Genomic DNA, 144,179 nt, shown 5'->3' on the forward strand with positions numbered 1-144,179 from the left:
CTCTTGATGATCTTCGTGTTACTGTCCCGAGTGGCCTCTATCCAGCAATTCTGTTCGACATTCCTTTGCTGTTTCATCCGTATTGTCCATACGTGCTGCCTACCTCAACAAAAAGTTAAATAGAAAACGAAAAATTATGCTGGGAGTCGTGGCTGAGGTTGTATTCAGGAAACACAGAAAGAAAGAAGGGGAAAAAAAATAGTGACTTAGCAGTTGAGCAAAGTGGAAAAATAAGAATTCTCTTGTGTTTTTATTTCAATAATAAATACAGAATGAAGGTTCAATAAGCATACGGGGAGAATCCAAAATAGGCGCAATGTCTCATAGTGTTCCAAACTGTTGTATCATACTAACTTATGCCGTGCTGTCACACGTAATTTAATATATGCCTGTTAACATTTAATGGTCTGTAGATTTATTCTCACAAGCTCGGAAGTTTCCAGAGAAATGACTTATACCACATATATATATATATATATATATATATATATATATATATATATATATATATATATATATATATATATATATATATATATATATATTTCTTTTTGAAAAAATGATTTATAAAATATAAACAAAATCGCTGGAGCCGTTTTTGAGAAAACTTTTTTTTTTAACCCTTAAATAAACTACCCTTATTTTTAGGAGTAGGCAGAAAATTTAAACCAGCTCCTCTCCTGGAGAATCACAAAAACATTAAGTTTAAAATTTGGTTGAGACACACTGAATGGTATGGTCTTTAGGCGAGTGTACATCAGGACGAACAGACGTCGAAAACTAACTTTGTCAGTATCTATGGACCATGAAACGTGTAAATCTGTTCAAATCTTGAATTCGAGTTTTTTTCACGATCACCATACCTTTCTTCTCCTTTCGCCACTCGAAAGTAATAAACGGACTCCGTCACGTTTTATTTTTTCCTATTATACATTGTGATGTCATCCAAGCTATTCTTTTTTTTATTTTTAGTCATACGATATACCTTCTTGCTACGTATATTGTGACGGAGTTATTGCATAAAAACTTTAAATAATTCCCTCCTTATCAATCCGATGTCAAAAAGCTCTATTAATTACAATTTCGTATGAAGAGAGGGAATTATAGCCCTTTGATCTTGGATAACACAAATTTCGCATCAGTCATAGTTTTTCCTGCTGTTCTCTCGCAGCTGATGATGATTTAAAAAAAAAAAAAAAAAAAAGTCGCTTGGACCTAGTAGGTAATACATACTGAAAACAACTTCACAGAATATGAAAATGTACGAACCTATGAATAATAGAGGAAAAGAAACGCCATTTTCAGAGTCGGTAAGTTGAAATACATGTAGCCGTAGACAGCTGAAATTTTATGCACAACTTCAGTCCATATATATAATGATACGAGGCGCATCCAGAAAGTAACTTTCCCACGCGTCTCATAGCTAGGAAACCGTATGATGCGCGAAGCGATTGCGTGCAGGTGAGGGAGTTAGGTCCTAGCAAGGTGCATGCGGCAGGGAAATTTCCCTAATGCTCTGGGTAGCGTCGTGGCAGTGGTTAAAGATGGACGCTGTATCGTTGCAAAACTGTCAATGCTGACCCCGTGCGCCTCGCTGTGTGTTCTGGAGTCAGTTGCTTCGGCACCCATTTGGCGCACAACTTTTTGAACAATAGGCGTTCCGTGACAATGGTGTGCAATAAGGAGCGGGAAGTGCTTGCTCATGATGTTAGACCCATAGACCTGGCAGTGCTAACGATGGATTTCAATCGGTGCTGTCCTGTGCATTCAAAAACTTTATTACTGCTCGCACTTCACACGCGGCGGGAGCTGGAATAGGAACGTCCACATCTTCAACCACTGCCACGACGCTACTGAGAGCGCTAGAGAAGTTCCCCCTGGCACATGCGCTATGCTAGGATCTTACTCTCTCACGTGCACGCAGTCGCTTCGCGCAACATACCGTTTCCTATCTATGGGACGCGTGGGAAACTTACTTTTTGGATGCGCCTCATAGTTAAGAATTTGTCGAAATCGTTTCAGAGAATACAATTACTCAATGGCTACTCAATCTATTAAATAGTACGTAGAAACATAGTGATATATAAAAAAAAAAACAGCAATATTATAGCATATGACTGATTTTCAAAGTATTTATCACTTCGTTGCTTAGCACACACAACAATAAACATGTAATACCAAATAAATAAATAATTTTACACATTAAGTGACAAATGTATATATTTTTAAAAAAAAAATGTCTAAATTACACAGTTTCCACATCACAAGAATACAATCATTGTTTAGAATCTTATAAATGCAATTCCCGAAATACTGTTTTCTGTTTAATACTTTTCACATTTACAAATTCCTTATTGCATCAGTGATTTTACGAGGGGCATCCAATAAGTTATCTACCTAGACAGGAAAGAATGCAGATAGACTCACCTGGTCATCACTGTTTTTCGATGTTGTCCCCATGGAGGTCTTTGCATCATCATCACGTTGTGGGCAGCGAAGAAATCCCTGAGAAAAAAATAGTCTTTGCCGTGGTCTGCAAACCACTGGGAAACAGCCTGTTGGACCTCGTTGTCCAACGAAAAACGTTATCCCCCCCGCAGGTGTTTCCACTGCATGGACTCGTGCTTGCTCTCAGGATCCCAGTGGTGGATGCAGGTTTCGTACTCTGTCACCAGGTGAGCCAGGAATTTGTCCATTGTTCGCGGCGTCACACAAATATTCTGCCACTGCGTTGCTCCGACTGACCTCAAATTGCGCAGTGGGGTTCTCCACAGTGGTCACGTGTCAGTATGCTCCGCCCCTCCTTTCCTACCTAGTTAAATAACTTATTGGACGCCCCTCGTATGTACACAAAAGAAAACTACATTTAAAAAAATACGTACAGCACCTCTATTGCAAATACTGAAATGAAATTACGTGTATTGCATAATTATGAACGGTAATCAGATCCATGGATACCACTAAATTCTTCTTTTAGAACCCACATGGTAACTGACGAAAGCTACAAACAAAAATGACAAGATTTAATAAGGAATATCATTAAAACTTAAAACGCAAACATACAATCAGATCTTATGCAAACCATGTAAGTTTGTACTTCTTTTAAGAAAGCGTAACGTTAGGAACAGAAAGCGTAACAACTATATGGATGTTATTTTCGCCACGGCCAAGTACAATGCTGGATAAAAAGTCTGTTTCTTTTGCTTTATGCTTCTTCGTTTTGTTTAGAATAAGGTTACGAATATTTAGTCCATATTTTGCTTCATACGCTGCCAAATTTACGACCAACTTTGGCTCACATGGCACAAAAACGTAATACTTAGTAAACAAAGAACGCACGTGTAGCAACACTGTACGTCAGAGACTGATGTGATTATTTACAGAAATTCGAAAACATTGAAGTTATCTTTCGAAATTATTTCTCTGAAAAACGCCCCTAAATACCATTGGCTGCTAAAAGTTAGACGGGCTTAACAAAGACTAGTGTCTTACGAAATTAACATCCCTATACTTCACCATGGGAAAAACATTCCTATACTTCACAATGGGAAAATATCCCTATATTCACCATGAGAAGAAATATCCCTATACTTCACCATGGGAAAATAAGATCCCTATACTTCACCATGGGAAAAACATCCCTGTACTTCACAATGGGAAGATATCCCTATATTCACCATGGGAAGAAACATCCCTATACTTCACCATGGGAAAATAACATCCCCATACTTCACCATGGGAAAATAACATCCCTAGTTCACCATGGGAAAAATATTCCTATACTTCACCATGGGAAAATAACATCCCTATACTTCACCAATACTGATGCACAAACACTATATACGTTATCTTCTGCAACTACTACAATAATATCGATATCTATACGACTATCCAACAAAATTCTCATTCGAATTAATATAAAAATACATCACTATTTTTTTTATTTTTCATTATAATGCTTATCAACAAAAATTGACAGTTCTATAAACATCTATGTATACATATTTAAAAAATATTACTCATATATAGAAATTAGAATGGCAGTGGATAGCTTTGTAGGTTATTAATACAAAATAATACCTGATAATTATTAATACAAAAACCGAATACAGCTCTTCGAGAACAGGGTCCCACTGTTGCTAACTCTCGTTTTTAGGAAAATAGTAAAATTCAAAAGTTGCTAAATTCCTATGTTGTTTGTTGTTAATTGTTATTTTTTATTCTTACGTCTCTAGTCAGAACCAGGGGTAAAAGTGCGGGGGAACGCCGTCCCCTCATTTCCCGAAAATAATTGTGGCGTCCCCCGCATTATATATATATAAAAAAATTACAATGGGCAAAGATAGGAACGGGGGAGGCGTGACGTCATGCGTCCCCCTAGATTTTCATATCTACTTTTACCCCTGGTCAGAACTATTACTGTTCTCAGCTCTCAGTTGTACAACAACGTACAGCCAGCGACAAAAGTTCTTCCCGTTTGGTAAAATTTATTTTGGGAACAGCGGTGGAACATACACAGTTTCATCGAGTTTCAAGATGGGACGTACAGAAAATTACGTTCTTTTTAATTTGTTGAAAACTGTACTCAAATTATTCTTCCATTCTGAAGTTATTTACGAAACTCATTTCATCAAGCGGAAAGAACTTTTGTCCCTGACTGTACTTTGTTGGTTGGAGTTTCAGAACCGAGTCTATACGAACCTTGGACCTAACGTTTAATTCTTCATCCCGGCGAAATTAAAATACCGCTAATTTTACAGTAATTATGTGATATTTTCAAAAAGATAAAAGATAATTAAAATATGGAACAAGAGTGCCCTAGACAATATTATTTTGCGTGAGGTACCGTTATCACAAGTCACCTAGTAGCTTTCCGTTTGCAGCCGCTTTAGAAACGCGAAAATAAAAGCCGATTTTCTAAATGGCTGCAAAATCGAAAGCAGATAAGTGAGTCGTGATGATAACGGTTTCTCATATAAAATAATATTGTCTAGGGCGCTCTTGTTCCACATTTCGATTATCTTTTATCTATTTGAAGATATCACATAATTACTGTAAAATTAGCGGTATTTTAATTTCGCCGCGATGAAGACTCTTAAGGAGGAATTAGATAGAACTACCAATGCGTTCAATGTTTTCCCATCGGGAATCTAAACCAAAACACCTGACCAAAGGCGCAAGCGCTACCCACTTGACTATCAGGAAGTCTCAAATCTCAGTTGTACTGCCCTTAATGAAAAGGTACTCAAAACAGGTTTGATGTAAGAAATAGGATCCTCATACAATAACTTGTCAACATTCAGCAGTAGACAGCAGTAGAAGTACAGCATTCCTGCGCACTAATATACAGGGTGTTAAAAAAAATGTGTCACAATATTTTGGGAACAGACTCTTCACATCAAAATAAGAAAAAAAGTCTATATGGACCTGTGCTCAAAAGTGGACCGTTTCCAAGATATAGGGTGTCGAAAACATGAAACAGGTGAACTTTAGAAGTTCATAGCTCCAATACAGAATGGGAAGTCGCTGTAGCCGTATCAATTTGGTAAAATGATTCAGCCTCTCAGAAATAAACACATTATAAATCATTTCTATGATTACGGATCAGACTTTTAAATCTGCAACTCATAGATCGGCACAAAACTATAGTTATTCAATATTACACATCAGATGTCATGTCCATAATTTATAATAGGTAGTACAATATTCATATTTTCTTTATTTTAGGAGAGCACAGCCGAGTCGCAATTGTATATTCAATAGTAATTCTACAGATATCGGTAACGCTGTTAATTGTTTATAATCCAATCAATTGTTGGCACACATTACAATTGTCTAATATAATAAGGTATGCATTTTTATAGGAGGGTGGATTGAAAAGTTCGTGGCCTGACTAGGAACGAAGCAATTATTTTATTTCCGTATACATTAGCTGTGTAACTATATCCATTGGTAGTCACTGTGTAAAACTTTATTTCTCTATTGTTTCAGGTGAGGAGTTTATAAGGCGCTAAGTCGGCGGAAGTAACGGAAGTTTGTGACATGAAGAAAATCGACCAGCACAATGCGCGCGTTCACATGTCCCTTGCATCCATGACAGAAATTCATTCCTGTGGGTTCGAACTGTTGCCGCACTCGCGCTATTCATCTGATCTGGCCCCCTCGGACTCTCACTTGTTTAAAAACCTTAAAAAGTTTTGGGGGGATCAGCGATTTCGTTCGGATGCAAAGGTGAAATGTGTTCTACTGGGATGTTTTGCAGGGCTCGAGGAATCATTTATTAGAAGTGATATAGAAGCGTTACCGGAGAAGTGGCTTCAATATATCTCGGTGGAGGGAAATTACGTGGAAAAATAAAATGTAATTTATCCAAATATTTTGTAATTTTGTAGATCAGGCCACGTGCTTTCCAATTCACCCTCATATAATTGTATAATAAAATACTTATTCACTGAAGTCTGCAATATTTCGTCTCCTCACCTTTCTGAGAACATCTTCAGACAGGTTTTTCATTCATTCAGATAGAATATCATTCAACTACCTCTTTTTACATACTTTTGATTGTTTCTTACTTTACGGTAAAGCAAACTTCCATTGTGGTACACAAGAAATAATACTAAATTTGTAGCTATCAAATCTTGAGTTAGGAAGCATTCTTACACTGAAAAAAAAAAAAAAAAATGTTGCCATATCTATAAATTGTAATAGTTTTGTTGGTCTTAGTCTATTACTGAACGTAGTTACAACTTTAACTAAACGTGATAGGCTAGAGATAAGAAAACTCTTACAAGTTCTATGTATTGTGACATTCGATACTTTTGAGAGTTTTCTCAAATAGATGCGAGAACAAAATATTGCAGCATGTTATAATCAACGCATTTCACGTAAATTATACTATTTTACTAAAAAATATATATATACATATAGGGTAATTTAGGAGGAATGTCACATAATTTGTGAGATGATTCTACCTGTGAAAATAAACCAAAAAAGTCTTCTGAACATGTGTCCGATTTTCGATCGTTACGGAACTTGAGCGGGATGAAGACTACACGAATGTATGAATGATTATAAAGACAAGTGTGAATATTACTTACTGAAGTGCTGTGTAGGCGCTGTAGTGGGCACAATAAGGGTGAGACAGATGACTGATCTATTCTACAAGAGGTGTTAGGTATGATTCATGACCTGGTGATACGGCCTGTATTCCTGCAAATCGCATGACAGCCGCAGCATACGCACATTTCCTGATAGAAGACTACCTGCACTTTTGGAAGACGTGACAGAGCAACTACGGCAAATGTGCCTGCAACATTGATTCATTGTACCAGAGAAGTATCCTAGTATCTGAACAACACATTTCCTCAACGGTTGATTGGCCGTGGCGGACCCATTAACTCGCCCAGATCACCCGACCTAATCTCATTAGACATCTGTTTATGGGGCTAATTAAATGCGGGGATGTGTACGCTACGAAGGTAGATGTTCGATGTGCAACACAACACACCCTCCAACGCGTTGACAAGTACATTGAGATGGGTGAGGGACGTTTTGAACACCTCTTGTAGGATGGATCAGTCACCTGTCCCACCATTATTCTAATATTTACACTTGTGTTCATAATCATTCATGAATGTAGTAGTCTTCAGCCGCTCATTTCGTAACGATCGAAATTCGGACACATGTTCATGGACATAAGATTTTTTCGGTTTGTTTTCAAATGTAGAATCACCTCACAAATTATGGGACATTCCTCCTGAAATACCCTGTATATGTATTACCTGTGAGATACGTCGAGACGTTTGAAATGCTGCATATTTTATTGATCTAATTCCTGTCAACGCAACGATTGTGTCTTGAACTGCTCTTTTTTAGTATTTGTTTCTCTTGTATGCGGGAGAAAGATTGCAATGTCCTCTCTTCCGCTAGCTGAACATGACCTAATGAAGTACGTTAGGTTTTGAAGTACGACTGTCTAAAACAGTTCTTCCTAAGACATTTTTTAGTGGGAAGTATTCTGGCAGGCAGCCTGAAAAGCAATCATCTCAGTTTATTTTCCTCCCCAAGGTAAATATTAGGAAAAAATAACCAGTAACATGTGTGCAGAGGTCTTAATAAACGCCTGCAGGGACATGGGTTTAGAGGAAAAACTAAATACATGGAAGTTCGTCGAGATCGTAATACGGCAAATTATGGATGCGTTAAAATATCAAATAATACTTTTGATGAAGTGGATACTTTCAAATATCTAGGATCAGTATTAACAGACGAAAACCATATTCACGAAGAAATTAAATGTCGACTAAAAGCAGGGAATTTGTGTTATTATTCAGTCCAAAATCTCTCATTGTCGCGAAATCTGTCGAGGAATTTAAAGCTTAAAATATATAAAACGATAATCATGCCTGTTCTGTATGGTTGCGAAACATGGTCGCTTACTCTGAGAGAAGAACGTAGACTGAAAGTATTTGAGAACAAGATCCTGAGACGAATATTCGGACCCAATAGGAACGGGAATGGAGAATGGCCGAAACTTCATAAAGAGGAACTACATAATTTATACGGTTTACCAAACATTCTTAGGGTCATCAAATGTAGGAGGCTCATGTGGGCAGGTCATGTAGCGAGAATTTAACAAAGTAGGAACATTTTCAAAGCTTAAACTGGAAGACCAATCGGAAAAAGATCATTAGGAAGACCTAGGTGCAGATGGGAGGACAATATTAAGATGGATCTCACAGAAATAGGCATACCGGATAATCGCTTCACGGGTCGCAATAAATTGAGGTCAATAGAAGAAATATCGCCATATTAATTAAATCTGAAATCTCGATATCTTAATCTAATTTCTTTGTATCAAAACTAAATATCGGAATAAAAAGTAGTCAGATTAACATATACCGTATATTTCTGAATCCAAGACGACGAATTCCCATTTTTCTAACAAAAAATATACCTATAGCACATACTGGGTATACTTTCAGAACTTACTATAAAACTACATAGGCAAGAAAGGTAAAAAAACAATACTAGAACTACGGGACAAATTACAGGTTCTAAGAACAAAAATCACGCGGTCTCAGTATTATCAGAATATCTAAGTGCACCCAAGGATACCATTAAACAAATTAACATTTTGCATAAATTTTCTCTGTCTATAGGAGAACTAGTACATGAATTCTATTTTATCAGGGCCTAAAATTATATCTAGATGAAGGTAGCTTAGATAAGCAATGGGCCTACATCACCAATTATTACAGGAAATAAGAAAATCCTGTACTTATCAATACTGCACCAAAATGTTCGTAGCAATCGACTAAGCGAAAGCCTCACAACGTATATCTAGTCAATATCAATGGTTATGGCAACACGGCTTGTTTGATAAAACAAATATGGTAGCCATCTTATGCTCATTGTATAGTGTTGTATATGGTTCAGTTATCTCATTTTAGAAGTGGACAGGGTTACAAATCTTTGCTTTTAAATGCTGAAGTTAACTTTTTTTCCCAGCATAATTACAACAGCAGTTCAAGAAATAATCCCGGAGTAATAATCTACTGGAAAGTTGGCATGAACTAGGCCAATAAAATACTGCAGCTTTTCCAAACGTTTCACGCGCCTTACATATAAACAAATTTTGATTACTATAGCAAGTACACAACACATTTTGATTTTTAATATAAATTATTTCGTCTATATTCATACCTTAACTATTATTATTCAATTACCCACAATATAAATTCGGTGAACACTTTTAGTCTTGGCGTGGTATCGCGTGTTAGTACCATAGTAAACAGGAAAAAATAAAATCTTTGACTTTAACGTCCCACCAGGGTGTCTATCGGTCACGAAAGTCACGAATGTCACAAAAAAGTCACGAAATCAGAAAACGGTCATGAAAGTCACGAAAAAGTCACGAAATTTAGCTTTTGGGTCATGATTTTTTTTTTAACTGTGCAAATGTAAGTACAGATTGGAAAATTTTGTTCTATAAAACATCAAAATTCATCACCAGAAAATGTCTATGGTCGGCTTTAGACCCTACCAAATCGCAAGCAAAGTACGTTTCTATCGCATGGATGAAAATTCGGCCTAATTCGCACCTGAATTCGCTATTGAAAATGTTAGGAAATTTTATGATTTGGTAAAGGAAAAGGTCACGAAAAAGTCACGAAATTTCATTGTGGAATTTTAGTAGACACCCTGCCCACGTTTATGCCCGTTAGACTAAGGGAGACAATGATTAAAGCATGGGAATGTTAATGGAAGAATTGGTGGAATGAGAAAGTGGAAGAAATGGGCCGAGAAAACTCACGAGCACGATGTTGTCCACCAAAAAATTATTTGACCGGGGTTCGAACCCGGGACTCCACGTACCAGAGATAAGCGCTCTACCACTGAACCACCGTGCCTCCCCCCATAGTAAACAGAAATCACAAACATAATACGTACAGCTCACAGATGACGAGAAAAGCCCTAAAACAGGGGTAGCGGGAAAAGGTCAACGACACGGTCAAGTCCATTTGCAGTTTTTGAGGTGTGGTCAATACTTAGATGTCGTCTGCCATTCCGGGTAGTTATATGTGTGCTATTCCATGGTGTCATTTGAAACCCCCTTATGAAAAGTGGGCGAGCCCATTCCTACGTCACACTACTTGTGCTAGGGTTCTTCTCGTCATCTGTGAGCTGTATATCAAACTCAACTTATTACTTATAAGACTCAGAACCATGATATTGGGTGATATGACATTGCAACACAAATGATGTCTGTACACCTAAACCACAGATTTCGCACTGTAAAGCTGCTCTACCGGTGTGATATGCAAAATGGCTTTCGAATATTTTTTCATTTGAAATGAATTTTCCGCAGATAGTGCACTTGAAATAATCCCCTGTTTTTACCCTCCATAACTCTAAAGATTTACTACACATGCAGTGCAACTCTGATTGGGATGTTGGAAAGTACCTGTTGTTACAAATTTTTTTCCGACATAGTTTGCACTTCTGGGTGCCGGAGGATTCATAGCTGGAGGAAATTCGCCTGTAATACTTGAAATGAACCTGCGAATGTCGAACAACTTCACCAATGGTTTTAAAGCTTGCACTACAGCTTCTGCAATTAAAGTTGTCTTCATCACTAACATTTTCTTCCAACTTTTTAAATATTTCTTCAAATGTGCTTAAAGTGTTCGTAGTGTTAGAATCGTCTGAAGATCCTCCATCAAGACTACTTCTATTACTCCGAGTATCAACACTGTATCTTGAATTAATAGTATCAGGTGTGCCATAAGGTGTTCTGAATGATTTCATCTGTTCCGATCTTCCATTGAAGTTACATATATTTATCGAAGCTCCATCACTTTTCCTGATATTGCTAATTTGACTAAGATGTATGTCTACTGCCGGAGTATTAACTATGTTCTTGTCGGAATATTTACTACCATCTGCAGCATTTGTAAAACTGTTCTTATTGGAATACTGTTGAGAAAGAACACTATTCGTACTAATAGTCTCGGGTGGATGACTGTTGATACTTTTGGGGTAAGCACTGTGTTTGTTCGCCGTCCAAGGATTAATACTGTCTTCTAGTAAACTCGTTAGGGATAAATTAGTAGGATTTTGATTTGACACTGATGGAGGTCCGTCCCGTTCTAAAGCTTCTACTATACAGTGCGTGATTTTTCTATCATATTCACTGAAAATTTCACTTGCTGCATTCCTTGATAAGGAATCTCCAGCAACAAAATCACGTGAGAACCTGAAAAATAAATAAAACTATTACTCAGCAAGAAATAGTAAAACATCATGAGAAATTAGTTCATGCGATCTTGCTTGATGGGTTCTACTTGTTTACACATATGAAATACAAGGTTTATCCCAAAAGTAAAGCGTCAGATTTTTTTTCAGTGTTTATTTATCAGATTGATACAATCACTGAAAAATCTTCAAAGTATGACCCTCTTGCATCAATATGTATTTGCCGGCGAGATTTGCATGCGTCGTATGTCCCGTGAAGTCCTCAAAGGGGATGTTGTTTAAAAGCCTTGTTGCAGTCGTTTTGATGTTGTGAATGGTGTCCAAGTGATGTCCTTTTTGGGATTTTTTCTTTTCACTTTCGGAAACAGAAAGTTTGGTGGAGCCAAGTCGAGACTGTAGAGAGGATGCGGAACCGTTGTAATCACGATCTGCGTCAGGAAGTCACACGTCAGGAGTAGTTGGTTATGCTGATGACATAGCGATAGTGTTGTCGGCATCTTCAAGACACGGAGTAGAAAGAAAGGGAAATATAATACTAGAAAAGCTACAAAAATGGTGTTCAACAAATAATTTAACTCTTTCCGGAACAAAAACAAAGTATACAATTTTTGGACAGAAAATTCAAAGAGGTCCTATTCTCAAGATATCCAACAAAAAGGTAGACAGAGTTAAAGAGTTTAAGTACCTGGGAGTATGGATAGATGAAAAATTAAATTACGGAAAACATATAAAGGAGATTACGAATAAGAGCAAAAAAGTAGCACACAAATTACTAACAATAGCAAGAAGGGACTACCAAATCCCTAAGAGGATATTGCAAACTTACAACAAAACAGTGATCATGCCAGTACTTAGCTATTGTGCCAATGTCGGGTGCCACAGACTTTTGATGAACATAGAACTAAGACAAACAATAAATCGGACACAAAGAGGGGTACTTATAATAACCCTAAATGTAATAAAAACCATGTCAACGGAGGCTCTACAGGTACTGGCTCTGAAAGAACCAATACATTTCCAGGTACTAAGACAGGCCTATAAAATGTGGACGAAAAATAACGAAAATACAAAAATTTTAGAAATACTAGGACAAATTCCAAATAACGAAACAGAGTTAGATAAAATTATTGAAAGGAAATGGCAACGGGAATGAAAAAACTCAAGTAAAGGACAGAAACTAAAAGAATACATACCGACGATACAAATAAGGGAAGAGATGCCAAACCTAAATAAGGAGACCATGGAGACACTTTCTGGCCATGGACCATTTTAAGTCACATTTATACAGGATCACAATAGAAGAAAATCAGACATGTATCTGCGGAATGGCCCAGACATCCGAACATGTAACATGGACTTGTGTACACTTTATAACTAGAGAAGATATAATAAATATCAGAGACGAACTCAAAAATGAAACATGGGAAAACATCAGACAGGATAAAGTAAAGCTACAGAAGTTACAAGAATTGACAAAACACGTAGTGGGAAACATGTGGAATAGAAGAACTGAAAACAGAAGAAGGAGAGAACGGAACAGAAACTAGTTTTAGAGAAAAATATAACATACAGAATTCTGTTTACAAATAATAAATACATTTTATAAAATTCTTGGAATGAAAACCGGAATAGGAAGACGCTACTCTTGTTTTGTGTTTAGTGTTTAGTGTCAGTACTAGTGTCATATTGTTAATTGTGTGTCTTAAATGTGAATGTTTGGTGCGATCTCAAGAAATAAACAAAATAATAACATAAAAAGAAGTAATAAAAGACAGGAAAAACTCAGAAGAAATTTGTACAAACCAATATTTGTTTCGCACTTTCTCTCTTGTTGTTATAATGTTATTAATGTATATTCTTTTTAATTTACTTTCAGGTGGCGGTAGAGGAAGCAGCCCAAAGTAGTGCAATGAAAATTTTAATGAATGACAAATGATAAAAAAAAAAGAAAATTTATCTTATATATATTTGTAATATTCTTTTACAGGTTTGTCCGTTTTTGTAAAAAAAGAAAATAATAATAATAATAAAAATGAAAATAATAAAAAAGATACATTAAAGGGCATGGTTTAAAGTATTAGATGCCATGCTAGAAAAATATGCCTCACCTCAATCTGCTGAGGAATAATAGCTGAAAAAAAGAGATACACGAAAATAAAAGTAGAGAGAGAAAATAAAGGCAGAGGTAAAGTTGCGACTGCCCTATAATAAGTCCAAAAGTAATTGGCAACGGCAGGGGAATGTAGAGGCCTTAAAACAAAAACAAGAAGAAAAAAACGTCATAGGTAGTGTGGGTGGGAGCGTTGTCATGGTGAAGCTTCCACGAATCCTTGATCTCGCTCCTGACGCCGTTAATCCTTTGCGGATTTCCATGTAAAATTTGGAGCTGACAGTGCGCCCAGGTGGTACAAACTCAGAATGGACCACCCCTTTGGAATCAAAGAAAGACAAAGACCATACCTTTGATGAGACAGATCTTCGAATATTACCCTACAATGAAAAGGAAGAATGCTGAATGGCCCACGGCGCAGTTTGCTAGCCCCAAAATGGACAAGAATGAACAAATCAATGATGGCAGGGTGGAATATCTTATGCAAGCAACAACTTAAATTTGTTCAGGCGGAAACAGATTAACCTTTGTATCCTCTCCAATTCCGATAGTTTCGGCGGCATTGCACTACTGCAGACAAATTAGTCTTGATTCTGGCAGAGGAAGCAATGTACATTCTTTTGCTATGGCCCATACCAACAAATATTAAAGGTGCATCGAACATGTTCACATGTATCCTGAACAATCTTCTTTGTATTTTATATATTAATTAATACCACTTGTTCAATGTCAACTACCGAAATTGTTTACCTTCCTTAATATAATCGTTAGAATTTCCGTCAAATTAGATACAAAATTTCAGAAAGTTACATTCCGGTTTCAAAAATAGCTAATAGCTATTGAAACCCGCATTTTTTTTTTTTTTTTTCATTAGGATCTTATTTGGCACGTTCTTACAAATAATTTTATGTTGGAATGACGAAAAGGAACATCCATGCGAAAGTTAAGGAACATATCGTCGTATGAGAACCAGAGAAACATAACTCCATTTTCGTAGGTTTACAGGAGAGAGAGAGAGAGAAAAAAATATTTTTTCAAACAAATATTGTTTTAATAAGATGGTAAACACATTATTGCATAGCAGACAAGTCAACTTCAAGAACACTCAGAAAACACGAAGTGGGGCTTTCAGAATTATGTTCGTAATCCAAGTAAACAAAAATTCCATTCTAGGAATTACGTTCCTTTGATTCTCATACTACGATATCAGGGACACCAAACGAGGTGATCTATCATCCTCTGGTTTCTCTACTGTAGATATTTGCAGCAGTCAGACCTCAATACAACGATGTCAAGGTTTTATACTGAGGCACTTAATTGATAGACGGGCGAGTTTTCCAATCATTTTTGATCAGGACCAAAAACCATACCTTGAACTAGGACAGGAACTTACGAAAAAAAAAAAAAAAAAAAAAAAAAGAGCATTACACAAGCCAAAAAATTACGAATGTATTCTTAACTAAAGCTTCGTTTTTTTCTCAATTTTGGTTACATTTATTAGATATCAAAATTTCTAATCAAGACTGAAGTCAAGTCAATAACATGTAGCTGTTTAGAATAATTTAGTTTGGACGTAACCTGTATCATTCTAATCTTCAACTGTAGTACATCTTTTTAAAATGTTTTACTCTTAAATGAAGAATACGAAAAAGTTGAATTCAATAGAACAATAACAAATAGGCTTTTAGTTTCTATTCACCAATCTTATTACACAACAAATACTCTTTTTGAGTGGGTTTAAATGTTGAAATTTAAATAAATTTATGTCGATGTACGTATATCACGAAATCATGAGTCTGTTGGGCGATTCACGATCGTCAATAGAGTATTTGTTATTTGCAATCTTACCTTGAGATACATACCAAATGATTTGCATTACCATACACTAAGAAGAGAAGGAAATCTCAAAAACTTTCAAACTTATCCCACGTCTTTTATTCTACAGGTAGACAAATAGGATTTCATAAATCGTATTTTTAATGTAGCAACGGGTTTTTTTCTTCCTTCAGAAATGAAAATGAAATGAAATCTTTGAGTTTTACGTCCCACGGTTATGCTGGTTAGGATTGTGAGTTTAACGTCCCGTTCAGCAGTGAGGCTATATGAGACGTGGACCTACTGATTAACGTGGAATCCGAACATGAGCTCCCGCCGGGAATCGAACCCGGGACACCCACGCCAAAGGTGCGTACGCTAACCGCTTAGCCACGGAGGAGCTCTTATGCTGGTTAGGCTAAAGGAGACGGTGATTATGAGAAATGAATGAAATGGTGGAATGAAGAAAGTGGGAGGAAACGGGAGAACCCCGAAAAAACCCACGCACACGGTGTTTGTCCACCACAAATTTCACTTGGCGGGAGCAGGGTTTGAACCCGGGACCCCACGCACCAGAGGTGAACGCTCTTACCATTGAGCCACCGCGGCCCCTTCTTCCTTCAGATATCCTGAGGAAAAGATGAAGAGTGCCTCGAAACCCATTATGGAACGGTATGAGAATTTTTTATTTACTGTTAATAGATATGCATCCCGTGTATCAATTAGTAATTAACCTTTAATAGGATCTCTATAACTGTAGGGGCACGGTGGCTCAGTGGTAGAGCGTTTACCTCTGATGCGTGCAGTCCGTGGTTCGATCCCCAGACAAGTAAGTTTGTGGTGGACAACACCGTTTCCTCCCACATTTACATTCCACAAATTCTTCCATCATTATTCACTAGCCTTAAGTGTCATCATCCCGGCGAAATTAAAATACCGCTAATTTTACAGTAATTATGTGATATCTTCAAATAGATAAAAGATAATTGAAATATGGAACATGAGCGCCCTAGACAATATTATTTTGTGTGAGGTACCGTTATCACAAGTCACCTAGTGGCTTTCCGTTTTCAGCTGTTTAGAAACGCGAAAATAAATGCTGATTTTCAAAATGGCTCGAAATCGAAAGCAGATAAGTGAGTCGTGATAACGGTTTCTCATGTAAAATGATATTGTCTAGGGCGCTCTTGTTCCACATTTCAATTATCTTTTATCTATTTGAAGATATCACATAATTACTGTAAAATTAGCGGTATTTTAATTTCGCCGGAATGAAGACTCTTAATCATCCGTCTCCCTTAGCCTAAGGGGCATAAGTGTGGGACCTTAAACTGAAAGATTTCATTTCACTTCTATAACTGTATTAAATGTTTTCCTTATCCTCTTTTGGTAAAAAGTAATGCAAATGTTTTGAATTTATACTGTATATTTTTTTTTTTTTTTTTTAACGATAGTACTTATTCAAGAAAAAATGTATTGTTTTGACAGGCTCCGGTAACGTACGTATGAACTGAAGGTGGCAGCTTTGATTTAAATTTGCAGATATAGTTTATCACAATATTTGTTCAGAAGTTGTGATTGCAGGTAACATTTTTGCGTTGCTTAAGACAGAAAAGTAAAATATGAAACATAACGAACGCACGAGTCATGATCTGATGAAGTCCTACATGCGAAACCATATGTTCATTATGATAAGTTGGTTGTTGCATCGATATTAGAAGTATCCGAGATATCAGCTTGCAATTGTATCTTTATTTGTTGCTTGCAGGTTACAGTATGTCAAAATGTAGCTAGAAGCGAAGGCGTTGTTAAAGATGTTTTCGCCCATGAAATGAATCATATCTTTGATTATTGTCGAAATAAGTTAAACTTTAACCTTTGCGCACCGGGCAGAGATTTGAACGAAATCATACTCTCTCACGTTGGGGGACCTGGTGACCCCTCTAATTATCACAGAGTTATGATTGATACCTCGGAAAGCTTATGGAACACCGATTCCAACGAGGTAACACTTGTGCAATTCCCGCCCTATTCGTAGAAGAAGAAGAAGAAACAAAAAAGTCCTAAAAATATGAAAAAAATTGGGGGGGGGCTGGCAACCCTTACAGTCACTCTACGCTGACAAAATGAAGCTAATGTTTAGGCAATACACTTGTGACAATAATATAAGAAAATGGTAGCCAATGCTGCAATGCAAAGCGAGATAAAAATTCAAAAGTCCTATGAAAACGCACTGTGTATCATTTTTGAAGGGATCTTCAGACCTTCGCGTTGGCGGTCCTGGCCATCCCCGTAATTATCACAGAGTCATGATAAAAATTAGAAAGTTTATGGAACACAGCTTCCAAAGAGGTAACATTGTGTAGACCAATTCAGTGAAAAGATGTCTTATATGAAACCGTCTGAAAATAAATGTAATTTACGTTAAAAAAAAATCAAAATCGGCCAATTTTGCCTCTCCCTTACTTTTCCAGGGCATTACTTTTGCGTGTAGTGGACTACTTCATTGCTTCACATACCATTTTTTATGATCGTACCTCAAAGGGGGGAGAATAATTGCTCCTACAAAAAACATGATGCAAAAAAAAAAACCTCTCCGCCGTGATACTCCTACATACATAAAAAAATGCATATCGACGACGGCAAGCTTCATCCCTCAAGATTACATTGATACCAAAATTATTTTCGTAGCTTAATTACGGGCTGAGCTATTGAGGGTTAAAGCCTTGACGCAGCGGTTGCGTCCTTCGGCGTTTAAATGTTATGAATATTGGTAAACTCGCGTGTACAGATCAAACTACTGTATTTCTTCCACTGCAACTAGGGCCGGCCCTAGGCAATTTGCCGCCCCTTGCAATGGCATCATTTGCCGTCTCTTTTTTCCAGAAAGAACAAATTTTAAAAGCCACGATTTTAAGTATGTTACCCCATCATGAACAACGAAAAGGAGGGAAAGTGCACTCGCACTCAGAAAGGCCTAAACACTACAAATACAATCTCGTTGTGTCTGTTTTTTTTTTTTTTTAAAAATAACCTATTATGTTAGTGAAAGTTAATAGCAAACACACCTGCAGAGGAAAGATAGTGATCCTTTTTACAGAATTTAATATCGAGCTTCAATCTCAAGATATGAGTTTGCAATTCCAGTGCAACTAGCTCTTTTATCTTTATTTCTTGATTTTCTTTCTACATCTGTTAAACAATTTTGAAAAAAAAAGAAGAAGAAGTTTCTATCTTAAATGATAAGAAACTTGTTTGTGACAAAGGCAAGACTAGTTTTCATATCAAAACTGTGATAACTAACTAAATGGAACAACTGTTCGCTACTGTTCGAGAATTGAATTCTTGTATTTGACAACAATCAAGCAATTCATGCTAGGATCTGTTTGACCATTTGCTTCAGCATTATCCATGTAACCTTAAATTAATGTGACCTAAACATGATGTATGAATGTAGTATTCAAATAGAAGGTCAGTTTAGTAAATTTAATAGCCATCATCATGAAATTTGTTTCTAACAGGAAATATTTATTTTAAATAACCTATGGTCGAGCCGGCCCGGACTGTAACAGTCCTTAAGTCATATTCAGCAGCTAAAAGGTGTGTTAAACTTAAAAATCAAATTAAATTCTTAGAAAAGCAATCTGGAATAATTTTTAGGTTCTTTTGCAAACAAACAAAAATGAAACAAACAGTAAAAACAGATTGAAATTTATTTCCTTTGTGTAGAAAAATACATTTTATTCTTTCTTACACAAATCGTAATCAATTCTTTAAAGAAAAAAAGAACTCGTTCATTAAACCAGACCATTACGGTGTTACGAAAGTGTTGTTCATGTACAAACAGCGCAAAAGACTAGTCTGTTTGCACACCTTTCTAATTAATATACAAATTAGCGTAGCAAGGGGGTTCGTGGTGTTAACCCTCTTGCCCAAAGTATGGAAAGATAAAAATCAAATTCGAATTGAATATACTTGAAGAAAGGGGAAACGGTACGGCATAAGAACATAAGTTCCAAAATGTATTAAGAGTCTTCATCCCGGCGAAATTAAAATACCGCTAATTTTACAGTAATTATGTGATATCTTCAAATAGATAAAAGATAATTGAAATATGAAGCAAGAGCGCCCTAGACAATATTATTTTGCGTGAGGTACCGTTATCCAAGTCACCTAGTGGCTTTATGTTTTCAGCTATTTAGAAACGCGAAAATAAATGCCGATTTTCAAAATGGCTCGAAATCGAAAGCAGATAAGTGACTCGTGATAACGGTTTCTCATGTAAAATGATATTGTCTAGGGCGCTCTTGTTCCACATTTCCATTGTTTTATCTATTTGAAGATATCACGTAATTAATGTAAAATTAGCGGTATTTTAATTTCGCCGGGATGAAGACTCTTAATAGATGGCGTTGTAAGCGGCATAATGAAAGTGGATTCGGCTACAAGTGACATTTTGAATCGAAATACGACGGCTTTGGCATGAGTTGAACATTAAACCAACTGTACTGCTCAATGTGCATGATTGTTTCGGTTTCGTGACGGGAAAAATGACTTTCAAGTGATTCAACAGTTGTGGCACTGTTAATAGAACGCCCATCCACCGAATCGTTATGTGCTTTTTATGCAGTTTTTGGCCTAAGGATAATTAGAAACCGATTTTTCCCATCTAATGTGGTACGATCTTGCCATAGTGGATGGGCTTTTCCTTTCCGTTTCCCTCTTGTTCAAGTATATTCAGTTCAAATATGAAGTCATTCTGACCAGTGGATCTTTTTTTTTTTTTTTTTTTTTACAACATTTTGAAAGTGGTAATTATAATCAACGTGTGTATTCAATTATCACACATGTCCTGAAATTATATCAAGATTGAACATTCCCACATAGCACAAGTACGTCCACGGGATGTCCGAGACTGAGCCCGCTACGGACGACGGGACATCCCGGGATTATCCAAATGTGCTCCCGGGACTTCCACAGGATTTCCGCGGGAGATCCAGATGTCCGCTAATATCCCGGAATACGGGATGTTCAACGGGACCACGAAGGGATGTCTATTGGTTTTCCCTCGGACCTCCTGTCCCATCTGGGACGTCCCGTGGACATCCTACATGGGAATCCTTCAGGACGTCCCATGCAGGACGTCCATGGGATGTCTTCTCATTGTCCCGATAATCCCGGGAACCGAATGGGATGATTGGGATCAAAATGGGACATCCCAGGGACGTAGTGTGCTATGTGGGTTTAAAGGTCTCTTTTCATGAAATTCTGCGTACGCCACTAAACATATATGAGTCGTCCAATTTCAAAACGAGTCTTGTCCATTTACAGAAAACCGAGAAAAACTGTAGGATGGATGCGTTTTATGGAACTGGAAATATTTGAAGATGTTCAAGGTTTTTTTTTTTTTTTTTTTTTTTTTCATGAACACATCGAAGTATTTCCAGTTCTACAAAACATGCAGATCCTACATTTTTTTCTAAGTTTTCTGGGATTTTCCGTAAATTGACAAGAGCCGTTTTGGAATTGGACGACTCATATATACGAGGATCATTCAATAAGTAAAGAGACAAAGTCTATATTTTTAACACTAATCTTTTTTTTTTTTTTTTTTTTTTGTTTGTTTTGTTTTGTTTCAGGGGTGTTAACTGGCAACCTTGGGATATGCTCTGATCTGCTGTTTCGTAATTTTATGTCAACATAACTTCAAAAATATCGTACCTTCATTTAGGTGGAAAAATTATCGATTTGTATCTTTAAAACACTGAGATCTGGTAGGCAATATTTTATCTTCTGTAAAATTTATACTGAAAACGTTCTCATAAAACATCAAATTGTACGAACTATGAATAATAGAAGAAAATGAACGCCATTTTCAAAATAAGATTTTCTGGCCAGAATTCAGTAAGCTGAAATACATGCAAAGTCCTGAAATTTCATGAAGAACTTGACCCTTTTAGACTAGAGTTAACTTTAAAAAAAAAAAAAAAAAATTTCCAGAAAACAATTCTCAAGGCTACTCAACAACATAGATACACAGTGTTTAAAAAAACTACTTCGTCAGTTTTGTAGCATATGGCTGTATTTCAAAATATGTAGTATTTTACAAATAACTGAACGTATAAAACACACAAATTCAACAACAACAAAATAGTAACCTATGTGTTCCTACAGTTATGAGTCAGTTATACTCTAAAACTTATCATCTATATTTCGAGCGTAAATCTCGAAAGCTTTTCTTCAGGATAGTTTAAGCTAACCTTAATTCGAAATGTATATTAATTTTACACATTAACTTTTAATTTTCCTCAACGAATATATATAAATCCAAAACAAAACAAACACATATATATTAATGTACAAATCATGCCACTTCGATCACAAGAATAATACAGTATTACTATTTATAGATTTGTAAATATATTTAAAAAAAAAAAAATACTTACAATAACGGGTGATTTCTAAAATTAGGCACTGACGATAACTTGTTACATACTTCACTATGATTGATGTTCTTTTGTACGTTACACAGGCACGTAGCGAGGATTTCGTGAAAGGGGGGAGGGGAATCCGTGACATGAAATATTTTTTGTCATCACACCAGGAGCTTGATCATTCTAAACTATTTTAACGAAACATATATTCGTTCGTTTAGCCAGGATTTCGGGGTGCGGGGGGGGGGGGGGGGCGTGACATGAAATTCTGAAGGCCCAGGAGTTCAATCAATCTAAACTACTTTACAATCAACATATATTGGTTTGTTAGGACAATAAAATGACGATATGTTGGTAAGTATTTTAATAACAAACTATAAGTAATCTCGAGTAAAATAATAATAATAATAATAATAATAATAATAATAATAATAATAATAATAATAATAATAATAAGTATTGAAAAAGATTTTACAATATTTACGCCCTTCCTCTGTTTATTCAAATATTACAATTTTCCTTTCATTATGACCTCAACTATTATAAAAGGTACATATTCAATAGTATCTTGTAAAATATTTTACAATATCTGCGTCCCTTTCTCTGTTGAATCAAATGTTAAGAGAACTTTCTTTCCACATAAATTTTTGTTTTTATTTTTCCGTCAACTACTGTCTATTCCAAACGACAGGTTAAAGAAGCAACAGAAATTCTTTTTGAAATAACATGTTTGATACTGCAAGGATCGATGACGGAAAATTATGACAAAAAATGTTCACGCTATTGCACAAAAGCACTATGCTTTCGGAAGCTTGAAATCTCCCTCACTAGTAGCAGAAATTCTGAGAATTCCGTAACTTTTCTAGAAATTTCAAATTCCCTGACTTTTCCAGAATATCTCGCTCACCTCGCCACCATGTATTGCAATACAAATCTTCTCATAAAAAAGAGTAACCAAACGTTTCCTGTAGCTTTTTATTTTTAACGCTGATCCTTCTTTTCTCATTTCATTTTGTTTCATCCTTCCTTATTTTTTTTTCATTTCTGGTCTCGAAGGAGGGGTCCGTACCCCCCCCCCCTTGGCTACGTACCTGCGTTACAGATGGTTAGCTTAGTCCATCACCTTTAATCACATGTAATTTCGATGGAGTGAAGTAATTTATAAGAGGCATATTGCATCACGAATCATAAAGGACTGATTTCTCGAGTGGACGCCTTTTGTGAGAATCACATTAATAAAAGAAAAACAAGTTTATCGCAGTGCCTAAAACAACTATATAATGCTATATTCATCGTTGGGAAAAGGGAATATCACTCAATCGGAAATCAGTTCTAATGAACAAAGCCAACATTCGTCGATTGGAGCAACAACTTCATGCCGTAAACGTCGCCAACATTTAGTGGCCCACTTGCCGGTAAATGTCGATCGTTGATATAGCGACGCGTCGAAGGATTGCCGCTAGTGTGCCACTAGTGGCAGGATTTCGTCAAGTCGAAACAGATATCTAGAGTCGGGGTGTTGAAATTACCACTGCATAGCAGCGAGGACTTCATTTTGGTCCGCGCTCCTTCCGCGAAGGGACCAATTGCTCATACGTACATTCCACTTACTACCCATAAGAATCTGAGCAACGTTCCCTACTGTGTTCATTAATGGTAGGCTAAGCTGATATTGATGTACAATTAATGTTACAAAAAATATATTTTATAAAATTTCCCTGACTTTCCAGTCCTTTTCCCTAACCTGCACCATTTCCCCTGACTTCCCTGATCAGTAGGAACCCTGACTAAGAAACTACTATTAGTCTATCAAAAAGTACTATTCCGATGATAATTATGTCTTTTGGGCAGATCCTGCCCCATCTCACTATGTGAAATCAATGGTATCCTATCTAACCGAGGGCATAAGTCAAAAATGAAACGAATCTTAAAAACAGAAGTATTGTTTGAAAAAAGTACGACTTCGATCTTATACAGAGGATGGCAGATAGTGTACCTAAAAAATTAGATCACGTCCGACGCACTGGAAGAATTAATTAACTTTATTCTTTGAGTACATTATGTACGAGAGACTGTAATAAATTAACATTTCAGACTTTTTTTTTCACTTTTATATTGAAACATATTTAGTGTCAAATTTCAGGAATCACCCGTTACGATTCACCTTACAAATTCCTTGCTACACCTGTTATTTCTTCTGGTAAAGACAATTGCTTAACAATATTATATATATATATATATATATATATATATATATAATGTTTCAAAGCAACACCGACAATGTTTGGGAGGTGATTCCTGACGCCAAGATAATACAAAAAGTATAGACCAACCTGGGTGCACAAATGCTTCCTTTCGAGTTATAGGCTGCCGAAAACAAGAAAAAAAAAATGAACTCTAAAGCTCCATAGCCTCAAAACTATGGGACCTACCGTAGTCGGGTCAAGACTTCACTTAGGAACTATTATGTGTCCTATCCAAATATCCATGTTTCACAATCCTGCGGTACTTCTGCAACAATTTTTATAGAGGTAGTTGGTGAGTACTTCAAATTATATGCCCGTAACCAAACTCCCTCTATAAAACTGGTTGCGTGAGTACCTTAGGATTCTGAAACATGGATTTTTGGATAGGGCACATATTAGTTTCTAAGTGAAGTCTTGACCTAATTACGATGGGTCCCATAGTTTTGGAGCTATGGACCTTTAAAGTTCAGCTTTTCATGTTTTCGGCAGCCTGTAACTCCGAAAGGAAGCATTTGTGCATCCAGGTTGGTCTATACTTTTTTGTCTTATCTTGGTGTCAGGAATCACCTCCCAAACGTTGTTGGTATTGTTTTGAAACACCTTGTATATATATGATAGATAGATAAGAAGTAGAATATCTTTACTGGATATTTTGAAATGGTATTATTTGTACTGTTGCAGATATTAGATAAAGTAATAAATTACGACGGTCGTTCCGAAATTAATGCCTTTTGTGTGTGTGTGTGTGTGTGTGTGTGTGTGTGTGTGTGTGTGTTGATTTTGTATGTCCGTGCCAGTTGTCGTTATTGTAGTGCTATTGCTTGAACCTTCCTCTTTTATTTGCAGCTGGTTCTGTTGTTCTGCGGTAGTTGGCGCCAGCATAGAAGTGTTCCAAACTGGAGCCCGATATGGACGTGCATATAAAAACTATGCGTGTGTGAATTCCTCACTGCTGACGGAATTGCGCCAAATGAAATCCATCGACGCTTGGTAAAGGTTTATGGAGACGATACAATAGACGTGAGCAATGTGAGGCGATGGGTACGGCATTTTCAAGGTGGTGAAAAGGCTGGTCATGACAAGCAACGGCCCGGTCAAACCTGCACAGCTGTCATCCCTAGCAATAAAGAGCGTCTTGCTCAACTCTTCCGTGCTGATCGCCGGATACCGACCCAGAATTATGTACAAAGCTGAATGTGGCGAACATTTTCAAGAGTCGGAAGCTGTTGTCAAAGCTGTAAGGAAGTGGTTAGCCTCGGCTGGTTCCGATTTTTACAAGCGCGGCATGCAGGCTCTGGTTTATCGTTGGCAAAAGTGCATAACGAATGGTGGAAACTATGTAGAAAAACGACAGTCTGTAGCTGAAATATTGCTCTGTTTTGCTGTGCTGTTGTTATTTATGTATTTACATTAGTTTCCATGAAAAAAAAATCATAGGAGGCATTACTTTCGAAACGATCCTTGTAGATAGCATGCCACGTAAAATGAAGGAATCATTATGAATGCTATGAGATCCACGAATAAGCTGCCTCGTGGCCATATGAATAGCGTATAGGTCTTTGGCGCAGAAGACCCGGGTTTGACTCCCAGCGGGAACTCATGTGGTTCGGATCTCACATTAAGCTGTTAAGTCTACGACTCATATGGCGTCGCTGCTGAAAATGACGCTCAGCTCTAATACAACCAACGAAATCCACGGGTACTCATTCCTTCACTCAGAGTTTATACAGCAGGAGTCAAAGAGTACATGTTATTTATAAACTCAACCACGAATCAAGAATGCCTATAAATATTCAACTTTCTTTTATTGTGTAAGGAAATTATCAGATCTGGCAACATTGATTTCATTCCTTCTTAGCACGTACTCACCAACTCGCGAACATAAAATTTTCTTCTACACAACAGGAAACGTGACTATTTATCATTATATGCAGCCGACAGAATTGTAGGCGGCTATGTGCGCATGTACTTATTGACAATACATTGAAGCGTATTTTGCTGGCGTTAGCATGTTGGTGCTTGACGGATTGTGTGAATAGCCCCTTAATTGTATTCAACAACTGTTTTTGAAATGAATGACTAAACCTAAAATCCGTTATACACATAAAATAACGTAGTGTCATGAAAGTTACAAGTATTTTTTATGTGATCTATTCAAAAATAAATATGAAGCCCTTGTAAAAATGTTTCTTTAAAAAAATGGAAAAACGAATACACACACTAATGTTACTTGAACAATCTACATATACAAAAATGCAAGTGATTATGTTTGTGATTTCATAGCTCTTGAGCCACCGGCCCATCTCGATCAAATTTTCAACTAGATGAGGTTCGGGTCTGGAATGATTTTCATCATTTCACTTTGACGGTACAACGTAGGGGAGAGAGAATTTTTTAGAGACGCAGGTGGAGAGTGATCAAGTACTCCCAAACAACCTCTCTAAAAATGATTGTGCAAGTACCGGAGGTTCTGAAAGATGGATATTTGGATAGTTCAAATCAATTCCTCAATGATGTCTTGACCCGACTACGATAGGTCCTACAGTAGTTGAGCTATGAACTTTTAAAAGTTCACTTGTTTCACGTTTTCGGCATCTTATAACTGCGTATCCACTTTTGAGCTCAGGTCGATATGAACTTTTTTTTTTATTTATTTTTATTTTTTTTTATTTTATTTTGATGTGAGGAATGTGTTCTTAAAATATTGTGACACATTTATGTCCTGTATAAAGAAGTTTTGGTAAACGAAACTCTTTCAAAAATGAGTTTTCAGTAGAGTAAGAAATGTCCCTAATTCTCTTATTCTACCTTTCAACAAAAACAAAAAAGTCGATCGTTAGAAATTATCCACTGAAGAGTAGAGATGGCCTTTTTCGAAAAATCTGTTTTTCGATTTTCGGAAATTTCGTTTTTCGTTTTTTCGAAAAAAAATTCGTTTTTCGTTTTTCGAATTTTTTTTTTCGTTTTTCGAAAAAAATTCTTTTTCGTTTTCGAAAAAGCCATTTTCCGAAAAAGTATTTTTCGAAAAATGTGGCCATCCCTACTGAAGAGTAAAAATTCAAGGAATAAAAATAATACATTTTTTAAAGAAAAACAAATATATTTTTAAAAAAATTAAATAAATAATACATTTTTTGAAGAAACACAAATATATATATATATATATTTTTAAAAAAATAACAAAATCAAAACACTTTAGAATTACAAACTAAAATAAAAATATTGCCCTTAAACTGTCTTCAAAATTATTTGGTTTAAAAATGACAACATTCTAAAAACCATAACCTTCTAACTTGAATACTCATCTTCACTACAATAATTCTCCAGGAATTTCATTGTATTTAAAATAATAATTTCTCCAGTTAATTTAATAACATTTTTAACAAAAGTGCTTTCGCAGTAAGGCATACGCTTTCTTTTTATTCCAGTAACAATGTTACTCTTAAATCAACTCGAAGTCAATACGAATTTATAAAACAGTGCAACTAATAAATCAAACAGTGTTATCAACTTAAATATTTTGTCAACAAAACACAAAATTTTCCAAAAATAAATGTTTTAAACATTTTAACGCCAGGGTTCTGAACGAACACATCGCAAACTCGTGACAACTTGGTCACAGTTCAAAGAACCACACGCAACATCTTTTCCGGTTCCGTAAGTATTTCTCGGCGAAGACAGTATATTTTTTTTTTTTTAATACAAACCTAAAATAGTTTCCTTTATTTCGTGTAAAATAAATATATATATATTCCAAAAGCAAACATAATAGCGTCTCATTTTTGTATCTTTTTTTCTTGAATATGTAAGTCCTTATTCTCAAAGCTAAAACTAGAGCTGCGTTTACAACCTACTAAAAGCAGTGTGTTTAAAATCATTACTCCCCCCCCCCCCCCCCCATTCACCGTTACGAATGAATATTTTGTTTCTCTAAACTATTTTGCACTATCTTAATCTATAAACATTCACTAATTTGATATTTCTCTCAAATTGAGTTTGTTATTCTTCTCGATTTTTGAGGAAACGTAATATCCGTTGTAATATTTGAATGTGTTCATTAAACATTTCTTATCTTATATTATCAAGGTATTCTTGCCAAGATCTGCACATTCGTCTAGATACTTTCCATATACACAATACATACACTTCATTTGTTTAATACGATCATTTTAATAAAATTACAGACAAGCATTAAATTATCCCACGCTAACAACAACAACAACAAAAAAAATAAATAAATAAATAATTTTAAAAAATCACAACTCAAAAAAAAAAAAAGCGTGAAATATACAATTTGATCCACAAATTACGATTTTGCCGATACACCATCGGACTCTGTTATGTTATTATACTATAGTAAAGTCAACGCTCACGGTTTGTAGAGCAAGGCACGGAGAAGGTAGCTTCACTGTTTGGAAATGCTTTACAGACTACCAAGTTGATAAATTTAGGTCGAATTAATAGAATAATGGATAAAAAAAAAGCGTTTCACAACGTTTACGTAAGGCATGGAATTCCATCAGGAACATGTATTTGGAGTAGTAACTTTGTACTACAACAGGATTACCAACCCAAGCTATGCAGTAAATATCTGCAATGCACAAAAGACGCTTACATTACCAACAAATGGAATAAGTCACCTCAGTACCGGACTGGTTACCCATCAAGTCTTGTGAGATGAACTTGATAGGACAGTTCGTAAATAGATGTCAACGAATTCTGAAGTTCTTTGGAAAGCTTTTCAGAGCTACTGGAGTAGCACGCTTCGCAAAAGTTGAATAAATTAATCAAACAAACAAATGCCCGAAATTTGTAAAGCTCTTATCAAGGTTAACAATCGGCATTTCATTGAACGCAAAGATACTCGATAAATTTGTCTCAGTGGAAACAGGACCATATATTTTAACATAACAAGTCCATCAAACTGTGCTTTTATGGATGCACGTTTTTACAGATTTTTCAGGATTATTATTATTTAAAAAGAAAAGTGCTCACGACTTTGACAATAACTATATATATATATATATATATATATATATATATATATATATATATATATATATATATATATATATATATATATATAAATCTTTGTGGTTCAGTGATTTTTTTTTATATTTTCTTATTTATTTATCTTGATTGGATATACTTGCCATGTAAATTATTGTGTATTCATTTAAAGAGAATTCCAACATCATTTCTGCCACTCAGGCTGGTGTTTCTGAGACGTGTGACATCGCAAAAGATACGGTGTTCGTACAGCTATACCACAGAATACACACTGGAAAGGTGCTCTACCGATGTGATATTCTAAATGGCTTTCGAATATATTTACGTTTTCAATAAATTTCCCGCATAAAAGGCACTTGAAAGAATCGCCTGTTTTCGTCCTCCATCTCTCTGAGGATTTACTGCATATGCAATGTATCTCTGGTTCGCAAGTATCAGGCGCTGTTTTGTTACAAAACGGTTTCAGACAAAGTTTGCACTTCTGGATTCCGATAGATTCATAGCTGGAGGAAATTCGCATGTAATACTTGTAATGGATCCGAGAATGTAGCAGAAGCTCACCCACGGTTTTGAAGCTAGCGCTACATTGTCTACAATTAAAGTTGTTGTCTTCATCACAAACAGTTTTTTCCAACTTTTCAAATAATTCTTCAAATGTGCTTAAAGTGTTCGTAGTATTAGAATCGTCTGAAGATCCCCCATCAAGATTATTTTTATTATTCCACGTATTGTCACTGTATTTTGAATTAATATCAGATGTGTTAGACGGTATTTTACAAGATTTCGTCTGTTCCGATCTTCCATTGAACACATTTATCGGAACTCCACTACTTTTCCTGATATTAATTTGACTAGGATGTATGTCTACTGCCTGAATATTAACTATATTCTTTTTCGGATATTTATCATTCACAGCACTTACGACACAGTCCCGTTTAGAAAACTGTTTGGAAAGAACATTATTTGTACCAATAGTTACTGGTAGATGATTTCCGACACTTCTGGGGTAAGCACTGCATTTTTTCGTTGTCCAAGGACTGATGCTATCTTTTAGTAAACTTGTCAGGGATAAATCGGCTGCATTTTTATTCTGTTCTGATGGAGGTCGAGATTTACTACTCACAGAATCCAAAATCCTTGCTAACGTTGGGTGTTCAAATTCGTAACTTTCAGATGAAGATATGTCCCGTTCTAAAGCTTCTTCTGTACAGTGCGCAATTTTTCTACTGCATTTACTGACAATTTCCCTTGATGCAGAGTCTCCAGCAATATAATCACGTGAGGACCTGCAAAGAAAAACTATTACTTCGCAAGAAATAGTACAACATGGTAAGAAGTTAGTTCCCGAAGTCTTGCTCGTTTCTTTCTATATTTTTACATAGGTAGATCAAATATGAATTAAAAGATCTTTCCTGCTTTACTTAAAGTAACTATCAAGTCTCTTGCTGTTAACAAATCACGAATCCTCGGTTTAATTTACTAATATCTGTTAATCTATTCTGATTTATTTATATCTCATCTACACGGTGTTTCAATTTGGGAGATGACTCCTGACACCAAGATAAGACAAAAAGTATAGACCAATCTGGGTGCACAAATACTTTATTTCGGAGTTATAGGCTACCGAAAACATGAAAAATCAATTTTAAAGGTCCATCCATAGCTCCAAAACTATGGGACCCACCGTAGTCGAGTCAAGATTTCACTTAGGAACTAATATGTGCGTTATCCAAAAATACGTTTTAGATCGGTACTCACACAACAATGTTTACACAGGCAGTTTGGCTGCGGGTATATAATTTGAAGTACTCACCAACTACCTATATAAGAATTGTTGTGGAAGTACCGCAGGACTGTGAAATATGGATATTTGGATAGGCCACATAAAAAAGTTCCTAAATAAAAGTCTTGACCCGACTACGGCAGGTCCGATAGTTTTGGAGCTATGGATCTTTAAACTTAATTTTTCATGTTCTCAGCAGCCTATAATTCCGAAAGGAAGCATTTGTGCACCCAAGTTGGTCTATATTTTTCGTCTTATCTTGGTGTCAGAAATTATCTCCCAAACCTTGTCGATGTTGTTTTGAAACACCCTGTATATTAGTACTATATATACATCGCTCAATTATTAATAACCATATGTACTTGTTTTCATATGTCAATGATTGAAATTTCTCTCCAGTAAACATGCTGTTACCATCTGCCGGTCGAAATAACGAAGTTTATTTTCGTTGGTGCATTCTAGGATTGTATTTGGATTAAAATATTGGGTTAAGTAGTGCCGTGCCGTGAAAAATCAGCGCCCGGGCGAGAGTATACGACGGCGGCCCCATACATATATTCCAAGTAATTTTTCCTATCCTTTTTCCTTTTTTCTCCTGATTTTTCTCCCCCCTTACTTCGGCGCCCGGGGCCCTCGGCTTACCCCCCCCCCGGCACGGCCCTGGGATAAGGTAGTTTGTCATTCCTTTCAAAATGCACGAAACATAACGTTCGGAAATGATTCAGTTTTCAAGTGTAGACTATTAATAACTGTATACAGAATTGGTTGGTCCGAGCACCTTTTCAGCACCGATTTTACACGTGGCCCATAATTATGTACGATATTTGAAAGATTGCGGTAAAGACAGACCAGCAACACACATAACCTGAACATAAACACATTACTCTCACACCTTTTCTTACAAGAATTTTAATCTCTGTTCTCCATGGCATGGCTCACCAATGTCCCTTTCAAATCGCTGCATGCCTGGAGACGTCGAGCAACGTTGTCACAAGCAGCTTAATAGACTCGTGCTGGTATCTTCTTGGAGACGTCGAGCAACGTTGTCACAAGCAGCTTAATAGACTCGTGCTGGTATCTTCTTGGAGACGTCGAGCAACGTTGTCACAAGCAGCTTGACAGACTCGTGCTGGTATCTTCTTGGAGACGTCGAACAACGTTGTCACAAGCAGCTTCACAGACTCGTGCTGGTATCTTCTTGGAGACGTCGAACAACGTTGTCACAAGCAGCTTCACAGACTCGTGCTGGTATCTTCTTGGAGACGTCGAGCAACGTTGTCACAAGCAGCTTGACAGACTCGTGCTGGTATCTTCTTGGAGACGTCGAGCAACGTTGTCACAAGCAGCTTGACAGACTCGTGCTGGTATCTTCTTGGAGACGTCGAGCAACGTTGTCACAAGCAGCTTGACAGACTCGTGCTGGTATCTTCTTGGAGACGTCGAACAACGTTGTCACAAGCAGCTTGACAGACTCGTGCTGGTATCTTCTTGGAGACGTCGAACAACGTTGTCACAAGCAGCTTGACAGACTCGTGCTGGTATCTTCTTGGAGACGTCGAGCAACGTTGTCACAAGCAGCTTAATAGACTCGTGCTGGTATCTTCTTGGAGACGTCGAGCAACGTTGTCACAAGCAGCTTCACAGACTCGTGCTGGTATCTTCTTGGAGACGTCGAACAACGTTGTCACAAGCAGCTTCACAGACTCGTGCTGGTATCTTCTTGGAGACGTCGAGCAACGTTGTCACAAGCAGCTTCACAGACTCGTGCTGGTATCTTCTTGGAGACGTCGAGCAACGTTGTCACAAGCAGCTTGACAGACTCGTGCTGGTATCTTCTTGGAGACGTCGAGCAACGTTGTCACAAGCAGCTTCACAGACTCGTGCTGGTATCTTCTTGGAGACGTCGAGCAACGTTGTCACAAGCAGCTTGACAGACTCGTGCTGGTATCTTCTTGGAGACGTCGAACAACGTTGTCACAAGCAGCTTGACAGACTCGTGCTGGTATCTTCTTGGAGACGTCGAGCAACGTTGTCACAAGCAGCTTAATAGACTCGTGCTGGTATCTTCTTGGAGACGTCGAGCAACGTTGTCACAAGCAGCTTGACAGACTCGTGCTGGTATCTTCTTGGAGACGTCGAGCAACGTTGTCACAAGCAGCTTGACAGACTCGTGCTGGTATCTTCTTGGAGACGTCGAGCAACGTTGTCACAAGCAGCTTGACGGACTCATGCTGGTATCTTCTTGGAGACGTCGAGCACCGTTGTCACAAGAAGCTTGACAGACTCATGCTGGTATCTTCTGAAACTGTTTTGTAATAGCTTCTCGTAGTCCGGCCAAATTGCGTTATGTAATGTTGATACACTTTGTCCTTTAAAACACACTATAAGAAAAAATTAGGTTGTGTAAAATCGGGAGATCGAGCTGGCCACTCCACATATCCAAGTCGATCCATTCAGCGGTTCAGAAATGTTTCGTTCAACCACTCTCGCATTGGTATGACATAGTGTGACGATGCTCCATCTTGCGTCATTCCTACTCTCAGGCTACAGTGTTGTCATATCGAAACGTTTTGTCCAAAATTACAAATACTATTCAAACATCATACACAATTATGGGCCACCCTGCATAAGACATGAACCTACAGCTGAACATGGGATTCGAACCACATGAGCTCCCACCGGGAAGCGAATCCGAATCTCCCACACAACACGAATGCATCAAGCCCGTAGTCCGTCCGTATTATGAGTTTAATATGGACAATTAAAAGTTTTCTTTCATTTTGTATTTTTTTTTTCTTCCGAAACTGAAGAAAATCTTCCCAGGATTGTAATATAATAGTAACAGTATATGCTTACAGCGTTAACTCTGTCATCATCATCATCAACAACACGTCACTAATTGTTTTCTGTATTTAATTTTGTCAAATCTACAAAACGAAAGTTCAGTTAATATTCTGATAAAGAGATTTTAGGGAGGTTAGAAAATCAATCCGAAGAGAGGTGGACACAAAATATGGACTCTGAAATAATTATTCTCCTGAAAGACTTTTCTACCTAGATACATTGCCACACGAAGAACAGCGGGAACGTATGAGTGGACATTCTTTGAATGTCTGATTACTCCCATCTTTAAATTGAAAATAAACAGGATGTAGGAAGTATTGAAAGTACAAAAACTTGTCATAATATCCAACTCATAAAGGAAGTTCGTATATTTACTACGAAATAAATTGTTCAACAAAGTATCTTTACACACCTTTCCTATTTCAATCTATATATTAAAATGTTTGTATGTTTGTGGTCAAGAAAAGTTTATATGTTTGTGGCCAACTATTTTGACAATGATATCTCGGAAACCACAAGCTCTAGAAAGTTGCCGTTTTCACAGATCCATTGCAAATTGTGTGTAGATTGTTCAGTTCTAATTGATTTTTTTAAAAAACGACCGTTATTTCTTTATTACATTTTTTTAGGGGGGTACAGTGGAAGTATTGAAATCTTAAAAAGTAAAACATTATATCCTACAAGTTATACATTTCAACATCACACATTTGTATACGAGGTTAATATATCTCTCCGGCGTTTGTTTCATGGCCAAATGGTAACGAAAAACGAAGGATAACCATTTCTCCAGTCTAAAATGAATCTTTTTGTTTGGAGTGTTTTGCCCAATGAACACCGTATATTACTAATATTATAATTAACTGTGTGTAATGTATTTGCTTATTACTGTATGCAAGAAGAAAATACTGATCATACATGAATTAGAAACTCCAACAGGAAGTAGGCTCAAATCTTGCAAACAGTGCAAAATATTGAAATAATAATCGAAAAAAAGTCCCCTTTATGATACTCCTTGCCGATTTTTATCAAGACGTCCTTCACTTGTCTGTAAAGGGACATGTACAGATGTTGTGAGGAATGACATGGAGATTCATGCTCATATGTGAATGATGCGCTGTGTAGAGCGCGCAGGTTCCGCAAGTAGGATAATATAATTCTTAGATATCAGGAAATGTCTGGTCAGTAAAGTCTCAAAATTGCACATAACTAAAAAAATTCCTGTAAAAGGTAAAAACATCTTGTCACTGCGATCTGGACGTTCTGCTTTGAAAGTGGAACACAAGCGTTCTTCCAGTTGAAAGTTTATTTTTTAACCGCGGTCGGGAGAGAGGTAACGAACTCTAGATCAAAAAATGAAGCACCAATAACGATAGGCTTGATTTATTGCGGATCGACGGGGAAGTCAGTGGCGAAGGCTATTTGTCCCCGTCGCAAAATGGTTCATGGCCATCACATACTACTCATGATACAAAACAATCTAAATAAGGTTTATAACTAAATCGAATATTGAATCGGGGAGTACCTTATTATGATTACTGCGGATGGCAAATGGTACCAACGTAACAACCAAGCTCGGGAATCGAACTTGGAATCCGTCGAGCGCCCATGTGTTGACAGCTTCGCCAATAATAACCAGAATACATACAAAGCTATCCCCACACAAACGCTGATATTACGCAAATTGTGATGCGATTCAAACAAAACGAAGTTTGTTACAACCTCACCACAAACAACCGTAATAAACCACAATATTACGAGTTATATTGAAACCAATATACTTCAGCAATTCGATTTTATTATGAAGAAACTTACGCTAAGCGGATTATGCACATAAGAAACAACGAAGGAATCACTAAATCCAACGCATCTGCACTTCAATTAACTATATTGAACAAGTTTATAACAACTACATACTTACTTTGTTGTTGTAGGTAAACAAAGAGTTTAAAGAACAAATGAATGAAAAAAATAACTGAAGAATTTAACAAGCACAACGCAGGTCTAGTTTCTATTTCTCCATTTTGCACAATGCTGTGTCATTCTTCTCACTTCTCAGACGAAGCCCCGCCCACGGGTCTAGAACCCAGGCGTAAAATGTAACTTCGGAACCCTCAATTCATGCAATTTTTTACTCATTTCGTCTACACTTATATTCTCATTGGCTGGAGCATTATCATGACATACAAATAGAGTGTATGAGAGTATGTTATCTCTACGGTTCCCACAGATGAGGTTCAAACGTGAATAAAGTCCATTGTAACGTAAAATGAAAGACAACGCAGAAATGAAACGAAATGCATTTCTTTAAGTCCATTACACAGGAGCGTCATTTCAGATTTTGCTTGGGGGGGAGGGGGCAAGACCCCTTGATATAAGTAAAATTTCGCGTTTTTCACTGATTTACTACTATTCTATTGATAAAATCTATATATACCTCAAACTCAGGGGGGGAGTAAATGCCTTTCCTTGCTCTCCCTACGCCCCTGCCATTACACAAAATAAAATGAATGTCCTCAAAAATTGGTTGATAATAAAGATCACTATAAGCTCATAAATAAATTTTCCTATGCTGGTATTAACCATGTAGTTATTCCAAAACACTTACATTTTGTGTATAAGTAGACACATACAAGGTTCCACCCGAAAGTCTTTAGACAATTGTACTAAAACACAGATAAGTTTTGACGTAACTTACTATTATTCTTCAAAATACATTCCTCTTTGATTGAAGCATTTGTTCGATCAGGCACGTTCCTCATGGCCTGAAGAAAAGCAGTTTTTGGGATGCTCCTTTGTTACGACGTTCTGAATGTTTTCCACCGATCGAAAATAGCGTTCTTTTAAGGCAAATTGCAATTTTGAGAAGAGGAAGTAATTGACAGGTGTTAAGATCTGGCGAGTAGAGCGGGAGCGGATGCAGAGTAGAAACGTTCTTTAGCAGAAACCTCTCATCCATTAACGGTAATAACAAGGCGAAAACTCTTCATTTGCAAACCACGTCACCGTGTTCACAGGCTAATGAACGAAAACGGTTGAAACCTGTCACGTGTTACAAGAAGTATTTGGCTACGTAGCTCGGGTGTCAACCGTTCTATAGCACGCACAGTAAGGTTTTAAAGCAGGTCGTCTCAATACTTTTGGCTCGCCGTGGCAAAGGAGTTTTGCAGCATTCCTAAAGCTGTTTTCTACAAGCGATGTAAAAGTCGAAGAGTGCATCGATCAGGTGCAAATAAGTGCATCGATCAAGGAGGAATCTATTTTTAAGACTAAAAATATATCCATATTTTATTATAGTTGTCTGAAGACCTTTAGAAGTAGATAGTTGTAGAGGACCGTGCGTTTTATATTTCTCTAAATAGTCACCATTGACGTTAAAGCATTTTTCATACCGCTGCACTAGCTTGATGAACACTTGGTCATAGAACCTCATATCCTGCATATGGAAGAATCGCCGGTTTTTCACTTCTTCGTTACTACGTTCAACTACTTCTTCAAGGCAAGGAATAGATGAAAATTACTGGATGCAACATCCAGAATGTTAGGTAAATACCCAATGAGTTCCTCACGGGTACAAGTTTTGTACACGTTTCAAAGTTGTTCCACATGTATGACGTCTCGGGTTGTCGTTAAAGAGAATGACGATTGACGAGAACATACCAAGTCGCTAAATGGAATAACATGAATACCTGTTTCCTGTTTCATACGCTAGTAAAAATAGGGAGATGTTCAAAAATCTGGTTTCATTCCTTATTTGTATTTTTATCAACTGAACAGATCACAAACATCCCAGCAAACAGAAGTGCCATTCATATAATTTCTTGCAGTTAATTCAGTGATGTCCCAAAGTTGCAAGTGATGTACGTAGACCTTACAATAGTACTGAGATTCTCTTACACTGAGGGATAGGTCTCTTGGCATTAGCTGAAGATACTTGGACCGTCCGGGCCGCATTCCTTTGTAAGGGTGTTTTTTCTTGGTAAGCCATCTGACACATTCACTGGACCCCCATTCTCGGTTTGTATTTCCTAACGGGCCCTTGTTGGATGCAATGGTCACTATAGGATGAACACGTTTTTCCTTAGATCCAACCATTGTCTCTATGTCGCAATCTTGTTGTAGATGACCTTAAAAGGCCCATAATACAGAGGCTGATCTATTTCCATTTGAACAACTTGCATGCAGCGACACCTGTTAAAACCGGGTTTCACAGACCGACAAAACTATACGCACACGTGTTATCAGTTTCTCAGTTGCTGTATAGCAGACAAAGTGTTGTAGTGGACAAACTGTCTCCGAAGAAAATCGCTTTTGGAAAGAGTACATCATTGCTCTTTTCTATACAAACTCTAGCATTTCTAGGATAGTAAAAAGAGTGTCGGAACAATGGCTTTGGTAGGACAGGCCATTGTTAGTGTTGTAATTAAACGTTATGCACTCCTCCACATCTCATATCCAAAGAGAATACCAGTGAAACTTACAAAATTTACATTTAAAAAACTGGATATTACGGCCTGTGAGAATCCATTACCACAACGTGTTATGACCAAACGACTACATGTAATCCAGGCAACAATCCATTACCACAGCGTATTATGTCCAAACGACTACATGTAACCCAGGCAACAATCCAGTACCACAGCGTGTTATGGCCAAAAACGAATATACGTGGCCCAGAAAATTATCCATTACCACAAACGTTGTCGGTATTGTTTTGAAACACCCTGTGTATATACAGGGCTACTACAAGTGATTCATTCGTTTGAAAAGTATTACAAGTACAAACATGAGAGATATATGAAAATAACCACAGATTCATCAAATTTGTATTGTGTATTCCAAGTGGCACCACAATCATTAGTCGAGCTCAGGGAACGCATCGATGCAGCAGTGCAGACCATTGACAGGACGACGCTAGAAAATGATGGAACGAGGTCGACTACCGCTTGGAATTCTATCGTGTGACCAAGCAGCACATATAGAACATTTGTAGAAAGTGCAGAAAACTTGGTGAGCTTGCGGTTATATTCATATCTCTCATGTTTATACTTTTAATACGAGGGTAAGTCAAAAATTACCCGCAATGTAGCTATAATTTTTCTTACATTGTTCATAGTAACCTGTGTCCTCGTTTATTTTATTGTTATGCTGTTGTGGTCATACTACGAAAGTTTGATTCTAATCCCTTCATTTGTCTACCTTTTGTTGCCGATAGATCATGGCCGCTCCATTAGAAGTTTGCACCAAACAGGAACATCGAGCTGTGATCTAATTTTTGTGGTCTGGAAGGTGTATCAGGGGCCGCAATCCATTAAGGTTAGTGTAAAGGGACAGTTTTTTCCGATAGATGTCTCTACAGTCTTCGTATCTTTCCCATATAATTTTAACCTTTCACGAAAATTTACAATTTCTTTCACAAATTTCAACGTAGAGACTGCAAATTTTTAGAGAAGGAAATTCATAACCTATTACAGGAAACAATCCGTGCCGATTTTTTATTTAGAATTTTCTTCATTGTTAAAACATTTCCATTGTTAAAGCTTTGGATATTCATTTCAACTATCACGCCATTTCAACAATGAAGAAAATTCTAAATAAAAAAATCGGCACAGACTATTGCCTTCGATAAATTATGAAGTTACTTTTCTAAAAAATTGAAGTCTGTAGGTTGAAACTTGTAACAGAAATCGTGAATTTTCGTGAAAGGTGAAAAATACATGGAAGAGATACGAAGATTGTACTGCCATCTATCGACAAAACTTGTCCCTTTAAACCAACCTTAAAGACTTTCGACACAATAGAGGTACAGTGTCTTGCCGCAACGGAGTGTCTACGAATGGATTGAAAAATTTGTGGCTATAGATGGTCGTCCGGTTCCTTCCTCGTGCGTAACACTTGTGCGACCATTTTTAAATTTTTCAGCCTAATGGTAGATGATTTCATGATCTATCTGCAACAAAAGGAAGACAAAAGGAGGAATTACGATTAAACTTCCATAGCATGACCACAACAGCATAACAATAAAATAAGCAAGGACAGAGGTCAACATAAGCAATATAAGAGAAGTTATAGCTACATTGCGGGTAATTTTTGACTTACTTTTGAAAATATAGCCTTTTGAAAACGAATGGATCATTTATAGTAGCCTTATTTTGAAAGTGAGAATATGAAAAAGTTGAATTCAATAGGGCAATATCAAGTTGGTTCATAATTTCTATTTACAAATATTATTACACAGCAAGTACTTCTTGAGTAATTAAATGTTTAAAGTTAAAAAGAAGTGTGTTGACGTATATCACAAAATCATTACTGCGCTGAATGATACGCATTTGAAGATCGTTAACTGAATGTAGATTCACGATCGTCGATTCAAGTGTTTGTTATTTGCTGTCTTACATACAAGTAATACCACAGATTTTTCACTGCCTACAAATTACGTAATCTTACTTCCGATCTTACCCTACCATTTTTATTATGCAGGATGGACAAAGAATTTCATACTTCAAGTCTTTTAAGTAGCAACAAATTTTCTTCAGATGCCTCGAGGAAGATGTGAGGAACTCCTCAAGACCGTTCGCAGATTTTAAGTCTTTTGGATGTCGTAAAGTATGAGAATTTTTATTTACTGTAATATATATGCATCCTATTGCATCAATTAGTAACTACCCTGTACAATTACTATTAGTGTACTGTACGTTTTCATTTTTATTTACTTATACAGATTTCTGGGTACTGCCGCTATCCGTGGCTTAAAGCCCGTCACGTATGAGGGATACTATCCGGAAACAGAAGTAGAATGGGAAAGGAAGGAAACGGCCTGATACCTGTATGTTAGGGACCAGCCCGACATTTGCCTGGTAGAAATGAAGAAAATTCAGGAAAGCCCTCACTCAGGACGACTGACATGAAAAAGCTGTTACATCTCTTCGACCGAGGGCATCGTTTATTTATTTATTTTTTTTTTTTTTCGTATTCTCTTCTGGTAAGAAACTATTAATTTTTTGAAGTTCCTCTTCATTCAAATATTTTGTTGAACATACGAGGGTCGTTCAATTTATAACTGATTTTTTTTCCCTGGGTGATACTGCGCGCGGCTTGGCGTCCGTATCTTATACTATGATAGGGTAGTCCTGACACTTTTGTACGACAACGGGCAGTTGAGGAGATGGAGTCTCAGAAAGCAGTAATGAACGATAGCTACACGTTTGATACGAGAAGATTAACTGCGCAATATGGCGAAGAAACTCTCTCTCAGTCACAAGTGTAAGAGTGACGTCCAAAATTCAAGGCACGAAGAGAATCTTTCCTCAACGTGGACTGTACTCCACGCCGAGCTATTGCAGTCAACGAAACCAACATTCGTCGGATGGAGCAGCTCATTCTGAGTAATCGACGCATTGGTGTGAGAGAGTTGAGTGCCAAAACAAACATCAGTGTGGGAAGTGTGGGAACGATCATCCACGAACACCTACACTTCCGGAAAAGCGCACAGCCAGACGGGTCCCAAAAATTCTAACGTTCGACCAAAGCAGTAGTAGACCAGAAACAGGGAAAACATCTGCAGCGATTTCGGAGAGAAGGCGAAAGCTTCTTTGCAAAGATAAACACCTGTGATGACAGTTGAGTGAATTATTATACTCCGGAGTCAAAATTCTCCAGCATGGAGTGGAGGCATCCAGGCTCGCCGCCGCCGAAAAAACTCAAGGCACAAGCGTCCGCTGGCAAAGTAATGCTGACGGTATTCTGAGATAAAAACGGGATGATATGTATTTATTTCCTGCATGTGGAGCCACAATCAATGCAACGTACTACAGCAACCTACTCCGGACGGAAGTCAAAGAGGCTTTGAGAAGAAAACGGCCACAGGCGGTTAAGGATTATGTCATCATCCTGCATGACAACGCGCGTCCTCATACGGCCACGACAATGGTTACAGCTATCACAAAACTTGGTTGGAAGATCCTAGACCCCCCCTCCCCCCGTACAGCCCCAATCTGCCGCTTTACGACTTCCATCTTTTTGGTCCCCTCAAAGAGCACTTCGGAGGACCAAAAGTCCACACCGACGACGAAGCCAAAACGTGTGTACTGAAATGGCTGAGAAATCGTCCCAAAGAATTCTATCCCGCAGGGACAAGTGTGTGTGTGTACATGAGGAGTATCTCGAAAAAGAACAATAATTGTTTCGTAGGTTGTCTTCTCTCTCTCTCTCTCTCTCTCTCTCTCTCTCTCTCTCTATATATATATATATATATATATATATATATATATATATATATATATATATAAATCCGGCTATAACTTGAACGTCCCTCGTATATATATACACACACATTAGTCACACCTCATGCAGTTTACAGTAAATATGAAATTATTTTTTTTACAATAACACCCCCGGGCCGGATTTAGGGGGGTGCAAAGGTGCACGTGCACTCCCCCCCTTCGTTGTAAATATACACTACCTAAAGTGAGAAGCTAGCAGTGAGTTTTGCAAAATGAATAGTTTAAGTCAATTTTCTGAAGGTTGAAGGAAAAGAATTCATCGAGAGCAGACACACAGCATTTCTAAAGGAATTCCTCATTCACATCACACACGCCTAAAGGCATTTAAAAAACTCAAATTTAATTCAAATGCACTGGTAGTTATTGGTCCCCCCCCCCTTCAGAGAATCCTGGATCCGGTCCTGAACACCCCGTTAGATACAAATGTAAATATACGCTATAAGCTATACAGTGGAGATATAGGAGACAAGAATCTGTAACTTAACGTGGGATCCAAACCACTGTACCATTATCAATACAAGATCCATTAACTCACATTCAGCAGCTAAAAGTTGTGTAGCTAAAGTTAGAAATCATTTTACATTTTTAGGAAAGCAATCTAGAATCATTTTTAGGTTCTTTTGGCAAAACAAATCAACAGTTAGAATAGATGGATGTTTATTTCCATTGTGTAGAATACATTTTACGCTTGTCTTACACAAATTATAATCTCCTATTCTTGAAAGGATGGAACACGTTCATTAAACTAGATAAATTATGATGTTATGAAAGTATTGGATATGTAACAAACATCGCAAAAGTCCTACCATAAATCATTTATGTTTACACATACATATACCCTCATATTGGTGGGAAAAATATAGTTTCGTGACTTTATAAATACTGGGATTTAGTAGGCAGTGCTATAGAACATTTTTTTAAAAATGATTATACAAAATAATCTGAATAAAAATAAGAATAATGGTTGCATAACGAATCTAATTAATTAATCTAAGTATAAACGAAACAATTACATATAAGTCAGTACTCGAATAAAATGCTAAAAGAAACATACAAATACAACAAGAATATGTAAATTGCTAACAGATATACAAAACGTCATATAGTTATCATACTATGTGTTGATACTTATATTTTTTTATTTATATTTTATAATTAATGTCCTGGTACTTGCTTCCCAGAGACAGGACCATATTGAAATGAAATGAAATCTTACGTCCCACGATTATGCCGGCTAGGCTAAAGGAGAAGGTGATGATGAGAAATGAATGAAATGGTGGAATGAAGAAACTGAGAGGAAACGGGAGAACCCCGCGAAAACCCACATACACGGTGTTTGTCCACCATAAAGTTTACTTGGCGCGAGCTGGAATCGAACCAAGGACCCCATGCACCAGAGGTGAACACTACCACTGAACCACTGCATTATATTGAATTGAACGCTGGAAGTACAAAGATCAATGATGGAAGCCCAATGATCGCTGGAAGTAGATGCTTTGATGTGTGTATATATATATATACTTATGCTTTTTGGAAAGTTTTTGATACTGTATTTTTAAGCTTAAAATGTCCAAATTCCTGATAAATCTTGTCGTTGTACTGAAAAATATGAAATGTTGATTGCTGCTGTTTTCTGTCCAGTTTTGGAAAATCCATCTGTTTTATTTTTCTACAACACAACGTCACTAGATGTTTTCATGTTTTGCTCACAACAATAGCAACTTGCATCCTCCAGACGCAAGAAAAAATGATATGGGAAACCAGCAATTTTATTAAATAAAACCGGAAGTAATAACTTGATCGTCAAAGTTGACATGACTAAGTTAGCAACACAGTTTCTTCAGATTTCTCAAAGCACATCGCAAATAAACAAATTTTGACTCTTAGTAGTGCGTTGATATGCACACCTTAGTTGCTTTACTAATCAGTTACTAACTATATATATTCAGTGAATACTGTATTAATTTTGTCTGAGTTGGCCTGCTGTAAACCACAGTAAATGGACAGCACCAACATGTTTATACATACACACATGAAGTTCAACTTAGAACGTTAAAGACTCAGGACCATGATATTTGATGACGTGAGATCGCAAATAATGTGGTGTAAGCACACCTACACCACAGATTACGCACTGTAAAGCTGCTCTACCAATGTGATACTCTAAATGGCTTTCGAATATTTTATCATTTGAAATTAATTTTCCGCAGATACGACATTTGAGAGAATTCCCTTCTTTCACCCTCCATGAGTTTAACCTCTCACTGCAAGTGCAATGTACCTCTCGTCGGTACGGTGACTTGCTGTCAAAAAGCGTTTTCCGACACAGTCTGCACTTTTGATAGCTGTAGTAAGTATTTTTATGATAATCAAAGTGAATCTTCGAATGTACCAACTTCAGCGATGGTTTTAAAGCTTGCGTTACAGCTTCTGCAATTAAAGTTGTTGGCCTCTTCACGAACTATTTCCTCCAATTTTTCAAATGTTTTCTGAAACGAGTTTGCAGTTTTCTTAGTTTTACAGTCGTCAAAACAAGTCAGATCAAAATTGCTTTTATCACTCCGACTACCCTCATTGTATTTTAAACTTATACTATCAGATGTGTCACAAGATGTTTCAGAAGATTTCATTATGACATTACTAATTTGACTAGGAAGCGTGTCTAGTGCTTGCGTATTAACTACGTTTCTTTCGACATATTTACATTCTGGAGTGTTTGTGAAACAGTCTTTATTAGAAAACTCTTCGGAAAGAACACTATTTGTACTATCTTGTGAACGACCGCTGACACTTTTGGAGTAAGCACTGCATTTGTCCGCTGCCCACGGATTAACGCCATCTTTTAGGAAACTTCTCACGGATAAATTAGTAGGAATTTTATTTGGATTTGATGGAGGTTCAGACTTATCTCTCATAGAATTTAAAAGTCTTGATAATATTGGGTATTCAAACTCGGGATTCTCAGAGAACGATTCTTCCCGTTCTAAACCTAAAAGTCTTGATAATATTGGGTATTCAAACTCACGATGCTCAGAGAAAGATTCGTCCCGTTCTAAAGCTTCTTTTATACACTGCGCGATTTTGCTATCATATTCCCTGAAAATTCCGGTTGATGCAGTTCTTGATCCTAAATCTCCAGCAACATAATCACTTGAGCACCTGAAAAAAGCCAAAACATGAAATACGAAAACATAATATTATTCTCTCCGTCTCCATTAAAGTAAATATTATGTTTGTCGCTAACAACAATACACGAATTCACCTATATCTATAGGGTGGGCACAAAGTCCCGTCACCTCCTTCTTAAGTAAAATAATCCGAGTGATTGTCTTCTGCTCAAAGGAAAATCCCCATTTTTATGGGGAGACTGAGAATTACCCTCCCCATGTTGTGATATGGGTTGGCGTGGACAGCGAACAAATTTACGGCCCATTTTTTTTTTTTTTTTTTTTTTTTTTATGGGACTTCTTAACCAATGTTGATATCTTGACATGATAAGAAACTGATTAGTTCCCATTTTGGAAACCCGAGGGGTCAAGAGGGCATGTTAATTTCAGCAAGATGGAGCACCTCATCATTTTGCCACTCCGGTTCGCGAATATGTCAATGAGGCATTTCTAGAACGCTGGATTGGCCGCTGATCGCCTTCATTAACCGCTGCACTTGACTGGCCACCGCGAAACCAGAACTTAACAACCTGTCATAATTTGCTTTGGAGATTCGTGCAAGAATATTGTTACAACACAACGTTATGCTACGATTGATGAATTGAAACAAGCTGTGAGACTTGCTTCCATACAGGTTACTCCAGCAATGCAGAAAAAAATGTCTCACAGAATCTGTCGACATATTATTTTGTTTTCGGAGCATGATGGAGCCCATGCTGAAGTGTTAGACATTTAAGCAACAGGTATCTATTACACATAAAACAATCAATAGTGTTTATCTCTATTGAAGTTACCTAGTCTGAATATTTAGTACTTCAAGGGAGGGTGACTGGACTTTGTGCACACCCTGTATCTTTGTGCTATCAAATATAACCGATAACCGCGAAATTACTACTACGCCACAATATCTTCATGTAGGAACGATTAAAATTTCTGAATCAATAAACATATTAATTATTCGGAATAACAAACTTTCTTTGTCAAGGGAGTATAGTTTATCCTCGGGGATAGGTTTCAGGATTGTATTTGGATTGAATAATGGTTTCCAACCTTTCTGACCGACGAGATATTTCCCTGAATACCCACGATATCACGGCACCTTATTTACTTTTGATTAATAATAATAATATTTTTTTCTGTACACTGGATAGTGATTTAATGTTTTTATTCTCAAAAGAGCCATGGAAATGCCTCTTTATAGGCTTTTAGTCTCTCTATATAAAAAGTCCTGACTGACTAAAGCAAACGCCAAAAATATAGGCGGGTTGCGCGTGCACCTTACAGCTCGCTGTTGTCAACTTTCCCTTGTCATGTGCCACCTCCTTCCCCTCCTGATGTAGGAGTAATCAGACGACAGCCGTTTATCTAGCCACAGCTCAAAGCCTGCGTTCTGCTGTAATCAATCTTCAACACGCGTGCGAAACATGAAACCTTGACAGTGACTGAGCAAGACAAATGTAAATGTGGCAAATGCGTAGATTGCTAGTTGGCTGTTGCTCTCTCCACCCACTTTTTGTTGCGCGCGCAACCCGCCTATATTTTTGGCGTTTGCTTTAATTGATCAACGCCCAGGCCAAACCGCTTCATCTACAAACTTGCAATTTGGAAAGACCATAAGGTTTGTGATATAAGGTCCCACTAAGGAAGGATTTTTCGAAATTCCACGGGGACGGTGCTAATTATTATCTTAAAATGTCCATTTCTCGGAATCTCTAAATGTTAGAGACATGAAATTTAGTATATGGACTTTTCATTTGAAATAATTAAGCACATCTTTCAGCGTTTCTTGATAATTGACCTACAAGGGAAGAAAACGGAGTGAGAATTACAGTTACAATACGATGTCTGTATCTCGGAATTTTAGAATGCTAACATTAATATGGAATGGTTGAAATCGGGCCTCACTGTACAGACAGAATTGAAACGATATATAGTACACGTAGGTGTTCGATGTGAATAAGGATACAGTTTGGAAATGTCGAGTAAAGACATGATAGAGAAATATAGTAAATTGAAAGAAGCTTTTGATCAGTTAAGCAGATTCAGAGTTCTGCCTATTAATTGTGAGTGCCAGAGAAGCAATCCCGAGAAAGGAAAGAAACACTATTAGTAAACAAATTTTGACGACGATATCGATGATTGGATTGAGTTGTTCTATCGAAATCACGAATGCACATCTCGATGGTTAGTTATTTCTGTACTGTAGGGATTTTAATGTGGAGGTGTATAGTAAGGGAAATTTTTGAATCAAGCCCGAACAGATGGTCTTATGATAAGTCTGGAAAAGGATGTCCTAGACAATTAGAGACATGGAATTCGGTATTTGGACTTCTCATTTAAAATAATTACACACATATTTCGCCGTTTTTGGCTATTTTCGCTAGAATTATTTGGTCTAGGAATTAATTCGTGCGGTTGGACAAGAGATGGCGCAACGAACGGAGCGTCCCACAGTTCCGTGTATCCACACATGTGTTGCAAACCCCTGTCATCGCGTATCGTTCGTAGTATAGGGCAGTGGATTAAAGCGTCAACAACACCAGTTTGTAGTTAAGTGAACATGGCGCAATTTGTGCCTGATAAAGTGTTTTTGCGGGGTGTCCTGCTGCATTACTTTAACATGCAGAAAAGTGCGACTGAAAGTCATCGTATTTTGGTGGAAGTGTATGGTGACCATGCTCTAGCTGAGCGAACGTGTCAGAAGTGGTTTGCACGGTTTAGAAGTGGTGATTTCGGCTTGGCAGACCAAGAGCGAGCTGGACAGCCAAAAAAATTCAAGACGAAGAATTGACAGCATTGCTCGAGCAGGATTCGTGTCAAACGCAGGAACAACTTGCAGCAACATTAGGCGTTGATCAAACAACAGTCTCCAAACGCTTGAAAGCCATGGGAATGATTCAAAAGATGTCACATTGGGTTCCACATGAATTGAAAGACAGAGACGTTGAAAGACGAAAAACCATTTGCGAATTGCTGCTTCAACGATAGAGCAGAAAGGGGTTTCTGCATCGAATTATTACGGGTGATGAGAAGTGGATCCATTACGAGAACCCTAAACGAAAAAAGGCCTAGGTGAACCAGGTCCATCACAACCAAAACGAGATATTCACTGTGCAAAGGTTATGCTGTGCATATGGTGGGATATGAAAGGTGTGGTGTACTATGAGCTGCTGCAACCGGGTGAAACTATGAATGGAGAACGTTATCGACGACAATTAATGCGTTTGAAGCAAGCTCTGGCCAGAACACGACCAGAATGGGAGAACAGACATGATAAACTTATTGTTCAACATAATAACGCTCGCCCACATGTCGCAAAACCGGTCAAAACCTATTTAGAAAATGTCAGATGGGAAGTTTTACCCCACCCGCCGTATTCACCAGACGTTGCTCCTTCGGACTACTACTTGTTCGATTGCATGAACACCGATTTGATTGGACAGCGGTTTACTTCTTCAGAAGATATCGAAACATGGGTCTCTGACTGGATCGCTTCCAAGGATGAGGACTTCTTTCGCCACGGAATCCGTACATTGCCTGACAGATGGGCGAAAGTTGTGGCTAGCGATGGACAATATTTTTGTTAAGGTATTTATGTATTTTGTGTTTGTACTACAGCTTCAATGTGTGCGTACCAACCGCACGAATTAATTCCTAGACCAAATAAAAAAAAAAAAAAGCGGGAAGGAAAAAGACTGGAGTTACAACTGTTATAATTGGGTGGCCGTAACTCGAAATTCGTAAAGATTGGAGATATGTTAATATGTTAAGGATATGAGAAGAGCAAAGCAATAGGCCAAACAAATCCGGGGGCGAACTATTATATAATAGGTATATTTTTGCTCTAATCAAGGTATATAATTTTTGTTATAGATGACACCGGCGTAGTGGTTTGAGGAAAGAACACCTGCAAGTAAAAGCACGCCCGACCATAATGACAGATCGTTGTGTGTTGTAATATTGGACAGGAACAGGATGAGAACAATGGCGTGGTATGAACAGGCACATAGAACGTTATGTCAGTGCAAATAATAAGACGGTAGTGCAGGCGGTTTGCAGGTCAGCGTAAAAGTCTCACTGACAAGGCTCACGCAGGATGGCTATCGGCATTCAGTTGTTGAACGCGTAAATGAATTTATTCAAGCGAAAAGAACGTTCACTGTCGATGAAATAGCCAGGAAGCTTAGCATTAGACATGCACGAATACATGCGATCATTCATGTTGTTCTGCAATATCAAAAAGTTCTGGTACCTCAACAGTTGTCTCCTGATCCCAAATAAACGAGGATGGCCATCTTTCTTCCTACAGAATCTGTTGTGTTACAAGCGGGAGGGCAAGAGGTTCCTCAGTTAAATTCTTACAGAAAATGAGAGTTTACTCCATCACAACACACCAGAGATGAAATAAGTACCCACGAAGACGAAATATTCCAGTTCACGGTTTAATGCGATTCTATCAGCGTGTAAAGTGTTCCTCACCGTCTTCTGAGACATGAGAGATGATCTCTTGTACATACTTGAAGAAAGAACTGTTCACACACAGCAGTACTGTGGAACTCTTAACACGTTTTGAAGACTGCAATCAAGCGAAAGCGACTTCGTATATTCACATCAGGTGCAATTCTCCTTTACAATAAGACCTGACCTTGTGAAACGTGAAATCTTATATTTTCTCTGCCTTGCTAATTTTAGAATCAATTCAAAGATAATCATCACTTGTGTTCTTCCACTGCTAGAAAGTGAAAAATTTCCATGCACCTCGGTCCGCAGCTAATCTCTTCGTTTTCACGTAACAATTTTACGATTTGATATAGACTATCAATTGTAACCTCCTTCATCCCTCCTTATTTCTTCTTCCACTGTACTATCTCTCACGTCCTTCTCAGTCAATGTCTGAACCAGCTTTCTTCCTCTTTCTATAATAAATACATCTAATATTGTTCTTCTCTCCCCTATTATTAATAGTGTTTCCTCACTGAATCCCCGTTCGAGCAGCTAGTTTTCTTCTTTTAGTTACTCATATTTCGAAAACCTTTATTTTTTTTTTCTTCTGTTTTTTCCCCCTTTCGCGTAGTGTTTACATTTCTTCCTCAAAGAACACAATACTCCACATGAATTATGAGCAATTTTCTTAACTCTTTTTATAAAGATCACACAACGCTTCCTTCGTCATGCATAGACCGCTTCGTTCTAATCACCATGTTTCTTGTCTTTCTAACGTTGATATTTCTTCCATACTTTTTGCAGCTTACTATTTTCAACAAACTTAAAAAGTTCGTTACTAAATTCTCTATGTCTGTGTGTCTGTCTGTCCGTCTACCTGTGTTATTTGCGATTTTTTCAATTTTGAACCGTGCATTTGATAGAGTTTCAAAAACTATCAGAGAAAGTGATTAAATTTTTCGCGTCACTCTTACCGTTCCCGAGATATTGGCCAAAAAATGGTCAATTTCTAGATATTTAACGAGCCGTAGCTTGGGAACCATAAATTGTAGAGAGATCATATTGGTGTTGATCAATACCTAAGAGGATGGTGAACATTTTAATACCAAATAGTAACCAGTGCCCAGTAATTAACTGTCAACTGGCACTGTTCCCCAGATATTGGCCAAAAAAAGTTCAAATTTCTAGATATTTAAGCAGCCATATCTCGAGAACTGTAAGTCATAGAGAGATAATATTTTACTAATTTTTGCGAGAGAGAGAAGGTGCGGATAAAAGGATTTACTTTTACATCTAGAAACAATGACAGTTTTCCTTCCCGCTCTATCTCTCCATTCTGGCAATGCTCATGGAGCATTCTCAACTGTTTTTTTTTTTTTTTTTTTTTTAACGTCTTATTAATTTTCTTTTTAGGCTCCGCAACAAGTGCCATAGATATTAAATAATGCCGATGAAAAGCAATTTCTATTCGCATTCCTCTGACATTTCTCCCTTACTGTGTCATTTACGTGTTGTTCATTTATGCTTCTTATGAGTCTTCCATCCTTCTATTCCAACCCAATCGAATCCAACAGTCTTTAGAACTCCCATCAACAAAATCTCAGTTCACCCCTCAAAAACCTTTTGTACAGTCAGTGACAAAAGTTTTTTTTTCCGTTTGGTAAAATTTATTTTGGAAAGAAAGGTGGTATGGCTGAAACGTACAACAGAGGTATGGCTGGAATGTATAGTAAATTAAATTCTTTGTAATTTACTCAAAACTGTACTCATATTACCCTTGCATTCTGAATGACGAAACTAAATTCATCAAACAAAAAATAACTTTTGTCGCTGACTGTCCAACAATATACATTTCTTTTCAATTTTCTACGAACTTCTCTCGCCGTTACTCTTAACAGGCCAATAACATCTCTTGTGCACTAATCCTTCCTAAAATCAAACGACTGTTCCTCAACCTTTTGTTCAGTATTCGACGCATATCTTTGGCTGCATGCAATATGGTACTAAACGTTCTGGAGATCATTTGGGTTCTGGGCTCGATTTTTTTAATCAAGTCATTGTAGTCAATGCTGCAGCTTGTGAGGAGAGGGTAACTGATTTCACATTTAAGCTCTCCCCGCCTCCCATTTAAGTTTACTTTAAGATATACCGCCTCCATATGATACGATATGAGCAAGGAATGATTTCACCACATAAAAATAAAAATAAAAAATCAAATTAAATTACCAGACAAGATGTCATCTTGTTTTTAAGTTACTCTGTTATCTTTCTTGAATTATAACAAAATAAAATATATATATATTTCGGCCATCTATTCAGAGTTTATATATAATCTTTTGTGTTTGTTATACCTAGTGTTCCCCCAATTACTACTGTATCCTATCTATAATTGATCACTTAATGTCTTTTGCCTGAACCATATTTGCCTACGACACTGTCTTACCTGTAATACTCTATCATTACAATTACACACTCCCTCTTCTCCCTTTGTATTTCTTCTATTTTCTCGTATTTCTCCATTACTTCTTCAATTACCCAAGCAGCGATGAATCCGTACACCGCTAAATAGATGCTTTTCTTTAATGATGAAAAACTACATCAAGAAATCCTACTTCACTACTTTTTTCTTTTCAGACGCTTACACAGAATTACGCAAGCACTTCTAATAACCCGAATAAAACATTCTATATCCTTCGTTTTTCAATTTTCGATTATCATCAAACATAACTTCACAAACTTTTACCAAATTTTATTTCTACTTTAAGATTTTCTAATTCTTCTACCTATAACAAGTTACGCATTTTCCATGTTCCTACCTTAAATCACTTTATTCTTCCTTCTCTTTCTTCCTCCAGGCACCTTTTCTTCACTGTTAATCTCTCTCTCTCGTCTAGCAGCCATTTCCAAGATATAATTATTAACTGTATACATGGTGTTTCAAAACAACACCCACAACTTTTGGGAGGTGAATCCTGACACCAACATACAGAAAGTATAGACCAACCTGGGTGTACAAATGCTTCTTTTCGGAGTTATAGGCCGCCGAAAACATGAAAAAAATAAATGAACCTTAAAGGTCCACAGCTCGAAAACTATGGGACCTACTGCAGTCGGATCAAGACTTTACTTAGGAACTCGTATGTGCCCTATCCAAATATCCATGTTTCAGAATCTTGCTGTGCTTCCGCAACATTTTTTATAGAGGTAGTTGATGAGTACTTCAAATTATATGCCCGTAGCCAAACCCCCTCTATACAAATTGTTGCGTGAGTACTTTAGGATTCTGAAACATTGATTTTTGGATAGCGCACATACATATTAGTTCTTAAGTGAAGTCTTGACCCGACTATGATAGGCCCCATAGTTTTGGAGCTATGGGCCTTTAAATTTCATTTTTTCATGTTTTCGGCAGCCAATAGCTCCGAAAGGAAGCATTCGTACATCCAGGTTGCTCTATATTGTTTCTCTTATTTTGGTGTCAGGAACCACCTCCCAAACGTTGTCCGTGTTGTTTTGAAACACCCTGTATAAAATATTCTCGTACCTTGAAACATTCAAAAAAACAAGAAAAAAATTTTACGTACAGTTTCGAGGCACTCTTTACCTCTTCCTCGATGCATCTTTAAAAAAAATTGCTGCCGCACAAAAGACACGATGTATGAAATTCTTTATGTGTCCATTCTATAGATTAAAAGTAATGGAATGAGTTTTAAACATGACAGAAAAAAATATCTTCTCTTCCGATATTGTGTGTGTGAGATGAAAACTCCTCCTCCTAGAGATCTGAAAGGGCAATAATTTTTCCCCTACAATTACATTTGACCTCCGAGAAAACATTGTACTTTTTTTTTAGGTAAACTAATGAAAATAGAGTAGTGGTTTGTCGTTGCTTTCCACTCCGCAGTATCCCAACCATTACAGGCACTGTGATCGTCCTTGACACTACTCTTAAAACTATCGTGTATAGCACCAAATTTTCGAATATCATTGTATTCTTCGTTAGTACTAATTTTTGTGGAAGGGCGTGATTATAAGAATGAAAGCAGAATATAGAACTTTATCACTCCTTACGATAATAAGGATTATACGTATATACCAATCATATAGGAAAGAATGGGATTAGTTAATCAAGTGACTATATACATTCTACCTTAATTCCTGTAACCACATCCTGTCTCAATACACTGGAATTTAAAATTTTGGGTATTTCTACATTTAGAGGACTTGACCTTAAATGAGTTATCGTGAAAATCATCATTATTGTATATCCGCTTAGTATAATGTAACTGAAAGAAACTACACTACACATATCATCAGGATTGGTTGGTTTAAACCTTGGTTTTAAAAAGCTGTTTTTCTTTTCCTTTTTTTTTTTTTTTTTTTTTTTTCAAAACAAAACAACTGGTTTAAACCAAAAAACGAAAAATGTTCGTAAAATCTTGTTAAACACACATTTGTGGGTTATCAGTTTCACTCCCGTATATTATTCGTATTATATTCAGACCTAAAATCCCCATTCATTACTCAAAGAGATTACACTACAAAAACAATTATATATATATCAGTTTATGAATGTTTCTTTTATGATTTTTTTTATAGTTTATTATTATTGTTATGCAACTGCAATCAAAGAAAATCTAATTTTTTTTGTTTTCGTTTTAATAATGTTTACTACTGATAAAATACATCGAAATGAAGTACTTTTTGGGGGAGGGTCACACAAACCCCACGAGAGGCATTTATTGAAATCAGAAGAATCTTTTGTACCTATTTATGTATAAATGGGTCAGAGCAAAAGTGGACTCAAATAATTCGTATCTTTATTCACTTTTCTTACTGATATAGAAATTAAGTCGTTATATTTCTTCAACTTGGACCAATAGAAGTTGTAGTGAACTAACTTGGACTAAATTAGTTCTTCTGTACTCTGCAGTGTTTTGAAATTGTCCATATATAATTCTGTATAATGGTTTCACTTCTGCAACTGTTTATCTTTTTGTCCTTCTGAAATTACTCTTGACAGTTATATTAACAATTATGTAAAGATTAGTATAACGTATTTTTATCAGGAATCCTTCGTAAGTAAGTCGGCAGACGTATCGCATTTGTAGCCAATTAGTCCCGGTTTCCAGTTCAAACGGAGGACAATTTCTTTCGGATGTAAGCAGGGTTTGAAAAAACCCGGGTTTTTTTGAAAAAGCCCAACCCACCTGGGCCCATATGGGTTTTTTCGGGTATTTTCGGGTTTAATCAGGTTTTTTCGAAATATTTCAATGTCTTTGGGGTAAAAGTGTTAAAATAAGATTTATATTTGTGGTTTATATTTCAAGATTGTCATTGTCACAACTTGCAACAATTTTCTACTCACTGCCGTTTTGAAAAAATGGCCGCCATTTTGAAATTTTACATTCGATCGTCGAGAAAATCTATACAGCAAAGTTAGCATATCTTGCGCTTCCACCGTCAAAATATCAACTTAAAAGACTGAAGATTGCGCTTCGTAGCGTAAATACTCGCTGTTTTGAAAAAATGGCCGCCATTTTGATATTTTACGTTGGTATGCCGTCGAAATCTATACAGGAAATTTAATGTCTCGTGCTTGTACTCTGAAAATTTTAACTTAAAAGGCCGAAAGTTGTACCCTGTAGTGTGTGTGGTAGAGGCAGACAAACGAGTTGAGTTGATTTTGTGTTTAACGTCCCTTTCAGTAGCGAGGCTTTATGAGACCTACTGATTAAATTTGAATCTGAACCACATGAGCTCCCTTCGGGAAGCAAACCCAGGTCACCCACGACGAAGACGCGTACACTAACCGCTTAGTCATGAAGGAGCTCGGCAGACAAACAATCAAATGTAGATCAAGTCATCCAGAAGCCTGACTGAAGTTCGCCAAATATGAATACCAAAAGGGGCCTATTAATTTAAAACAAAGATACATTTCATGTTGTATGAGATAAATAAATGTTTCAAAATGTCTTATATGAAATTAACATCTTCCAGCGTAAATAAACCTGTCATATTTTCTCCATGAGAAAACGAGACACCTCAATCTCCCCCCCCCCTCAACTTTCCAACACAATGAATTGAACTATAGTCTGGCTATGAACAAAATTATAATAGGACGCGGTGGCTCAGTAGTAGAGCGTTCACCTCTGGTGCATGGGGTCCCTAGTTCGATCCTAGGTCGCGCAAAGTGAGCTTTGTAGTGGACAAACACTTTGTGCGTGGATTTTCTCGGGATTCTCACGTTTCCTCCCTCTTTCTTCATTCCGTCATTTCATTCATTCCTCATCATCACCGTCACCTTGAGCATAGCAGGCATAACCGTGAGACTAAAAGTAAAAGATTTCATTTTATTTAATTTAATTTTATTTTTTTCAAGAATATAACGGGCGAAAGTTCACTAAGCAGCAGCTGCTTTTCTCTATTTGTACCCTGCAATTAATTGTATAGACTAAAGATGCCTAAAAACTTAAGATGTGCTATAAAAATGCTTCACAGGAGAACAATATGCAAATTATTTAAATTAGTGGTACAATCTACATTCAATAGTCTTCGCGCGTTTAGCAATATTTATTTACATGGCTGTATTTGTCAAAATTACGTTCGTCAGTTTAATCTCATGAAAAGCTGATTTTTCTCCCTGTGTCGTGTGTAATTGTCAGGACCAGATTTACATTTTTCTAAGACCTGGACCAAAGCACAATTCCGTGCCCCTAGCCTTTGAAAAAAGATTATAATTCTTGTTAACTTATCTATGTTGCTGGAGAAAAGGTCAGCTATCTTTCCTGTGTTTGTAAATGTAGAAACACTCAAAGCCATCTTTTTTAATATTCCGGGGAGTATCCGAGTTTCCATCAAGTTCACTGGAAAAAGTAGCATTGCAAATTTCGCTCGCTATCAAGTCGAACAGAGTGGTGTAATAACTTCCTCGAAACTGTTACATGCAACAGCGTACTGTACATTCACTAATTACAGGATTCTCAGCCATTTTCACTTTTCGAATAAGCTGATATTGATAGTAGAAATGGAACGGAGTTAAAATAGGGGACATTTCCCTGTTCCGACTAAATTTACGGGGACGCGGGACGCTCGGGCCCTAAAACGGAACTGTCCCGTTTTTTACGGGACGTATGGCAGGCTTAAGCGTAAAATGAATAGTTTTATTGTTGAAGTATTCATTTCCGATCCTTCTGCTTTTAATTCGGGAATTTCCCGAGCACTTCTTTCACGGCGTGTACATCAAAACTTTCACTAGTACAGAAATTTGAACTCAGCACTTGACATAGTAAGCGTTACATAGTGTTCGGAACCCCGAGCATTAAGCTTCTTAAATTTGACAAGGATTTTTACGCTATTGCTGGTGTTGATTCTACAGAATGTTTATTTGAAGAGTAGCAACAAATGACTGAAATAAACTGTTATTGTTCAACCAAATTTTAGTTGAAAAAACTTGTGTTTTACATCAAAGGTAAGAAATAACACTAATAGTTTCACTAATGTATTTACATATGTACTGTTAGTACCGGCACCTATGACCTTAAACCCGTCAAACGTATGAGTGATAACGTCCCTCGGTGTTGCCGAGTCGACGAGAACACTATTCACGGAAAATATTTTCTAAAGTACAGAATTGCTTATTTTACTTCAAAAGGCTATAAGTATAATCCATACATTAATTTGTTCTATAACTATCTCAAGCTAAGATTTTTTTTTTTAAATTCATTTAGTGCATTCAGAGCTTTATAAAGGTCTTATTTTCAATGTTGTTGTATACCTTAACGTGAAAGCCTCTGATTTGCCCAAGGAAAGTCTAAAATCTGATAAAAATCACTTATAATGTGATCATCTTAGTTGTATTAATAATATACTAACAAATAGGTCAAAAACCCAGGTGGGTTTTAAAGTGGGTTTTTTCAGGTGGGTCCAACCCGAAAAAACCCACCGGGTTTTTTAGGGCTGGGCCCGCTTGGGCAAACCCTGGATGTAAGCCGAGAAGCAGTTTGGATTCCGCTTTAAGCTTATGCGACTCCTTCCAGCATAACCCAGTTGTTGCATAATAACACCAAAGCTAAACAAACTTGTTTCTGTCTATATGTGATATAAATACATAGTGCAAATTATTTAAACCAAAAAAACCTGATTTAAACCAAAAAAAGTTTTTTTTTTTTTTCAATAAAAGCCTTTTTCCCCAACCCTGCATATCATTCTCTCTCTCCGGCCACACGTCACTAATCACATTATATATTTAAATTATAAAATCTACACGATAAATTCAATTGCCGATCTAATACAGATTTTTGTTCAATATTAAGTTACAACGTAAATAGGCTGCTTAAATTTAATCAACCCAACGAGGTATATGAATCCCAAAATACGTACCCTGGAATTATCATTGGACTGAAAGTTTTTTCCCCCTTGGTAAACGTCAGAACGCAATTAGTTATGGGCGTCGAGAAAAAATGGATATTATTTAAGTATCTAATTATATTATCTTTAAATTGGAAATAAACAGAAAAGACAAACTCAAAATAATAAAGAACTCATACAAAGAAGTATGTACGTTTAATAATTAATTAGTAAACTGTTTGACAGAGAAGCTTCACGCGTGTACTAAAGCTGTAATATACGAGGGTAATCCCTAAAGTAGTCTTTTTTTTCAATACAAAGAAACGTTTATCATGAATAATGTGTACATCATTTTAAAGCTTGTACATTTATCTATTTTTCTGTATAATCGGCATTTTGCTCGATGCATTTATGTAGGCGGTCACACCTCTTGCAGTTGTGTATTTGAGGAAGCATTGAACGTCATCTTTTACCTCGTCGTCCTTAATGACGCATTTTCTGGTTAAATACTATTTCAACTTAGGAAACAGGCGGTAGTCACTGGGTGCTGTGCTAAGTCCGGACTACAAGTTGGGTGGGTAATGATATCCAAACTGTTGCAGGAGATCGATGGTTTGCCTGACAACATGGGCGGCGAGCGCTATCAGGGAGAATGCTACGCCCTTGCTCAACACTCCTCTTCTCCGGTTCTGAATCGCCCGTCTGAGTTGTTTTTTAGTGTCATAATCCCTGCCAATGTGTAACGATCAATCATTGTCGTTACAGAATCCTTTATTAGTTCTTTCTAACGTTTGTTTGTATTATTTTAATTCGTGTCCATATAGTGTATATGTACCATGTCGGCACCTTTAATGTTTTCATCACTTGGGGCGACTGACGTAAACTTTCGTCATGATTTTTGCTTTATGCTTCCACTGAGATATAATTTATAATATTGCACTTTTATGAAAATCTATTTCGAAAAATTTTGAAATTAATGTGAAAACATAACTATGAATCTATATCTATTAAATAGTGACCAACATAAGAAATAATTATATAGTTATTATTAATTGACATGAATTCAACTTACATTAATTACATTTGAGTTTTAGTTGTTTATTTCTATTATGATTATTTATATCAAAAAACGAGTGTAAACAAGATTTAAACTGCTTCCATCCATAAGGACGGACGCAGTGGCCAAACCCCTGATTGATCAAAATAGACCAGATTCATGTGTTTGAAGTCTGAAAATGTCACTGTACTTGTAAAACGGGTAAAGGGATGGAAAACAAAAACCCATTAATAGACACCTGCAGGAAGTAGACATCTATTAGAGGGTAATCTTGTCATGGCCGCCATCTTGTATCGCGCTCGATTGTTTAATAGGAAAGGAGTCATGTAATACATAAAAATGGGCTAGAATTTTAAGGGAAGTACAACGGTGAAATCTATCTTGCCATAACATATAGTGAAATGGAGATGAGACGATCACAAACCTAAGGAACTGATGGAAGGCGGATGACGTGTTGTCCATTGGATTATTCCAGATAAGAATCGAGTAAGGAGACACTCCTTCATAAGCAGCCACCTATTCAATACGCACTGGTGTACATTAGGTTTTCCTGACTTGAATTTTGTTCAAAAAGATACGGCTGTTAACAAATTTTGAAACCAACGTACCATTTTATTATGTCTTACAAATATTTGGTCTAGGAATTAATTCGTGCGGGTGGACAAGAGATGGCGCAACGAACGGAGCGTCCCACAGTTCCGTGTATCCACACATGTGTTGCAAACCCCTGTCATCGCGTATCGTTCGTAGTATAGGGCAGTGGATTAAAGCGTCAACAACACCAGTTTGTAGTTAAGTGAACATGGCGCAATTTGTGCCTGATAAAGTGTTTTTGCGGGGTGTCCTGCTGCATTACTTTAACATGCAGAAAAGTGCGACTGAAAGTCATCGTATTTTGGTGGAAGTGTATGGTGACCATGCTCTAGCTGAGCGAACGTGTCAGAAGTGGTTTGCACGGTTTAGAAGTGGTGATTTCGGCTTGGCAGACCAAGAGCGAGCTGGACAGCCAAAAAAATTTCAAGACGAAGAATTGACAGCATTGCTCGAGCAGGATTCGTGTCAAACGCAGGAACAACTTGCAGCAGCATTAGGCGTTGATCAAACAACAGTCTCCAAACGCTTGAAAGCCATGGGAATGATTCAAAAGATGTCACATTGAGTTCCACATGAATTGAAAGACAGAGACGTTGAAAGACGAAAAACCATTTGCGAATTGCTGCTTCAACAACAGAGCAGAAAGGGGTTTCTGCATCGAATTATTACGGGTGATGAGAAGTGGATCCATTACGAGAACCCTAAACGAAAAAAGGCCTGGGTGAAACCAGGTGAACCAGGTCCATTACAACCAAAACGAGATATTCACTGTGCAAAGGTTATGCTGTGCATATGGTGGGATATGAAAGGTGTGGTGTACTATGAGCTGCTGCAACCGGGTGAAACTATGAATGGAGAACGTTATCGACGACAATTAATGCGTTTGAAGCAAGCTCTGGCCAGAACACGACCAGAATGGGAGAACAGACATGATAAACTTATTGTTCAACATGATAACGCTCGCCCACATGTCGCAAAACCGGTCGAAACCTATTTAGAAAATGTCGGATGGGAAGTTTTACCCCACCCGCCGTATTCACCAGACGTTGCTCCTTCGGACTACTACTTGTTCGATTGCATGAACAACGATTTGATTGGACAGCGGTTTACTTCTTCAGAAGATATCGAAACATGGGTCTCTGACTGGATCGCTTCCAAGGATGAGGACTTCTTTCGCCACGGAATCCGTACATTGCCTGACAGATGGGCGAAAGTGGTGGCTAGCGATGGACAATATTTTTCTTAAGGTATTTATGTATTTTGTGTTTGTACTACAGCTTCAATGTGTGCGTACCAACCGCACGAATTAATTCCTAGACCAAATATAAATATATGACAACATACTTCACAATTGTATTTCTCTCAAAATTGATATATTATTACTAGGGCAACCAACTTTAAGCTTTATACAACTGTATATTATGCTTTATTTTTCCTTACATTATGCTTTTTCCTAAATTATGCCTTAAAATGCTGTTTCTTGAATTATACTTCATCTTTTACCCATTTCTATTACATATTAACTTTATTCTACTCGCTTTTTTATTGGGGCCGCGGTGGCTCAGTGGTAGAGCGTTCATCTTTGGTGCTTGGGGTCCCGGGTTCGATCCCAGCCCCCGCCAAGTGAACTTTGTGGTGGACAAACACCGTGTGCGTGGGTTTCCTCGGGGTTCTCCCGTTTCCTCCCACTTTCTTCATTCCACCATTTCATTCATTACTCATCATCACCGTCTCCTTTAGCCTCACCAGCATAATCGTGGGACGTAACACTCAAAGATTTCATTTAATTTTTTCGCCTTTTTATTACACAAGCATTGTATGAAACTATTATTATAATTTTCCCCATTAAAATTAGATCAATATAGTCCATCAAGGTACGGTGATACAAAATTGCATCAAGGTGCGGAGAGAGGAGGAATTCGAACTTTCCATGTTACGCGTAAAGGCAATTGGCAGTTCATTTCCATTGTTTGCGGCATTGAATACAGCCTTTGTTGATACTCTTTTCTCTTTGCTGTACATATACACAGAGTTATGGAAGAAAAAGCATTATGCTTCATTATGCTTATAAAATTAGCAAATTTGGATATGTAAAGTGGTCATAATCACAGATATGGTACCAACCATAGGTAGAAAATTCCATTATGCTTTTACTGCTTAATGGTTGCTCTAATTATTACATGTCCCAGTTTGATACATTATATGACCTCCTCCTTATTTAAAACAACTGAGCAAAATGCAAGATGGCCGACTTCAAGATGGCAACCATGAAAAAACTACCTTCTAATAGATGTCTACTTCCTCCTGGTGTCCGTCTCATATAGCCTAGCTGCTGAAAGGACGTTAAACTCAAAATCAACTCAATTTCTGTTGGTATCTATTAATGTATTTTTGTGTTCCATCTTTTTACCCGTTTTATTAATACACTGACATTTACCAAATCCAAACACATTGTTGTGGTATATTCTGATCAATTTGATTTTTCTCCATTGCGCCCGTCTTTATGGACGGAAACAGTTTAAATTTTTGCTTACGCTCGTTTCTTGATACTCCGCACTTCGCTGTAAAATTTGGTCAACAAAGTCGATTTCGAACAACCAACATTACGTTTGTTATGCTGGCTTACATAATAGTCAAGGATGAATACTCGTGCAATAGAATAATTCTGGGGACATTTTTCTTCCTTCTTCTTTATACAGGGTGTTCATTTATTATGTAGCCAAAATTCACTGGTGAAATCCTCACACCAGAACAATAAAAACAAGTCCATATCAACATAGGGCGAAAGACTCGTTGTTTCAAAGTTTCGAGATGCCGAAATCGACAAAATTGTGATTTCTGAGGCTGCCTAGCTCGAAAACTGTGAGAGATATCAAAGGCAGTTAAAGAAATATTAAATGAACTAGTGCGTTCTCTATCTAAATACGTATGTTTCAGAGTTGAGTTACCGGCGCACGTGATTTTATAGAGAGAGATGGAAAAGCGGAACGTATACCGCAGCTCTATCTATAAAATTCGTTGCGTCCCAACTCTGAAACATGGTTATTTAGATAGAGAACGTACTAGTTCATCTAAGATTTCTTTAACCGCCTTCGATATCTCTCACAGTTTTCGAGCTAGGCAGCCTCAAAAATCACAATTTTGTCTATTTCGGCATCTCGAAACTTTGAAACAACGCGTCTTTCGCCCTAGGTTCATATGGACTTGTTTTTATTGTTCTGGTGTGAGGATTTCACCAGTGGATTTTGGGTACATAATAAATGAATACCCTGTATAGATTGTGAATTAATACCTCGCACTGACGAGTGCTTACAGCCCAGCATTCATATAAAATTCTGCTCTGCTGCTATGACAGTGAATAAACAAAATCGTTTCACGAATACTCACCAAACTTTGCTTATCATACTGAGCTATATCTATTGTAATTTTGGAAAAAGATCAATCTCACGATTCATAATTTGAATTGAAAATAATCTGAAAGAGATCATCCCTTAGAACCACTAAATATGGCATTTCAAATTTTTAAAACTGAAACTACTAACACCTGTACTGAGTATGTTAATTATTAAAATAAATACCTTATTTCCTGTTTGACATTCCGCACATCATCAGGAACATACGCACGGACTAGGTTTTCAGTTATAGCAAGTTCACTTTTGACTATACTTAATGGATCTGATGACGACGAGTCTGGCATTTCTTCAGGAGAACCAACAGTAGTAACACTAACAGAATCTGGCACATTACTATCCGTAGCTGCTTCCAGCATATTGGGATCGTTTATTTCACCCCAGTTTATTTCAGAAGGAGCTTCACTGGTGTTCTGATAAAAAGTAATTTCATCAGCACTTAACGTATCCGATTGGTCATCGAAAAATTCCAAGTTTAATTCCCTCTTCAAGTCTCCCAAGTTCCTCAAGTCAGATAAAGTCTCTTCTCTGACCCCATTTCCCCCACCGGCTACGGACATTGAAGGCTGTGGTGGCGATTGCACAACACAAGTAGGAACATTATTAGGTGGGTCATTTGAAATATTAATGTCCACATTACTCATCGAAGTTTGTGCGTTTGCCACTTCATTCACAGGAATTTTGGAAGAATTTGCGAATGTCACCTTCCTGTTTTCGCTTCGTTTGTCAGTGTTCTGTTCAAACTTTATATTTGATTGGACTAATGAAGAAACTTTTGCTTTTACATATTTCTTTTTTCTGTATTTCAGACGTTTTATGTGGTTTGTACTTGTTTCTTGCATTCGAAGATCCTTTTCTTTGCAAGTTTTAACATTATTATTTTGTTCTACTGAACTTTTTTTCGGACGGCCCTGAAAAAAAAAAAAAACATTAATATAATTTTAATACACAGAAACAATGAAATGAAACTAAATACTGCATATCTCTGAACACTCCACACTTTTATCTTATAGGCTACTGTAAGCTGTGCCCAAGCATATGAAACTTTGAAAATTGATTAAATATATGTAATTACACTACAGAGTCCGCCAGAAAAAAGTATACACTGTTTAAGAAAGAAAAAAAAACTATATAGACCCCTATCATATTTCTTAATTACATTTAATTAGTGTTCAAACTTGTGTTACAAACCTTCAAGTAAGCATATGTTTACATTAGATATTCAAAATGTTGGCCGTCACTTGCGACGCTCGAAAACGTTCGCCAGAAGATTACAGAGGCATGTGCATCGATCTCTATTGATACACCGACCACTGTAGCTGCAGCGACCTCTCGTCGTTCCATGCGCCTCAAACTTGTCAACAATGCGTTCGATTGTTAGGTGGGTTGGTGGATCAGTACCAAACTCCCCTTTCTATTGACGCTGCACTTCGATGACATTTCCACACGATAAAACACTTCAAAACGTACTTTCGCTGCTCGAATGGCAAGCGTGCTTCTGCCATTTTGTTATCTCACTAATCATGCTGACAGTACCGACATCTGTTGAGCGAAAAACCGTACTACAAACATAATTTTAACTGGAAACAATTGAAAATACCGACATTTGTTGGACGGAAAACCATACTACAACGTTCTTCAATTTCAATGCCAGTATCTTGATACAGGATGACAAAGAGTGTATACATTTTTCTGGCGGACTCTGTATAACGTGTCTACTTTTTAAAAGCTATCTGATATAAGGTAATTGTAAATTGCACATACTATATTACTAGGCGGGCAATTGAATGACTTAACATTCGTCCTATTTACATCATACATCTTCTTTCATTGTACTTAGTATGCGGATTCCTTTTTAAGTAAGGTCCGTTATGCAATAAAAAAAGAAAAATTGCTCCGAGGTACTAGAAAAATAAGTCACTTTTCGCTGTTTTTTTGTTCTTCTGATTCCAGCACCACCACTTCAGACAACAGCAGCAGGTGTAACGATTGTTCACAAGCGTACATGCGATACTAATTTTTCTATTACCAGATGTATCATATAGTCCCTCTGTCCTTCCGCATTGGATCACCAAAAAGAAAATAACGAAAATAATCACTCCAACACGATAGCTATTTTCTCTTAAATTTTTCTTTTCTCTCCTACTAAATGAAGAGTTTAGCGAAAGAGATTATAATGTACTTTTTTAAATGTACACTCATGTCCACAGTCATTGTCACATATCTATAATTGTCTTCTTGTAAGAATATAATGTGATAATGATTTTTCAGGGTACTTTTAAACATACTATGTGTATAATAGAGAAATATATATTTGTGGTAAATTTCATAGGAAAAGAATTATAAATACGAAAATTAGAAAATGTTGCTAAATGGACAAGAAAGTTTCATTTTCGTTTTATTGTTCTTATTAACTGCTCTTTTAACATGAAATTTGCCACATACATCTCTTTGCCGATTATACACATACTAACATTATCAGAAATATAGGGTGAATTTGTTATCAAATTATATTCCTAAAACAACATATTTATAGAGATGCGACAATAATTTTGGACATGAGTGTACCTTTCATCCTTATTATTGTTATTCATATGCATGAAAGAAGGGATATGAAAAAAGTTCATGCAATCATTCAGAAGGAGACGAACTTGAACCACCTCGGACACGCCTATTGTATCTTGCTTCTTCTAAGTTAAAGATACAAAATATTGATTTGCGTGGATGTTGCATATGTTGTTCTTAATATATTGTTGTTGTAAGTAAATTCAAGCTTCGTAAAAACTTTTGAATTGTTTTAATGTTTCTCTTCAGAAGTCCGCTATGAATTAGTTAATCCTAAAACAAGCATCTGAAGTTAGAATATTAAGATCCATTTATTTTAAGCTTATACATTTTGACTGAATTATCAAAATTACAAAAGATTTCAATTTTAGTTCAAAAGTATAGTGATTACACATTTTTCCCAGTCACGTCTTTCTTTGCCTTTCTTATTACTCAAAGAATAATGACTGATAAAATTAATGTGTGTCACGTTATCAAATTCCTGGATCTCTTTGGGAAATCAGCAAAACAAATTCACGAGAAGATGAAACAAATTTATGGGAATCAAAGCCCATTCTATGAGACAGTATCCAAGTGGAAACAATAATTTTAAACTGGACACACCACAACTTTGGTTGTCCCTAGATTGAGAAGACGATCTTTCACAGATGATGCCATCATGGCAGAGAAAATGGTGGAAGACAGGAGGATAATTATTGGAAGTGTTGTGGCTGAAATGAAATACGTGTTCGTTATGGATCTGTCTGGAATATATTTTATAACTAGCTGCATCTTCAGAAAGTGTGAGCACGTTGGGTGCTACGGCTGTTTATCTCTTTCTCGAAGAGAATTTAAAAAAAGAAAAGAAAGGAAATGAAATCTGAGTTTAACAATCCACGTTCTGCCTATTGGGCTAATGGAGGCTAAGGGAAACAGATGATTAAGGCAAGTGAACGATGGAAAAAATGGTGGAATGAGATTGTCGGAGGAAACAAAAATACCGAGAAACCCCATGAACCCGACGTTTCCACCACAAACTTACTTCACCGAGGGTCGAACCAGGAACCCCATGCACCAGAGGTAAGCGCTCAATCACTGAGCACCGTTCCACCTTAAAACTAACAGAAAAAACAACAAAAACATGAAAACTAACCACAACACTTGTAAATCCAAAACAAGTAAATAAAAATGGTGTGGATTTTTTTAAACATTTTATTGCCTTTGAAAATTTTATACAAAAATAAACAAAATATTGGACTCACACAAAAGCTAGAATAGAATGGTACACATCCACCTCTGGCAGAGGAAGACGTCCACTGTTCATCCCCTATGAAGGTTCCCACCACCCACCCGCGAGCCGGAGAGCGATTTTCGCAACTGAGAGGACAGGTAAAGAAATTACAAATGTAGGGTGATTAAATTAATCATAAATATAGGCGCAATTTCAGCCCCACCCCATTCCCGATTATAACCGTCCGCTGCATGAAAGAAGCCCATAACAATAATGGTCGGAATCCTATAACAGAGTAACAAAATTAGTCAAAAACTTTACCTTCTGTTCTCTTCTGCACTTTTCTTATTATTTTAAAAGGATAATTCTTTTCATTCTATATCCTTCAAAGAAAAACACTTAAAAATGTATTTAAAAAATAACATACCATATAACTGTGGCTACAACGGATTAATTGTATTTACACTACTGCCAATGAGTAAAATAATTTTGATTTGCCAACAGCATTAGAACGGATTAAGTTCGTGACCCGAGAGTCCACTATCTATCTATCTATCTATCTATCTATATGAATTCACCGATACCAGCGAAACGAACGCGCCATTAGTATTTAAAGGAGTATTACTATACCTCAACATCCTTTTTACGGTTTCTTTCACCGATAACGGAGGATGGTAAAACATGGATATTTAGATAGAGCACAAACTAGTTCCTGTGTAATTCCTTAAACCGCTTGGAATAGGTCTTATAGTTTCTAAGTTAGGGAGTTTTAAAAAGTAATTTTTCGAATTTTCAATGGATCATAAATCTGAAAGGAGACGTTTTTCGGCCCATGTTTATTAGATCTTTTTTCTTTCATTTCGTATAAGGAATCGCCTCCCAAAGTTTTTCGGTGGAGTTACCTACCACCCTCTATATATATATATATATATATGAGACTTGTGCAGCAGTGGCATTATTCAATTGCAGTACAAAGGAGGTTCTACGGCAAGTGATATCTTCCGACAATTCCAGTTTATTTTGGGCCTCCCTATGGGAGCAATCAATAGGAACTTGCCATGTGGACAAGATGATAAAGGAGAAGCACCGTATAACCATTTACAACAGTGTCAAATTCATTTACAACATTCCTACACTGGAAACTGGAGTATTGAAAAATGTCTCGGCGCCTCCGAAATCAACAGAGAGACGTCGTACGGATAGGCTATATTCGAACATTTCAGTTGATATCACATGGGCGGAAAAGTTTCTTCGATTAAATCAAGACTGGTGATAAAATCTGGGAGCACCATTTCGAGCGGGAACCGAAACGGATAAATCAGGAATGTAGATAAATAACCTGCGTCATCACGACCAGGAAAGCAAATTTATCTTCGGCTGGCAATGTTTTTAGATGTCAATTACACTGCTACTAGAGAGGTTGTCGGTTGATGCTACAATAAGAGCTGATGTTAATCTGACATCTTACACAAACTCCGAAGGATCATCAAAAATTAAAGTAAATATTTCAGTTTTACGTACCACGGCCAATATGCTGCATAGGCTAAAGAAGACTGTGATGAGAAATGCATGAAACGAAGAAAGTGGGAGGAAACGAGAGAACCCCGAGAAAAACTATACACATCGTGTTTGTCCACCACAAAGCCCACTTGGCGCGAAGTGGAATCGAACCAGGAACCATACGCACCAGAAGTGAATGCTTTACCACTGAATCACAGCGGCCCTTAAAGATCATCGAAAACAAATGGCCGAGAGAATGGCGACGTATTCTTATGCTTCACGATAACGACGCCCATATTTACCAATGCAACAACAGGAACTGCGTCACTATCGATGGACTCTTACTGATCATACGCCTTACAAGTAAGATCTCTTCCCATGAGATTATTACCATCTCAGGCTGTAGATAAAGACCTTGAAGGATAAGCCTGTTATCTCTAATCAAATGGTTCATAATGATTTAGTAGTGGTATTGAGTAAACAACCACTACTCTTCTTTGCGGACGATATAGAGCATAGAGAAATTATTTAGTGTAAGAGGTTTCAGCTGCTTTTCCCGCTGAAAAGTGTGGAGACCGTGGTACCACCACTCGAGGAAGTTGGGTACCACAAACTACTAAAAGCAAGAACGAATCAAATCATTCAGAGCGCCTAAGTCGGTTAGAATTAGCCAATGATACACTTCGCTACTGCCAGCAGCAGACGATGCACTAGTGTCGCAGAAAACTTTCGTGGCATTGTGGGAAGAAAATTAATTTCCGTTAGTTATATACGAAGTGGATCATCAGAGTAATCAGTGGTACAGAGGAAATTAGTCAGTTACCTGAATGTAGACTCGAACTGTCATCAATATGATGACATTGTGACATAGTTGTGCATGCTGTCTAATACATGCAGTGTTAAGTTTTACATAGCACTCTGCTTCAACTGAATAACCTACAAATAAATGGACTACAGTAAATGTGATATCAGGAAGAACTACAAACTACCCTTACCTTAGGTCTCCCTCTTTTCTTCCCTGATTTCCGTTGATTAAAGGAATATATTAGATTTCTTAGCTGTATTTCACTTTTCCTTGCGAGATCTCTGAAGTCAGAGAAATGCTCTAACTTATAAATGCATGTATGGCAAATCTGCTTTGGAAGCACATCATTTTCTTCGATCTGAAAATATATTTTGAAAATTCATACTCGGTTAACCAAGTAGTCGGAAAGTATCTCGGTAAAAGTATAGTGTAGCCAATTCATTCATGTACTAGATTTATTAGAAACAAGTGAATTGTGTTGAATTGTCTTTCTCTGCCGTGTCGTGACAAAATGCTGTAACTTTGGCGAAGCAGTTTTGCGAAAAAGAGCCGTAAAGTTTTCGTCCGAAAATGTGATCTGTATCGTGTAGAACCAGTATAACTAGGCAATAATGGTCAACCAATCAATTTTCACCAAATTTAATCACACAACATGCATTTACGTAACATTACATGTAACCACGTGTTTCCAAAGTCAAGATACACTGGTTCTACACGATACAGATCACATTTTCGGATGAAAACTTTACGGCTCTTTTTCGCAAAACTGCTCCGCCAAAGTTACAGCGTTTTATCACGACACGGCAGTTCTTCTTGGTGATTTCCAAGATTCTCTCCTTTCATGTTACAGGAGCTTTCCAGCCAAACACACGCAAACATGCTCGTTAAGTAAGCAGAAGAAAGGGGCTAGAATCTTGGAGGTCAAAATGATTCAGTACACAATTGTGTTGTACGATAAGACAGATTACTTCAATGTCCTATGATTATGTCAAATGGTTATTCTTGAGAACAGGCCATATTCTAATTGAATATATATACAACGGATAAGTCGCAAGTCATGTTAATTATATTTTTCTCGTGAATGGGAAAATCGACGATAGACGTTGGAAAGTACATGGTATGTACTAACGAGTGGTGCCACTTGATGATGGATGTGAGCATAGCTGCGGGTTTAAGCCCGACCTGAAATTCAGTTTGTGCGTGATAATGGTCAGAAATGAACGTCACAAAAAATAAACGAATTTCGTATGTTAAAATAGTATTTCACCACGACTGGAATGCATAAAAATGCCATATAAAGCTCTGGGAAGCACTAGTTCCGCATGTTCTGCCTTATCAAACAGTGTCGAGGTGGACAGAGGCCTTCAAAAGGGGCTGTTTTATGTAACTTTTTTTCATATCATACTAAACCAATGTTATTCGTATAGATATTAATGAAAGAGGAAACAACCCATTTTTTAACACACCATATCCCCTATAGATGTGAATTGTACGTTATTCAATGTTACCCGATTGTCTAATGTTTTCCTTCTTTTCATCTTATATTAAGTATTCCTTTCGTAGTACCACCACGTAGTACATTCCATATACTCTCCAGCGTTTATTGTCTATTATTCGTGTTATCCGCCATGGCTAATGACTTATCCCTAGTAAAGAAACGAACAGAGGCCGCATGTTCATGGAAAACTGGCAGGCACTATAATTTTAACTCCAAATTACGAAAATGAATATCTAATTAAATTAAGCCAAACCATGCGTAGTGTTCTAATAAACTAGAAACATACTTCCTCATTGTTGGTAGGGAACATGTTATCACTCCACACAATCTATCAAGTTTTGCAACATTTTACACGCAACAGCCCAAAGAAAGAGATTATTGGACATTTTGAAATGAACAGATACATCACAGTATTAATAATATTCTAATTAAAATAAAATAGAAGTTTTTACATGCCTTGCATCTTATTATTATTACTACTATTTAAGCCTTCTGATATTATTATTATTAATATTACTATTTGAACGAGCATCTTCAAATGAAGTAGCCTAATGTTAATGTAATCGAGTCGGAATTCACATAAATCTGGATTTCATACCATCAATAAGTTTGTATGGGTAAAAGCAATCGTCATCTACTTCTTTAGATTGTAATGAATGTGAAAAATTAGTACAAATACTTATCTGTATTTCTGTTTGCACCAAGAAGCACATGTTTTGACAGACATAGACATGCTAGTGCAGGTTCGTGCAAATTGTGTGTAACCGAAACAAGGTAAATTGCAGCTAGCTAGTCAGTCTGTTGGGAACTGCTGCAGAATGCACACGAATGATGAATCACCTTCCACGTCCATGGCCGGATTTAGGGGGGTGCAAAGGTGCACGTGCACCCCGCCCCCTTCGTTGTAAATAAACATTACCTAAAGTAAGAAGCTAGCAGTGAGTTTTTCAAAATCAATAGTTTAAGCCGATTTTCTGAAGGTTGAAGGAAAACAATTCATCGAGAGCAGACAGCATTTCCAAAGGAATTCTTCATTCACATCACAGATACCTAAAGGCATTTAAAAAACTCAAATTTAATTCAAATTTGTCAAATGTATTGGTGCAGCCCCCTCAGAGAATCCAGGATCCGGCCCTGTCCACGTCCATTCAGGAAACTATACAATCTGTAAACAAAGCAGGTGAAACAATGGGAGTCTCTCCAATTAAAATTACGAAACTAAATAAGAAAACAAGAATTTTAGGAATAATACCAAAAAAGTGGATCAAAGACTGCGATCTTGAACAATAATTAGTTTTTGGTTCAGGGGTCACAAGATTTTTGAACGGCCCCTACGGCCCCTTAAATCGAGTTTTCGTATTCTAACGAATAAGCGCACATCATACTGAAAAAAATGAAATCTTGAAGTTTTACGTCCCACGGTTATGCTGGTTAGGCTAAAGGAGACGGTGATAATGAGAAATAAATGAAATGGTGGAATGAAGGAAGTGGGATGAAACTGGAGAACCTTGAGGGAACCCATGAGCACGGTGTTTGTCTACCACAAAGCCCACACGGTGCGAGCTGGGATCGAAGCAAATACCCCAATCCCCGGAGGTGAACGCTCTACCTGTGAGCCAAGCACATAAATACTGAATTAAATGATAGTTTGCGTTTGCTACACCACGTGTAGGTCTCGAGATATGTGTATAAGAAAACTGATTGATATATATTGGATCTTTTGATTCAAAAGCAGAAGTAAATCGAATGCTGTAAAAATTCGCAAGTGCGATTAAACACAAATTGAGTGAAACCTTTCATTTAGTGTGAGCTAGAGAAAGGATAGGGCAATGAAGAGAAAAGATAACGGTGTGGTGTTCCAGTGACACAAACAGTGCATTTAACAGTGAACAGTCTAAAAAAAGAGAATAAAAACAGTGAAGGAATTAAGATCATCAATGCAGGCCCCAACAGACAGTCAATAAAAAAAAAATTAAAAAAACACAGGAGCTTGTCGTGAGTGAATATCTTGTGAGAAAGCACGCCAACCTATAGAAAAATATCAAATTATTCTTGACGTGAATGTAGTGAAAGGAGAAAGAAAAATCAGTACAGAAAATCAGCCTTGGTTTGGAATTTTTATAGCAGTGACAAGATAAATAGCTGTGTCCAGGAATGAAAGATACAAAATCTGTTCATCCGAGATATGGAAGCAAAAAACTTTATGAACATGCTTTTAGTTCACATTGGATTTTGTGAACTAAAACCCAAATGGTGTGTTTTGGTTGAAGCAAGTGAGACTCATTCAGTGGGCATCAAAACTCCCTAAAAATACAATATAGGAAAATGAATGATGCGGTAATAAGTTTTAAGGGGCAATGAACGAAGTAATAAAAGAAATATTTTCCTCTAATCTTGGAACAACGCAACAAATAATAATTACTAAAATCTCAAGGAAAAACTATAATCTCAGACTCTTGAAAAGCATATGCTTAAACGACGAAGGATGTAAGCATTTAAAAAACTAAACAATTCAATCGAGCTTCTGTCAACAAAAGCAAATTAGGCAGTGCATAATAAGAACAGCCAACTCCTATTATTAATAGTTTTGCCTTTTGACACGTCCTGGGACTAATGAAGTTTTTTTTTTCTTCTTCTTAATTTTCAGTTTAAGCCTGGAAATATTTCTTCCATGTTTCTTGATCTTCAACTTATTCTTGTAACTCCCAGTATTTTTTTCTATTTTTCAAATCATTGATCACTTGTGTTCTTTTTCTTCCTATTTCTGGCTCTCCTTCCATCTTTCCTTCTATGGCGACATGAAGAAGACAATTTCTTCGCAGGGTGTGTCCAATCTAATTGGTCTTCTTACGCAGGATGCTGGCTAAAAGCGTCCTTTTTTCTCCTATCCGTTTTAAAACATGTTTCTTTGTTACTCTTTCTGTCCATTTCATCTTATCCATTTTCCACCACATCTCGAAGCTCTCTAAATATTTCTTCCCTAACATCCGCAATGTCCAAGCCTCTGAACCATGCAGCCCAAATACTCTATATATTTATAGCGAACATGCATCCAGAATGGGCTAAATTATAAGTTTATCTTAAAACAATTTTTATTATTAACAAATTAGTATTTCTTGGTTGGAACAGTAAACATCCGGACAAGCTTTGTGATTCTACGATAGAATGTTAGTCAAGGAAAACAACGAACCTAATTCCACAAACAAGCACAGGGATGTCACAGTAACACACTTTCACCAACTTAAAATGAAAATCCATATGAGTAAACAAGGATGCTTATCCGTATAAAAAGCAAAATTTTAGAAAGTTTACTCGTCCAGTTCTTAACTATTCATTAGAGTGTTTACGCCGCCACTCCTAGCGTCACTCAAGAGGACCCGACGCCTTTACTTGGGTAATGTAGCAGCCAGCACCTGTAGTCCAAGAAGCTGAGTCGGCGTACGTCCATGTCTCGAAAAACGTTACCACCTAAGACGATCTCCAGGGAGGACTTCAAGCTCAAGAGTCCAGTTCCATAGAGGGAGAAGACCAAGGACAGCCGTCAGCCAGTTCGAACCCAGGACCACGACGTCTCGTGCCGAGCAGCGAGATCCTGCGAGTGCGAGGCGACCCTAGGAAAGAGGAGGAAGAGCCTTCCGGCGGATTCGAAGCAAGGACTTTCACACTCAAACACAAGTGCTTAAGTGCGTCGTAAAATATCCAGCCAAAAGTGTCAGAAGCCAGCCCAGTGCCTTTGAACAACATCAAGCAAATAAAACGTGAGTCAGCAAAACCATATTTTGATTCGTTCTCAAAGAGGTTTGTTTGAGGAAAAAGAAAGCGGATATTCTATTTACACACATAGCCTTGCATTGGCATGTTTTAATTTATTAGTCTCATCGGTTAGCCTTCAGCTAACGAGACGACCGGTCAAAAACCGAGACCATTCAGGTCAATGTGTTGACAGTCTTTAGAAATTATAATTATCCCCTTTTATTTTTAAAACCCCGGATATTTCATCAAAATTCATTTCATCTTTTCATCATCATCATCATCACCCTTTTGTAGTAAAATACAAAATTCGATTTTCTATCTTTTATTTAAGTAATCTGCATCATCCTGATGCGTAATTTATAAATTAAACATTTATTTAAGCGTAAAAAATTACATTACTAAACTTTTACTCCCTTGGTAATCTGGATGTAACTAAGCTGCTCTTAAAACTCCTACAGATATCATTCTAATTTGCTCAAAAATCTACTTAATATCATCATATTGTGTATTCTACAACGTAAATTTCATTGTAATACAGCACTTGACAAATTTCTTCATTAGTCCAATATTAAGGTAGCTAGTTAAGAGCGAAGCATTCAGCAAGAAAAGGACAGTCTTAACTAGCAGCCTTAACTGAATTCCTAGCAGGTCAAAATATACTAGTTCATATGCGAAACACAACATATGGAACGTGCTATGCTGTAACTTACCACCAATGGGGAGGAAAGAATATGTGGTAGAATTTATATTGAATAATTCAATCTATCGACATCAATAGAAGCAATGTTCCCGACTGGGAAGGTTCTAGAATACTGGTCTCCCGTGTAGGTTAGTAGCTAGGTTGGTTCCTTTCTATACCAAAGTTCAATATTTAATTCACATAGTATTGCTGAGCGAGCGTTAGCAAGTGAAGGAGGGTTAAAGGCCCCGCAATGCACATTGTTTTCTGTCTTTATTACAGCTAATGGGAAGGGGGACATGTGTTCTAGAACCTTGCCTTCACAACCTCTTGATCGCCGTACTCAATACAAACAAGCCAGAGTTCTGGACTACAAGATAGGCCTAAGACAAACTTTAATACATAATAGAATGTAGAAATTACTCTAACAAATAACGAGGGTAACTTCACCTACCGCCTCAAAGCGTATACAAAATAGCAATATGCTTATTCAATTTACCTAACCTTATTTAGCTACAGTACGTAAAGTAATTACAAAAAGCTTACACATTGATGGGTGGAGCAAAGCCACTAACATCCATATCCTTCAAACACAGGGTAAATAATACTACAATCATAATAGTCATTTAACTATTTATAGAAGACAATATTACATACAGACTTCCCCAAACTACCTTTGTAACAATTCACCAAAATATACAAACGAACTAGACCCCAAAAATGTTTTTTCTTTAATTATTTAGACTTACCTTTGTAACAATTCACCAAAATATACAAACGAACTAGACCCCAAAAATGTTTTTTCTTTAATTATTTAGACTGTCTTTTTAGGTTCAGGTGGGCAGCTTATGTAACCAGAATGGAAGAAAGTAAGAAACGGGAAGACCATTAGGAAGACCTAGGCGCAGATATTAAGACGGATCTCGCAGAAATAGGAATACAAAGTAGAAACTGGATCCAGTAGGGTAAAGACAGAAGTCAGTCGAGAGCTTTAGGGAACGCGGCATTGAACCTTCGGGTTCCATAGACCATAGAGTTAGTTAGGTCTCGAAAAACGTTACCAATAATGGACCAATTAGTGCAGTTGACCACTAATGAACATTTTTGAGCATGTCTTATCACATTCTTATACGAATCTTTTTTACCTAATGATTCAGGTTCTCCACAATGCTTGAAAATTTAAAAAAGTTGCATATTTACCAAACACATGTAAGAGGTCATTATATAGTAAAAAGTAAATTATCACCAGTAGCTGACCAATGGTTTCCATTTATTGACCATATGAGTACCAGTAATTGACCAACATCAAATAATTACTTAATAGTACGAAAAAATATTTATTTTTTTGCTTACAAACTTAAATATTTGTTAAACCCAACTCGTAATTAAACACAACTGATTTAAACCTTAATATTATCTAAGCTATTGAGGTGTGCCTATGTTAGTTTGAGTATAGGAGGCTATTTGTTAACCATGTACGGATAATCATGCACTTTAAGAGTCCAAGGTTACTGTAAGTTAAAAACAGATTTCGTTGCATAAATAAATCTTCCGAGTTCTTTGCACTGATTAAAAATATGGAACTTGGGCAATATTGTATTTATGGTACGAACAAACGTGCATGGGACATGACGTGACAATGGATTTATCTCACGGTTATTTTCAGGCTAAACGTGACGACAGAAATGATAAATGTTGATGGAATAGTTTATTTGGGTGGTATGAGAAAGCGGGAGGAAACTGGGTTATCTCGTTGAAAACAAACGCACGTGGTAGCTACATGTCTACCGCGAGACATACTTGGTCTGTCCTGGAATCGTACAAAAGTACTTCCGCACCAAAATTCAACGCTCTATCGACTGAACTAACGCCACTTCTTCTGTGTTAGTGTAATCGTCACATTTAACCTCGAATCGTAAACGTGCGACATTAAACCAATACCTAATCTTACCACGGACACTAATCTTACGCCTCCAAAAGAGCATATCAACCTTCATTCTGCACATTCCTTAACATTAGACAACCACCTATACATGGATGGTTCGAAGATTTCAGATTACAAAGTTGGCTTGTACAACTTTGTAATGCTCAAACCTTTAATAGTCTAAGTTTGGCTGGTTGTCTAATCTTAAGGGATACACAAAATAAGGGTGGATATTCTTTTTTGAGGTTTGTGTACATTACAGTGTACGTTCCTTAAAACGATTAGCACCAAATATTTGGCTCACCTCTGACCTTCTCTTCCTTGTTTCAGCCGAAACTTGCCATTAATCTCGCCTGCATGTTCAATAAAGTCATTATAATACATAAACCAGAATACTTCTTAAACGTTAAATTAGGTTGATTGCAACCTGAACGGTTTGCCTTTCTTTTTCATTTTTATAAGAACAAAGTAAGGCCTACTAACTTCGTCTCACTGAATTTCAAAAGTGCCATAATATATAAATATTTTACTGTAAAACAGATTTTTATACAAAAGAAACTGATCTGAAACTGTTTTGGTTTGATCATTCGTAAGAAACTTCTTGCAGTCTTTCACTGTCCCAACAAGTCTGCGGGATCCGACAGAGAATTATATAGAAATTAATATGATTCTATATGCCTGGTCTAATTAATAATAAAAAAATAATAAAATAAAAACGCACACTAAGAAAATACTCATGCAATCTTTAATGCTCCGAAAGAAGCTCTTTGCGGGACTGTTTAATCATCTGACACTTCATCAGAGTTCTCTGTAACCCCGCAACATTCATCACACACAAATTGAATATCTTCGTCATCCGAAACTTCGTCTAACGCAATCTGTTCACGGATCCTTTTGAGAACACAAGCAACATGGAATTGTCTAGCACACTGATCACAAGACACCCAGGTTTTCTTTATGCCTTGCTTGTCTTCTCTGTACCAGCTTCTTTTACATGTGAAACAGGTCCAGTCGTCATCATCTGTAGTTTTTCTCTTCTGTTTTCTCGATCTTTTTGCCTTTTCTTTGTCTTGCCAATACTCTAACCACCTTCTTGAAGTTGTTGCATGTGGAAGTTTTTCCTTTGTCCTGCATCTTTTTCTCTTTATCGGTGATTCGGTTGGCCAGAGTATTGAATTGACAAAAGCAGGACTTATTGAACGGTCACCGATTTTTGTTCGGCTGGTGCCATGGTTGCTACTACCAGGTTGAGGGGAATAGAATGTGTCTGGCCCAGCTGTTCTCTTAACATTAGTTTGTCCTGCGGAAGTACTTGGCTCGTCAACACGATGTTCATTTGTTGATACAGTTTCTGCTTCTTCCAAATCATTCACACGCTGTACATTCTCTTTTAGATCTTCCTGGTCTTCTACATCAGACTGGTCTGGATCACTGTTCTCAGTTGGTGCTACTGGCGCACATCGTTTTCTTAATTTTAACCAAACATCAAACAGTTCCTTGGCACTTTCATCCCCATCCCACTCACCACGAGATCTCGGAATTCGGCCGCTCTCTCACCCTTCATCACGGATTCCAGGTACAAAAGATGTTCAATTCTAAACTCGGTTGGCTTTGTACCTGCTCCCGGTGTAGTCTCGCTATAAAGAGAAGGATGATTCATACAGCGTGTAAAATCTACTGACCGAAGATCGAAAGAATACAGTCCACATTTTCTAAACCCATTTCTGACGATTTCGGGAGTTGCTTTTTCTTGTAGCACTTGTTCGAGAAGAGGCGCAAACAACACTCTTGTCACGCTCCTGTTATTTGTTCTCCTTTTCCGCTCATCTACGAGATTGGCCCATCTAGAGTTAATGGCTTTAAATACGGACACATCCGCTGGCTGCAGTAGATGCGTCGTGTTCGATAGTAGGGCAAACAGGTGGATACCATTTTCAGAGCATAATTTACTCACATTATACGTGATATGAGATCTATGACCGTCAATCAGCAGCAAAGTCGGTAGTTTTATGTTCTGTAATCGAAGCCACGGTAAGAAAACGTTGGCAATATATTCATAAAATGATTGACCAGTCATCCAACCTGAGGGTGATCTGCCAGCACACCATTCAGAATTCATGTTTTGTAGTATGTCCCTGGGTACTCATTCGTATGGGTACAAAATCATGGGAGGTACTGATTTCCCGTCAGCGCGAAAGTTAACGCTTCTTTCTCTTTGCCAACGTTTATATTACAGAAGTTTTTGAAACCCTTGGGTCCAAGAACAAGGCCGGTTTTGGGAGATGTTAGAAAGCTAGACTCGTCCGCATTGAAGATTCTGGTTGGATCGTCGAAAATATCACGACAGTTTTGTTCGACCAAAAAGTCTTCCAATTCTCTGAACCATTCTTCGATTTTCTCTTTGGTAACAGCTGCTCGACCTGAATTTATAGCTTCCGCGTGTCGTAATGTTAGATTTTTATGTTATTCATAAATAGGGAAAACCACTTTCTTCCAGGTTTCTTCCCGGTAAATGGGCAGGGACGGTTATCACCTCTTAATATTTCTTGCACGGTTTCTAGGACAACACTACGTTTTGCAGGAAATCCCTTCTTAGCATTGGCCAGAATCCAATTGCACAGTAAATTTTCTTCATCTGGTGTTAAGACCGTTGCTGGTTCCATCTTTCTACCTTCAAGAACACGTTGATTAGAGTCGAGTGAGGAACCCCAAATGTTCTTGCAGTTGCGCGAATTTGAGCCTCATTTCTCACAGCTTCAATGGCTTGCTTCATATTTTCCTCCGAATATTGGTGGAACTTTTTCCGAGGTGGCGCCATTCTGGGGATAGAAAGGAAGGTGAAATTAGCTTTCTCTAAAAGGATGTAAGAATTATATATACCACTACTAAGCCTGGTCAACTACTGGGTTTGGTTTTTAAGTATTCAGGGCAAGATTTTACATGTATAGAACACTGTGTATAACGTTAAGAATTATACTGTAATCTTAAGTACAACGGGCATGTTAGTTTGTTTTAAAAACGAGGAATGGTATTTAGTAACATTTTGGTCCATGTACTTAAAATTATACTATAATTCTTAAAGTTATACACATTGTTCTATACAAAGTAAAGTTTTGCCAGTGTTCTGCGTTCTTTAGCAGCGGGGTCGTTAGTTACGCATCTGACGGGACGTATAGCTTAAAGTGTGATCCGAACCACTCTTCAGGTGTTTTCGTAGCGTTGGATTCGCAGGAGGGTTTGAACTTTCAACATCGTGTACCAATAGTGTTGTAAAAAAACGGTTTTTTTTCAATAAAAAACATCGTTCTTTTTCATGTTTTTTTTTCAAATGTCTGTTTTTTTTCTGGCAGCTATTATTTATTGATTTATCTTGAAGATTATTGAAATAATCAATAGAACTTGAATCGAAGCCCTCGTAACTTACAAATCGTTTGTTTCCTTGTACCTATACGAGCAAAATCGTGTGATTATTCCATTCGGACCCAGATCATTTTTGGCGTTTTCCTACTTTGTCAATTAGTGACTTATTGCTCAAAAACCATTTACCCTATTGATATGGTTAAGACCTTGTTTTTTAGAAAAGGAATGTGGCTATATTTTGGTGTACATTACATTGCAGTGTTGCGAGCGGGTGGGAAATTACTGAGGGAAATGTAGGGGTGAAAATTTACAAAAAATCCCTAACCGAATTTCAAGATTTTTGTATCTAGCACCACTGATGCCATATGGGTCTAAGTCACCTAAAAAAATTATTTGGTGGTTGACAAGGTACAGTGAAAATCTAAAGTCGCTGGCTTCCATTCAAAGAGAGAAAGAAAAAATTCTCTGTTTCCATACACATGAAATGACACTTTTTACGCCTCAGAAGCAAAAACCAACAGATATGCCGGGGCTACAGCTTCTCTAATTATCCTATTGAAACTTTTTATGGTGCGTTCTGTAGGCTAAAGAGAAGGCTTTCAGGTAGTGGTACATTTGTTGCAACATAGCGAGCAAGAGGGAAATAATAGAGGGGAAAGGGAAATTTGCCAAATTTTTTTTACTTAAAATCAGGAATTAATTGTTTTGGCTGGAAACACTGTCATAAAACAGACGTAAAGTATCTGAAAGTAAACCTTCGTACCCCAAGAATACTTCCTACAAGTATCATGGCGATATCTAACAAAGTAAGCATGATTTTTTTTTTAAAAAATCTCATTCTACCTCAGAAATTCACAATTTTCTTAACATCTACAGAACATAGTTTATTATAAGCCTTAACTGTACTTCCCCTAATTATTCTACCGAAACTTTTTATGATGTGCTGTGTAGGCCAAGAACGAGGCTTTCAGACAGTGGTACGTCTGTTCGAATGTAGCCAACAAGAGGGAAATAATAGAGACAAAAAGGGATTTTTTCACAAAATTTCTCCCTAAAATCGGAAATTAAAATTTTCTGTAGCTGGCAACAGTGCTAGCAGACACACACAAACTATCTTAAAAGAAGCTTTGGTATCCCTATAATATACCCTACAAGTATTGTGACAATATCTAATAAAGTAAGCAGGTCATTAAAAAATATTTCAGTCTACCTAAAAAAAATCACAGTTATCTTTCCACTTAGAGAACAAGATCTACTGTAAACCTTAACTGTACTTCCCCTAACTATCCTATTGAAACTTTCTATAGTGCGTTGTGAAGGGTAAAGACAAGACTTTCAGATAATGGCACTTTTGTTCCTATGTAGCCAACAAGAGGGATATAATAGACAAAACACGTAACTTTCCCCTAACATATTGAATTAAAATTTTCCGTAGGTGGCAACACTGCTACCAGACAGACGAAAACTATCTTAAAATAAACACTGGTACATTACTAATATATCCTACAAGTATCATAGCGATATTTAAGAAACAATGCTTTTAATTACCAAAAATATACTTCGATGAAGAGAAAAGTAGGGGAAAATCAAGAGTTAGAACCTTAATCCGCATTTTTCGTGCTTCCCCTAATTACCCCACTGTAACGATATGTACCCGAGTTTGTTCAGTAAGAACAAATGTTCGACTGACGTAAGTTGACTTGCATTCCGACGTATAGGTACGGTTTATAACAAAAATTTCGAATTTTTTGCCCAAATTTAAGGAGATTTTAATTTCCGTAGTTGGCAACACTGCGCGCAAGCCCGTTCAATTGATGTCAACAATTAGGTATCCATCGGACGTATCTACCTGACAAGTCTTAAGGAGGTCTCTCTACAACGAATGAAGCTACAGGGGAAAAGTAATAAAGAAAATTCGAAAATTCTCGAATTTTTGACTGGGGTGAAATTTGAGAGGGAAATTCGACACACAGAAGAAAAAGAAACTAAAATGATAAACTATGGACCAACCATATTTGGCAAGAAATATATATATACCGATATCTTAATTAGTGACCATACAGGAGCGGATTAAAAAATTGACATATCCGTATGTGCCACTTTGGCCACCTGGGTCCGAAAGGGTTACGAGTGTACATTTAATTACATTTTTTGACTACTAACTTGTGTTGTTGTATTAATTATAGTCTTGACTAATAATAATATCGTTGTTGTAAACAATCACAATCTCTCCTTTTTACATCTTAGTTCCAATACTGATGCTGAGAAATGCAGGGTGTTTCAAAATGAATATCGGGGAATTAAGTCTTCGCAGTACTTATTACATTTTACGCACAATTATATAAACAATACATCAAATAAAAGAACACCTCAAACAGTTTTTGCTTCAAGTGTTCGATGTGAGCTTCATTCGCCACATGGCACACATGGAGTCAATAGGTGAGAAAGGCCCATAAACTTTCCGCCATATGGCACAAAACATTCAATTCACACAGACGGTTGCACTGTAACTACAGATTCAGTCTTTGCAAAGTTAAAACACACAAAGCTTTCTGGTCTCTAGTCTCCATCTTTGCTACTTGCTCTTTCTAACGGCAGACAGAGGAAACAATGCATGGCATGCGTGTGTACAAAACTGTTTGAGTTGCTCTTTTATTTGATAATACTTATAATTGTAAGTTAATTGTAATAGATACTACAAAGTTTCAAAACCCTAATATTCATTTTGAAACACCCTGCATTACTTCAAATTATGTCATCCTATATTCATGTCTTGTATGTACATTCATGTCCAAGATTATTGTTTATGTCTATAAATATGTTGTTGTAGGAATATAATTTGATAACGAATCCGCCTGGTATTTGTTATAATATTAATATGTGTATAATCGGCAAAGACATGTATGTGGCAAATTTCATGTCAAAACAGCAGTAAATAAGAACAATAAAACAAAAATAAAACTTTCTTTCCATTTAGCAACAGTTTCTTTTACTCTTTCTCATTTTCGTATTTATAATTCTTTTCCGTTGAAATTTACAACAAATATACATTTTCCGATTATACACGTAATATTAAAAGTACCCTGCAAAATCATTATCAAATTATATTCTTACAAGAAGACAGTTATAGATATGCGACAATCATTGTGGACATGAATGTACATATCATCGGGCCGACCCCAGGCAATTTGTCGCCCGCGCAATGACGTAATTTGCCGCCTAAATCTTTCTCCAGAAAGAACAAATCTTAAAAGTCACGATTTTAAGTATGCTACTCCAGCATGAACAACGAAAGGGAGGGAAACTAAACTCGCACTCAGAAAGGCTTAAATACTTACTACAAATACAATATTGTTGTGTGTGTTTTTTTCTTTAAATATTAATCTATTATGTTAGTGAAAGATAAAGCAAATACATCTGAAAGATGGTAATCCTTTTTATAGAATTCAATATCGAGTTTCAACCTCAACATATCAGTTTGCAATTATAGTGCAACTAGCTCTTTTACCTTTATTTCTTTATTTTCCTTCTACATCTGTTTTTTTTTAAAGTGTTTCCACTTTCCATGATAACAATCTTATTTGCGACAAAGACAAGAGAAGCTTTCGTATCAGAACTTTGATAACTAACCAAAGGGGACAGGCATTCGAGAATTGAGTTCCTGCATTTGACAACAATCAAGCAATTTATGATGGGATTTATTTTCCCATTTGCTTTAGCACTGATCATGTTACTTAAAGTAATGCGACCTAAACATAATTTATGAATGTAGTATTCAAATAGAAGGTCAGCTTAGTCAGTGGTGCCTACCCCTCTCATGTCCATGACGCACCCCCACTCAATTGTCTATCCGTAGGTGTTCTTCCATGAAAAAAAAAACCTTTTCGATTAATTTTTACACACCCTCAAGAATATTTATATAGATTTTTAATCCCCCCAAATATTTCAATGACGCAATTTGCGTCATAGCCCCCCTGGCTTAGTAAATTTAGCTACCATGATCATGAAGTCTATCTCCAACAAGAAATATTTATTTTAAATAAAACACTTATGACAGATATTGCAGCCCAGTGCAAATGCACGTGTTGCACATATGGTAGAGCCAGCAATGCATATCATATATCTAGTCGACAAATTATTTATATGATATTCAGAAAATATTAGTAGGCAAATTAGTATTAGTTTTTACCTTTAGACAAGTTATTTGCATTTTATACTGTTCGTGATATTATTTTCGTACTTATTAAAGGCCTACTTTCACGAAAAAAAAAATGTTCATTTATACTTTTATTTCTTCGTTGATATTGGTGAAACAGTACAGAAACACGGATTATTAGTAGGTACGCTACTCATATAAATTGTAAAATATTTGAACCGTATCAGTATCTAGTGTTTAATTTATGTTGCATTTTATGGTAATTACACCTACACAAAAATACTTCAGACTTAAATGACGTAAGATACATTACAAATGACTATTTGAAAAAAAACGAAATTTAGAAAAAAAACGAGAGGCAATGTTTTTTTTCTAAAAAAAACGTACATTTCTGAAAAAAAAAAACGAACGGTTTTTTTTCTATTTACAACACTATGTACCAATGGCGAATGCTTTAGACATGAGGCTACTGGGAAGCCCTGGTCAACTGCTGAGATACTACCTATAATACCACTAATTGACCAGGGTGGTCAATTATTAGTCCATACCTAAAAAGGCGGTACCAATGGTTAACCACCCCCTAAACCATGTGACACCTTCCTTTCTTAATGTTCTAGCAATGTTCTTTAATTACTTCAATGTTCGTACCATACTATAACACAAGCTATTGTAGTTTTATACTGTACCTGTAGCTGGTTACGACTTTATTCCATACATCGTCGAATTTTCTGCCTCTTATTGTGCGCCCGCAAACTCGACACTACTAACCACACTTTCACCTATTTTAGAGGGAAAACCTACTTCCTGTTCCGTCATGCATCACGAAAAGCATAAACGAATAACATTTGTGCGTATCAGAACGTCATCCTTCAGTGCAAGGATCATATAACGCCTATAAAATGCCTCAAATAATGCATTTGGTCAATTATTGGTATCTGGTTCACTACTGGTACATATACCCTAGTTGATTAGTTTAGGCTCTCTTTTAAGGGTTTACCTACTATATCGCCGGGCCAATTTTAGGAAATGTACCTGAAAACGAGAATTTATTTTGAGGATTAACTTTACAATGCCCGCTCCAGCAGCTTTTCTTACAGACACGAAAAATTATACACGAATAATGGTCAATTTTCCGTTAAGGGGGTCCAGTGTCTTCCACATCACTTCTTTCTATTGATTACATAATATAACGTTATATTAGGTTAGCTTAGCTTATGGGAGTGCAGTGTAGTTTTGGACCTCCTTAACGGAACATGGACCGGAATAATTTTAACGAAAGGGGTACAAATCTCCCTAAGCTAACCCGACCCTGCTTATCCTTACCCTAACCCGACCTTACGCTGCTCTAGGCATTACTAGAGCAGACGGTTCTACCAAATTTTGACACATTTCTTACAAGTTAGCGCTTTGTATTTTTTTTTTTCTTTTTTTTTTTTTTTTAGCAGAGCATGCACTAAATGCATGTACTACGCTCCAATACTACTTGCAGATTGACTTCAGGAGGACTTAGTATAGTGTCGATAGGGAAGGTTCTAGATTATTGGTTCCCCATGTAGATTAGTAGCTGGGTAGGTTTCTTTCTGTACTAAAGTTTATACATTTAACTTATACACTATTGCCGAGCGAGCGTTAACGAGTGAAGGCGGGTTAGAGCCACGCAGAGCACGTTGTTTTCTGTCTTTATTACTACTCAATGGGAAGGGGGACCAGTAATCTAGAACCTTGCCGTGTCGATACATGGCTACTACATATCGCAGAAAAACTAGTGCATAAAACACGAAACAAGTTGTGCTAGATGGCTACAAAAAAAAAGCACGAATGCTATCTAACCGAGTTAAGGAAGGAGTGCAGCAGGGGGGCGTAACGGTACTCATGAGGTGCGTCAGCGACAGAAGGTATACGCATAAACAAGGATACGGTAGTGAAAGAACAAACTTATACATACAATACTCTCACTATCACAAAAAATTAATTCCAACACGCTGTGCACTGACAGTAATTACTTAAATTCATACTCTCATTCCTTCACGAAAAATGTTTCACATCGTATTTTACCTATAAATTTTCTATTTGGTAGAACGGTCTGCTTGAGTGTATTCCTACTCTGCTCTACTATACTCGTTTAAAGGCTCCTACTTACCGATGCTTACCTGGAACGTATATTGTAAAGTTTACCGTATTTGTACTACATGCTGGCCATCGTACTACTTAAATGAACGTTAAGAGCCATTACAAGATTGTACACCTCGTCACCTTTTACGCTCAGAAATCATACTCCATACTAGTCACTAACAAATAAATACTATTTCAATAGTAGTAAACCTTTCGTACTTACTGGCAAAGCCAATAAACTTTGAATTTTCTCAACAATACAATACTTTCTCCCATCGTCGCTGAACACTGAAATCGTCCAACTATCCAGTGTCATACACAAACGACATACTTTATCAATATTTTCTTTACTGATATTCATTGTCAGTATTTACTTGTTATAAACTAAATATGTTGATTTTGAATCAAGTGATAGAATCCTAATTATGGAATGCATAGCTGCTTGTTGGAAGTTATCGATGCACTACTTCTTTTTGATCCTTTTTCCCATTAACTTTCTAAATTTTTAAATCCTTTGAGGTGGAGAGAGATCATCAGTTTATCATAAAACAACATTTGCTGTCCAGTGTTGTCATCAGTTTCGTTATAACAAATTTCCCACTTGCAGCCATGGAATTTCCCAACTACATGCAAAATTTCCCATCAACATTTTTTTTTTTTTTTTTTTCTTATTAGGCGGACATATTCCGTAGCGCTTTGGGTCAACAGTAAAATCAGAATAGCTTGTATTCTTTTTGCGTCGCGATGCTGTATGCTGAACTTTGTAAAGAGTGGTATGAAATGAGACACACGAAAAATTGCAAGGAGAAATAAATAGCTGAATAAACTAAGGAAAAGTTATGAATGGGCCTCATTCTGTAAGAGGCTTCGAAACTTTCGGATTATGAACTCAACGTAAATTATGGAACAAATAATTATAAATGCTATACTAAATGCCCTACCATACCCTAAAACGCTAATTTTGCGTTACGATAACGCAAACCCCTACTGAATGAGATCAAGTGTCGAATATCGCGTTTTCAGACTATTTTAAATGAAATTTTTAGAACTCCACAAAGTTGTTATACATATTACAAAATCAAGTATTACATCATAGGGTAAAACATACAGTGATTGGCACTTTAAGGATGTTTTAAAATATAGATGACTACATCTTTCATCTTTTTATATGTATTCTCTTGATTTTTTCTCTAGATATACATTAATGCATATTGATTACGGAGAACGTGTATTTTTTACGTATTTCAAAAGCAGAAAATGTTTATAGAGCTTACAGTGAACACAAGTATAAAACTATAGTGATTGGCACTGAAAATACAGTAATTGGCACTTATTCCTATACTGATTGGCACTGTTAGTAATCCGCAACTCGAATGGTTTTATTTATGAACAACATAGTTTTACATTATGAGCCAAAATATAATACTATCAGGTTACTCTTTGACCAATAATTAGAAGAAATTACTTAAAATTGTTTATAACGTTCTACAAATAATAAAATTTAAATTCAGCAAAATGACCAATGTTTTTTAAACCTCTATCTTAATAAATCTTAGAATATGAAAGAAGGAAACTAGGAACAAGGGTCGCACGATTTGCATTAGAGAGACAATGATATTACTCACTATCATTATAACCTGGTGTCATGGGCACCCAAGGAAAGATTTCTATGGGGGCTCAAATCCCGTGTTGCTATTATATGTTTTTTTTTAATTTTTATTTGTATTAAGAACATCTTAAGAAATTTAATACATATTCGTGAGCCAGGGGGGGCTCGGGCCCAACCTTGCCCTCCCCTTCGGGCACTTATGCCTGGCATATCTGTAACTTCACTGTCATCGTCCAGAACGTATAGCAAATATGGGACACAAAATCATCATCTTGCAGGTCTTCTGGAATATGTATCTTGTGATCTCTAGGAATGCAATATAAATTAAAACTATTCGTACACAAAGAACGCGTTATCATGTTGTAAGCGTTTAACTCATTTTCGACCTGATTTATTGGAGTTTTTACTAACATCCGTTTGGACACCGAACAAATTTCTCTTTACAGTTTATTCCTGTTTTGAATTTTGAGGAGAAATGCTTCTGGTTCTGGCACTACTCTCACCTATTTCTGGTTCCTCTTTGGTTGTACAATCTTTCGATTCATTTCTGGCTGTACAATCTTTATATCCTATTTTGCTGGCATTTCCCTTCCATTTTCTGCCTTAGATTCCTCTCTCTTTCTTTTCCGCTTAGCTTTTTCTTCTTCAATTTGCTTCTTCCGGTTTTCCTTCTGTCTCATCATTTCTTGGTATGTCTCTGAAGTGAGAACAAACGGTAAGCGCTCTATAATGTATTTCCCCTTGCGCTTAGGTGTCTCTGGTCAATGCAGATGATCAGCAAATGACACATAATTTAAATTGTCATTTTTCAACTATCTGCTTGAGCCTTTACTCATCAGCACTTTCTGAATACGGTGCATTGACTTCATTCTCAAATGTCTCTACATTTTCACTCCCAGAAAATAATGGTGGTCTAATATTGTTGGAGTTATTTTAATCACGAGTATTTACGTTTGGCTCTTGTTCATATATGGTGACGCCTGATGTTTTTCTCTTTAATTGACTTACGGGTCCTCTGCTAAAGAATTTTGAAGAACACTTTCATTAATTCCTTTTCCTAATGAATCTAGGTTACTGCTTTGTGTAGATGTTTTGAAATGTCTCCGCAAACAATATAAGGCTGACATTTCCACACTACGATTCTTTTTCGAGTCCTTCTCCACTTTAGTGCTTTCCAATTATTGCACTACATCTTCTACAATGTCTGAGAACTATTCAGCTGTTAAGACATTAGTTTCGTTTGTTTCCGTACAAGAATGTTGAAGAAAAATTGGTGAGGACGTAGATGTGTTCACAATGCATTTACTATAGTCCATACTATTTGGGTCAAAGGGAAACAAGTTAACGGAGGCAAAGCCATTCTTAATAGTAGATGTGGAAATATAATTATCCACTACTTATTTAAGAAGAGGAGCAAAATACCGCTTATTTACATTTCAACGGGATGGTTGTGCCTCCAATTCCGAACCACTTTTCTCCACCCCTTCTTTATAGGTCGAAATGCTGCAACATTTGCTGTTTAAAGTATTCGAGTTGCATTTGGATACAATGCAGTAATTCACAGCATAGCTCGACTGGCGACTCGACTGGCAGGATACAGGGAGTGATCTTAAATGTAAACAATACTGTTACTGAATCTTTAGCATTAACTTCGTACACATTTTGGCACTCTTTTCAGCTAGAACAATCCCTGTATCCTTTTCACTTATATGGGTTCTTCTTTTTACAAAATTAGAGTAGAACCGAAGTCATCTCTGCAACTAGGATTTTTAAACGGAATTACGATGTAGATCTTGGTACACCGTACATCTTTGAGGCTTTTATGATTCCCATGCCTTCTGAAATTGATTGGAGAGCATCTTCAAGCCTTTGCTTATAATATTTAAGAGTTCGAAATTCTTGGCATATTGCAATATTGGGCTAGGTCTGTAACCAAGAGGAACTACTCCAATACAAGATACAGTGAAACCTGTCTATGTTGGCCGCCATCGGTTCCATCGAAAAGTGGCCAACTTAGACAGGTGGCCAACTTACAGAAAATAAGTGTGATTTGTGTATTTTTAGAATAGGGTTTCTAGTATTACTTGATTTTAAAATTTTAATAAACAGTGGCACGACAGCTACTTATAAATAATGTATATAAAGTAATCATAAAAATATACAGTACTAGAAAATATTACTATAGTATGTTTAATATATGTGCATACCTTTCTCTTCCTGAAAATAGTCTGGTACATTGGATTATTCGGATTGAAAACACGAGAACACAAACAACCATGAAATAGAAGCGTATGTACGCAGTTTATTGAAATTGATATTATAGAACACTGAGTTATTCAGATTGAAAACAAGAAAAGCTAAGTTATAAATTGAGAAATTCATATGTAATTTATATGACTTTGCAGTTGTTACTGAATGGTGGTTCATTCTACACGTATTTGTTTTATTCTTTTTTGGCAGATATACACATTCTAATATTGTAGTCGACTACCTCTTGTTAATGAGCTAGAAGTGTTTCCCTCGGAGCAAAAGATGTTTTGAGAAAATCTTGAGGGAATTCATATCTCAAAAACTCCGCTACCTTTTGACAAGCCGACAGGTGCCAATAGTTGACAATTGAGATGGTTAGTTTTAACCTTGAGAATTTTCCGGAATTACTAAAGCTCCCCACTGATGAAAGGAGCTGATATAGCTAATGGTTTTACCAAAACAGACAGGGTAAACAAATACATATAACCATTTCCTGAATTCCTGTACGTGCTTTTTCTTTTCACATCTTTCTTCACCACCCCCTTATCAGGGTAATCTTCTTGCCATTGGCCTCCAAGCAGTGTTGGGTAAGTTACTTGTAAAAATGTAACGTGTTACTTGCCTCCAAAAAGTAACTGTTACTTTACTTCGAAAGTAACGCGTTACTTTTAGGTTCGAAACTTTAATTTTCCGTACTACTAATACTACCGCTATTATTATTATTATTATTATTATTATTATTATTATTATTATTATTATTATTATTATTATTATTATTATTATTATTATTATTATTATTATTGCACGTTCTGAATCGCTTTATGTAAATGCAAGGACAAATTTTTACTTGATATATGATTATATTTTCATATAATGTAACATTGATAAAATGCCATACTGCGTTACTCGTAGGGATGAACACGAGTGAGTTTTCTTTGACACTCGATTCGACTAGAAACAGACATATTTGAGCTCGATCCGAGAACTCGACTCGAATTCTGTTCAAATTTCGAGTCGACTCGAGCCAAATCCGGTGTGTAGTTTCGAGTACATTCTTCAACTATATTACATAGACAATATAATTATTATCAATGAAACTACTACTACTACAACTTATATTATTATTATTATTATTATTATTATTATTATTATTATTATTATTATTATTATTATTATTATTATTATTAATTATAACAACATAGGCCGTTTGTGTTTGAATACTAAAAAACTAGTTGATTGCCAACCTCGGTAGTCGTGAAGTCTAGGAGTCAAGGACATTGTTCACGAGCTTCTGAATTTCGATTGACGGTCTATGTTGAGTATTCGGGCTCGAGCCAAACACTGTTAAAAGTTATAGGGCACTGGCCAAATATCTTCAAAACTGCTCGGCCCGGGTTTAGAATTGTCAACTACTCGAGAAGCTCGGCTCACAGCTCATTCACTATCAACCAGAACCGAGAAGTGAGCCGAGCCAACAGCTCACCCAACCGACTCAACTAGAGCCCTCGGCTCAGTTGAGCCGAACGGAGCAAATGGCTCATCCCTACCAAGCCAGCTCGAGCCGATGGTACACCCCAAGTGAGCCGGCTCGAGCCATCTTCTCAGTTGAGCCGAGCCAAGCCGAGCTTGTTATAAAAAATCTCCTGTGGTCTCATTATCGAGACGAGACGAGATGCAAGCAGTGTCTCCTCTCGTGAGCAACACTAAAAGTATTCTATGGCTTTCGTTTTTCAGTGTAATCAGGCCATGATTTCAAGACGATTTAAAACGAACGACCCATTTATTAAACTCGACTGGACTCGAAATTCGACGCGAAAAACTGAATCGGCTCGGAACTCGACTCGAGGATATTACCCTTGACTTGACTCGAAACTCGACTTGAATTCGAGTCGAATCGAGTTTTAGCTTGACTCGTATTCATCCCTATGCGTTAGAAAAAATGGTTGCTTATTCTGCTAAACTAATTATATAATAATAACAATGTTATGTAAAATTAAAAATAAAGAATATAGAGAAACATTACACTACTCTATAATCAACGGGACTAATATTATAAGCAAACTGATCTGAAAGAACTCCAATATTACATACCATCAGCAAACTATTTTCTAGTAATAAAGTAGGCCTGCTCATCAAAACACAGTTTATTCATATTAACCCAGTGGTGCCCACCCCCCCTTATGTCCATGACGCACCCCCCCCAATTGTCTATCCGTAGGTGTTCTTCCATGAAAAAATCTTCTTTTCGATTAATTTTACCCCCCCCCCCCATCAAACATATTTATATAGATTTTTAACCCCCCCCTAATATTTCAATGACGCAGTTTGCGTCATAGCCCCCCCCTTGTGGGCACCCCTGAATTATTAACCCCATACTGTAAATCGTTAATTATGGCAACCTAATTGTTGATAAATATTTTCCGCCGGAGCACTTCAGACACTTTACTTTTAAATTCTGTCCACCATCATCCTCAGCTCTTAAGAAAAAAAAGTATTCTTTCAAATGTTCGAACGGTAACATATTTTCGTTCTCCATCTTTATAAAAACACCAATCAAAGTAAAATAGACTGCCGGTATCATTGCACTCTTAGTTCACTCACTGAATGTATTGATTTGATGCTGTCAAAATCTACGACAAAATCTTCCAGGCGCTTGCAATCAATACACGTGATTTCCCTAAGGCTGTCTTCATCTTCCAAAAACAGCAAGTGGCACTACGAACTTATCTGTTTCTCTGTGTGTCTGACTGTCGGTCACTGACATACATAGTTCATGCTCGATTGTTTCATTCTGAGAAATTCACTTACAGGAAAGAAACATTTGTTTCCGAAAAAAAAAAAAAAAATACATGTATTGTAGTTACTCATCCGAAATGTAACGCGAAAAAAGTAACGCAAACTAGGTACGTTACTTAAAACTTTGTAACGCGTTACCGTTACAGTTACTTTGGAAAAAATGTAACGCGTTACTAGGAAACGTTACTTAAAAAGTAACGCGTTACAAGTAACGCGTTACTTGCGTTACGTTACTTCCCAACACTGCCTCCAAGAGCAAATCACGGGAATCCTTGCTTCTTTTCTCCAATCACAAATACAGAACATATGCCTCTTATATGGGAATTCAAAAGGGTTAAGAAAAATAACAAAACTATTTTGCGTTGCCAAGATACGCAGGTAAATTTATCATTATCATCATAGGGTAAACATTGCTCCAGTGTGGCCAACTTCCAAGATAGACAGGTGGCCAACTTATAGAGTAGTAAGTAACGAATGTCTTATGGGAAAATGCAGGTTCAAGACGAACTAGGCCAAGATAAGCAGGTGGCCAACTTAGAGAGGTGGCCAAGTTGACAGGTTTCACTGTATAAAAGTTAACATTACCACAACGTGCCGCCATAAATTGAATCGATGAGTTTGAAGAGCAGTCATCTCCATTTTTTGACAAAATTGAGATTCTTTCACGTTCCGGCTCAACTGATGTGAGAACACCACTTAGGCTGAAAACAAGTCATCTCCTCCCACTGGTTGTAGAAAATGTTGAGCATTGAAATTTTTATTTAATTTGAAAACATGCCTAGAAAGACTTGTTTCGATGGGGATGACAGGTCTTTAAACTCAATGATTCAATTGAAAAAACAACAAAAATGGACAGTGTTTTGCATCAATAAGCAAAGCGCCACTTCCTAGAATTTCTGTTTTATGGCATACTCTATTTGCAAAGTCATGCAAGTAAAAATCACTACCAATTCTTAGCAGCGCTTGCCTACAAATAATTTTAATGACTAAGCACCAGTTTACTTATATGTGATTCACTTTAAAAACTTTAGACTTAATTATCTCATGAGATTCTGGCGTTTGGTCTAGTGTTATATAACACTATACTAATGTGCCATGACTTCTGATCCACGCGATCGAAACTAAGAGCTCAAGTGATCAACTTTTTTTTTTTTCAATTTGATTATTTTTGAATTACAGTGATTGGCACCACAATATACAGTAATTGGCAGGGGTGCCATTAACTAGAAAGAGTTAACGTAGAAACACGAGAATTTAGTACATTTGTATTTTCCCTAATTGAAAGCTTTTACAAGCCTTATATCATAATCATATACAAAATATTGATTTGATAGTTACTGGCAGGGGTATGCCAATTACTATCTAGGCACATACTTCTTCATACAGTGATTGGCACCCCCATGTTTTCAACAATGGAGAGATGGGTGACAAGGTTGCTTGAAGGGAAAACACATCTTGATACTTCCTGATCCGCAATGTCAATAAACCAAAACGTAAGTAACATTTAATAAGTCGGCACGATGGTAAATATTCTTTAAACATCCTTAACAAATTCATAAGCAATAAGACCATATTTAATTTTAGGAAAATATAGGGCCTATCCATCTATTCCATAAACCACTTCACTCTAATACTAAAATAGTAGGAAAGAAACTTTACAGAATATAGAAGCAAAGACCAGTACTGCCATTTGTTAGTGAATACCTTCAAAAAACTGATTTGTTTTCTTATTATTTAAATATTAACTGGAAAAGTGCCAATTACTGTCTGGGTGCCAATCACTGTATGGTTTACCCTATACCGTATATCAAATGTTTTATCAAAGTGGGATTTGAACGTTACGATAGCAATTTGTATGCGATTTTTGGGTTGTTGGCAAAATTTGTTACAACTTGTTATATTTCTACCCAATTTTCTATTTAAGAAAAGGGTTAACTTCGAAAGTTGGCCTCTTTCTTAGAAAGGGCTCGTTTGTGTGCTTGATAAACATACAAAGGCTGAAAGTTGTGTTTAATAATATATATATATATATATATATATATATATATGCGATTCTAAACAAAGAACTATATGGCAAACAGAGGGAACATGGCGGCTGGTATACAGACAGACACGTTCCCCTTCATGTGAGGTAACAGTAATACAGTTTGTGAAACAATGCGTTGATAGTCAGAAAAATCTAATAAAAGTATGTGAAAGTCATCGCTTAATATATGTAAGAGTAAATTACAGAAAGTAAGGTAAGCAAATGACTGCAGAGAAACGAGGAGAAAGTTATACTTTTCAATATAATGGTAACATAATAAATCTGGCAACTAAGCTCCCTTCACTCGCTATCGTTCGCTCGGCATTACTATGTGAATTGAGTATCAAGTAAATTAAAGTAAAAATTGATTATTTTCGTAACTTTTATTACGCTTTTGTCCAAAAACTAGGCGGACGACCAGCTTCGGAATAGATAAAAAAGAAATGACTTTTCGCTGGCGCTAAATTGAGAATGGCGTGAACGCAGGAAGTGATTAAAATTCTTATTGATGGATACAAGCAACGTATACCTGTTTTGTATACTATAAAACGAAACAGGTTTCAACGAACACAAACGGAAAGAAATCTTTAAAAAAAATAGCTAAAATCAGGCTGGCAAGGCCAGAGACTACAGATTAGGATTAGGAATTAGATTTCTGGGCTGTCGGCATCTAAGGCCAATTAGTCCGTCACGTACATGAAAGATGACCTTCCTCGGCGAGCACACTATCCAGGGAAAGGGAAGAAAGGATTGGGGAAGGAAGGAAGCAGCCTGGGACCTATATGTTAGGTACCATCCCGGCATTTGCCTGCTTTGAATGAAGGAAACTCAGGGAAACCTCATTCAAGATGGCTGGCCTGGAAAAGCTGTTACACTTTTTCGACCGAGTGCCCCCACTGGGAATCGAACCCGGGACCGCTCGCACCAAAGGCGACTACGGCCACAGACTACAGATTAGTGACTCAAAGGTCTTAGTTTATATATTAACCTTGGAGTTTGACATTTTATCCAAGTCCTATATCATCACTTCCTTCGTCTTCTCTTCTCCATCAGGGCAGCAATTGCTGTTATCGGTACTAAATCGTTTGTGTTACCTCCAAATGAGTGATTTTTTTTTCTTTAAGTTTAGTCATTCCATTAGCATTTACAAACTTATTCTTATCCGTTATATTTCTTGGGCAACCGATGATTATGTATAATTGATTTAAGACATATTTTACCGCCATGTCAAATTCAACAGCTGAAAAGTACATAATTTGAAACTATAAACGACCAAGTTTATTTCATTAAGAATTCGCTGAAAACTGATTTTCAGTTTAACATTCCGTTCAACAGCAAGGCTATATGAGACATGGACCTATTGATTAACGTGAAATCCGAACCACATGAGCTCCCGCTGGGAATCGAGCGTGGGTCTCCCACATCAAAGGCGCATACGCTAACCCTATTCTAAGTAATTTCCCTTCTTTTTTCCTCTCCCGAATTTAGCGCCCCCTTACTTCTGCGCCCTGAGGCGTCGCCCTCCCCGACGGCACGGTACTGCTCTGGCTAAAATAGAGAAGGGGCGTTTATTTTTTGGTGGTTTTTCTCAAATACAACTCACGCGATTTTGTTCATATTTCATAAATAACTTGACAATATAGCATAACAGGACTCATTTGACCTGAAGAAATTACGAGGGGTACTTTATTCTTCGGCTGATTTTCTAAAACTAATTTTCAAAGAATACCAGTCATGCCATTTTGTTGTTATTCAGTAAACGAAAATATCATTAATAACCTTAACATACCGCATAAGTAATTTCTTACTATGGAAAAATCTATGAGAGATACTTTAGTTCTGTGAATTAGTTTTCTTTGGTTGAAGTTTCCAAGAACGCCTTATAATTGTGTTTATATTTCACAAGAAAATGTTTCATTAATAAGCACAGCAACATTATTTATTTTAAGGAATTGAAGCGAGGAAGTTTAGTATAGTGACCCATACTTTTTATTTATTTTTTTATAAACAAATATTTCATTAATATTCCTAGCCCATGGCGTTAAGTCATTTCTTATGAAAAAAAATCACTTCTATGCACCACGAAAGGAATTGTAGCACGCAATTTAGTGCGGTGCTCCATACCTTGTAATATCTAAATGACAACTGTCAAATGTTAGAACAGCACTGGTTAAATCTCGCCCGCTTTAAGGCATTTGAATTTGAATTTATCCGCCCGTGTTCATAATTTTCCGTTTTATGGGAAATTTCCTCCCAATTGGAAACACTGTATTTGACGTCTCAAAAACAATGTTGCCAGATTGGGCAACACGTAGCGGGTTGGGTGATTTTTAAAATATTCTGGCTACAGAAATTTCAAATTGGGCTACACGCTATTTTTGGGCTATTTTTAATTCTCTGCTGGCTATAACTCTTAAGAATACACTTGATTACGTTTGATCAACAATTCCAGCATATAATTGGGTTTATTAACAGAATGAGAAATATATTAGACTATTATTAATAGGCGACCTGGTGTGTAGATAATTTCCCTCATGTTAAATTCAAAATTTTATTTATTTATTTAATTACTAGCATAAATTACCCGCTTCGCTGGGTTAAATTAAGAAAAATAGTAACATGTACCGTTAGTCAGTCATTTTTTACTATTACTGGTATCGGTAATTTTCGATGATTTTTATATATCCTCCTCATGTTGTGAGGCACGGCATCGAAAGTGTCATTGTTCATCTCAGCGACCCCGAAAACTGAATTCGACACTGACATTGGTCATTTTGATTATATATATATATATATATATATATATATATATATATATATATATATATATATATATATATATATATATCCATAACGTGGGTTCCTGTCACCACGGCATGGCGCGTCCTCAGTTTGCGGATAGAGGAGAAGGCCTCTAGATATAGAGGTTAGCTGCGCATATACTGAATAAGCAGTCGCGGACAGACGACTAGGAGTGGTCCTCCAGCTTGGGGGTTTGGGTAAGGCTAACACTCTCATCCTGTGAAAAAAAGGTACTTGTTCAGAAACATTCACAAAAGCCTCGGACAAGGACTGATAACTTGGCACGACATCAGCAAAAGAAAATGGACATGAGATTTGGAACATGGAATATTAGAAGTCTTTATAGGACAGGCGCGTTAAAATCTGTAACGAGTGAGTTAGAGAAATACAGGATGGACTTAGTAGGAGTTCAGGAAGTTAGGTGGGAAGGAAATGGATCTGAGAATTCCGGAAATTTTACGTTCTTTTACGGGGAAGGAAATAAAAATCACCAGTTAGGAACAGGGTTTTTCGTTCAAAAACGAATGTTACCAGCAATTAAACGGGTTGAATTTGTTACTGACAGACTTTCTTTTATTACTCTTAAGGGACGGTGGTGTGATATTATTGTTTTAAATGTACATGCTCCAACTGAAGATAAGGGTGACGATATAAAAGATAGTTTTTACGAAGAAGTGGAACGGATATTTGACCAACTCCCGCGATACCATATGAAGATTCTATTAGGGGATTTCAATGCGAAGGTAGGACGAGAGGATATTTTCAAACCGATTATAGGGAGCGAAAGTTTGCATAAGGAAAGTAATGACAACGGTGTTAGACTCGTGAACTTTGCAACATCCAAAAACCTAATCGTGAAGAGTACAAAATTCACACATCGCGACGTTCATAAATACACTTGGACATCACCAGACGGAAAAACACATAATCAAATTGATCACGTTGTAGTAGATAGAAGAAGACAATCTAGCATAATTGACGTCCGGTCGTTTAGAGGGGCTGATTGTGACACTGATCACTACCTGGTAGCAGCGATAATACGGGAGAGATTATCGTTGAATAAATGTAATACTCAATGTCCGAAAACGGAGAGATTTAATTTAAAGAAATTAGAAGAGAGCCAGGTAAGGGAGGAATACCAGATTGAAGTTTCGAATAGATTCTCGGTTTTAGAAGACTCGGAGTGCACTAGTGTTGAGGATACTTGGATTGAAATTAGAGATAGCATTAAAAGTTCAGCAATAGAAAAATTGGGACACGCGGAAATACGTAGGAACAAACCATGGTTCGACCAAGAATGCATTAAACTAGCAGAGAAGAGAAAACAGGCAAAATTACGGTGGCTACAAAATCCGAATGAAATAACTACACAAAATTTCGCAGATATCAGGCGGGAAACTTCCAAAACTTTTAGAACAAAGAAACGGGATTTTTTGAAAGCTAAAATTAAGGAACTTGAAGATAATAGTAAAAATAAAAATATTCGGGACATGTATAAGGGGATCAGCGAATTTAAGAAAGGCTATCAACCTTGTGCTTATATATTAAAGAAATCTGACGGAACAGTTCTCACCGATACGGATAGCCTCTTAAATAGATGGAAAAATTTCTTTGACGATTTGCTGAACACGCAGCCAAAAACTAATGTGCGTGGAGAAAAGGAGATACACACCGCAGAACCGTATATTCCAGAACCCAATCGAATAGAAGTAGAAACCGCTATAAAGAAATTAAAGAAACACAAATCTCCGGGTGTAGATGAAATTCCGGCTGAGTTAATTTTAGCTGGAGGCGAAAAATTGTGGAACAAGATACACAAACTCATTCTCCTTATCTGGAACAAGGAAGAATTGCCACAAGAGTGGAAAGAGTCAATCATTGTTCCAATTCACAAGAAAGGCGACAAAACTGACTGTAATAATTATCGAGGCATTTCTCTTCTGTCAACATCCTACAAAATCCTTTCAAATATTCTGTTAGCAAGATTGACCCCATACGCAGATGAAATTATTGGAGATTATCAGTGCGGATTTAGACGAAATCGATCAACTATCGACCAAATATTTACCATTCGCCAAATACTCGAAAAGAAGTGGGAATACAATACCCCGGTACATCAACTATTTATTGATTTTAGAAAGGCTTACGACTCGGTTAGGAGAGAAACATTATACAACGTTCTTACAGAACTTGGAATACCGAGAAAGCTAATTAGATTAATTAAGATATGTTTAAGTGAATCCCAAAGTAAAGTCCGGGTAGGAAAATTTTTGTCCACGAGCTTCCACGTCGAAAATGGCCTGAAACAAGGAGATGCGTTATCGCCATTATTATTTAACTTTGTGCTGGAATACGCCATAAGGAAAATCAAAGATAGCAACCAGGGCCTAGAGTTGAACGGCATTCACCAGGATATGGCATATGCTGATGATGTAAATTTAATAGGGGATGATAGGAGAACAGTAGAAATAAATGCAGAGATCTTATTAAACGCTTGCAGAGACATGGGTTTAGAACTAAATGCAGAGAAAACTAAATACATGGAAGTGCGTCGGGACCGTAATACGGCAAATTGTGGAGGCGTTAAAATATTAAATAATGCTTTTGATAAAGTGGATACTTTCAAATATTTAGGATCAATATTAACAGACGAAAATCATATTCACGAAGAAATGAAGTGTCGACTAAAAGCAGGGAATTCGTGTTACTATTCGGTTCAAAATCTCTTGTCGTCGCGAATTCTGTCGAGGAATTTGAAGCTTAAAATATATAAAACGATAATCATGCCTGTTGTTCTGTATGGTTGTGAAACATGGTCGCTTACTCTGAGGGAAGAACATAGACTGAAAGTATTTGAGAACAGGATCCTGAGAAGAATATTCGGACCCAAGAGAAACGAGAATGGGGAATGGCGGAAGCTTCATAACGAGGAACTACATAGTTTATACGGTTTACCCAACATTGTTAGGGTCGTCAAGTCTAGAAGGCTTAGGTGGGCAGGTCATGTAGCTAGAATGGAAGAAAGTAGAAACACTTTCAAAGTCTTGACTGGTAGACCCATAGGAAAACGACCATTAGGAAGACCTAGGCGCAGATGGGAGGACAATATTAAGATGGATCTCGCAGAGATTGGAATACAAAGTAGAAACTGGATGCAATTAGCTAAGGATAGAAGTCAGTGGAGAGCTTTTGTGAACGCGGCACTGAACCTCCGGGTTCCATAGGCCATAGAGTCAGTCAGTCAGTCAGTATATATATATATATGACCGGATTCAGGATTTTCTAACGGGGGGTGTGCACCAATAACTATCAGTACATTTGAATTAAATTTAATTTATTTAAAAAAATGTCTTTAGGCATCTGTGATGTGTATGAGGAACTGACTTAAACAATTATGTTTAACAAAATCCGCTTTCTTTTAAGCCCGAAACATGACATGAAATTTTAAGAAAGTATTGCTATTTCCACTGCCAGTTTCTCACTTTAGATACTGTATATTCAGAACGGAGAGGGGTGCACGTGCTCTGGTGCACCCCCTTAATCCGGCCGGCCCTATATATACATACATACATGCATATATATATATATATATATATATATATATATATATATATATATATATATATATATATATATATATATATATATATATATATGTGTGTGTGTGTGTGTATATATATATATATAAATTGAAAATTTGAAAATCACTGTTTCTGACACTAAATCTCTTGAACCGCTCGACTGATCTCGATCAAATTTGTAACATTAATGAGGTTCAGGGCTGGGCTGGTTTTAGGCTATTCACTTTGATGATAGAACTGAGTGGAGGGAGAGGGGGAGGGGTATAAAATAAATAAAACTTAATAACTCCTGTACCACTTAACCGATCTTGATCAAATTTTCAACATGGATGAGGTTCAGGCCTGGGATCGTTTTTGTGATTTAAATTTGACGGAACAACGTAGGGGAGAAGAAGGAGGGAGAGATATATAAAAATCAATTAATATGACTCAAATTGACTATTTTTGTAACTTAATAACTCTTGAACTATCCGACCGATCTCAATCAAATTTTCAAAATAAATGAGGTTCGGATCTGGAAATATTTCTGTAATTTCACTTTAACGATAGATCCCACGGGAGGGGGACATATAAATAAGAACTAATAAAACCTAATAAATTTTGAACCACTCAACCAATCTCGATCAAATTTTCAACATATATGAGGGTCGGGCCTTGGGTGTTTTTTATCGATTCACTTTGACGAGTCAACCTAGGGGAGGGGGAGGGGGAGATATATGTAAAAAAAACAAAATTAAAAATGACTGCCTTTGTGACTTCATCACTCTTGAACCACCCGATTGATCTCATTCAAATTTTCAACATACATGAGTTTAGGGACAAGGATTACTTTAGGCTATTCACTTTAACGTTGCAACGTAGGGGAGGAGGAGGGGGAGAGAGATTTAAAAATGGTCAAAATGACCGATATTAGTGTTGAATCCATAGTTTTGGGGTCGATGAGATAAACAGTGACACTTCTGATGCTGTTTCAATTCAAGTTCAGCCCTGATAGTTGGAGAGGGGAAGGTATAACGTAGGGGAGCGGGATAAACCTTTAAAAACGATTGAAAATGGTTTATATTTGTGTCGAATCCATAGTTTTAGGAATACCTGAGATTAACAGTGACAATTCTGATGCCGTGTGCCGCAGTACGGGGAAGGGGGAGGGGGAGCTATATATAATAATAATAATCGAAAATTACCAATATTAGTGTCTAATCCAGCGTTTCCCAAACTTTTTCAACTTGCGGTACACGACGGATGTAATATGAATTCTCGCGGCACACTCATAGATTTTATCATTTGTAAATATAAAATACTGTGGTATTTTTTGTGTGATTACTGATCTCCTTCTCACAGAGAAGAAGGCTCGATTACTGGTTTTCGACCGTGGTAAATCATTATGCTAATTTTTCATTATAATTTAGAAATAGAGAACAATTGCAATGCAATATTGGACTCAGGTTTTCTTTCTTTTAATGTCCTTTCTTTTTCGAAAACTGTATCCAACCTTTCACTAAGAAGGAAGATCATTAAATAACGAACGAACAAACAAATCTCTTTTACTTTTAAAACACAAATGTAGGTAATTTGTATGCATACATTGCTTTGTCGAAAGGATTGAATGATATTTTAAAATTTCAAGTTACGAAATAGTCTGCAACAATAAAGAAACATTAATGGTCATAAGCATGATAACAAATACTTTTTTCAACATTAAAAATATACAGAAAAGTATAACAGAGTACGAAACTTAAAATTATAGATTCATAGTAGAGGTTCATAGTAATATGAAATACAAATATACATTTTTCCTTGTGTTTTGCAATTTGATTGCTGTAGAATTAATAATTTTGTGTTGATTTCCTCACGGCACACCAGCGCTACATTCACGGCACACCGGTTGGGAAACGCTGGTCTAATCCATAGTTTTCGGGATCATTCAGATGAACAGTGACATTTCCGTTCCGGTTTAAATCCAAAATCAGCCCTGCCATTTGGGGAGGGGGAGGAAGAGATATTTAAAAATAATCGAAAATGACCGATATTAGTGCTGAATCCACATTTTTGGGGGTCGCTGAGATGAACGGTGACACTTCCGATGCCATGGCCAGCAACATGTGGGAAGGGGAAAGATATATATTAGTGTCGAATCCATGGATTTCGGGGATGATCAATGATCTTTCCGATGCTGTTTAAATTGATGCCATTAAAAGCGAAAACAGCATATTTGGCGGGTACTAAACACATGAGATACGAGATACGGAGTTGTGCATTTCAACCCAGCGAAGCGGTAATATATGCTAGTATATATATATATATATATATATATATATATATATATATATATATATATATATATATATATATATATATATATATATATATATATATATATATATATATATATATATATATATATATATATATATATATATATATATATATATAGGGTGCGGCACGTAAAACCGGCCCGTCGTAATATTCTGGTATATTGTGTTTTTGGCAACACTTAAATAATCTACCTTCCTACCAAGAGATGACATGTCGAGGTCGGGTCGACTTACGTGACCTGCAGCAGTCACGTGCAGCCGCAACCAGTGAAACTTGTCGAAACCAGTTGAGAAAAAGGCCTCGTTGTGTTAAGCCGGGTGAATGTCAGTGTGTGATAATGCCGTATTCGATACCCGAGCGTGTTGCCATTGTTGAAGGGTTCATTCTCACTGGATCTTGTGTGAAAACAAAGAATTTGTTTCGGGAGAAATTTCCAGGACGTTTAATGCGTCTAAAACTCAAACCATAGTCTTCCTTCCACCTCACGCTCGCTCCCGCATCCAACGCAACCCTACTCTTCTCCATCTTTCAGTTGACGACACACCCTTAGTACCTACAAAAACAGTTAAATATCTTGGAATTACATTTGATCATCACCTCACCTGGAAGCCTCACTTAAAAGACATTACTAATAAAGCGTATATTCGCCTCAACTTACTGAAACGTCTGACAGGCACTACTTGGGGACTTAACGCCGACACGCTTCTGAAAACGTACAAAGTTTTCCTTCGTCCAATCCTCACATTTGGTTTCACTGCCTGGCTGTCTGCTTCCTCTCAGTATTACGAAAAACTCAAAGTTCTTGAACGCCATGCCTTGCGAATTGCCTATCGAGTTAAGCTTCCCAGTCCCACCCGAGAACTCTATGAGCGACTCAGTTTTCCCCACATCTTATATCATCTTGAAGACCTTCGCACCAAATATGTCTGCCGCCGCCTTGCGCTCAATCAACCCCTTCTCCAGGATACTTTTGAAGCACATGCTCGCAGTCCCCCTCCATTGCTTACACCGGCTATTCCTACTCCTCTCGCTTTGCTGTTCACTCTCTATCGCTTTACTCTTCCTCCAGACCACCCAGATTTTGCTTACTACCAGCCATATTGCTCCGATGAAATTCTTCCTTACATTTGGCCATCACATGCACAGTGACACCTATTGTATCTAACAGGGCTCCCACTGTCTCTCATCAATGCCTAGTGTCGCCCCTAGGCGAGAAGCTAACCTGCATCTGTCTATCTAACACTTACCCCTGTGATGTGATGTGAAAGTGCACTTCATTCTCATCCCTTAAATTCTACCTTTCCTCATGATTATGATCAAAAGATCATAATGACCAAATGATGCAATATACTTAATAAAGCCGATGCTAAATGTAAATATGTATAAACCCCTAAGCTCCCAGCAACAAATGTTTACAACCCATTCATGTTCAGCTCACAACTCTTCCCCTACAGAGGGCGTAACCCTCTTCGGGTAGTTGCTCACCGATGGTGGGCCGGTATATATATATAAAAAAAAAAAAAACCAGGACGTTCTGTGCCAGCAAAAAGCACCATTCAGGAATTGATTGAAAAATGGCGGCGTACAGGATCGGTTCAAAATGTTCCCAGGAACAGACGACCATCTGTCTGCACACCTGAATTAAAGATGCAGGTGGAGGAGATAATGACAAGAAGTCCTCGAAAGTCAACCAGGAGATTGAGTCAACAGGTTCATGCGAGTGAGAGAAGTTGCAGACGTGTTTTAAGGGGACTGAAGTTAAAACCGTACCGGATAAGTGTTGTGCAAGAACTGAAGGAGCCTGACCTGCAGAAGAGGGTGCATTTCTGTTCATGGCTGTTGAGCAATGTTGCCAGTGGTTTACTTATGGGGACTGTTAAAGGGAAGAGTATACGAAACAAATCCACACACAATTGAAGAACTCAAGACCAGGATCCAGGATGTCACCAATAGCATTACAACACAAGAACTGACAAGGGTATATATGAATCTCAATCGTGCTCACATGTGTGTTGAAGTGGGCGGAGGACACTTTCAGCACCTGCTGTGAAGGCTACTGTGAAGGTGAGTAGTCATATTCAATACATTACATAATATATATATATATATATATATATATATATATATATATATATATATATATATATATATATATATATATATATATATATATCCTCCCCTCCCACAATTTTTGCGGGGCTGAATTTGGATTTAAATGGCATTAGAAGTGTCACTGTTCATCTCAGCGACCTCGAAATCTATAGAGTCGACACTAACATCGGTCATTTTCGATCATTTGTAAATGTCTTTCCCTTCCTTCATGTTACATCGTCAAAGTGATATGACAAAAATCATCTCAGAAAAACTTCATCTAGGTTGAAAATTTGATCGAGATCGGTCCGGTAGTTCAAGAGTTATTAAGTTTTATTTATTTTTTATATATCTCCCCCTCTTACCTGTTCCCATAAATTCTATCGTCAAAGTGAATAAATAATTACCATCTCAAGCCCGAACCTCATCTATGTTGAAAATTTGATGGAGATCGGTTGGGTGGTTCAAGAATTATTAAGTTTTATTTATTTTTATATATCTGTCCCCTCTCCTCCCCCTCTCCTAAGTTCTACCGTCAAAGTGATATGATTAAAACCACCCCATGTCCGAACTTCATCCATATTGAAAATCTGATTAAAATCGCTCTTGTGGTTAAAGCGTGATGAAGTCACAAAGACAGTCACTTTTATTTTTATTCTTTTTTTTTTTTTTTTTTTTTTTTTTTTTACATATATCTCCCCCATCTTCCTTCCTATTTTACACCGTAAAAGTGAAATGACGAAAACTTTCCAGGCCCGAACCTTATCCATGTTGAAAGTTTGATCGAGTTCGGTCGGGTTGTTCAAGAGTTATTAAGTTTGATTTATTTTCATAGATTTCTCCCCTCCCCTCCCTCACCTCTAAGTTCTACAGTTAAAGTGATATGATAGAAATCACCTTATATCTGAACCTCATCTATGTTGAAAATTTGATTAAGATCGGTCGGGTGGTTTAAACCTGACGAAGTCACAAAGACAATCACTTTTATTTTTACTTTTTTAAATATATATATCTCCTCCTCCCTCTCCCCTTCGTTGCACTGTAAAAGTGAAGTGAAGAAAACATATCAGGATCTAACCTTACATATGTTGAAAATTTGATTGAGGTCGATCGGGTGGTTCAAAAGTTATTAATTCATGAACATAGTTACTTTTATTTTCATATTTATTGATTTTTGTATATCTCCCCCTCCATTCCCTTCCCTACGTTATTTCGTCAAAGTGAAACGATAAAAATTATGCCAGTCCCGAACTTTATCTACATTGAAAATTTGATCAAGATCGGTCGGGTGGTTCAGCAGTTATTACGTTTTATTTATTTTTTCTGTCCCCCCTCTCCCTCCCTTAAGTTGTACCGTCAAAGTAAATAGCTAAAAACACTCCCAGACCAGAATCGCATCTACGTTGAAAATTTGATCGAGATTGCTCGGTCGGTTCAAGAGACTAAGAGTCACAAACATAGTCACTTTCAATTTTATAATATAGATTTGTAGAGCGCTAACGTGTAGTTAGTCCCATCTTTGCAGATTCAAAATCTCTTGATGTCAGTTGTTAGATCCTCGTTTGATCAAATTTGAATAATATTACTCAACGTGTGTGTTTCTTTTAGTGACAAAAACTTAGATTATTTTTGAATATAGACTTGTCCACACAAAATCAAATTTAAGATGTGCAAAATATTGTTAAAATGTGCTTTTGACATATACAGAATGGGCGAGAGGTCAGGTAATAGTCCTGACAGGCGAAAGTCTATTGGATGTCCATATTGCCCATAGATAATGTTTATGGGGTGAGGGACCTGAAAAACACAAGTTGCTACCCTGCTGTTATCCTAAACTGGAGTCCACCATCTTAAACATTACTTCAATTTTTCAAATAGGAAAGTTGAGATGAGACATTGTTTCTATACAGTTTCTTTTCGGTGGAGAGCAGCACCGCTAACTGTCTTGTTGTATCACTAACTGCTCACTGATTATGGCCTATTGTTCCTCTGTTGATCCTCTCGAAATGACCATCCTCTGTAACAATAGTGTGTGCTACATGCTTCTTCCAAATCCTGTGCAGGGGTAACAATATCTCTGGACGCACCGTAAGCAGATGTAACGTTCCTCTTTGAGCGTTACATTTTCTCAAAGAGATTATTCGTAGAGATGTTTAATCAGCTCTTAGTTAGTGTTATTTTCTTTTATATTTTCTCAATTCTCGACCCTCATGAAGGATTCAAGATGGTCGACAATTGGACTAGCATGTGTAGTTGAAATATGCTATTTTCTTTGTATGTCTATGGCTTGCGTCGAGCGGATGTCTCTCAGTCTCGGTAGATGGCGCTGACTGCTTGAAATAATTTGAAATTTTGTGTTTCGTTTAAACGGAGGGATTTGTTATAAACGTACATATATAAACATTGATTTATGTAAATTCTATTTTTATTTAGTCATATATATTTTACTATTAAAGTTGTCTTTTCGGTATTACGCTCTGATGCGTAGTAAGGAGCGACCAATTAGAGAACGAGCGGGATGCAGAAGCGCTCTCCCTTTGTTTTAGCTCTTCGCACTGAACAAACATGGTGATGGTGAGAATGGAGGCGTAGTTCTTCGTTCTGTCTTTTAGACATGAATTACTGCGTGTCATGCAGCAAAGTGATGGTTTTCTATTACAAACCTTTTAATAGGAGATGCCATGACCGAATAGTGATAATAGATTCAGTGTACGTGTAGTGAATTACAATAACTCACCTACGAATATTCAGCTCGTGCTCGTTCCGGATACTACTGGGATTGGCTTGATACTTGTTAATCGTTTGCTGTGTTGTAAGCGGAAGTCTGATAGTCCCACCGAGAATTGTCTCTTGGATCAAGTTCGATCTTGTGTACGGCCTCTTCCTCTTGAAGTAGTGACTCTCCGTACTCCGCCTTTCCTTAATTTGGGACTCCATCCCTTGTTACTTGCCGGCTGATTCCGCCTGCTTCTGTGGGACCTAAGCGTATCATTCAGTGAAATTTTCATCTGTGGTTGTTGTTGCGAACGTAAGTGTTCCAGCAACTTATACGGTGAAATCTCATTCATCTGGTGAGAGAATTAATGAAGTATACTTGGTTGCTGCTAACCGAAAGGAAGGTCGCCATTTGGTCAACCTGCACCTGTGGCTATGATTACGGTTACTACGTGGTCATTGCAGTCGCCGCCCGAAGGTGCTGCCCGAAACTGAGCCCTTTGAACTGGCTTGTGGTGCCGGTATTGTCTACTAGTAAGCGTCAAAAGGTTGGGTGAGCTTTGGTCTCCGTTTCAGGTAACTCTGTTTCACTATTTTTCTACCTCAATCTACAGAAGGAGTAATGTTGTCCTGGAAACTAAAGAATTGTCCGCCGTTCATATAATTCGTTCAAGTTGTTTCTGTCTATAATATTCAGTGTTGTATTATCACTGTCGTGTGTTTATTCTATTGTCTCAAATCGTTTTATAAAGCAAAAACAATATATATATTTATCCATCATTGGTTACTTAGTGAACTTACATACTATATGTATATCGATTCTACAATGTCTACAATATCGTCTCAAGTAAATCTTATCCATAACATGTTTGAGTAGACAGAAATGAGTCTCTATCCAGTAAGTCGAATCATACGCCGACGGGGTAGTCTGATATCAACACCATTTCTCTCTTGCTTTGAATGAAATCATTACTCGAGTTGCGTAGATGTATAAAGTATCACTCGCTACCATCTAGCTTATGTTCGTCCAGTAGCGGGCACTTCGTATTGTCTATTTACAAGTACTATGTTTGGTGAAGTAAAAGCTTGATTAGCGATGGCTAGCTCATGTCTGTCCGCTAGTGGACACTCCGTACTGGTCATTACAATATATATATATATATATATATATATATATATATATATATATATATATATATATATATATATATATATATATAATCAAAGTATTAAGTCGCCACGCAGGAAAAATCTATGTAAATCCTCGAGTTGTCTTCATGTCATATCTCTAGCTATAATGCTACTTACTAGTTCAGTAGGACGCGTCGAAGACGGTGGGCATTGCGATATCACTCACACTTTGATGTGATGGTGTCAGGGGTAGAGTCAAATTTACTGGTTGGTCTGGTGCTTCCTATAATGTTTCTGCAGTATGTATTATTGTTACTGCCGCTGTTAAATTGTAAGTTATGTCGAGGGAAATGCCCTCTTAACAGTTGGTTGCGGAGAGTAGTGGAAACGTTATGTGTTTAGGGAGGAAGGTTAGTCGACACAGCCATATGCTTACTCCCTTTGCAGTGAGATGGTTTGTAAACAGTAATGTAATTTGTAATTTCCCTTCACTCGCTATAATGCAGCCTACCGAAGATTATGTCCTACTATTTGGTCGAGAAATGTAAACAACTTTTCTACGGTTATTAAGGATAATGTTCAAACATTGTTGTTACTCATCTTTTAGTTGGGTTGGCGCTAGAAGTTTTCTGGAATCTTTAAAGACTGAATACATATGATTTTTTTTCTGACAATTGAGTTTAGCTGTCCATGATTACTAATGTCAATGCTATTTTCAATATTATACGTTATTTACAAGAGAGTTAAATAAACATGATTGCAAGGTATGTGGTGTTGTTCTGAAATGAATTTTTTCCTTTTCTTATCTTCCTCTTTCTCCGTACCGACGATGCCATTAGTGTGCAAGAGTCTGGAGTTAAATAGCGTTGTGCTCACTGGTCTATAATTGTAGCTTAAGAAAGGAATAATATCGGCGACCCAATATTTTTTCTTTCTTCCTTTCCCCTAACGTCAGCTATGAATAAAGGTGTAAGTAACATGGCGCTCTTCAAGTTGACGTACCCAGCCAGGAACGCCTAACAGACATCTTGAATTCGTCACCAATTGCCGTAGCCCCTACATTCAGGTTCATGAGAAAGGTCAGCATGGCTTAAAAAGGGCCCCATAATAGAAGTCCAGAGGCATGAGATCTGTAGAGTGTGATGGGCACTGCACCGGTCTCCTATGCCCGATCCATCTCGCAGAAAACCATTCATCCAGGTAGTTTGGCACAACACGTCCGTAATTAGAGGGAGTCTCCATCCTGCTAGAAGAACTTTAGGTATGAGTCGTTCTCTGATAAAACTGATGGCAGGGTCTCTTCAGCCAACAATTTCAGTTATTGGTCGACGTTCAGCGTGCCATAGATGATCCTCGTGCCAAAAATACTACACTTAGCTGTGACCTTTTCGTTACCAACCCAGGCCTTATTTGGGGAGAATAAAGCAGCAATTGCTTCCCCTCTTGTGTTTGAGAAACATACATTTTTAATAAATTGTATATTAACATACTAATAAAAACGTGAAATTTTATGTACATGGACAATCTTGCCTCCCCTGGCTAAACTGAAAGAACGCTACCGCACCAAACCATCCCTGATGTATTAATCCAATGCAATTGCTGTAATCCAATAACGGTTGTTTGTTTGCTTCTCGGTTCGCATGAAAATACGATTCGTGTGAGAAGAGCACGTTAAAAGAGAAGTCCGCTTGCGGGATATTGGTTCTGGTTGCCAGTTCCTCTGTCGCACCAGGGGCGGATCCAGTGGGGGTGATCGGGGCGATTGCTTCCCCCAGAAGAGGAAACTTTCTATTTTATATATATAAATAAAATCCATCCCAGAGTTTGGAGCCTTTAAAAGTAGCATTATGACAACCCACCGCCCCCCAGAAGTCAGTCCTGGATCCCCCTGTGTCGCACAACTGGTAAACTCCACAGGATGGACTGGAACGTCCTCTGTCAGTGTAATCAAACGTGGGTTTTTGTTTTCTTTATTGGATACACGTTTAAGTGTTTAAAAACAACTTATTTTAGACAATTAGTAATATTTATTAACGATTTTCTTTTTAAATTGAAAACTAAGATTTTATGTGAAGAGTCGTAGGGTATACGTCTGAGAAACTCATGTTGAACAATTGAACATCTCCGTTTTCACTCATTCTTAGCTGAAGGTACTTTGAAATCTGATTTGTGGGTGAGTGGAGTGTCGTGGCCATTGACCCAAACGAGTTACAACCAGGCCCGTATCCAGGGGGTCTAGGGGGCAGGGCCCCCCTAAATTTTTACTGGCCCCTCCTAAAATTTTCCTAGGCTTACAAGTGAACCATAGTATGGTGATGTACTATAATGTGGTTGGATCAGGCCCCCCCAAACTTCGACTGTCCCCCCCTAAATTTTTGGGCTGGCTACGGGCCTAGTTACAACCAGCGCCTGAATTTCTTAGAATTAACAGCCGTTGCGCAAGCGGAATACCTTGATCGATTTGAACCCTTCTTTCTCTAAATCATTTTCGGTTTAAATAAGATTCAACTACAGCTATTACATTCAAACATTGGCAAGCAAGATAAAGAAAAAAAATATCGTAAAAGTGTGATTTTTTCCATATTTTAGCAAACTTTAGAGCACATATGCAACTGGGGGATATAATGAGATTTTATTTCTTTTTTTTTTTTCTTTCTTTTTAGTTTCTCCAATTCGTAACTTTTCTGCGTTACAACTTGAAAAATCAATTTTGCTTCTTTTTTCGGCCCATTCTACAAAAATTGTCTGAGCCCCCAAATTCCGTTGCCTATTATCTCATGTAACCTCCGTGCTAAAGAAAAATGTTTATTTACAACTAGAATAGTTTTGTAAACTATGATTAACTTCAGAATAGTTTTGGCTGAAACACATTCCAGCAACAAAATATCGGATTTCCACTAGAACAGGGTCTCTCAACCTGAGAGTCTCGATCAGCGGAGGAGATGAATAATTAGAATCTAATACGGAAAGTATTTTTAAATAACTAACTAACTCTATGGCCTATGGAACCCGGAGGTTCAATGCCGCGTTCACAAAAGCTCTCCACTGACTTCTATCCTTAGCTAACTGCATCCAGTTACTACTTTGTGTTCCAATCTCTGCGAGATCCATCTTAATATTGTCCTCCCATCTGCGCCTAGGTCTTCCTAATGGTCGTTTTCCGATTGGTCTTCCAGTCAAGACTTTGAAAGCGTTTCTACTTTCTTCCATTCTAGCTACATGACCCGCCCACCTAAGCCTCCTAGACTTGACGACCCTAACAATGTTGGGTAAACCGTATAGATTATGTAGTTCCTCGTTATGAAGTTTCCGCCATTCCCCATTCTCGTTCCTCTTGGGTCCAAATATTCGTCTCAGGATCTTCTTCTCAAATATTTTCAGTCTATGTTATTCCCTCAGAATAAGTGACCATGTTTCGCAACCATACAGAACAACAGGCATGATTATCGTTTTATATATTTTAAGCTTCAAATTCCTCGACAGAATTCGCGACGACAAGAGATTTTGAACCGAATAGTAACACGAATTCCCTGCTTTTAATCGACATTTAATTTCTCCGTGAATATGATTTTCCTCTGTTAATATCGATCCTAGATATTTGAAACTATCCACTTTATCAAAAGTATTATTTAATATTTTAACGCATCTATAATTTGCTGTATTACGGTCCCGAAGCACTTCCATGTATTTAGTTTTCTCTGCATATTTTAAATATTATTTTGAATTTTGTTCTGATAGGCATATTTTCATTTTTATACATACTGTTAAGAACAACAAAAGATAGGCCTACTGAACATTTGCAACAGGTGCAGAGTTTAAAAATCAATTTAAATATGGAACTAATGAGAACTGTTTATTGAAATGACAGAAAAATATAAATGCAACAAAACCTGTATATTGAAATACAATTAAAACTGAAAGCTAATGAGATACCTGAGCATGGTGTGATTTCACAAGTGCGGCAATGTTCGATTCAATCTTCGTGACGCACACTATCAAGTCATTTATAATACTCAATAACTTTTTTTTAACAACTGCCCAAGTTTTTTTAAAAACCAAAATTAGAAACCACTTTATTTCTTGATCATATGACCCAAAATTAAGGGGGTTATGAAGTTTTAAAATTTTCAAACGGCCTCTATTTTAAAACAGTATGACGGATCAGATTCAATATTTTGTAATATGAATGAATTGACCACATTTGGTTTTAATCTATTCGCTTTTAATGAAGTTACTATATCTACTATATACAAGAAATTGATTCTATTATTATAGAAATAGATGGTATCGTGAGATGTCCGCAATAGATATATTAAAAACTCCACACAAGCTTATTGCAAACCAGAAATTATAAGATGGTCGCTGGCAAGAGGGTGTGATAAAATGGGGGTTCGTGATAGGAATTAAGTGGAGAACCACTGCATTCGAACAACGAATATCTCTCATATGATGTTAAATTATAAGTAAGAAGTAAACGCAAAGTTATAACTACCTAATCTGTATCAAAAAGCGAACATTTTTCGTTTTATATCTTTTAGTAACACCCGAGAGGCAGTTTGTAACTTTTTATAGATTGAATGAAGAATTAAAACTAGAAAATTATTTTAGTTTCATTCTGCACAAATGGATTTTATGCAGTAAAACATTGATTGCTTTCAATACAGTGATATGGAGGAAAGTATCATAGGAGAGGTTTATAATGGCATTCGAACTACACTTGAAACGAGCTATATGTAAATGATAATGGTTTGTTTGGTTAACAGCGTAATATACAACTCAGAATTACAGCCATTTCATGCCTTCAAGAGAATACTAACTCGTAAAAAACCGAATATAACACTTTCTACATAAACGAGACTTAAGTACAAAAAATGAACTACTCAAACGTCACAAGTATGCCTAGGATTCATTTGTTCATAATTTTTTGGCAGTGAATGTTCATAGTGAGACAACTACTGATGTGACATAATGCATTAATATTATTTTAAAGGAACTTTTTTGTAACCGCTTCCAAAAGAGGCAATACGCTGTTTCGCAGCGGTGTAAGGTAACCTGAGTATGTTTCAGGTTTTCCTACTGTTTATGACGTACCTTTCCTCTGTGTTAACCATTGAATACGATTTTGAAGATGGAGACCTTCAAGGATGGACCTCGGACTGTATTGAGAATAACAGGCACGGTGGGTTTCGAGTCATTGATTCCAAATTGGCACCTTCTTCTACTCCTCCGAATGGAAGTCATGTACTGAGTGCTGATCCCAAGAGGTCTGCTTGCGTAAGAAGTAAACCTATCCACCTCGAGTCAGAAAGAAACTCGGTAATCAAATACTGGCTATCACCAGATGTGGAAGGAGCACTTTTCATGATATCTCTTGAAAAGGAAGATGGCCCTATATCTATCCCGGTAGATTTCCACGATCTAAGTAGTTTGCAACGCAAGGACGAATGGCAAGAGTATTCAATGCCTCTCAGACCGCTCGCAGGACCAGGAGATTATAAGGTAAGCATTAAGCCATATATATCAGATATACAGAGTGACCCAAAAGTAGGTATACACCCCTGCATTGATCAAGAATAACATTCTAGCTTATAGGTTTATTTGCATCGGCTGTTCCGAGCTTAAGATATAAGTAAAAAGACCTTAAGAAGAAATAATAAACAAGCTAAGTTACCTGATGGATAACAATAAGAAATGATGTAAAAAGCAATGAGTTATCAGTACGGGACTGCATACCTACTTTTGGGCCACCTTGTATTATATTCAATGGCTAGTTTTTCCTGCAATATTTGTACCTAATATCAGAATTAAAACAAAAAAAAAAAAAAACTTGGAAGTAAAATATCACTGGAGTCCCTAAAGCCAGGGAGTGATTTTATAACGCCAGGGGAGAATGCAAAGCCAGTTTCAACGCTACTGTCCACGTGATTCCGTGTTGCAGAATACTAGAGCCGCCACTGTATGTAGGGTCAAGGTGCCGAATATCGGATGGTTTCCTAATATCGGATACCGAGAAATATTCCTGTGAGGTGCTGCAGCCTAGCGGCCGTTATCGTAACTGCACAACAATAGGTGGGCCCAGTGTGCGAATTAGATAATCTATATTGGGGGGGGATAAAATTAGGCCAAAGGACATAGTCTGAAGTTTCAAATTTCAAAATCAGACAATAAATGCCTTACCCCCCATATATCTATATCTATCTATCTATCTATCTATCTATCTATCTATCTCTCTCTCTCTCTCTCTCTCTCTCTCTCTCTCTCTCTCTCTCTCTCTCTCTCTCTCTGTATATATATATATATATATATATATGTGTGTGTGTGTGTGTGTGTGTGTGTGTGACATCTGTAATAAATAAGAGATTTATTAATTTAATAAATCTACCGACAATAACTATGGACATATATATTGTCTGACATACACAGTTACACACACCCCACTAAACCCTTCTGAACATGTTTTAATGTTGTACTCACTCTTGTCCCCGTAGCTCTCTAAGGTTTATTTAGTTAATAATTTGGCTCGAGCGATAGCCATGATCACAAGCATATGTTAATTTTTCCACTCATTTTGAAAGCTTCCACTTTGCATTAATACATACAGGTTGCGAAAAGAAACCTATTTCAGTCTTGTGAAAACCACTAAAATTATCAGTTAAACCGGACATTTTTTTAAAGAAAATCTAGATATTAGCCTATCAAATAAGAAATGGATTGTTGCTGGTCCCGATTTCTCACATCAAGGTCAAATCGAAGGCCAAATATTTAAAATCTCTCAATTCAAATTTCGAGCTTGTGCTTCTACTTCCCGCTAAAGCTGTGCTCATCACGACTTTTTTTCTCCAAATATCGATTCCGTGATGGGCACGGAAAGTCAGCACTTAAAAATTACTTTACTGTTAGGTTGAAGATGAGTTGATTCACTATGGGCTATGTTATTCAAATAAAGTAAAACATTACATTGAAGTTTTTCAGACAACATTAATTGCGTGGACAGCAAACTGTACAGCGAAAAGATGGAAAAATGAAGGGTTAACTTAAAAAAAAAACCGCTCCATTTGAAATGCTTATACAGACACGGACAATGATGTCTTAAATGGGCACACGAGCTATATGCAGGCACTGATCCAAAAACGTGGAAATCCTTTGTTTGTGATTATTGCCAGTAATTTAACTTCTTGGTAGAACCTACTACAGATGGGTAGAACAACGTTTAGTTACAAATAAATCTACATCATTAGAAAGTAGCTTCTTTTGTTGAACAATGGTACCAGAAAATCTGTCTGTTAGAAACTTGTAGAAACTTGTCTATTTGATAGAACAATGTTTAATTCAAAGTAAATCTACATGTTGAAAACGTCTACAATTTTGTAGAACAATGTTTAGTTAAGATAAATTTACATATGCACATATTTAGAAAGTAGTTTGTTTTATAGAACAACGTTTAGTTACATCTACATGTTTTGCAACTTTACGTTTTGTATATATTTACACCATGTAATATAATTCAAATAATGCAGTCTTCTCCAATTGTGGTTTTCCTTAAATCCTTCTCATTTAATTTCCGTCCGATATTGAGACCCCTTACTATCCGATATTGGGCAACCTTTTTCAGAACTAAGAAAAATGCGACTTTGTACCAAAGTGTATATATATATCTTTCTTTTAATATTTCGTTATTGCTTCGAAACTTTCAAATTATAATTTACAAAGATAACAGAACATTTAGAAGAGGCTACATCAATTAAATATCTGTTGGTATTTTATAGGTTTCTCTCCGTTGTCGATACTGTACTTAATTCAGTAGCAATTTCGGATGAAGAGATACTTCTAAATGATGTTGAATACCAGGGGTGTAACCATGGGAGAAATGGGGGAATAGTCCTGCAAAACGAATTCCTGGTACTCCAATGGCGTCCCTCTGTTGTATGCCTATTAACACTTCTTTTAATACAACAAATAAAGAATGTCTAACTTACTTTTCTCTTTTCTTTTACCACATAAACGCAGTCAAACAAATGTAGCTCATAAATACTTTTTGTTTCCCCACTAGCTGAATTTGCGCTCTCTACATAGCGCATCATTCACATATGAGCATGAATCTCCTTGTCATTCCTCACAACATCTGTACATGACCCTTTACAGACACAAGTGAAAGACGTCCTGATAAAAGTCAGTAAGGGGTATCATAAACGCGAGATCTTATCCATTATTTTTTCAATACCTCGCATTGTTTGTAAGATTGAGCATACTTCCGGTTGGAGTTTCTAATTCATGTATGATCAGTGTTTTCTTTCTTCTTGCATGCAGTATGTAATAAGCAAATACGTTACATAACACAATTAATTATAACGTCAGTGATATATGTTGTTCGTTGGGCAAAACACTCCAAACAATAAAGATTTAACTTACGTTAGACTGGAGAAATGGTTATTCCTCGTTTTCATTATAATTTGGACATGAAACTAACGCCTACGAGATATACAACTCCTATATACAACTATGTTGTGTTGGAATGTATAACTGATAGGATATGATGTTTTTTTAAAAAAGAAATCAACACTTCCAATTTACCCATAAAAAATGTAATAGAGAAATAACGGCCACGCTTTTTAAATATTCAATTAGAACTGGACAATGTACCCAAAATTTGGAATCGACCAGCGAAAACGACACGTTTCTAGCTCTTGTGGTTTTCGAGATCTCATTGTCGAAAGGATTGGAGACAAACATACAAACCTAGCATTTTAATATATAGACTAGCTGAACCTGCGCTGCCTACTCAGCGCATCTTCTGTTATGACCATGAATCTCCTTCCCACTGTGCATGTCTCCTCACTCATACAAATAAAGGATAGAAAACTCACAAAGGAAGTGAATTGCTATTTATAGACGTTGGAGTGAGTTTGTAGCAAATTTGAAGAAGTAACACGATATCAAATTTAAACATTTTTTCTAATAAATCCATATCCGTCCACTACTCCTCTTGCGTCTCTTGAGACCTTTAAAGTTGTCTGTATGCAATAGGTTTTGCCATTCAGATTTAAGTAAAGTGCCTGCAATGTCCGTCTTCTCTCCTGGTTGCCTAATACCGTAGTTTCGACCTGCAATAATGTTAATCTGATGGGCTCAAAAGGGCTCCTAAAATGTTGAATAGAACAATAACGACACGCTTTTTGAAATTTTGAGTGAGAACTCGAAAATCTACACAAAATTTGGAATCGGCCAGTGAAAACGGCACGTTTCTAGCAGTTATGGTTTCGGAGATTTCATTGTCGAAAAGATTGTGGACAAACGTGTAAACCTAGCATTTTAATGCAGTACTAGATGAACCTGCGCTCTCTACAAAGCGCATCATTCACATATCGATGGTTGAGCGCCAAAAGGGCGTAACTGTCGAATTTTAAAATTTGGAGGTAATGCTATGAGAACATGTATAATGGATTCAATTTTCTTGTGCCAAGACGCCTTAATGAAAATCTCTATCCTTGGAACGTTATTCGAAAATGATATAAAGGTATAACTGAGTTATTAGCATTTGGTTCTGTGCCAGAGAGGCACATATCACTTAAGCCTCTAAACTAATAAAATTGCAGTTACGCCTTTTTGGCGCTCAAGCATCGATATGTGAATGAATCTCCTTGTCATCCCTCACAACATGTCCCGTTACGGACACAAATGAAGGGCGTCTTTACAAAAATCTGGAAGGGATATCATAAACGAGTGATTTTTTCAATATCTCGCACCGTTTGCAAGATTTGAGCCTACTTCGTATTGGAGTTTCTAATTCATGTATCATCAGTGTTTTCTTTCTTCTTGCATGCAGTATGTAATAAACAAATACGTTACATACACAATTAATTATGTCAGTGATATATGGTGTTCATTGGGCAAAACATTCCAAATTATAGATTCAACTTAGACTGGAGGGGTCTACTTCATATCATCATTAGGCCATGAAACAAACGCCTGAGAGATATACAACCCCAATATACAACAATGTGGTGTTGGAATGTATAACTCGTAGAATATTATGCTTTACTTTTTACAAATTCAATGCTTTCGGTGTGATCCTAGAAATGTAATAAAGAAATAAGGGCCATGTTTTTTTAAAATATTAAATTAGAAATTTCTATACAAACGTTCCAATCGTCACAGTGTTGTGATATTTTTAGGATTTCGATTTCTATGGGCGTTATTTTGCAAAAATCTTAAGGTTTTGGACGTTTTATGCATATTTGGTGTGTACCATTGCTTCCGTTCCCGTTTTACTAAAATCAAAGTATAATCTACCGTGGGCGTTTACCATTTGTTTGTATACATTATCAATGTTCCAGTATATTCCTCTTCTTTCAAATGCTTCATCAATCAAATCAATTAATTCCCAACCATTTGCAGGTAGATCATATATTCTGAGCTCCATTCTGTCCACTTCTTCCAGTACAGGATATGTAATGATTCTTCCTTTTTCGTGTAAATCTCTGATAATCTGTCTAAATGCTACTGTTAGAATTTGTTTATCCTCCAGTTTGGCCAATTTATATTTATGTTCCATTCTTTCGTACAGAGGTCGGGGCTCAGTTATTATTGGAGAGTTTATTTTTGCCTCTGATTCTGATGATGATATTGCGTTATCTTGAATAGGTTTTGTTTTCTCCGGAAATAAGTATTTTTCTTCTCCTTGTGTAAAGGAATCTTTTAATTTTGGAAATTTTTGTTGGTTAAATTCTTGTTGGATAGTATTTTGTTTTTTGTATTTGTTTTTCATTATATTCTCCAAGAGGGTTTTAAATTCTCCTTCAGATTTTGTTTCTAATTTAGAGTTATTTATTTCAAATAAGTCAGTTTGCACGTATTTATTTTTAAATGATTTATTTCCATTTCTTTTCCTCTCTAAGAACTCTTCCAATCTTTTTTATCTCTTTTTTGTTTGCTTGGGGATTTTTTCTTTATTACTACTTTTTGCTGCTTTTTCTCAGCCATAATTGATCTTACTGATTATTCTTTCTCTCGCGACCCTGTATGAAACGCATTCTTCTGTATTTGGGGTCTGACATGTTTTATGTCTCAGTTTACATGGGACACATACGTTTTTATGCTTGTCCTCGCATTCTTCGCTTTTATGTCTTAATGTGCTGCAGTACCTGCATCTTTGTTTGTCCTTGTTATCACAGTATTTGCTTACGTGCCCAAACTCTTGACAAACAAAACATTTTGGAACAACTATAAAGTCTTTTATCTTGTGGGACTCATAGTCTATATAGACCTTATCTTTATTAATTGCAGTCTTCTTATTTGTGGACAAGACCAAGTGACACTTTTTTTTGATTTTTTCTTCCCGCTCTAAAACGGGCTTTGATTTGCTTAGCCTCTTCTATTTCATTTTCCTCGAAGTTTTGCTCTACAAGTGCTGTCACTACTTCCTCATCTTTCAATTCTGAAGGGATACCATAAATTATCATTAATGGATTTCTTTTTCTACTTTCTTCAAAGGTAAAGTTCTTTTTGATTTGCTCCTTCGATGTTATCTTGTTTAGATCTTCTTTTGTTGCTGTTTCTAATACAACTATGTCCTTCGTCGTTCTCATTCCACTGATTTTTGATTTGTCTTTCCCAGGGTCGATTGTTCCTGTAAGACGTTGTACTGTTTGTTTAGTTGATTCCCCATCATTTGGTTTAAAAATCAGAGTTGGTTTTGTTTTTGCCGTAACCTCTATAATCTTCTTCTCTTTTTCTGTGATCTTTCTTCCTGACTTAACTACTTCTGTCCATGTTGGGGCGTTTTGTTCCTCGGTTTCCAATTTTCCGACTTTCAAGTCTTCTATTTTCTTGGATATTTCTCTTAACTCCTTTGTCATATGTTCAGTATCTATCTCTTTTCCATTTTTTACTTCCGCTGGTTTTCCCCTCAGAATCGATGTCTCCCTTATTTTATCTGTTTCCTGTTTCCTTAGCTGCTCTCCCAGTAGTTTTAATTCTTCTTTTATCTTGATGTTTTCTTTTTCTAGTTGTCTATTTTGATCCTCTAAGATTCTTATCTGTTTTGGTCTGTCCCTGTCACTTTTGATTTCATTTTTTTCCTCCTTTAATTCATCTATTTCTTTTCTTTGTTTCTCTACAGTATCCTGTAATTTTTCTATGATCTTTTTATCTTCATCCTTTGATTCTCTCTGCCCACACATTAGATCAGATTCCAACATTAGTTTCTCCTTTTGAAGGAGGTCATATTTCTCTTGAAGATTGCTATTCATCTTCTCCATTTGTGATAATTTGCCTTCCAATTGAGACCTATCTCTAACCCATATGGCCATACGTTTTTTCAGCTTTTCTAAATGGGAACGGCCTACCTTTTTCCAATCTAATAGTCCCTCTATGTATATCAATTCCTGTTCATATTGGTGCATAGTGTCAAAACCTAAGGTTTCCTCCATGGATCTTTTCGGAATTTGTAGTTCGGGGGATTCCTCTTCTTGGGTTCTCTTCCTCTTTTCACCTTCAACCTTTTTTGTTAATGTCATTGTCGGATTAATATTTACAATTGGAGATTGTTCCCTCGTTAGTCTCTGTTCCTGTGTGCTTTTTATTCCCGAAGGCGGAGTTCTCTGCATTTTTCCCCCTTAAAAAATACGGATAACCCGCAACGTGCGCACGTGTGGGGGTTGCCTATCCTACATGCACATGGATGCTTCTCCACGATAAGATGACTATTGTTTATCTACGGATGACTTCAGTGTTTGTGTGTATCTACACCTGTGTGTTTATGCAACCTGGCCTGTCCAATTACCACGAGGGTTGCCTATCCACTGATAATAATAAAAAATTACAGAACACTCACCTCAAGATTGAAGTCCATCATATGTTCCGACAGCAATGCAGGAAGTGATAATACATGAATTTTTACTTTTTAAAATATTCTTCTTTTTAAATGCTACGTGTAATGCTTTATGATGGTGATTAACACTGAATATTAGTTTTGTTTTTGCTTATTAGTTTCACACCACTTAACTGATTTTTGTACTGTTTACAACATTGTATTCTCCAAACATTCACAATCACTAAGGACACACACACTACACAAAAACCTCACTGCTTCCCACCGAAACGAGCTCCTTCTCAGGAGCGCAACGAAACGCACTTCTTTCTTCTTTCGAAGCTAATACTCAAGTCCGCAAAAAGGGAACGCAAAAATACCCTGGATAATAGAACTAGAGGAAGAAACGCACCTAAAGTTGTATAGTATTGTCACAGCGGCCATCTTGAAGTCCGCCATCTTGGATTCAGATCAAAATTTTCAAATAGGAAGGGGGTCATGTGACATATCGTTTTGAGGTGGCGTTTCACCAGAAACACAAATCTGGCACTATTTTAAAGATAGCTTTAGTCGTCTAAGAATTATTACCTGTGAAAATATTTCTCTTTTTCACAACTAATAACTCTTACACAACTAAATGTAAAGACATGAGTTTGGCCCGAAAAGAACAAGAGGGATATACGCGGCTTCATTAGAAAGAGGAACGCAAAAGAAAAATGCACTTCTGAAAATGATTTGTATGAATTTTACACCAAAATACACGGAGCTAAGCATTTCAAGAAATGAAGAGGAAAACCCAGTTGAGTATGTAAGATAAAAAGTAAATATGTGCCTGTGTGCGCCCGGACCCTGCAAGAGATGTAAAAGGGGAAAAACTAATTTTAAAACTCCAAGACAGGTTGCTGCTCTTGATCGATACAAGTCCACTGATAGAACGAGAATACATATTCTGACAGCGACGGCAGAAACATTAGGCCATAATGTAAAGAAAATATTAATAAATATGCATCGATGCTGAGAGAAAATCCGTAGCGAAGTTGCATAAGACCACAAAAACAATTTGGAGTGTATCAAGTGCGTTAGTTGTGCAATGAGACGGAAAACTACTGCCGAATTTGACTAGTAGAGAGACTATCGACGGGTTATCAATATTTATTACAGGAGATGCTCATGAGAGGCTAATTGGTGTTCTCAGTTTGTCATCATGAAGAGGAAAACGAACACATTATTTCTACTACAGTTCATTAGCTTGAAGAATGGAACTTGGTAAAGTTCGTGCAGACAGTTTGATGTCATACTATTCCCTGCAATATGTGTCAGGTGAACGGTGCTTTCATTCTGCTAGAGCAGATGCTCCAAAATGATCTTCTATACCTTCCTTGTAGACACTACATTTATGAATTGGTTTTAAAATGTGTATTTGACAAGTGTTGTGTTTCGTTTGCATCTGGACCGGACGTTCCCCTATTTAAGCATTTTCAGAACGATTGGTCTAAAATAGATTGTACTAACTTTATTCCAGAATTGATTATAATAATGACATAAGGAACATTTCAGATGTAAGAAATGAAGTATTGAATTTTGCTATCAAACTTGTAGAAGCAGGACACCGCAGAGAAGATTACAGTAAATTTTTAGAACTGACATTCTTGGATGGCATACCTCCTCGAAGAGTTTTCTTTCGTTTGCCTGGAGCAAGGTAGATGGGAAAGCAATATACTGTTTAAAAATATTTCTCTTTCGCCAACATTTTCGTTTAACGAAGCAAATAGAAACGGGTCTTCGGAGAGCATGAATTTTTTTTATACGACTATATGTCCAAGCTTGATTTAAATGTGATCAAGTATCCCATTCATCATTACAAGACCTGCAATTTTTGAAAGCTTTGTACAGTTATAGGCAAATAGATAATGAATTATCTGAAGTGGCTCTTTCTAAATTTTCTCGGTATCTCTGGAACTTGAAGGAGGAATACGTAGCATTGGAGTTTTCTGATGATGAAGTTAACATAGTGGAAAAACAAAAATTGGTTGAAAGAATTAAAACTGTAAGGAGAGACCGTGAAGCAGCAAAGAGGCTTGACGCAATGATAATATAAAAATTCTTGCGAAAAGAGAAATCAGTGATTTTGATACAACAAACATTTTTTTCTCATGAGATTTAAAATACCCAAAGGGTTTCTTGAGTGTGATCTGATTTCATGGTAGATAACAATGACTATCTTCAAGGAAAGACAATAGTTAAATTCATCTCCGTAATAAACGATGCAGCAGAAAGGGGAGTGAAACTAACAGAAGATTACAACATCGTTTTTACGAAAAATGAGTATCAGAAAAAGTTTATTTTGCACATAGTGAATTCTCATAGATAATCTTTTCCTAAATGTGACAAAAGTGAACTGTGTAGTATATAAGATTGAAAACCTATTGAAAACTTACCCCAAAGCTACAGTACTACATAAATAAGGGATATTTCAATTTCTTCCATGTTATATTTTTTCTTTTTCTTCATAATGGTCTATGAATCATCTTGATGGAAAAACTTATTGGTAGTTCATGGGGAAACAAAGATTTAACTTTCTCTAGCAGTTTGTTTCCAGTTTATGTAAAATATTTCCAAATTCTTACAAATCTGTGGTCCATAACTACAATAAAATAACATTACATCGAAGCATTTCGTTTTTCACACGTAATAACTCTTACAAGATTATTGGTAGCTTGAAAATAATACGAGATTTGTGCTTCTGAGAAAACGCCACCTCAAAATGATATGTAACATGACCCTCTTCCTATTTGAAAATTTTGACTTGAATTCAAGATGGCGGACTTCAAGATGGCGGCCATAATAATGCTATACAAAATTAGGTTGGTCATTTCCTCTAGTTCCATCATCCAAGATATATTTCCATTTCTTTAAGCCGTTTGTAAATTACAAGAGTTTATTCCAGCTTTTCCCCATATACTATGTATTGTAAACGCATTCAAAATTTTAGGTCGTTTGGGGCACCATTTAAAATTATTCAATGGATCTAATTTTTCTCCTGGCTTAATTTTGTTCCATATGGAACCATTTTAGGGGGTGAGTCCAAGGAAATTCCTAAATTTATTTTTGCCCATATAAATAAGGACCACCCGAATATATATATATATATATATATATTTCAGCAGCCTATATAACCCCGAAAGGAAGCATTTGTGCACCCAGATCTATACGTTTTGTCTTATCTTGGTGTCACGAATCATCTTCTAAATGTTGTCGGTGTTGTTTTGAAACACCTTGTATAGAGAGCTAAAACCCATGACTAAAACATAATTTTAAAACATTCGCAGGGGACATTTTCTCCACTGCCCTAAACTCTAAATTTCTCTACAGAAGGGTTTGAATATAATTTATGTGGTAATATTCATTAAAACGATTGTTGTAGAGTTGTTACATGCAGCAGAAACCAAAGAAAACACACCATAAAATTTCCTAGAAATTATGGCGCTAACATTTTTATTGACAGATATTACGATCAAGCATTCTGAGAAAAGATATTCTGAGAACGGGAATTCATATTCACAAGTAAGCATTCTTTTTCTAGTTTTCTATGTTTACTAGAAAGTATGACTGTCAAGGACGTACGCAGGGGTGAGTCCTGGGGGTCCGGACCCCCCGAAATTTCGACTTTTGTGTAAATTTAGCCTAATTTTAGAGACAATTTTAGGAATTTTAATATAAAATACCTTTATATGGAGTTTGGACCTCCCGAAATAAATTCCTGCGTACGCTACTGATCATTGTCCATAAAATGAATGAAAGTTACCTGCTATGTTGTGAGTGCACCTGGAAATTGAATTGAATCTGATCTAATTTGTGAAGAAAACAAATGAAGCAGGAATTACTTTATGGACAATCATCATCTAACGCCTTAGCAGTGATGCAGGGGCATGAAATGATAATTCACATTTTCTTTTCTAGAAGGGCAATCATATCCTGTCACAGAGAATATTTGCCGTTGATTCTGGACAACTGTGAGTTCACGTTTCCTATTCAGTGCAATGACTTCTAAAGGGAAATACAACTTTAGGAATGATCAAAATAAATAAATAAATAAATAAATAAATAAATCAAAAGATTGCGATCGTGGCCAATAATTAGATTTTGGATCAAGGGCCACAAAATGTTTGAACGGCCCCTAAAGCGAGTTTTCGTATTTTCTACGGAATATCATACTGAGTGAAGTGATGGTTTAAATGTGGCTACACTACAAGAAAATTTCTGATTAAAATATATTGGATCTTGCATCAGGGGCCACAAAATATTTGAACGGCCCCTAAATCGAGTTTTTGCATTTTCTATGGAATAAGTACGTCATATTGAGTTAAGTGATAGATTGGCTTTGGCTACAATAAATGTAGTTCTCGAGATATAAGACGAACATGAAAATTTTTGATTGAAATATATTGAATCTTTTGATCGAAGAATATGGTTATAACTAGCTGAAATGCCAATCTTTTCACGGAGAGAAATAGATTTATGAAATGTGTTTTAACTCTTTCTTTCTTAGGATACGCACTGGGAATAAATTTGGATTTAAACGGCATCGAGAGTGTCACAATCCATTTCAGCGACAACTTTGGATTGGGGGGATTACTATCGGTCATTTTCGATTATTTTGCACGTCACCTCCTTTCTACCTTAACCATTGCCCCATTATGCAGAGGCGGATCTAGCCCAGGGCCGGGGGACTAGTCCCCCATTTTTTTCAGTGACAAAAATAATTGAAGTTAATATTATACATTTTTGGAAATTTATAGTAAGCATTACTTTTTATTCTTTATTAGAATTTTTTGGAACATTAAATATAGTTCAGTTGCAGTTTTTCTGTTATGCAATGCGTAAAGCAATACTTGAATCCAACAATGTGAACGTCCAACAGAGAGACAGACGGGGTAATGCACAACCAAAATACAACGATATGGCGAATGTAGCTTGAATACGAACAAAGTTACAAGGAGTTGAAAATTTTATTTTTTCAAGAGCCTTTATGCCGGTAAACTACTTAGATATGCACCGGCGTGAATCTGCCTTCAACATTGAGGAGACGGGTAAGACCGTTCCCATAATCTTTTTCTTTAACCGATGTTGAAAATATTTATGAAGACGAAAAACAATGCTGTGGAGGATCAGAGGAACAGAATTGTCTTTAACATTGGGAGGTGTGCAGATTTGAGGCTTATTCTGGGGGGGGGGGCGTGAGATTCATATTACGGTAGATGAATCTGATTTCTGAAGTGAACCTACAGAATTATACAACAAGTGAATTATACAACAAGGACATCAATTTCATCTCACTTTTCTTTGTGGCAATCGGACACAAATCATCACATTCCTCCCCCCCAAAATCAAATCGGATTATTTTGAGGGATAGTTCCCCCAGTTCCAAGATTGGATGGGACATGTCCCCCTCATCCCCTGAGATTTGCGCCAGTGTAGATAGGTACCTAATCCAATTCCATAGGTAGTTTTCGATACATGTGAATATCACAATGCCGTTTACAGGAGCCTGATATCTCAAACTGTTCTGCAGATATGGTTAATATTAGTAAAGCTCATAACACTGCTTAAGTTTTGTAGTTCCAAGAACTACTCGAATTACACCTACTGAAAAAGTATTGTTGTAATGTTATAGAAACAAATTGTTTTGAAAAGTACCCATAATACGCTATTTTAAACCATTTATCAAATTTAACCATTTTTTCATAGCTCTCGAGTAGTTTGAGATATTAAATTGCTGTAAACAATATTATGATCTTTATATCTATTGGAAACCATATACATAGTTGAATGTGATATTTATTAGAACACTTTTTTGTAATCAAGTTCTTTGAAAAAGTTCAATTTTTTAATATTCCTTTCAACTTCGTTTCTACTTGTTCGAAATACGTTACTTGATGATCACAGTATTCGACATTGAGGTATTTTGAATTTGCATTACCCTGTCCGTCTCACTTGCGTTATTACTGTTGTATATACAACACTAAAAAAGAAAAAATTGGTCGTTTTTCGATATTTGTGATACTGTAGCATCCTTAGTTTGCAATACTCTGTAACAAACATGCTATTGGAAAATTGGGAATTGGATTTCTGGGCTTTCAGCATCTAAGGCCATGTTAGCCCGTCACGTTTGAGGGATGACGTCCCTCGGAGATCAACTATCCGAGGAAAGGGAAGGAAGAAAGGATTGGGGAAGGAAGGAAGCGGCCTGGAACCTATAAGTTAGGTACCACCCTGACATTAGCCTGGTGTGAATGAGAAAAACCCAGGAAAACCTCATTCAGGATGGCTGGCCTGAAAAAGCTTTTTACACTTTCTTGACCGAGTGCCCCAGCGGGAATCGAACCCGGGACCGCTCGCACCAAACGCGAGAGTGTGAGCGACTATTCCACGCGGGGCCACAAATATGCTATTGTAAGCTCTTTGTTTTACATGTAGATTTGAAATATGTGCATAATAACCTGACGCAGTGTCATTTGAAAAAATATAACTTTATATTGGGTTGGAAATTTATATTGAGTTGGCAACACTGTTAATCTTGTGGAATCACAAGGAAAATGAAATGAAATGTTTGAGTTTTACGTCCTGCGATTATGCCAGCTAGGCTAAACGAGACGGTGATTATGAAATAATGAATGAAATGGTGGAATGAAGAAAGTGGAAGGAAAAAGGAGAATTCCGGGAAAACCCACGCACACGATGTTTGTCCAGTACAGTTCACTTTGCTCGAGCTGGGATCGAATCAGGGACCCCAAGCACCTGAGGTGAACGCTCTACCACTGAGCCACCGCGGCCCTTTGTGGTATCACGGAGTATGCCAAACATTATTCCCCCTGCTGATAGTTCTACAGTACAAAATTTCAGTATTTGTTTTGTCCGTTAGTTTAAAACTTACGAAGGTGTATCAAGATAAATGGTTCACCGCGCAGGGGTGCCCACAAGGGGGGGCTATGACGCAAACTGCGTCATTGAAATATTTGGGGGGGTTAAAAATCTATATAAATATGTTTGATGGGGGGTAAAATTAATCGAAAAGAAGATTTTTTCATGGAAGAACACCTACGGATAGACAATTGGGGGGGTGCGTCATGGACATAAGGGGGGGTGGGCACCACTGCCGTGTATATTTCAAGGTTTAGCACATAAACTGCCATGTGTATGGAATTAGATACACACAGTTCTCCGGTGTAGCGCCGTGTGTATCATTTTCCATACACAAACAATACTTTGCACTTTTGTCGCATTTGTTTTATAGGTGTGTATGCAATTACATACATATGGCATAGAAGTCAAAATGAAATGTCCAAGCAGCGTTTATGCAAAAATCATACACTTATGAGTCTCAAACAAAGGCCAAAAAAAAAAAAAAAAAAAAAAAATACTACTGGCGAACTGTTGCCGGTGACACACAAGTGATAACAAGTCAACAGATACGTAAACATGCAATCATTCCTCTGTGTTTTGAGGATTATCAATAGATACCAGTAATTTTATTTTTCAGAGTTAGGCTGAGTTGAGTTTGAGTTTAACGTCCCGTTCAGCAGAAAAGGCTATTTGAGATGTGGACCTACTGATTAACGTGGAATCCGAACCACATGAGCTCCTGCAGGGAATCGAACCCGGGTCTGCCACGCCAAAGGCGTGTACGCTAACCGCTTAGCCACGAAGAAGCTCTTTTCAGAGTTAGGAAACCCTACCTTCATGTGAAGTGAGTTATTCGTGAATATCAAGTGAGCTCGATATATTGCGTTCTTGTAGTTGATTTTTAAGGAATGTGGCTTATCAGAAAGTTCTTTATATGAGTATATTTACATTTTCTCTCCTGTGCTCGTCCGGAAGAAAAAAAAATGAAGGACGGAAAATCCAAACATTAAGAAATTATGTTTCTGAGGCAGTAATATAAGACTAATAAACTTTCACGGCACCAGTTCCAGGAATTAAATGCCATATCTATTAGTTCACAGAATTTCATCCTTAGTTGAAGATATAAGACTGGGTGAAAACTCCTAATTTACATAAAATGAAACAAACAAAAAAAAAGTGGATATCCATTACAATCGAGATCGTTTAATATGCAAGATTTGTAAAGTACATTCCACGACACTAATTTACATTTTTTCAACACAAAACACATGAAATTGAAATATAAATAGGGTGTCCGAGAAATCCTCGTATTCCTAGATTTCAGTATCACAGACAGCAATGTCAATGTATTTATTTACTACATAGCTACTATAGTTCAGTACTTATATATATATATATATATATATATATATATATATATATATATATATATATATATATATATATATACAGACTGTTCCATAATTCGTGTTATTTTCTACAGCGCTGGGAGAAGATGAAGTTTATACACTATTAATGTAAAATTTGGCACTCTTATTGAGAAATATCTGAATTTTTTGAATTTGTAAAGAAAATAAGAGAAAATTGCTGTTTAGCCCCCCTTTTAGGGGTGTAAACACGAAAGTTCATTTTCCTTATGGGAGATTCAATGTTAAATTTTACAAGCAGTTTTCTCCAATAATTATTCGTGAAGATTTTGGAGCAAATGAGTTGTATTTGTTACAAAATGCAAAAACCTCGTTCACAAAGCTAGTAAAGCCATCTCAAACATTGTTTAGCGAAGGTCCCTCTTTTGGGGGGCAAGGGGCGTAAAAAGGTGGTTGGTGATATGTTACCAAAATTTCAAAATTTATTTTCGGAATGCCAGTAAGCGTGAGATTAATCACAAATGTCACAGAATTAATGCTCCAATGTCCTTACGTGTAAGAGTGACTGAAAATGGGGCTCCAGCCCCCTTTCAAAAATAAAAAAAAAATCACCATAAACATCCTTAGTAGGGACGTACGAGAAGAAGGTATTTTTTTAAATTAATGTAAAATTAGGCGTTATTGTATTAAATGAGTATGCGTTTTTCAAATCTGGAATGTTATTTTGATAACGCACCGTCTGAGGGGGGCACAGGGGGCGAAGTACTCGATGATGGATCTTTATAAAAATTCAAAATTTTGTTCCGGAAATGCCAGCGGGTGTCAGATTTTTCACCACTGTCACAGAATTAATATTCTAATGCTACTTGCACGTGCCAGTGACTTATATGGGACTACAGCCCCCTTTCAAAAATAAAAGATCACCATAAATATCCTTAGTAGGGACATACGAGAAGAAGGTATTTTTTAAAAATTAATGTAAAATTAGGCATCATTGTATCAAAAGAGTATGCGTTTTTCAAATCTGGAATGTTATTTTGATAACGCACCGCCTTAGGGGGGCACAAGGGGCGAAACATAAAATGATGGAGGTTTATAAAAATTCCAAATTTTATCCTGCAAGTGTGAATGAGTATTAGATTAATCACAAATGTCACAGAATTAATATTCCGATGCTCCTTGCATGTGCCAGTGATTGATGTGGTGCTACAGCCACCTTCCACAAATCACCAAAAATCACGATAAATATCCTTAACCAGGGACATACCAGAAGAAGCTTTTTTTTCTATTGGTCGATTAATGTGAAATTTGGCGTTATTGTAATAAAAAGTTATGTATTTTCCAAATCTGAAATGTTATTTTGGTAACAGGGGACAAAGGGCGCGGTTGGTAATTTTTGGCTTTGGAGGGCACAGGGGCCGAAGTATAAAATTTCCAAATTTTATTTTGGTAGTGCCAATGAGCATGAAATTAATTACAAGGCGCACAGAATTAATGCTCCTATGCTATTTCCATGTACAATCCGCTGCAAAGAACCTGCAACATGAGCATATAAGTTTATTGTGAAACTACGACTAACAACACAGGGAATCAACATAACGTCTAAGTGGCATGAATCACGCCAGGAGAAACCTCGGCGCCCTCCCCTGCACACTTATTTTGGAGCAAAAGACTTCGTCGTTTCACAATAAACATATATGCTCATGTTGCAGGTTTTTTGCTGCGGACTGTACCAATGACTGATATTAGGCTACAATCCCCTTTCATAAAACAATAGAAATTCATGATGAATGTCCTTATACGCAAAGACCTACTGGCAAAAGGTAAATATTTTTCATTATTAAAGTGAAATTTGGCACTATTGTCAAAAAATGTTTGTTTAGAAAAAGAGCTAAAGCGATAAGATGATAATGGTCATGTGTTGATCTCTTTTGGTGGCGTCAACTCAAAATTTGATTGGCCTAACTGGAGTTTCAATGTAGAATGCGGAAATCAGTTCGCTCTATATTTATACGAATTTTGCTGTGCAGTTTTAGGTAGAAAATACGATACCATTCCTCTTCTTCCTCCCCTTTCATCTATGATGGTACATGCGTTTCTAGTTTTATTACGCCAAACCTCCAAATTAGGGAAGATAGGCAGTAAGAAAAATTCAAACTTTTCGTTACTTCCCGTGAGCGTCAAAATATTTGGAAATATACCAAAATTAATGCTTAGAAGCTACCTCCATGTGCCAGCGACCACTTTAGTGATTCAATTCCCCCTTCACGGTCCCAAAATCATTTAAAGAACCACACCACTTTGCTTTATTATCTTCCATGCTTCTCTCTGGCCTATTCAGAATGCATGCTAAAAGATGGTGTTTAAGAAGCACTGGAACACGTCCGAATCATTTGTTGGCGTCCCACTGTAAGCTGATTTTAAGCAATGTCAACAAACTTTTGTTTATAAAACACCCTCTAATTCCTGACTCAACTTCTTGTTCGTGTGTGCTGACAACAGTTTCAGACCTTTTCTTATCGCAATACACCAACGATTTACGAGTTAGCGTGTTGACAGTTCAATAGGATTTCGTGTCTGTAATCAACACCTGGGTTAGATTGACTTCTTCGGAAATGGACATTACATAGTAGGTGAATCTCAGGTATAGACTGGCTTAATCATTTGATAATTACTTGTCGTTTCCAGTGTACTTTAAGAGTGCATTCATACTGTAGTGTCCTTCGATCATGCATTCTTTAACTCAGGATCAGCGTGCTAATGTAATTGAATGGTACATTTTATCAGAAAAATCTGCAAGAGCAACAAGATCCCGTATAGTTAAAGAACTCGGATTAAAAGTACACGATATACAAATTCACCGTTTGTACAAACAGTTCCGCAGCAATTGTTTGCCCATCTTGCATCTAGAAAAAGTGCAGGAAGATCTCCAAGTGTATCTACAGAAGAAACAAAAAGACAGGTGTTGTTATCTGTTACTAGTTCACCGCGGAAATCCCTTGCTCGTCGAAGCTTAGGCTTAAATATTAAGAAAATTACGCTACAAAGAATTTTAAGAAACTTGAAGGTAAAACCATACAAGGTCCGAATGGTTTCTGAATTGTGTGCAAGTGATTATGGTGATCGTGTTTATTTCTGTAACTGGTTTATCGAGAAGTTAAATGAAAACCCTATGTTCTTATTTCAAGTGATGTTTTCCGATGAAGCAAAATTCTTCTTAAATGGTTCTGTGTCCTCATCACATGCAAGATATTGGTCATCGATACAGCCGAACGTGAGATCAGAAGTGTCAATGGACAAACGAGGAATAATGATTTGGTGTGGTATAACTGCGACTGAGGTGATAGGACCTTTCTTTTTTGATGAAAATGTAACAACGTCATCATACCAAAAGCTACTAAGAGAAAAAGTATTTGCTGAACTTGATCTTTTAAATTTAGGTCAAAGTGATGAATTATGGTTTATGCAAGATGGAGCGCCAGCGCATCGCTCAAGTATGACTATAAATCTTTTGAGAGAGAAATTTGGGGAACGGATTATTTCTATGGGGTCAAGTGTCGAATGGCCACCAAGAAGTTCGGATCTTGCACCATGCGATTTTTTCTTGTGGGGATTCCTAAAACAAATTGTCTACCAAAAATCATGTAACAGTATAGAGGACCTGAAACAGAGGATTGTCCACAGTATAGAGATGATTGCTCCAGATATGTTGGAGAAGGTGTTCACAGTTTCTTTAGTAAATCGCATTAATTTATGTCTTGCTCGTTCAGGAGGGCATGCCGAATAAAAGTAAGTTCATTTTATGGGTTTTACACTTAGGCTAATGATCTTTTTAAACAATTAGTGATAGTAGAGCCAAAAAGAGTTGTTTTCAACAAAGAATAATTACCAGCAACTGATTCTTATTCCTCGGGAAACATTTGTTTCTATTACAACCGTGTGTCCGTGTGTATTACGTCTGCAGCACATACGAGTAAGTTGTTATGTGGAAAGTTGGATAATACGGTTATTGTGTAAGAAGTAATGAAAATACATGATTTTTCTTTTTACGAATAAAGCAAACAATATTGAAGCTTAAAGCTCACTTATAATTTTTATGATCTTACTTTTCATTAAGATTTTTTTTTTTTTTTTTTGTTCCTGCTACGTTTTCCATTGTCATTTTGTGTTCTATTTCGAGATGGTTCTGCTTAAGCGTGTAGAAAATACGTAGGTGATTTGTGTGTGAGATTTTCTGCTATAAAACGAGCCCTAATTGATTTTTAAAAATATAAAATTCTTTGATTATATTCCAGTTATATGCAACAACAACAAAGCTATATGCATAATCAGTTAACTGACAGAAGTTATTCATTTAGAGTAATTTCCAGGTTTATTGTATTTTTTTGTTTTGCAATAATGACAACTTACATATTAATTATGACATATTTATCGTGAATTTTTGTGATTTTTGGAAGGGGGCTGTAGCCCATATAAGTCACTGGAACATGCAAAGAGCATCGGAATATTAATTCTGTGACATCAAATTTAATCTGACCCTCACTGGCATTTCCGGAACAAAATTTGGAATTTTTATAAAGGTCCATCATCTGATGCTTCGCCCCCTGTGCCCCCCTAAAGCAGTGGTTACTAAAATAACATTTCAGATGTGAAAAACTCATGCCTTTGTGCTACAACGACGCCAAATTACACATTAATTGACAAAAAGCATCTTCTTTTCGTATGTCACTACTAAGGATATTTATGGTGATTTTTTTTATTTTTGAAAGGGGGCTGTAGCCCCATATAAGTCACTGGCACATGCAAGGAGCATTAGAATAGTAATTCTGTGACAATGGTGAAAAATCTGACGCTCACTGGCATTTCCGGAACAAAATTTTGAATTTTTATAAAGATCCATCATCGAGTACTTCGCCCCCTGTGCCCCCCACAGGCGGTACGTTATCAAAATAACATTCCAGATTTGAAAAACGCATACTCATTTGATACAATGACGCCTAATTTCACGTTAATTAACAAAAATACCTTCTTCTCGTACGTCCCTACTAAGGATGTTTATGGTGATTTTTTTTATTTTTGAAAGGGGGCTGGAGCCCCATTATCAGTCACTCTTACACGTAAGGACATTGTAGCATTAATTCTGTGACATTTGTGATTAATCTCACGCTTACTGGCATTCCGAAAATAAATTTTGAAATTTTGGTAACATATCACCAACCACCTTTTTACGCCCCTTGCCCCCCAAAAGCGGGACCTTCGCAAAATAATGTTTGAGACGGCTTTATTAGCTTTGTGAATGAGTGTTTTTGCATTTTGTAACAAATACAACTCATTTGCTCCAAAATCTTCACGAATAATTATTGAAGAAAACTGCTTGTAAAATTTAACATTGAATCTCCCATAAGGAAAATGAACTTTCGTGTTTACACCCCTTAAAGGGTGGCTAAACAGCAATTTTCTCTTATGTTCTTTACAAATTCGAAAAATTTAGATATTTCTCAATAAGAGTGCCAAATTTTACATTAATAGTGTATAAACTTCATCTTCTCCCAGCGCTGTAGAAAATAACACGAATTATGGAACAGTCTGTATATATATATATATATATATATATATATATATATATATATATATATATATATATATATATATATATATATAAGGGCCAGGGCCAGGCTTGTTCGGGCCGACACTGATTTCTCTTCAGGTCTGGCCGCGCTGGGGCCGATTAATTGCAATTATTTAAGAATTATCGACTTTCGTTAAACGATAATTGGAATAAAGCCAAACGTTGAAGAAGTGGGCCCCTGAACAAGTTACAAAGAATGCAATAGCTATTTACAGTTTGTGTTGCTTAGCGGCTCCACTTTCACTGTTGAAATTGCAGGCATTGCGCGGTAAATAGAGCTCTGACCTTGACCTTCATTGAACCCAAAATATGACAAGATGGGGTGGGAAAGGTTTGCCTGTCGCTAAACACTATTGCCATCTTCACTTTATGCTAAAAATCTATCAAGTTAGATTTTTGTTACAGGAAATGGAGTTTTTGTTCTCTCGATGACAGGCAAAGTTCTAGGAGGCAACGGTACCATTCGGGAGGCAAGCGTCAGGTTGAGTTCCAGAGTTTAGAAAATGTTTCTGAGAGTTCGGTTAAGTTTAATACTAAATTTTGAGAAAGATTGGGGCTCGAGCTAATTTTTTAAAAAATTTATCGGGCCGGGGTCGGGCCAAAAACTTTTAAAATTTATCGGGCCCGGGCCGGGCTTGCACCAACAATTTTAAAAAAACTTATCGGGCCGGTCCGGGCTCGTGCCGAAAATCTCCAAAACTTTTCGGGCCCGGGCTGGGCCGGGCCTAGGCACATTCGGGCTGGATTGAGCTCGGTCCGAAATATTCGGCCAGTGTAGGTCTTTAATATATATATGTATATATATAGGGTCTTTCAAAACAATACCAACAACATTTGAGAGGTGATTCCTGAAACCAAGACAAGACAAAAAGTATAGGCCAATCTGGGTGTACAAATGCTTCCTTTCGGAGTTATAGGCTGCCGAAAACATGAAAAAATTAACTTTAAAGGTTCATAGCTACAATGCTACAGGACCTACCGTAGTCGGGTCAAGACTTCATTTAAGAACTAGTATGTGCCCTATCCAAATATCCATGTATCAGAATCCTTAGGTACTTCCGCAACAATTTTTATAAGGCAGTTTGGCTACGGGCATATAATTTTAAATACTCACAAACTCCCTTATAAAAATTCTTGCGGAAGTAGTACAGGATTTTGATATATGGATATTTGGGTGGGGAATATATTAGTTCCTAAGTGAAGTCTTGACCTGACTATGATAGATCCCATAGTTTTGGAGCTATGGACCTTTAAAGTTCATTTTCTCATATTTTCGGCAGCCTATATCTCCGAAAGGAAGCATTTGTACATCCAGGTTGGTCTATACTTTTGCCTTATCTTGGTATCAGGAATCACCTCTCAAACGTTGTCGGTGTTCTTTTGAAACACCCTATATATATATATATCAGTAGCGGTTTTTCTTAATGTTTGCATGTTTGCACAAACCTCCTACCAATATTTTCAATTTTTATATGTGCTAAATCACTTTTTGCTTTTTTTTTTTTTTTTTTTTTTTTTTGTCAACATCATCTTTTCTTAAACAAGTGCGTTTGAAACGAGCATGGCTAATTCTTTCTGCTTAGGAGTTTCACAAACTCCCTAGCTTGGCCACTGCGGGGGTTGCCAGGTGCGGGGATGAATACTGCCTCACTGCGTCATTCATAAGGATCGAATATGTTTGCAGATCTTCCGCAAGCAAGCCTACCAACCAAAAACTTTTCCAAAACCACCGCTTGCTGGAGTCCCTCGCTGTCCTCTCGCTCTAAACTACCTGTCGATAGAACATTTCGTAGCGTATGACAAAAATAAAAAATTGGCCGCTAGCTGGCAGGTTCAGAATAGGCTTGTTCTGATGAAGTTTAATGTCTTCTTGTTGTTCACCTCAACCATAGGTTGGTGGGCAACATGGAAATTTTAAAACTTTTCCCTCGCTTAAGAGAGCTGCTTTATACTTTGATAAGGCCTCTTCTTCGTAACTGCATCTAAATATTCTATCCTTGGTCTTCCTCTTCCTGGTTTTCCTTCTGCCTTTCCCTCTATCAGCACAGTGATCCAATCGGAGTGTCGAATAAGATGGCCAAGCACGCTATTTCTTCTTTCTCCTATTACACTAGTTAACAAAGGTTTTGTTACATAAAAGGAAATACCTGTTCTTAAAGGAACTTTTTGCGCTGAATTCGAATATGCACTCGGTTTTTCTCCATCACGTACGATTTTCCCGTAACAGAGGGATTTTCGGGAAAATCCCTAAAAAATTTCCCTTTTCGTTTATTTTACACCCCAAGATCTTGTCCCCTTGCATATACTAACATAGAAATTATACCTAAGTATACTTTGATTCATATTTAACAAACCCTCCAAGTTTCGTAATAATCGCTTTATTCTTTCTAGAGAAATAAATATGTTTGTATGTATACTGTGTGTACTGTTTATTGCACCTTATAGTAATGCTTTCAGATCTCTTAAGTTGAGGTAAAACGTTTTGCTTTATTACCACAAACACATATATAAAATATAATACAATATAATTTACAAGTGTGACAATTTACAATAAACAATAATACAAATGTACCAAAAGGTCATGAAAAGACAATCAAAACTATCACAATATATGAAACTTCCATTGGATTACAAAAACGTACACTACTTCCTTCTTTTGTAAGAAATGTTGCATTCTCTAACAAGACCCTAACAATAGTCCCCCATCATTAAAGGATCCCATCGTCCCTCGTACCTTTTCTCCATTGCCATTATATCTTGGTGGAATCTTTCCTCCTGTTCGTCGCTGAGAGCACCTAGGTTAGCAGGAAAGAAGCTGAGGTGGGAGTGCAAAAAGTGGATTTTTAAAGACATCCTACAACCCAACTCTTTGTATTTCTGTATCATGTCCTGTACGATTTCTGTGTAACTCTCAGCTTTGTTATTGCCCAGAAAGTTGCACACAACACACTTAAATGATGTCCAGGCAGCTAGCTCAGCACTGTTTAACTTGCTGTCAAAGCTATCATCAAGCATTAATTTCCTAATTTGGGGATCAATAAACACTCCCGCTGAAATCTTAGCATCACTCAGGTTAGGGAACTTATCTCGCAAATACTTGAAACCTTCACCAGATGTGTCCATGGCTTTGACAAAGTTTTTCATAAGTCCTAACTTGATATTAAGTGGCGGTAGTAATATCTTATTAGGATCTACCAAAGGAGCGTATTTGACGTTGCATTCTCCAGGTACGTAATTCACTCTAGGTTCCCATTCCTTCACTTCATAATGTTTGTCATCAGCTTCTTTCTTTCTTTTGCATTCTGTTACATTTGATAACAAATATTGATAACCATTTCATGAACAAAACGAAAAAACTTGAGAATTGTATATATATGTATTAAGATATACATATACTGTACGTTTAAAAAAATATACGTTGGAAGTACATTCTATTTTTATACACGTTTCTAATTTACAGAGAGCAATACAAGTGTGTTGTTGACTATTGTAAATATTCATTTTTATGTCTGTGTTTGTAGTAATAAAGCAAATCGTTTTTACCCCAACTCAGGAGATCTGAAAGCATTACTATCAGGTGCAATAAACAGTGCACACAGTATACATACAAATATATTTATTTCTCTAGAAAGAACAAAGCGATTTTTACGAAACTTTTAGGGTTTATTAAATATAAATCAAGGTATACTTAGGTATAATTTCTATGTTACTATATGTAAGGGGACAGGAGCTAGGGGAATAAAATATCTGAAAAAGGGAAATTTTTGAGGGAATTTCCCGAAAATCCCTCTGTTACGGGAAAACTGTACGTGATGGAGAGAAACCGAGTGCATATTCGAATTCAGCGCAAAAAGTTTCTTTAAGATCAGGTGATTTTTCTCATGTAACAAACAAAAAGTTTAAATTTGTTAACTAGTGTTATCTTCATGATCTGTCGTCCTTCATTGGCTTCCTTTAGTACGTCTCCATTCCTTTTCCTTTCGGTCCATGATACGCGCAGCATTCTGCGCCAACACCACATTTCAAATGCTTCCAGCAAGTTTAATGTATAATGTAGTGTTTTTTTTTTTTTTTTTTGTAGTTTTTTGAAGAAATTGTTGTACTTATATTTTGCATTGATTTTATCTCTTGTTTTTAGTAAGTATTTCACTTCTAATAAATAACTGAACAAATTCTAATGATTCATTATCACAAAGTAATAAAAAAGAAAACAAAAAAGAGCGCAATAGACTACTGATGTATCAAAATTATCGTCAGCTATACTAGACAGTAACACAATTATACCATGTCACCTGTGATTTGCATTGCATTTCTTCCACGTGTAAAAAATAAGTATGATAATATTGATATAAAAATATATAAAGTATTATTAGTTATTTTCTTGTACTTTGTAGTGTTGTGTGTTTGTGTTTGTGTTTGTGTGCCGTCTTTGTTGTTAATTGGAATATGGTTACCGTAATTGCATAAATTACGTGTTTACCTCTGATAAACTTGAAGTGACAATGAATTCTGTTGAATGAGCAGTTTTCGAAAAGAACGTCAGAAGCAAACCAACTTGTGAAAACATCAAAGAACTGATTTCGACTCTCACTATAACGCAAGTAATTAGAAGACAGAAACGAACATTTACAAGGAAGTTTAATACTTGTACGAATAGCTTAAGTGGTTATGTGGATGTGAAATTAGAAATGCTTTGTTTTGTTTTCCGTTTTGTTGTTTGGGGCGGGAGAAGATGCATGGAGTAAAATAGGTATTATGGATATTCAGCATCTGCACTACAAAATAAAATAAAATAAAATAAAATAAATAAAATTAGTCAGCTCATGAACACATGTTTAATCTCAGTGTGTTGGAAAATGTGAATATTGCTACTCAACTAGATGCTGGCTATAGGCTATCCATTGAGAATGTCAATCAAAAAGTGACGGAAAACAGGTACGTGCTCAATATAATCATTAATTGCATTCCATTTGTGGCGTCTTCAAATTGGCTTTTTAAAAATTTTCTTTACAGTAAATTTTCTACTTATTAATTGAGAAATACCTTGTATTTTTTTTTTCATTTCTAAATCTTTGAGTCATGAATTGCCACTAGCGTATACCCTGTGCTCTACTACTAATAGTATTTATAATAATATTAACAATAATGGAAAAGGCGAGATCATATATTGTGCACCATCTAAAATTCAAAGTACGAGTCGCCACTGATATATATATATATATATATATATAAAAGAGTTATGCAACCAGTGGACCTGCAATGTACTCCATCATACTTCACATACAACTGGTGCGTCTTCTTTTGTCCATTACTTGGCCTCTTTTGACACATCCTCAAGCAGACACACCTTTCACCTAATCAAGGTGGGTTGCTGTACGAGGTGGGTATTTTGAAAGAGATTTCTAGACCTAGTAGTTAAAAAACTCCTATAGGCTGAGAAAGTTTGAGGGCCCCTCACAGAGTATTTGTTCAGTGGGGGCAGAAGTCTATGGGCAGCCTTAATGCAATTATCTTAGTTTTTCTTTTTGGTATAATAATGAAAATGAAATGAAACCTTTAAATTTAACGTCCCACATGTGTGCCACGTATTATGTTGAAAGAAACGGATGGTTAAGGCAAGTGAATGATGATGGAATCATTGGTGGAATGAGAATGTAGGAGGTAACGGAAATACCCCGAGAAAACTCACGGAAACAATGTTGTCCACCACTACTTACTTGACCGGGAATCGAACCAGGGACTTTTCCCACGAGACGTAAGCGCTACCACTGAGCCACCGTGCCCATTTTGTACAATAATGTGAATGTTCCAAATTATTATCGATCTTCCTAGAAATGCACCACAAATGCTTCTTACATGAACGTTCATGATTTCTTTATCTGCGTAGCAAAACTTGAAACCGAGTAACGTGAGTAAGAATAAACAAAGTCCTGTTGACAAACAACAGTTCTCAATATTTCGTAAAGTGTAATAGTTATAAGTGCCTTTTGTGTTTCACAAATAAGAATTATATTTCTGGGCTTCGGTATCTATGCCCATGTTAGCCCGACGGATGACATTCGTCGGCGACTACACTACCCGGGGAATGGAAGATTGATTGATTGATTGATTTCAGTTTAGCGTCCCTTTCAGCAGCGAGGCTATATGAGATGTGGACCTACTGATTAACGTGGAATCCGAACCACATGAGCTCCCGCCGGGAATCGAACCCGGGTCTCCCACACCAAAGGCGCGTACGCTAACCGGGGGAATGGAAGAGGAAGACATGAATGGAAAAGAAAGGAAGAGGCCTAAAACCATTAGGTTATGTACCATCCCGGCATTTACCTTGTGTAAATGAGGATTCGTCTAGGGCAGTGGTTCTCAAAGTTTCCGATAGCGCTACGGGAAGTGATCTGTGGACCCCCTTGCAATGCTATCTGAAATTTCAGATGGTACTAAAAATATACTGCTTAGAATCACCACTGACAAGAAAAATAATGCAATAAGTATTTTATTCTAAAAATACATGATTTTTTTCCTAGTGAAAGAAATTTCAATTGAAAATACAGTAACTTTCAAGACTGAAAAGCAATATATTTCTTTTAAAGGAAATCCACTTGAAGTTCACTAATTGCTTTCTTAAATGTGGGGTCACTAATGTGAGGAATGAATTTTTTTTTCCATAACTGCATTGAAATCTGGATTAAATTTTGTCACCGTCAATCTTAGGTCCAATTCCACATTAACACAATTTCGCTTTAAGGTTTTAATACTGCAATGAGGAGAAAAGATATGCTCACATAAGTAACTGGTAAGGAAAGGCATCAAATGTTGCAATGCCTTTTTAGACAATTCTTCGTACTCACAGTGCACAGGCAAACGAATTTGAGTCAAGAGTTACTCACAGGGGTGGACCAAGGAATATATTTTTGGAGGGATTTTCTCATCCTTTTTGTTTTAGAAATCCCACAATTGGGGGCAAGGTTTGATGTTTATAAGCATAAAAATGACTAACATTTAATTACTTCTTTTTTACTAAAACAATCTGAAATTGGTGGTATGGTGCGAGCTTTCCGAAATCCATGAAATTCAGAGGCGTCGTGCAGTTAATGTACAACTTCTTTTGAAAAAGTGCCTAACAAAGAAGGAATTTCTTTCACTTGAAGTAGTACTATAATTGTTGACCAGCTTCAGGGCAGAAATTTAGTAAAGTAGGAAAACATTTAAATTTAAAACGTAGATATAATTTCTAATTGCTTTGTTTTTAGTAAGTAAAAAAATACTTCTTGCATAACAGCTGTGAGTTTTATTTT

At 36.9% G+C, this 144,179-nt stretch overlaps 1 protein-coding gene across 5 annotated transcripts; it reads right to left on the bottom strand.

The window, feature by feature from the left end:
• Nucleotides 1–2,121: 2,121 nt before the first annotated feature.
• Nucleotides 2,122–87,444, bottom strand: LOC145680189 (uncharacterized). 5 transcript variants are annotated; one of them, XM_081750436.1, is made up of 5 exons: nt 87,084–87,444; nt 69,569–69,736; nt 63,467–64,209; nt 10,967–11,758; nt 2,136–6,661 (listed from the first exon to the last, which is right to left on the bottom strand). In XM_081750436.1, exons 1-5 carry the CDS (start codon nt 87,219–87,221, stop codon nt 6,574–6,576), a joined length of 1,929 nt encoding a protein of 642 aa, XP_081606562.1. In that variant the 5' UTR covers nt 87,222–87,444; the 3' UTR covers nt 2,136–6,573. The 5 variants fall into 5 exon arrangements, with proteins under 5 accessions (XP_081606561.1, XP_081606562.1, XP_081606563.1 ...); XM_081750437.1 differs by having other exon boundaries at nt 2,166–3,001; nt 87,084–87,443; XM_081750435.1 differs by having other exon boundaries at nt 2,122–11,758.
• Nucleotides 87,445–144,179: the final 56,735 nt, after the last annotated feature.

Source organism: Thermobia domestica, chromosome 3, assembly GCF_964235325.1.
Source record: "Thermobia domestica chromosome 3, izTheDome1.hap1.1, whole genome shotgun sequence".
Classification (NCBI taxonomy): domain Eukaryota; kingdom Metazoa; phylum Arthropoda; class Insecta; order Zygentoma; family Lepismatidae; genus Thermobia; species Thermobia domestica.

Coding starts and splice junctions, on each gene's coding strand:
- LOC145680189 (XM_081750434.1), bottom strand. CDS start 87,221: ATGAATATCAGTAAAGAAAATATTGATAAAGTATGTCGTTTGTGTATG. Junction 64,210..69,568: donor AGAAAAGAGGGAGACCTAAG/GTAAGGGTAGTT, acceptor TTTTTTTTTCAG/GGCCGTCCGAAAAAAAGTTC. Junction 30,659..63,466: donor AATGTCAAACAGGAAATAAG/GTATTTATTTTA, acceptor TTTTCTTTGCAG/GTCCTCACGTGATTATATTG.